The 144,179-nt window shown below is 43.8% G+C and overlaps 3 protein-coding genes and 1 long non-coding RNA gene across 4 annotated transcripts; 3 read left to right on the forward strand and 1 right to left on the reverse strand.

Annotated features, from left to right (window-relative positions):
• Window positions 1-14,997: 14,997 nt before the first annotated feature.
• PTPN7 (protein tyrosine phosphatase non-receptor type 7) lies at window positions 14,998-33,879 on the forward strand. Its single transcript, XM_044447525.1, has 10 exons — window positions 14,998-15,093; window positions 15,921-16,162; window positions 17,709-17,889; window positions 18,697-18,781; window positions 22,225-22,301; window positions 22,395-22,532; window positions 24,555-24,665; window positions 26,925-27,082; window positions 27,940-28,053; window positions 33,530-33,879. The coding sequence occupies exons 2-10, from the start codon at window positions 16,032-16,034 to the stop codon at window positions 33,621-33,623; spliced, it is 1,089 nt and encodes a 362-aa protein (XP_044303460.1). The 5' UTR covers window positions 14,998-15,093; window positions 15,921-16,031; the 3' UTR covers window positions 33,624-33,879.
• Window positions 33,880-42,449: 8,570 nt separating this feature from the next.
• Window positions 42,450-78,315, forward strand: ARL8A (ADP ribosylation factor like GTPase 8A). Its single transcript, XM_044447504.1, has 7 exons — window positions 42,450-42,715; window positions 66,233-66,313; window positions 67,356-67,429; window positions 71,548-71,641; window positions 73,902-73,969; window positions 75,457-75,527; window positions 76,327-78,315. Exons 1-7 carry the CDS (start codon window positions 42,593-42,595, stop codon window positions 76,374-76,376), a joined length of 561 nt encoding a protein of 186 aa, XP_044303439.1. The 5' UTR covers window positions 42,450-42,592; the 3' UTR covers window positions 76,377-78,315.
• Window positions 78,316-89,476: 11,161 nt separating this feature from the next.
• GPR37L1 (G protein-coupled receptor 37 like 1) lies at window positions 89,477-105,177 on the reverse strand. The gene is made up of 2 exons (XM_044447612.1): window positions 104,398-105,177; window positions 89,477-90,676 (listed from the first exon to the last, which is right to left on the reverse strand). Exons 1-2 carry the CDS (start codon window positions 105,175-105,177, stop codon window positions 89,867-89,869), a joined length of 1,590 nt encoding a protein of 529 aa, XP_044303547.1. The 3' UTR covers window positions 89,477-89,866.
• On the forward strand, window positions 102,114-105,896 carry LOC123032016. Its single transcript, XR_006416433.1, has 3 exons — window positions 102,114-103,615; window positions 104,014-104,234; window positions 105,194-105,896. It is a non-coding gene; the product is annotated as an uncharacterized LOC123032016 (long non-coding RNA).
• Window positions 105,897-144,179: the final 38,283 nt, after the last annotated feature.

The following is a 144,179-nucleotide window of genomic DNA, read 5'->3' on the forward strand; positions in this document are numbered from 1 at the left end:
AAAGAAGAGTATAACTACTTCATATAGGTTTCAGAAATTTAGATTGTATCACTAAGTGAGGAGGGATAGGCAAGTAATTAGAAGAAGACCCTGCAGCCTTTTGACAAGCTGCATTTGGTGATGGAGTGAAACTAAAGGGAGGTCAGCAGCTGGTGGATCAACATGGAGCAGAAGAGCAGGAAACAAGTCACAACAGAAACTAGCTGAGTGGGAACTTGCGGGAAAGGGCCCATCCTTTCCTTGCAATGCTTAGAAAGATTTGTGCCAGGGGATGGAAATATTGTCAGATTAAAATGTTTGGAGTGTGCTCTCTAGTGGTGATCAAGTATATTGTTTAATGTACCAGGTACTTGATTTTTTTAAAATAAAGGTTTTTACCTCTTCTTATTCCCATTTAGACTGTTGTTTGCAGACATATATTTCAGAGGATGTGCATATTGTAAGGTAAGGAGAGCAAAAGGGAAGGAAAACAGTGCCTGATGCACATGGAGAAAAGTGGATTTAGAGGCTCAACAGAAGATAGATTTCCAGATGTTTGGGACTTGAATTTTCAGAAGCCCTTGCTAGCATCACTAATTGTCAGAAGTTCTGGGGACTGAAATCCAGCTGGAGGGTGACTTTCTTCTCACCCCTGGTTTAAAAGATAAAAGTGATGGAAGGAGAAACATATCAGTTCCAGGCTCCTACCTTTATTAATCAAGGGACAGACAAATTGTTTTCCAAACCCCCAGATTGCTCATACATGGATGAATCAATACATTTGTGTATTTGGAGCAACATATCTATTTATGCTTGCAACATGATCCTTTTTGTTATTATAAAGCCTGCTTTAAATATGTATAAGTATTTTTTTTCTTGGAAAGTGACCATGTAGCTCACAGGGTAGAAGAAGGAGGCAACATCTTCTCAGCCTAAAGGCAACTACACACATAATACATGAAAAAGAGTTGATCTTATTGGTTAATAGTTTCTCTTTCCTTTTCTTATGAGTTTGCTTTGCTGAAATCTATAATAAAAATTACAAGTGCAGAATCTGATAAAAATATTTCTTTAAAACCCTATCTGTTGATTGTAATTCTGTTCTTGCCTGAACAGAAGATGGGGTGTTTTTTAATCTGTTTATTGGTCTTTTGTTATGGAAGTTAGCTTTTTCACAAAGCCCTTTTCCAAAGCATATCCTATTAAAGATGGGGGAATGAATCCTAAAACCAAACAAACAGAGGAGAGAGTCACTCTGGAGCAAATGACCTATTTGCTGAAGGATCTAGCCAGGTTCAATCCCCAACAGCATCTCTGCCAAAAAAAAAGTTAAGGTACGAAGAGTTGAGAGTGTTCTCTGCCTTTGGAGAGCTGCACCCAGATAGAATACTTGATCCTATGCATGTTTAGTCTGGAAAAATGACATGGCTGAAAACTTACATGTGTAGAGCTGGAGATTCAAGTAGTCTAGCTAATCTAAGTGCTCTATCTAAACTAAGCAGATCAGGGATCACACTCAAAATAAATCAGCTTTGCATGTTAGCAAATATTTTGGTTCTTCTTCCTGTTTCCTCTTCAAAAGAAGATGCATCTTCTAGTGAACTGTGTTGATAATTTCCTTTTTTAAAAAAAGACTTCTCATTCCGTCCAAAGGGCAGTGTGAACTTTTGCTCTAAAAAGATTGAAATTCTCTCTCCTAGCAATCCAAATTCTGTGCAGATTGTGCAACTGAATTCTTCAGCCTGTGTAAATAAGAAAGTGGGGCACAGTTATGTTGAGTGTGTGTGTGTTTTACTATTTTGCATTTCCTTCTTGCTAGGTGAGTAGGTAAGAAACTCTGCAAGGCAGCAAAGCCTCACCCCCACCCCAGTGCTCAACAGCCACTGCCCACACGCTTTCAAGCACATCTTTTTAGCCGCAAGTGCATCAACCTGCTCCTTTTGTGAACCTGAAGTTTCTCCTTTCCCATATAATCATACCATGCACACAGCCTTCATTACACCCAGACGCCCTTCTGCATGGCCTAGGAGGTGTTGATTTGTCATGTAATTAATGAAAAATTGAACCGAATAGGACCTATTCCGTTTAATTTTCAGTTGTTATGCAATTAATAGTATGAGTAGAACAGATTCATTTTTTCTTATCCCATTTGTATCCATTTATCGTACATGTTTTGTTATCCCATCCCATTTATTGTACCGAGTTATCTCGGGATGGCAGGGATTATCTTTGTCCAGCGCAACAGCTCTTTTTGGTGTCTGCCACACAAAAATGGTGGCTGACACTGGGGCTGCCATTTGACCCCAGAAAGCCAGAGGACAAGAACAAAAGGTAAGGCACAGGATAACAAGAACAACGATGAGTAGTAAAACAAGTACATCTTGAAATGGATGTGGTTTTAACTAGGGATGTATGAGAAATCAGTTTCAGGTTCATACATACTTTTCAATTTTGTCTGTTTATTGACCCAGTTCTCACTTCCTGAACCAAATATGGATTTGAACCGAATCTGTAGTTGAGGTCCATATACTTCCACGCTTGCAATGTGTTTTGTGGACAAAAAAATTCAATTCAACAGCATGTATAAATTTGAAGAAATCAGTGAGAGAATAGTATACACATGTTAAAGATGCACACCACATTTGGAAAAATGCAGACAGATTTTAATTTGGAAAGCAAAAATAAAGCCCACAATTTGATATGTACTTGACTAAACTTTAGAACTTAAATAAGCTTGTCTTTTCCTAATCTGCACATCCATAGTTTTAGCTTTAAACAATGAAAGCTGAAATGAATTCAGATTTGAATAAGAAAAATAAATGGAATAATAAAACTTGCAAACAACAAAACTTGCACACCCCTAGCATTGCTCTTCAGATTGCTCTGAGCTTATTCCAGAAGATTCTCTAGGTTGGTTTCTCTGTAATCTATCATGAAACCTAATCCCCTAGTATTTGCTCATGCAGATGCTTCATGTGTGAAGCATTTGCAACTGGCCATCTGTGGTACAGTGGATACACACTGTCCATGCCTGTTTTCTGATGATGGGTAAGGTGGAAAGTGTCACATTAAGAAAGGGCCAGTTACACCTGCCTTGTGCACTGTGGCTCCAGTTTGGGTGATCATCCCCCCTACTTCCACGGCTGCCATTTCCAAAAGAAGTCCAAGCACGGGAGAGAGAATATTGCCACACTTCGTGCCAAGGCAGAGTAAGTCGCTTCACTCTGCTATTCTTCTGCAGCAGGCAGCAACATTTGTGTTTCAATGGAGCTTTGTTACATAAATTGGGGTCTTGCTGAAGGAAGTGTTAATCAGTTGAATGTGATTTCTTTATTGTATTGAATGTTGCTAATATTTTATTGGTATGTTATGTTTGAATGAAGATTTTGTTTTGAATCTTTTCAGCCACTCTGAACACCATTGTTTGGCAGAAAGGTAGGATATAAATAAAATACTGTTGTGTCATTAACATACTGTCTCACTGAGGCCTTACAGTATGTATGCATTGCACTTTGCTAGAGTTAAGCCTGTTTCCCTGTCTAGTAGACTGTTGGCTGTTTCAGACATGCACGTTGGGCGTTTAGCTGTTGGCATTGCAGAAGGCATGGCATGTGGGACACCAGCGGAGTCATTCAGGCACAGAGAGGAATATTCAGGCTGTGTGCCAGGGCTTGTCGCATCTCCTGAAGGACCAAGCTCTGGCTTGATTGCTGTCATGTCCCCACTGGAGGAATCCTCCTCCTCTGAGGAACCGGACACCGGCAAAGTCAAGAAACTACCCACATCAGGAGACCCTGAGGAGCTTCTGCCCTTAGCAAAGATGAGCACAGGTCTGTTCCCGCAGGAGGAGTGAGGCTATGCCTCTGACACAGAAGTTAAATGGCCACCAAGCCACTGACAGAATCCAGCTTTTAGGTCGAGTACCCCATGCCATGTTTGTTTGACATTTCCTTTCACCTGCACCTCCATGCCACTAACCTCTGAGCTCCTATTTGACTTGGGTCCTTGGACTGCATTTCTGCTTGGCTACTCTCCCATGCTTGGATCTTGCTTGTACCTGCAACCTTTCTTCTAGAAACTTGACTGCTCTTGCCTCAAACTGATCCCATACTGGACTGATACCTCTGTGCTGGACTGTCTAATTGACTTACCTGTTGGTTTTACTCCCTTATTTAACTAGTATGGATTGACCTCGGTTGCCATGGGGTTCCTCCTTTTGCACATGCAAAACCACAGACCTTTCTTGCAAAACATTCTTTATTGACCAAAGCATTTTTCCGGAAGCACATCACCCAGAATGAATCTCTGAGTGTTTACAGAGTGGTTCATTGAACCCAATATAGCATTTTTTTTCCAATAACTTTCCTTAGGAGCTTGCTGAAAATGAGCATTCCTCCACTCTGTATGGCAATCCTCTAATTGGCAATACTCACCCTCCCCTACCAATGTCACATCATGGGGTTGAGAGTCATACTCACCTCATCATTCTATAAGAAATTCCCCTGTTCAAAAACCCATCCTACTGACTGTTCATCATGGTTATTCCCAGGTGCTGGGGAGCCTGACCTTGAGATAAGCATCTCTGCTTCTCTCATCTCAATTTTGCAAACTGTACTACCCTCCTCTTCCTCCTCCTCCTCCTCCTCTGAAGTCCAGCCAGCAAGTCTTGAGAATGTGCACCAAGAGCAGCTACCTTTCTCTCTCAACATAGGTAGAGCAGGGCAGCTGTTTCCTAAGCACTCAATCTTGGACCGGTGGGTATATTTTCAGGAAGTGAATCTCCCAGTCTGATTTCTTCTGGGGCCTGGTATAGTCTGCAAACTCCAGACATCTGTAGGAGACAGAGCAGTTAAACATTGGTGAGAATATTACTGAACTGCATTTATACTAAACAGTATGCAGAATGTCAAACTGTTTGACTATGGCTATGCAGGGCTACACTGGCTGAAAATTATGGGAATCGCAGCGCAACACATCCAGATGGCACCCGGTTGAATCATGCTGAGCTTAAAAAATGGATAAATGGAAGTCCTATTCGTATAAGTACTTCTAGATTCCACCTGACAGAAGATGTGGTTACAGCAAAACTGAAGCATGCTTACTGGGAGGCAATCCACACCCTGGGCAATCTTGACTGCACTGCCAGTTTTTGTTGCACCAGCAGGAGTGGCTGTTCATGCAGCGGGGCTTTCACGGTTCTAAAAATAACCCAAGGAATGAGTTATGCTTATCTCCAGTTTGGGAAAGATTGGGGAAGTTTCACTGACCTGTTACTTTCTGTAAATGAGCATTTCCACTCATTTCTGGCTAATTTTAGAACTGCAAAAATGCTGCTGTGCAACAGCTTCACCTGCTGGTACAAGGGCACAATAGGATACTGCCCATACAACAGAATGAAGTAGCAGAATAGATTGCAGTACTTCAGGTAGCAGGAAAGGAATTATATTTGCTAAGAATTCCTCTTTAAAAAGAAAAAAGAAAGAAAGAAAAGCCCTGTAAATCAAAAACCAGCGCAGCACGAGCTCTGTTGAGTTAGAACATTGTCCCTTGCCATGCTAATTATTGCTTTTTGCTGTTGCATTTACATGGGGGCATACCAAAATTACAGCATCCCATCTGCAGTACGAACTGGTCCAATCCACGCTACTACCTCAAGATTTTAGTAGGCTTAGGGTACAAACCTATGCATGCTTAAACAGAAGCCATCCTACAGGTCCTTCAGCTGGCTGGGGCATGCGGGAGCCATAGGACTATTTCTCTATTGAAACATGCATGAGATTGTGCCTTTTTCTGCTAAATTGATCCATCATGTGTAGATTTCTAGATACATGGGAAGGAATTTGGATTGTAAGACTTTAACAAAAAGATTGACTGGAGGAAGATAACAACGTTGAAATGGAGCATATTTTAAAATTCCCTTGATTTGTGGTGTTGCCTTTTTCAAAAACACAGCTTGAATAGGAAGTTTGTGCACTTGCTGATTAAGTTCTAAAGTGATCCCAGGAGAGATAAGGATCCCACCATTAGTTTCATTTTGCACAAGGCCTGAAAAGGAGTCCTCGCATGTAAGATAGAACTGAGCCGTTTTTTAACCACTTCCTCTTCCACCTCTTCTGCTGTGACTCTTTCTCTCAACCATCCTGTCAATTTCGTTTCCTGTTATTGATCATTACAACCCAAACCCCAAGGAAGGTCAGGCTTTGAAAAAAAAAAGGATGTAATTGATCACTTTCTATAAATATACCAAAAATACTTGCACACCATACTTGCTTATTCTGTTTATAGTTAGTATAAAATGCAAATATGCTAAGTGCTTAGCATCATCCACTCCTGCAGAAGAGAGCTGTTTTTGAATAGGACAACTACAGCGTCTGACATGAGGTTCTTCTGTTTGATATGCGATACTTTATTTCAGTGGGCTTGTGATAACAGTAATAAAACATCCCCATTCCAGAATGAAACCTGCATGGGCTGCAATAATCAGGATATTCCAAAAGGCAAATAATTTGAACTGCTTTACAGAGTTACCTCAGTTGAGGATGGGATCATTCTAGTGTATTAGGGCTGCATCATAATAGACAAAGTAAATTTAAATTTTAAATTTCTTTCAATTTTGGTTTTCTCACAAGAATCTGGCAGCCAATAGATAACTTGGAATTAATTTTATATATCCCTATCCATAAATCTGCATGCAGATTCTTACCCAGATGCCTATGCCATTTTGCTCTACATGATATTGAGACATGCTAGGATAGACAATATTTTATATACTGCTGCTACTAATATAAATGTCATTCATTAAAAATGACAACTTGACCTTAAAATTATTTCAGAACTGTAGGACCTTTAAGGACCAGGGATCTCTTCAAGAAAATTGAGATATGAAGGGAACGTTTCATGCAAAGATGGGCATGATAAAGGACCAAAATGGCAGGGACCTAACAGAGGCAGAAGAGATTAAGAAGAGGTGGCAAGATTACACAGAGGAACTATACAAGAAGGAGCTTGACATCCCTGATAACCACGATGGGGTGGTCACTGACCTCGAGCCAGACATCCTGGAATGTGAAGTCAAGTGGGCCTTAGGAAGTCTGAGCAACAACAAAGCTAGTGGGCGTGACAATATCCCAGCTGAGCTATTCAAAATCTTAAAAGACGATGCAGTAAAAGTGCTACACTCAATATGCCATCAGATTTGGAAAACTCAACAGTGGCCGCAGGATTGGAAAAGGTCAGTTTACATTCCGATCCCAAAGAAGGGCAATGCCAAGGAATGTTCAAACTACCGCACCATTGCACTCATTTCACATGCTAGCAAAGTGATGCTCAAAATCCTACAAGCTAGGCTGCAGCAGTATGTGGACCAAGAACTACCAGAAGTACAGGCAGGATTTCGAAGAGGGAGAGGAACTAGAGATCAAATTGCCAACATACGCTGGATCATGGAGAAAGCTAGGGAGTTCCAGAAAAACATCTGCTTCATTGACTATGCTAAAGCCTTTGACTGTGTGGATCACAACAAACTGTGGCCAGTTCTTAAAGAGATGGGAGTCCCAGACCATCTTATTTGTCTCTTGAGAAACCTGTATGTGGGTCAAGAAGCAACAGAGAGAATTGGACATGGAACCACTGATTGGTTCAAAATTGAGAAAGGAGTTTGGCAAGGCTGTATAGTGTCGCCCTGCCTATTTAACTTATATGCAGAGCACATCATGAGAAAGGGGGGGCTAGATGAATCACCAGTTGGAATTAAGGTTGCTGGGAGAAATATCAACAACCTCAGATATGCAGATGATACCACTCTATTGGCAGAAAGTGAAGAGGAACTAAAAAGCCTCTTGATGTGGGTGAAGGAGGAGAGTGCAAATGTTGGCTTGAAACTCAACATTAAGAAAACTAAGATCATGGCATCCGGTCCTCTCACTTCCTGGCAAATAGATGGGGAAGAAATGGAGGTAGTGACAGATTTTATTTTCCTGGGCTCCAAGATCACCGCATATGGGGACTGCAACCAAGAAATTAAAAGATGCTTGCTCCTGGGGATGAAAGCTATGGCAAATCTAGATAGCATACTAAAAAGCAGAGACATCACCCTACCAACAAAAGTGTGTATATGGTTTTCCCCGTTGCAATGTATGGCTGTGAAAGCTGAACCATAAGGAAGGCTGAGTGCCGAAGAATTGAGGTCTTTGAATTGTGGTGCTGGCAGAGACTCCTGCGAGTCCCTTGGACAGCAAGGTGATCAAACCGGTCAGTCCTAGAGGAGAACAACCCTGACTGCTCTTTAGAAGGCCAGATCCTGAAGATGAAACTCAAATACTTTGGCCACCTAAGGAGAAGGAAGGACTCCCTGGAGAAGAGCCTAATGCTGGGAACAATAGATGGCAAAAGAAGAAGGGGATGGCAGAGGATGAGGTGGCTAGATGGAGTCACTGAAGCAGTTGGTGTGAGCTTGAGTGGACTCCGGGGGATGGTGGAGGACAGGAAGGCCTGGAGGAATATTGTCCATGGGGTCGCTATGGGTTGGACACGACTTCACGACTAACAACAACAACAACAAGGACCTTTAAACAGAACGCCCAAAGTAATTCAGGGCATCAGGAAGTACTTAGGTTGAACATATTAGCAAAAAAGGTAACAGATCATACTATATCTTTCTCCTTGATTGTCGAGACAAGCATACATTGCTTTCCAATCATAAAGTGCATAAAATTTTAGAGACTGCACTCTAAGAGGCATCTTTTTTTTTTAAAGCAACATTCTCACCCATGCTCAGCTTTAAAAAGAAAATACTCAATTGCAGATGATTCAGGGGAAATCTTTTCTCTCCCAAAATTTAAACAGGATCATTTATGTCCCAGGCAACTTTGCTAAAAGAAGAAGATTCCTTTACAGCTGATTTTAATGTTGTTCACATCTAACCTAGGCAATAGAAGTTTTCAGAGCAGCTCTTCTGACTTCTGTCTCTGTGTCTTGCTCCACTTCAGAGTGTTTCCAAAAAGCTAAAGCTCAATTTGAGATCATATTGTGTCCTACTTTACAGAAGACAGTTCTCGATTTGAACCGTCAGAGGACTACGTCAGAGGACTATGTCTGGTTTAAAGATAATGCACCTTTCTGCACAGGGAACTTTCCCTGGCTCTTTCATTACTGTACTTGCAATCTTTGGACCTTATGCACATTTGCTCTATGTTAAGATATAAAACAGTAAGATAGGATTTGACCAGCCTCTAGACCTCTAAGGCCTCATCCAGTTATTGATATTAGAACTGATATAGATTCGACTCTATTGTTTGATGCACTAAAAATAATTCTTCTTGTATTTCCCCCTTGTTGCTGGCTACACATATTTTGCCTATGTTGCTTCCCACATCCTTTTCTCATTTGCCTGTGGCTTGTTCAGGACCCAACACTTCACTAGTCACAATGAAAAAAAAGAGCCCTCCTAATTATCGTTAACTGCAGTATGTTTCAACGGACATTGCGTTGCTTAATCGCGCTGTGTAACGCTGTGCAGAGTTCCTTCGCAATAATTTCGTGTCGACACTTATTTTCTGTCAGTGTGTGGTTTCCCTACCTTTTCCATATTATTCAGCTTTTTAAAAAAAATCTTAAAACTGGGCAGAGATGCAACTAGACAATTTTATATCCTGAATGGTTGTGTTCTGGGCTGTGTGTGCATGTGCCCTTTACACGCCCATGTTGTAATATTTCAGTTGTGAAGCACACAACTAACATTTGTTTCCCCGTCACCCCACACTGCCTCTCTCACTGCCATTCCATGCTTTGCAGCTGCTTCTACATGTTGGTAAGAAAACCATGATTAAAAAAAGAAAGAAATACTCTGAGCATGTGCAGTTTTACATTTTGAACCCCTTTCAATCATCATGACTGCAGGAATAAAATGGAATTTGTTTCGGCTGTCTTGATGCTGAACATGTTTATCTGGTAATAAGCACAACTTTGTTGTAGAAAGGGGTACAATAGAAACTATTGTATGAGTAGCTGTAACTATGGCTAGCCAATTCCTCTTGACTATGATAGCTAGCTGACCTTATATATGAGAAGAGGAAAAGGATGCGTGATGTCCAGCAGGAGTGGATCTGCTCCATGCTGGTCCCCTTTGCTGCTGCCCCACCCACCTGCCCTTGGGGGAGGTCTGGACTGTGTGGACTTGGGCCTTGTGGTCCAGCCCTAGCTGCACCACTGAACCCAGCCAAAGAAGCACTGGCCCCCAAAGAGAGTGTGTAGCTGTATGCAGCAGCTTCCAGTTCCAGAGACTGCAATTTTTAAATGGTGAATATCACCTTTGAGGGAATCACGTCTTCCACAAGGGAAGTGGAATTGTTTATGGGGAAGCTATTGGATTTCACTGTGAATTATGAAATCACAGACCTGCAGCCCTAGGCAGCAATGCTAAATGTACTTAACTGAGTAAGTGCAACTTACAGTGGGCCTGGAAACTTGCCATTAGCCATTGGTATCTTAGGCCAGCTACCTAACTGACTTGCAGGCAGATAGAATGACCTAGTCCTCTTTCTTGGCTGAATGTTGTGGTTATTCAGAGCACATGTGTTTGATTCCCATTCTTCCTATGACTGGCAGTATCTGAATATCTATTTTGTTAACCTTGTGTTTTCTTCAGTGAATCTTCATTCACATACATCTCACAGGATCTTGGTATCTTGAGGGAATTTCCACACATGAGGTCTATACTGAGGGGTTTTTTAATCCATTTGGAATGTAAAATTCTATTCCTGAGTTTTTATATTGTGACTTTTGGGATGCGTTATCTTAGTAGTGTGAACTACCTAGGAATGCTGTTGGTGGAATAGGTGGCATATAAATATTTAAAGGCTATTCATGGCTAGAGTCATGACGACTTTATATTGCCTCCACTATCAGGGAGTCTGCCTCTGAATGCCAGCTTCTGAGAACAAGAGCAGATCACCACTGCTGTGATCATGTCCTCCTTGTGCGCTTCCATGCACATCTGGTTGGCCACTGTGTGGACAGAATGCCAGACTATGTAAACCTGTGGCCTCATCCTGCTGGACTCTTTATCCTCTTACGGAGAGGCAGAAGGCTGACTGGTAGCTCCTGGCAGCTCCCCAGGGAGTTTGCTGTAGGAAGCCAGGATTTCTGACTTAGTCTTAACAACAGCAGCAGCAACAACCTCCTCCCACCCTTCTCGAATTAGGCTTCTGAAATCAAGAAACTTAGGAGAACATAGAAGTGTATTTGTGAGTGAAAGGGTCTGTGGGTAGCTCTCATTCCAGAAGTGCAAACAGATTCCTAGGCTGACTCTGTGTTCAAAGGCATCTTGCTCTGCCATCTCATGCCCATCCTGAGCCATTATTTTGCACCTGTCTCCACAAGTTAAATGAGTTCTTTGAATATGGGGTGGTATAGAGATGAAATACATAATAAATATGAAAGTCCTATCACAATTGAAGTGTGAGGCTGCAAACCTATACACATACACTGAGGGGCAATGTCTATTGAATACAATGGGATTTACTTCTGAGTAAGTATACATGCTTCATGAGAAGCCCAACTGTGTATTTTGTGTGCACAGATGCCCTGTTGAGGCAAGTCAAATAACTGTTAGAAACAAGAGTATTCCACTATTTAATAATAAAAGGAAAGTAAAGGAGAAGAAAAAGAAAAATCAACATGGTTCAGCTTCAGAAACAATTACTTTGATCAGAGAAATAACATCCCAATTACAGGAACACCACCAGGTTCTGGTGCCAAGATCCTTGGTTTTTCTTGCTGGAATTTGTCTCAGAAGCATCACATATTAACTGTTTAAACCCCAGAGCACACTTAGGAAGAAACAAAACACCTATAATAGACGGTTTATGCAATACAAGATGTAGAATATAAACAAGCAAAAGAAAGTTTACATGCCCTTTCTTGTTTGCAATATCATTTCCTTGAATAGACCAAGACATGTCCCATGCGGCTGCAACCATGCCTGTATGAATGGCACATTGATTTTCTCCCCATGCTGAGAGTAAAAGACAGTGCTGCTTGCCATGGATTTTCTAAAGTTCCATTCTCCATGTACTCTAACCCCTCTTTCCTAGAGTAAACAGCCTCAGTGAGCAAACAGCTTTGCTCTCACAGCAGTAGAAGCCCTTATTATTTATTATATTACATTTTACATTTATATCCCCCTTTTCCTCCTCTTGCACGGAACCCAGATTTTCTTCCTCTCCATTTTATCCCCACAGCAAAGACCCTTAGAGAATCCAGGAGATTAGGCTGAGAGTCCGTGACTGGCCCAAAGTCACCCAGTGACTTGTATGACTGAATGGAGATTAGACTGCAGATTGCCTGAGTCTCAGCCCAACACTCTAACCACTACAACACGCAGGCTTCCAATGACTGGGGAGGGTAGCTTCAAAGAAATTATCTCTGCTGTGCTTCATAATAAGCTGAAGACTTGTTGGTTTTGGTAAGATCTTAAGAAGCTGTCTGGGCTTTTGGACACAGGGAAAGTTTGCTATACTACCTTTTGAACCTTAATAACCTTGCTGTCATTCATCTGGTAGAAGCCATACAATGCATTCCATGCGTTAATCTGTCACATTTGCCCACAAGCGGTTCTTGAAACAATGATCCAGACAATCCATTTTTGTAAGCTTCTCCAGACTTCAAGTAAACAGTGATGGGATCTGAACTAGCAGTGGCTAAGCAAGAAAGGGATCTTGGGGTAGTGATGGGCAGCTCAATGAGAATGTCAGTCCAGGGCTCAGCTGCTGTGAGGAAGACAAACTCCATGCTAGCCATAATTAGGAACGGAGTAGAAAATAGAACTGCCAAGATCTTACTTCGCTTATACAAATCTTTGGTGCGACCATGCCTGGAATTGTATGTTCATTCTGGTCTCCTTACCTAAAAAGGACACTACTGAGTTGGGGAAAGTACTGAAAAGAGCAACAAAAATGGCCATGGGGCTGGAGCAGCTCCCCTATGAGGAGGGGCTATGACAACGGGGCCTGTTTGGCTTAGAGAAAGCAAGTAAGGGGATTCATGATGGTGGTGTTTAACATAATGCATTCTGTGGAGAATGTAGAGAAGAGACATGAAGCTGATTGATAGGAGGTTTAGAACAGATGAAAGGAATACTCCTTCACACAGCACAGAGTTAAACTATGGAATTTGCTGCCACAGGAAGTGATGACGTGCAACTTTAAAAGGGGTTTGGACAGATTCACGAGGGAGAAGTGTGCTCCAGGGGTCCTTCATCACTGTGTGCTCCAGAGGTCCTTCATCTTGTTTGAAGCAGCAGACAAGCCTGCAGAGTTGACTCCTAGGCAGCTGCTTTCCCCACAGTCAATTTTCTTTCCACAGAAAATTCCCAGATGTCACCAGCCCATTTGGTCAAGGCCCAAGCGATGTCCCGATCTTATCCTGAGCCCTGCGAACTGCACTTCTTTCTGTTCATCCTAACCAACCTGATGGCTAGGCAATCTTGTTTGTTCTCTATCAGTTGGCCTCTCTTCTGGTTGCTCAAATGTCTTGTGTAGGAGGGAATAGTGCCCTCCTTAAGCACCCATAGTTCATCACAGATGGATTTCTTAGTGCTTCCCTGTTTCTGGTTCACATCCTACCAGTCTCATAAGAAAACCTGGAAAAGCTGCCCCATCCTTGCTGCCTCTGGCTTCTTCCCTTCAATTTCCAGTTCTCATATGCACAGCTCTAGAACAACAGGGAATAGTTCCTTCCCCTGCAAATCTGTATTCCAGCACATGGGGTGGAAAGCATCCCAACTCAACACACTCACCTCTGGACCCCATGCAGATGTCACTGACTGCCTTTGTAGCCTCTGGCCCCCAAGTTTTCTTTGCACTCATGTGTTTAGGTCCACCAAAGTATCCTGTTTGTGATACCAAATGTTTAAAGCCCAGGCCTGGTTCAACCAAGCCTCCTCACTTTGGATTAGGAAAAAAAGAAACCCCCTGTGTCAAAGATGAAAGACATGCTTTACTGAATACTGTGATAGAATATGGATGTAGAACATAAACAATCAAAATAAAGCCCTGCATTCCCCTTCTCTGTTGCCAAATTGTTTCCCCGAATAGGCTAGAGGATGCTCTGTGCACCTCCAAGTTGTACAGGCGAGTGATGTATCAGCTCCTTTCCCCAGGCTGAGAACAAACAACAATGACTCTTGCTGTGGGTTTTATAAAGTTCCTTTGCACTGCTTCAGGGGTTGTCAGTATACACTGCTCTAACCCCTCTTCCTACAAGATGCAGGTTGGGGGGTGGTGCTGCTTCAGTTAAGGAGGCAGTTTCATCTCATAGCAAAAGCCCCCCTTCTTTACAGAATCTGGAGATCCTGGAGAAAACAGAGTCAGTGTAATTATCTCTGGTTATCTCTGGTGCTCTTCCCAACAAGGTGAAGGCCTTGGCTTAGCTTCAAGAAATTATCCTGGGTTTTGGATTCTGGGAAAGTTCATTACACTACCTGCTGAATCTTAATAACCTTCCTTGCCATTCTTCCAGTAGAGTCCATCCAATACAGCATCCTGTATAGATACCCCAGAAATGCTTTTCTTTGGTCTTTTGTAGCACAAGCCACTCTGATATTATATGCCTTACCAGATCTGTTCAGACAGATCTTCTCATATTCCCCACTGTTGCTTTATTACATTCCTGTTCCTTACGGATCAGCTCAAGTTCCTCATCTATAAAGCAGGCACAAGTAGCATGTAGGGTTAGCAGAGCAAATATCTAAGAAGACATTCTGCAGCTGCAGTATCCACAGTAAGAGACATAACCATACCCTGTTGGGCAGTTAAAGTAAGAGAATGTCTGATGATCCTCAGGGTGAGATCAGATTCTCCAGGCAGCCTTGTCAAAAGCTCACCAAGGGGCTGAGCATATCTGCAGATGAAGCTGCAAAGTTTGTGGCCAGTATGTGTGTGGGTGGCTGCAAGGGTGGAGCAAGAGGGGGAAGTGTCAGAACAGCCACCAGCTTGGTGACAAGGAATTTCCTGCAGTCACTTTTGTGTGTATGTGTTCACTGTGCATCCACATCTCCTAAGAGTTGCAGCCGCTGGCTAGAAAGAGCAAGAGAGATGGGGCTGCTGACAGCCCAAGGTGAGTAAAGATCTCCTTCAGAGCCCTCAGGTTAGGGTAGGTGTGTGGTGGGGAAATCTGCACAACTCCTGATGGGAATGTGGAGATGAAAAAGGAGGAAGAAAATACGGAGGATGAGCAAGAGTAAAGTGTATATTTCGTATAGTCCAAAGGCAGCCTGAAACATGGTGCACCCATTTTTTTGAATCGGCTTGTGGTTTCTTTGGGAAAAAAAGCAACTGTGATGACGGCTGTATATGCTTCATGAACTTGGTTGCACATCTCTATGCTCCTTCTGGCCTTCTCCTTTATTGGTTCTAAATGGGACTGCTGTAAAGTGGATTGTCAGTGGGGTGGTCTTGGCTGGGCAAAATTCTCTGTTCACTGGTTCAAATTTGCTAAACTGTTTCTTAGGGTGAGATAGGTTATAGAACTGCACCAGCCCCTGTGCATCCTTTCCCCACCTGTTGCCCTCCAGATGTGTTGGATTGCAAATTCCAGCTTTAATGGCCAGTGGCTACACTGACTAGAGATAAGTGGAACTGTAGTCCAACACTTCTGTTAGGCAGCAGGTCAGGGAAGGCTGCCTGCATGAACGGATCACTTCTAAAACTTGGAAACTTTCTCCTACAGAATGCAGGAAGTAATTTGATTTTGCACCCTGGAAGCCCTTTCGGCCCCTCAAAATGTTCCCAGGACATCAACGTTCTCTGAGCAGGGCTGCTGCATTTAGTTGTTGGTTGACTGATCGTGGTTGTGTCATGTTAGTCCCTAATAGGAGAACAACTGACATGCAGGAAGACAGCAAAGCTCTTTGTGACGAATGATTTGCTCTGTGGTTTTGACAGGTGCTTCTCCAACACTACGGGCTCATTGACTTGCACGGTACCAGGTTTCAGGGCTCTCTCTGTTTACCGGCCTTTCATGCCACAGTACGGACAATCCATTGCTGGCACAGCATGGTCCAGGCCTGTTCAGCATGCTCCGGAGTTCATAGTTCCACTCTACTACATCAGCAAATGAGGGAAGGAATGGACAAGGATACTTACAACAGCCAGGAAGTTAAGAAACATGTGCGTCTGCAGGATCGGTAAGTTGCTAGTTAGTGCTCCTTCCTCCAGAAACCCACAGCAAATATCAGGGCCCAAGAATGTATCTATACAGACTCTACTGTACAGTTCTTGTGAGAGAGGAAACCATGTCCTAGACTTAACACAGCCTTCCAGATGTATTGGGCTGCAATTCCATCATCTCCAGTCAGCATAGCCATTGGCACCAGCTTGGCAAATGCTAATTTAACAGATGAAAACAGGAACATGAAGCACAGAAGCATTCCTAGTGCCTTAGGGTCTAAGCTGCTTCCAGCAACATACAAGGGAAAGTAGACCAGATTCAAGATAATTTTTATACATCAGGGTATCAGCCTAAAGCTGGCCTGACATGAGATCCTTCAGGCTGGTCAACACTTGACACTTGAAAGCTGTTGTCAGGACAAATATGTGGCCAATTTACTGATTGTATGTTGCATGTTCAAGAGTAGTATTTAAAGATCTATTTGGATGGATTCTGCAATCTGCATTCCATTCTTCATAATCGGGAGAACCAGTGCAGTGCAGGGAATAAAAAAAACCTCACTCCTCTTTGGTACTTGCTAGATAGCAAGCACACCTCAATCTGGTTCCCTTGAAGGAACCCCTCTCCCAGAATTAAGTCTGCCCAGGACCTGAGATCTGGGGGAGAGACCTACTGCAGTGTCCTGGCACTAGGGAAAGTGCAAAAGGCAGGCTTTGTCCCTGGTGATGTCCCAACTCTGGAAAGCCCACCACCTACAGACATGCTTAGAGCCAACCGGAATGGTGTTTCAGCACCAAGGTGAGACCTGTCTGTCTGCCCGGGCATTTATCAGGTCAGGTGATGGATATGACTGGATCTCTGTTGTGTATTTATTGATCTCCCTTGCTTGTTATTGGTTTTATTAGGTGTGATTGATTTCATATTTCATATTATTTATTGCATTGTATTGTTTTAATATTGTTACCCACCCTGTTTTTAATTAGGGCGGGAATATAAATACAATTAAATAAATGAGTAAATATGTAACTCTGTCTTGGATTAATCAACCATATGGAGTTATGAGGCTAAAATTCTACTATGTGCTGCTTGCAGGAAGCACATGTATCAGACAGTAAATGCATCCTGGTAGTTCTTCCAGGCACACGTCTATATGAATGCAGGCATCTCTCATGCCTCAGCTATTGGGTGTTACAGAAATGAAATGCAATTTAAAAAACTGAAAATGTTATGATGGCTGTAGGAACTGAAGAGTGCTCTTTTTTGCAGAGAGGGAAACATTATGGCTAAGATTCTGCTGCGTGAGGCAGCAGAGCAAATTGCATCCCCTCCCTCAAGTCAAAATGTAGAGAACCCAAGGCTAGCAGAGTTGTTTTGACACCTGAGGCAAGCTGCCCTCTCAGTCAGGAAAAAGACACCAATAATAACCTAAATTGCTAGTAATTTGCTATACTTCAGTGAGACCCCAAGTTATCTGGCTCACTTGGCCTAATGATAGCGTCAGCCCTTTTATGAATTGTCTTCTCCAGCCCCAGTGTGTGTTATCAGGCTGCTTTGCCTTTCAGAAGGGGCTCCAATGTTTCACTGGTGCTGGATATGAGTTCCCTGAGCAACATAGAACCCATTCAATCGCTCTCCACTCCCAGAGATGTCACAGTGCAGCTCCTGAACACAACCAGCCATGTTCTTACTCAGAAGATGCTCCAGAGGAACTGGAGTCTAGAAGATCTTCAAGAGGAGTTTGCGGTGAGAGGACCAAACTGCCCCATCCTGATTATTTATTTATTTATTTAGAAAATTTCTATGCCGCCCCATTCGCCAAAGCCTTGGGGCGGCTCACAAATAAATCAATTAAAATACTATACATTAACAATATAAAACAAGTTAACAATATAAAATAAGTCACCCTGGCCAAAGAATAAAATAAATAAATGCTACTAACAGTTAAAATGACGTTTGAATAAAAAGGTCTTTGCCTGGCTCCGAAAAACAAATAACGACGGCGCCAGGCGGACCTCTCTGAGGAGTGCATTCCATAGATTGGGCGCCACCGCAGAGAAAGCCCTCCTCCGAGTACTCACCCTCCTAATTTCCTTCACGGAGGGCTCCCGGAGAAGGGCCTCTCCCGCTGATCTCAGGGGGCGGGCAGGCATATATGGACGTAAGCGCCCCTTCAGGTAACCAGGACCCAAGCCGTGGTTCCAAGTTAAGATCCTTCAGTTAGTGCTGCTCCCTGCCTAGGAAAAGTGTGTAGAAGCTGAATCAGATCAGGATCTGCGACACAGCGGGTGATTTGGGTTAGCGCCTTAACAGTCTGGGATTTAAATCTCCCCACCATTCCCCTTATTCAGAGTTGGGCCTTATTAAGCAGTTGGGAATGGGAAATCTCCATCAAAGCCACCTTTGGCTGCTGGTGTCAAATCAGAAAAGGGACTCTTCAGAGCAAGTAGATCTACATGAGAAAGGAAAAGACCTTAATAATCTCCCTTCCCCATTCTTTCGATACTCTGTATCTCAGAAAGGAAAATGGTTTCTTCCTTTCCTCTTTAACAGAAAGTTCCCTCAAACTTTATCAGTCCAGACGAGTTGGACATCCCTGGACGAGCCGCAAAGGACAGATACAAATCCATCTTACCAAGTATGTTTACCTTGGGTTTTACAGCAGATAGTAGGGATGTGAAAATGGGAAAAGAAGACTGCCTGATATATCCATTTGGAGGTGGGTTGGTTGGTTGGTTAGTTTATATCCTGTCCTTTCCTCTAAGGAGCCTAAGGTGGCATACATAATCCTCCTCTTCTCCATTTTATCCTGATCTTTGGGCTGAGAGTCAACGACTGGTATAAAGTCACCCAGGGAGTATAGGTATGGAGTGGAACCCAGATCTCTTCTGTTCCAGTTCTAATGGCTACAGCACACTGGTTTGGGCAGTGCTTTCCTCACAATATGCATTCCTCCATCAAGAAAGGCATACCCTTTGTAACACTAGCAGGCCCTCTTTTCAGAATCTTCTCTGGTCAAGTCTTACGAAGTTTATGTGGAGCAGGCCCCTCTCACATGCGCAGAGAGAAGGATGGCAAGACGAGTCCAGCCATGAGATCAGTATCAGTGTATATAAAGCAGATACAGAACAGCTATAGAGCCAGTGTTTTTTATAAACAGGTTATAAACAAAGGTGCTTATCTTTGCTTCAGAAAGGAACAGCTCAGTCCCTTCTGCAAATATACTGAGGCAGGAATGGCAAAAAGTGTGTGCTCACTGGGGCTGGGTGACCCCCAGCATGCTTAGTGTGAGATACTAAGCCACTGGATCTAGCACTGTGTGGCCAGGGTAGCCTCTTCCACATTGCCAAAAAGAGGGCAAAAAAGAGCATCCGTTCACATAACATTTATACAGTTGTACCTTGGCTCACGAACTTAATGCGTTCCAGGACTCTGGTCGTGACCCAAATTGGTCATGAGCCAAGTCAAATTTCCCCATAAGGTGCAATGTAAATAAGGTTAATTCGTTCTGTAACCATTTTTTTAAATCAGAAAAATGTGAAGCAAAGTGACAAAGAACACAAAGATCGTGGCCATCTCCCCCTCCCCACCCTGAGCACAAGTGTGGCCATCTCTCCACCTCCCCAGCATGACTGAGATCGTGCCTGTCATCCCTGCAGGTGCCCGTCATCCCGGCATGCTGGGGGTGAGGGGAAGATGGGTGTGATCATGGGCGCACTGGGGAAGAGAAAGAAGGGCGCGAACGGGGTGCACTGGGGGGGTGTTGGAGACAGGTGCAATCGTGCTGGCAGGGGGCGGAGATGGCCGATATTACGGTTGCACTTGTGCAGGAAAACTGGGTGCAATCATGGATGCGCTCCTGCAGGAAAGACGGGCGCCATCTCAGCCATCTCCCCCCCACCCACTCGTGGGGAATTGGCCACGATCGTGCTGGTTGGTGGGGGGGAGATGGCTGAGATTGCTTCTGTCTTTCCTGCAGGAGTGCACCCGTGATCACACACGTCTTCCCTGCATGAACGCAACTGTGATCATGGTCATCTCCCCACTCGGGGGGCGGGGGGGGCGGGGGGAGATGGCTGCGATTTTGGTCACCACCCAATGTGGAGTTCGTAAACCACATCAAAATTTTCATGAAATGTTTGTTCATGACCCAATTTGGTCATGAACAAAGGCATTTGTGAGCCAAGGTACCACTGTATATGCAAATATTGAGATATAGGGGCAAACTGGGAAATAATTTCTGTAATGTAAAGAGAAATATAATACATAGCACCATAGTGGACAAAACTGACTAGATGACCTGTGTGTTGACCCAGTTTGCTGTCCAGGTACTAAATGTGGATGGGCAACTGCAAGATTCCTGGTTGCCTTCCTTATAGTTCTTGTCTTATTGATTTATTAGATTTATATTCCATTTTTTCCTTATGAACTCCAAGTGGCTTGCACCTTTCACCTCCTGCTGCTCTCAGTCTCATCCTCACAACAACAAACCTGTGGGATAGGTTGGGCTGAGAGTCTGTGACTGGCCCAAAGTCACCAGTTGGCTCCATGGCTGAGCGGGGACTAGAACGCAGATTGCCTGAGCCCCAGGCTCACACTCTAACCACAACACCACAGTAGCTCTCAGTTCAGTCTTTAAATAGAACAAGCTTTCAAATAGAGGACTGTTTGCTGCCAGCTTTCCAAAATAAGGGAATGTCCTTTTGGATGTGAAAGAAGAGAATTGCAGTCAAACACATTTGGCTTGCACCAGCTTGGGGAAGACTAATATGGGTGCTAGACTAGGGTGATCTAAGTGAAAAAAAATGGTTAAACCCTGACATCTCTGGTTGGGCATAGGTCTGTTCCTTCACATAGAATTGCTTCTGGTGGTGGGAAGATAGAATAATCCCATCTGAAGTGCCTTGAGCTGTTTCGGGGAAGGGTGGGATTTTAAAATAATGAACCCATCCCTTTCATACACCAGGATGTCATAGAGGAATGAGCCCTGTATCATTGCTGTTTGTGACAATGCTGTAAGGAGCCCCCAGCCACACACACACACACACACACACACACACACACACATCATGACTTTACTTTCAGGATGTTGTCATTTCAGTCGATGCTTAGTGGTCCAAGCAACGCAGAATCCTCAAGGATTGTTATAGGGATACAGGGCAGCTATGATGAAGAAGAAAGACCAGAGATAAGAGGAATGTCTTGCTGTGCTGCCCTGGTTGCTAAGATGGTGGTGAATGTGTGGAAGCGGGCACAGTACTAGGACTGGCCCCACATTTATTTCATGGAGTGCCAGATCAAAATCCTGAACATCAGCTGGTACCAGCCTAACTTCAACCTTCAACTTTATTGCTGTGGAGAGGCAGTTTGCAAGGGGGACTGCAGCTGGGGAAGAAAGGGTTAACTCTCCCCACACCACATGCTGCAAGTTCCTCCACCAAAAAGCTTCCCCTACTTGGTGATATAGCCTGGGGGCAGAGAGCGCTTTCTGTTGATTTGGAATGATGTGGGACAGGGTGCAAATTAACTGAAGATATTATTCTCTTTGTGCTTATTTGGATAAGGAATTAATTAGCTGGCCTTTCCTTCTGTGAAATGTCAATACACCCTCATAAGTATTAATAAATGTGCATATACAGCTAAAAATGAACTCATGCAGCTATAAATTGTCCTGTGCAGATTTTATGTGGATGGGCCCAATGGACTCAAATCTTTTAAGTGTCTAGCCACAGCCCTGGTGGATAGGGAAAAACCACTAAAGTCCAGAATTATCCAGTGGGACTTGTTACACCATTATCAGGACCAGGAAGATATCTTTTGTCAGAGGAGAAATAAAATGACTACTTGAATTTTTACTTCTGTGGAGACAGACATCTGTTTTTCCAATACGAATGTTCAAAAGGCAAATTTATTGTAAATACATGTCTGGGAAAGCACATGGGGACAATAAATTAGCAAGCGATGAGTTTTAAGGCTGTCTCTGTATGAGAGCCCCTGTTATCTGATCTGCTTTGCATCTGATCAGAGATCCAACTGCCTCTGTTTACTTGGGAGCCACATCTAACCAAACTCTCCCTCTAGACCCTCAGAGTCGTGTCCACCTCAAGAGAGCTAAAAGCCAAGAAGATGAACGCTACATAAATGCAAACTACATCCGGGTAAGCCAGACAGTAATCTGGACATGAGGATTCTGAAGGCAAGCTGTTGAGACAGGCCTTGTTTGTGACTGTTATCTCTGTGGCACATTCTAGGGTTATGCTGGACGGGAGAAGACCTACATTGCGACACAGGGGCCCATGTTAAATACTGTCAATGACTTCTGGGCAATGGTGTGGCAGGAGGAGGCTCCTCTCATAGTGATGCTCACCAAGCTCAAGGAAGAGAAAGAGGTATTTTGGTGTGGCCTGCTGGCATTTCTTCATCCACTGAGAGTGGAAGCATCTTGTGGGGGTTAAAATATTGTTAAGTGTTTCCACTCACCCTGGCAAGAATTCCCAGGGCAAATGCTGCAGTGTCTAGCAGCATTTTGCTAACATTTGCTTTCTTTACCAATATACATGCATGGAATTTGCATTTTTAGAGCAGGCCTCAAAACTACTGATCCTGGGTACGGTTTTCAAAGACAGAAACTTCTTGGACTCTCAAAGCTGGTCTAAGTTGATGGTTCAAGTTAAAGCTTCAGCTACAAACTATCCTGTATCTCTGCCTCTGTCTGTGTTCATACTGTAAAACTGCTACTCTTTTCCTTTACAACTGCTGCAGACCAACTTGTCTCAGACACCACCCCTACTGATAAATCACCCATTCAGAAGACCATTTCCATTCATCCCGAATATTAGCAAGCAAAGGATGGCCACACAGCACCCATCAAAGTAAAATTTGGGTCATAAATTTAAGGCTTTTCAACATGAGGCATTTGTTGTATGCTTGTGTTTCCTCATTCACAGTAGCTTTCACATTCCTTATTCGACTGACATTTTAGACAAGATGGTGATCACTCAGATTTGCTTCATTTTTTCACAGCATTTTCTTGGGTGTTTTAAGAACAGTGCAAATGGAGATTAAATTATAATGAAGAAAATAGGGCTCTTTTTCCAAGGGTATTTGTGCTATTCTGGTATTGTACGGCTCCATCTAGAGGTTGTGCAGCAGAAAAACAGGAAAGGAAGAACTCTTTGTGCAGAGTTCAGATCTCAATGATATCATGAAACCAAAAGCAGATACAGAATAGCAATTGATAGCCTGGTGTATAAAAGATCCTATGTAAAAATTTGGGGGCAAGGGCATTAGCATTCCTAACCAAGGACCAGCTGTCTGCTGTTAGGTCTGCAGTGACACTTTCAGAGGTGGAAGAGCCATCCCAAGCAGGTTTTAACCTATAAAGCCCTGCATGGCTTGGGATCAGGGTGCTGTGCCAGCTGCAATCTACTCAGACACTACAGTCACGATCTGGGACTGCCACCAATTGCCACTTCCAAGGGAGGCTTGGTTGATGGCAAGAAAGAAAGAGCTTACTGGGAGGCGGCCTCCCAGTTATGGAAAACGGCCTGCCTGGTGCCAGTTCCAATATCTTTTCAGTGCCAGGTTAATACTGTCCCTTGTGACAGGAGATTTAATTAGTTTCAATACTATACTGAAGCATTATGTCAGCTGCTTAACAGATCTTGTGATTTGATTTGTGTAAGCTGTTGTAGCTTTTTAAAATCGGTTGTAATTTTGTCTTTAAAATGTTGCATTGTAATGTTATGATGTTTTTATTGTTATCTGTATGTATGTTGTATGTTTGTCTGCTATTGTAAACTGCCCATAGAGCTTGAACTATTGGACAGTATAAAAACAACAACAATAACAACAATTTGATCTGGATTGCACTGCAGCATAGCAGGAGCTGGGTGAAATGTTTACAACCTGTCCTTTAAGATACCGAGCCTGGAACTTCTGTGCACATTTAATTAGAAATAAGAACAACCATATTCAGTGGCAAGAAACTGGCAGCTTTAAACCTCTTCATTGCTGAATATCTGCAGGAAATCTGCAGATATTAATGGAAGGAGTATAAATGGTTATGTCATAAGTATTTCTTCAAAGTCTAATATTCGCTTGAGCCTTTTCTGTGTCACAAAGAAACTTTAGGAGGTGCCTATAAAACCAGAATTTTATGGGAACCACTGCCTTATCTAGCTTGATATTTATTCCATAGCAAGCTAGAGTAAGCTATTTACTCCATAGCAAGCTAGAGTAAGCTCCATAGCTATTCTTTGCTTCTGCTGTACTGTGGCTGACAGATGCTTGGGTTTATTGGGACTGGAGCTGGTGGGTGCATGGTTCTGCATTTTTCTAATCTTCCAGGGTTGTACATCATCCACTTAGGCTGTTACCTCTCATGAAGATCCTTGCTGTTTTGATTTCAGAAATGTATATGTTACTGGCCTGAAACAGAGACAACCTATGGGCCTTTCACCATCCAAGTGCAAAGCATTTGTGAGTCTGAAGAATACACCACCCGTAGCTTTACCCTGCAGGTAGGCCAGGAGGGCTGGGGAGGGAACAATGATATGACTGTATATGTTCCAATAATGGGATGGAATGCACTTTTTCACTTTATCAAGCAATGAGAACCCTGGGGAAAATGTGCAGGGCCCTGAGGACAGTCAGTGCAAAATATAATCTTCCACGGCTGCTGTCTCAGAATCTGAATGAGAACTGGAAGAAAAGGCAGTTCAGCATTCTAAGCCAAAATGTCAAGGTCAGCATAACTAGTGATAAGCCAAGAGGCCAGTGAACAAGGTAACAGCTGGTTCTGTGGGCCACTCCATTGAACAGGTGGACTCAGATGTAGGTGTCTCATATCCCATGTCAAATGAAAATCACAATCCGTATGAGTATTGTCCCATGTTCCTTCTATCTGGTGCACAAACAGGAACCACCCTGCAGGTGGAGCTCAATCTCTCTGGTTGGAAAGGGAGGAGATCTGCTTGGACCACAGTGCTGGGGGAAAGGGAGCTCCTGATCCTGCTGCTTTTTGACAGCAGGAACACCCCAAGACTTACTCATTCAAGGCTTCCCATTTTCGTACTTGTGGAATTGCACACCACAGTTGCACAAGTGTGGCTTTAAAACATTAAAGCATGACAATATTTCCACCCATTATAGTGCAATTAAAAAATAGTTGCCAGCAACTGACACTTGAGCACTTTGAAGGGGCTGTCATTGGCTTTCAAGCTAGGCATCATGGTCTCGGGGGGGGGGGGGATGCAAGGGGAAAGGCCTCAGAGAATGAAAAGGGGTTCTCAATCGCAGTGGAGGGAACACCAAGACAGTCCTGCTGTGGAGGCCCCAGGGATACCTGTGGGAGGCCAATGAAGGTGAGCCTGATTTTCAGTTGGATGTACCACATGTTGTTTGCACAACAACCAGCCTACCGTGCATTATTGCCAGAGTGAGTTACTGTGATGTGTGAATGTGTCCACTGTTAATTACATATCTGGGAAGAGAAATTTGCCTCAAAAGCCTGGACTCTGTCCGCTCTTTTTCTTTCTCTTTTGCCAAAGGAGGCATTTATTTAATTAAAATAGCTGCTTTCAATTTTGCTATTTGTACTATAAGTTTGCCTTGGATACAGATACAGGAGTAGGCCCGTGCAATTTAGAGTAGTCATGACAAACTTACACTGGACCGTTGGAAATAAAGAGAATGATTATGGTTTATATTTTGTCAAGATTTCAGTGGGACTAACTTTAGTTATGACTACTTCTATCTTTTCCATATCATTAATTACTTTAGGTTTCTGCTGCTGTCTTTGAGGGGCAGGACCTGCAACAACATGTTGCTGTGCGGAGCACTCCTGTGTAGTGTTTCACCCAATCAGCTAAGCCTTCTTCTAGAAAATGCCATACTACAGTGGTACCTTGGCTCATGAACTTAATCCGTTCCATGACTCTAGTTGTGACCCAAATCAGTTGTGACTCAAGTCAAATTTCCCCATAAGGTTCAATGTAAATAAGGTTAATCTGTTCTGTAATTATTTTTTTAATCAGAAAAATGTGAAACAAAGTGACAAAGAACAACAAGGTAACAAGGTGGAGAACACTAACCTAGGTGGGGGGAAGGTTATTGTTTTGAAGGAGAGTCCCCCTCCGTAAGGACATTGGGGAGATCCCTTTCAGGGGTTTCCTCTCTTCTTTGTCTCTTAGCTGCAGGGTCAGTTTTGATGAAAAATCTGTCTATAGTCACTTGTTTTTTCCTGCACTGCATAACCTTCCGGAAATGAGAGACCACATTATTGTTCATCTGATTCAACACTCTGTTTGTTACAGTTATGTTGGGGTGGTGCTTCTCAAAGAAATCCTGGCACTCATTTCATTTTTTCATAATGGATTGGATCACATCACTGCTAACCTCCTCCCTGTCTTCCTCTTTCTCAGTGGAATCCTCCTCGGCAAGTGCCTTCTGCTGCTCACTCTGGAGTTCAGCAAGTTCTTCTGTTGCCACCTCCGCTATGTCTTCCCTGCACAAATGCAACTGCGATCGTGGCCATCTCCCCACTCGGGGGGGGGGAGGGCAGGGGGGAGATGGCCGCGATCTTGGTTGCCACCCAATGCAGAGTTCGTGACCCAAGGCAACCCTGGGTCATGAAATTTTTTGTTCGTGACCCGATTTGGTTGTGAACCAAGGCGTTCATGAGCCAAGGCACCACTGTATTTCCTTTTCTTGCTATTTCATTTTCACTATACTGAAAATAAACACGATGGCTATGTTTTCTATTTTGTCATGACTTTCAGCTCAAAGATGAATGTCGCACTGTGAAGCACATTGTCTTCTCATCCTGGCCAGACCAGAAGACCCCAGAATCGGCCAAGGCACTCTTGCACTTGGTTTTGGAGGTAGAAAAAATTATACAAACTGCAGAGAGCACAGGACCCATCATTGTGCACTGTAGGTGAGAAACTTTCCTCATAAGCCTGAAGTGGTATTAGGATGAGGTCAGCAAGCTCCCAGCATCTCTGACCATACTTGCTAGGGCTTGGCGGGGTGGGGGGAAGTATAGCCCAAAACTTCATGAGGGTACCATGGTACCAGGAGGGCACTCCTGGTCTAAGAAGTGCAGCAGCCATACATGGTTTTAACATAAGTCTCCACAGACTGACATTTATGTCATCTGCAACTCCCTTTCTCCTCCAACATATCTGCAAGCAAAATACATGGATTTGCACCTCTAGAAACCTGTATGTGAAAAACTGTATTATATCTACTCAGCGTGGCTAGGTTTAGACATAGCAGTCATTTCCAATTGTTGAACAGTTGTGTTGTCTAAACCCAATTGTGGCTTTTTGCCATTGTAAGTCTGTCCTTTAGAAACAATGGTTTGTTCTATGGTTTGTCCCTACCACCATGGCTTGTCACGTTGACTAAACCTAGCATTGTGTGCAGCTGCCACAGTGTCCTCTGGGCATAACAGCAACTGCAGGGAGTCACTCCAGTCGTCCAGCCTCTATCTGCAGACCAGTGGGGAAGAGGCAGGTGACATAGGGAGAAAGCAATGCGCCTTGAGATTGAATTTTAGGTGCAGTGGTTGATGGGATATGTGCTAACAGTGCAAGGACTGAGCAGGGAATGTGGAAACCAGAATAACAAAGAAATCATCTGTTGAATAGATCATGGTTTTTTAGAAAAGGAAACTGTAGTAACCATGCCAGGCTCCTTGCTGTGTTGTGTGAACCCAGCCTGTTTGTATACGTGCATGGGTGTATGTGAAGAGTCTGCCCTGCTTTGACATTCACCTTGATGTCCATTCAGTGCAGGAATTGGCCGGACTGGCTGCTTTATTGCTACTCAGATTGGATGCCAGCAACTGAAGGAGAAAGGAGAGGTGGACATTTTGGGGATAGTCTGCCAACTACGCATAGACAGGTGTGTATCAAATGACCAATGATCTGAGTCATCTAAAATGCATGTGCAGAGCTTCTTGTAGCTAAAAGCTTCCTCCTCCAACCTGGTGTTTTCCAGATGTATTAGACTACAGCTACCATCTTACCTACCCAGGGATAATGGCTGTTGTAGTCTGACAAATTTGAAGAGCACTAGTTCAGTTGATGATAATCTCAAGTATAGAAGAGGCATAGTGTTTTTTTCCTTGTTGCTGAGATGACTTAAAGTGGAATCTTACACAATGATCAAGAGAAAGTTAGGGCAAAGAAATTAATAGCTGGGAAAGTGGGAGGTTCTACCTAATAAAGCCTGTGATAGAACTGAACTGTCACAATGTGTGTTCTGGGATACAACATAAAAGGAGGTTTCTGTTTTTCTGCACAATTGAACTGTCTTTAGATCAGCTTTGTGGTTTTTAAATGCGATCTGGGGAACTGTGGAGTTTCATGAAAGCTTATAAAAGTTGCTCCATGAGAACATCACTATTTTGCCCATGTATTCTTTTATTCCTGTCTTGCTCAAGTTAGCCTACCAGAAGAATTTTAGAGCAGTTAACAATGTGTCCTAATTACAATAATAATACAGTACAGCATGCAAACACCCTGCAACCCAACATCAACAACTTGCAAACTCAGGAGAAAATTACACTAATAAAATAACATGAGAAATCATATAGTAAAGAAAATAGCTTTCTAAACAAGAAAGTCTTCACCAGCTTGCCTGAAAGATTACCTCAAGCCTGCTGATCTTTTGCAATGCACTTTTACAGCGGAGTGTTGGGTGTGTTTTAGAGTGTACCTCAGTTCATGCTAGTTGGTCTTGCACCCTACTGTACAGGTGGCAGTCCTCTGTTTAAAAACATCCTCTATTTGAAGGGCTGTCCAAGTCTAATAGCAGTTTAAAAAAGAGAGAGCATCATAAGAAGGGACAGCAAGGGAGACACTGTGATACACATCTGGCCCATCTGGATGGCAGACTGAACAGCCACACTGGTCACTCTGAGCATGAATGAGATGCTTTTGCTATGTTATCAAGACACTTCACTACATAATGTGGGTTCTGACCATTTCTGTGAGAAGCACATAGAAGCACTTCAGAGCAGCCTTTGCCAGCATTTCAGATATGTTGGGTTAAAACTCCCCTGTACGCCAGCCAGCATTACCAATGAGGATAACAGAGTTGCGTTTTAAAATTTCATTTATTACATTTCTCCACTGTCCAATACCTGAAGCTCTCTGGTCGTTCACAAAACAAATCTGAAAACCATAATGAAACCCAAAATAAATGCTTTCAAAATTTAAAATAGAATAGAACCAAATTAAAAACCAAATATTTATTTATCTATTTATTTAGGAAGCTTCTATGCCGCCCCATTCACCGAAGCCTCGGGATGGCTCACAATAATAAATAAACACAATATAAAAACAATACAATTTGAGTCGACCTGGCCAATAAATAAATAAATAAATAAATATTAGCAGTTAAAATAATGTTTGAATAAAAAGGTCTTCACCTGGCACCGAAAAACAAATAACGACGGCCAGGCGGACCTCTCTGGGGAGCGCATTCCATAGATTGGGCACCACCGCAGAGAAAGCCCTCCTCCGAGTACCTACCCTCCTAATTTCTTTCACGGAGGGTTCCTGGAGAAGGGCCTCTCCCGCTGATCTCAAGGGGCGTGCAGGCATATATGGACGTAGGCGGTCTTTCAGGTAACCAGAACCCAAGCCATGAAGGGCTTTATAGGTCATAACCAACACCTTGAATTGGGCCCGGACTTCAATGGGGAGCCAGTCAAGGTGACGGAATACTGGAGTCATGTGAACATAACACCCAGTCCCCATCAGCAGCCTGGCAGCTCTATTTTGAACCAATTGTTCCAGACCGTCTTTAAGGGCAGCCCCACGTAGAGCGCGTTACAGAAGTCAAGTCGGGAAGTCACCAACGCGTGTGTCACTGTCACCAGGCAGTCGTTCTCCAGGTAGGGACGCAGCTGATGGATCAGCCAAAGCTGAAAGAAAGCGCTTCTTGCCACTGCTGTCACCTGAGCTTCCAGTGAAAGCTCTGGGTTGAGGAGCACTCCCAAGCTGCGGACCTTGTCCCTAAGAGGGAGTGCAACCCCATTCAGGACTAAGTTCAGGTCCCCTTCCCCAAAGCCCAATCCACCCATTACCTCAGCCAGGCACCGGTTCAGTACAGCTGCTGCCTCACCTGGATTGGTAGAGAACGAGAGGTAGAGCTGGGTATCATCAGCGTACTGATGATTCCACAGCCCACACCTCCTGATGACCTCTCCCAGCAGTTTCATGTAGATGTTGAATAGCAGAGGGGACAAAATGGATCCCTGCGGTACTCCATGGCATAACTGCCATGGCGCAGAGCCATAGTCCCCCAGCACCACCTTCTGGAATCGGCCATTGAGATAGGAGCAGAACCACTGCAAAGCAGTGCCTCTGACCCCCAATCCCGCTAGCCTATCCAGAAGGATACCATGGTTGATGGTATCGAAAGCTGCTGAGAGGTCCAGGAGAATCAACAGGGATGCACTCCCCCTGTCTTTCTCCCTGCACAGGTCATCGTACAGGGTGACCAAGGCAGATTCAGTACTGTACCCGGGTCTGAAGCCGGACTGAAATGGGTCCAGATAATCAGTTTCATCCAAGAGTGCTTGGAGTTGTCCTGCCACCACCCACTCCAACACCTTGCCCAGAAACGGGATGTTGGCCACTGGTCTATAATTAGTGGCCATCTCTGGATCCAGTGACGTCTTCTTCAGGACCGGTCAGACTACCACCTCCTTTAAAGGTGCAGGTACCCAGCCCTCCCTCAGAGAGGCGTTAACCACTTCCAAGGTCCAGATCCCTATCCTGTGCTTGCCGTTGTTAATCAGCCAAGATGGGCAAGGGTCCAATAGGCAGGTGGTGGGACATACTCGTCCAAGCATCTTGTCCACATCATCAGGCTGCAGTAACTGAAATTCATCCATCAATTTTGGACCAGATGGCAACCTTGGTATCTCCCCAGAAGCCTCTGAATCACTAGTGGAGTCCAGCACGTGATGAATCTGAGCGATTTTCTCCCTGAAATGCTTGGCAAAGTTGTCACAGTGGATCTTTCTTAGGGCCAGGATGAACCAGCCCTTGCACCACTCAAAAAAGCTCCGCCGGACAGCATTGTGAGGAGGCAATGGAAACGGAGAAGAATTTCTTTTTTGCCGCCCTCACCGCCACAGCATAGGCCCGATAAAGGGCTCTTAAGTGTGTTCGGTCAGATTCATCCCGTGATTTCCTCCACCTACGCTCCAGTTGTCTCCCAGCCCGCTTCATCGCCCACAATTCAGGTGTATACCAAGGGAAAGAGTGGGCTCTGCCCGGCGGGAGAGGACACTTAGGAGCGATCGTGTCAATAGCCCTGGTCATATCCCCATTCCATTGTTCAACCAGAGCCTTGACAGGAGCACCAGCCTTGTCAGCCGGAAACTCCCCAGGGCCTTCAGGAATCCATCCGGATCCATCCGGCTCTGGGGGCGGACCCACACAATCGGGTCTGCATCCTTACAGAGGAAAAGGCCGCTCTCGAGCACAAACCTCACGAGGAAGTGATCTGACCATGACAGGGGTGTCAGACATAAATTCCTCACCCTCAGACCACCCTCTTCCTGCCCCATCGAGAAAACCAGGTCCAGAGTGTGTCCACGTTCATAAAAGCAAAAGCAAATAAAAGCAAGCAGCAGCAAAAAGAGCTAAAATACACTGACAACATTTTTAAAAACAAAGCCATGACACAGGCACTAGGCAAGCCTTTCTGAGGAGATATTGCATGCATTTAGCAGGGCACCACTGCTAAAAGGGTCTCTTCTTAGTAATGTCCCCAGTTGGTGAGGACACCTGGAGAACAGCTTCTGAAACAGAACTTAGGTTCCAGGTAGAGGCATACAGGAGGAGATGATCCTTCAATTACTCTGGCCCCAAGCTGTTAGGGCCCATTCTACCACTGTCAATTTTCAGTCAATACCAAGAGTAAAATGTGATTGTTATGTGAGGAATTACATTTCTGTGGGATAACCCACCCCACTCTGTCTACTCTTACATAAGTCGGCTACAATCCTAGACATGTCTACTCAGAAGCAAGTTCCACTTGAATGCAGATGAGTGGGCATAAGGACAGCAGTCTTTAAAAACCCATATTTGTCTTAGGTTGAATTTGTCCCCACACACAAATGCTGATTAAGTTATTTTCAGTGCATCATGAGGGGATTCAAGAGGCGCTTTGCTTCTGGATCACTGCAATGGGCATAGCCTTAGGTCTAGGTGGAGCATTGCTAAAGGTAGTACTGGCACTATGCAATATCAGTGCCTCTCAAAGCCCCATTGAAATGCAAGGAACTTGCATAAGGGTAGTGCTCACTGTAAAATGTACTTATGATCTGATGCAATCTTTCCCATCAAGCCTTAATATCCTTGCATTCCACACTGCTAGATTTTTAAAGCTTTTTAAAATCTGTTGAACTAAGACCAAAAACATAGCAAGTATGCTTTATGATGTGAGCAGGAATATCCCCAAATCTTCATATGACAGAGATCTGGAAGGCACTCTCTCCATATATGTAAATTTTAATGCTGCCATGGCATGGAGAAGGGCTGTAGCTCAGTCGAAGCATGTGCAAAAGGCTTCAGATTTAATTCTTTCATCTCCAGTGGAGCTGGTGAGGACTCCAGTCTGAAAGCCTGAGGAGCCAACATCAGTCAATGCAGACAATACTGCACCTGATAGGCTAGTAGTCTGACTGGGTACAAAGAAAAATCCTGTAATGCTTCTTTTATTCCCCAGCAATCCTCCCACAGCACTTGTTCATGCTACTTCATTTCCCCCGCGTGCATCCTTTGCCCAACTGTGGTTGCTTCTAAACAGCTCCTGCAAGCCTCATATTGACATCCTTCCCCCCTTTCTGTAACTTAGTCCACAAACACTGGGCACAGGGAGTAGAGCTAAAGACTTCACCCTTTTAAAAAAGTCATAACCACCCTACTTGTGCTGTATCATTGGCAACATGGTGTTCTAGATTTGTTTTCCTTTTTTGAACAACAGACATTGCACCTGGATTGTTTGTAAGCCACATGCAGGTCTCATTTTGTCAATTGGAATTCCCTGGCATTGACTTAGAAAACTGAAATGCCTTCACTAGGCAACATGACCAATGCAACAGAAATACCTCTAGTGCAATACCAATAACTTGCTGTAACAATGGATTTCCCTGGAAAACTCACTGCACTAGCAAGTGTTATTGGTGTTCTGTTAGAGATAGTTTATGCTAGTACAATGTCTTTGTGTTAGCAACAGTGACATACATGAACAGTAGCTAACACAGGACTACAACCAACACAAAATGAAATAACTTTGAAACAGCATGAAATAATTACTGTTCTCAATGACATTATGGCTATTTTTTTAATTACAGAGGTGGGATGATTCAGACCATTGAACAATACCAGTTCCTTCATCATACTCTGGCCATGTATGCTTCACAACTTCCTAAGATCACAGAGAGCTAATGGAATCTTCTTGCACCATCATGGGAAATTGTCTGCTATTCGATACTTGGCTTGGTGGAGTGGTTTTTTTTTTTTTTTTTGGTACAATAGAGGGAGAAGTATTTATATAAGTATTTCAATTGCAAAATATATAGTTATATAGTTATTAGTTGCATATAACTGGAATGTTTTCTATCTGGAAACAAAGGTTTAATTCCAATTTTTGTTTGCTTTGAATTTTCTGAACAATTTGCATAAAATAAAACCTTGTTTTCAAGTTCATTCTTTTGTTTACTATCCAGCATGCAAAACTGATAATTGAATTCAGTAACAACCCGCCACAATAGTATTTACATCTACTGTACTTGTAGAACACCCACTGAAGGTCTCTTGCTGCCTGAAGCAGAAGAACTCATGCCGCCACCATCGTGCAATGCTTCCTCCCGCTTGTGCAGCGCAACTCTCCATCCCTGCCTATCACTGCTGTGCCGCAACCTTCCCTATCTCCCTTTTGCCTCCGGATGCCTCCCCCCCCCCCGCCCCTGCACCAACTGCAGGCCAGTGAGCTCCCATGGAGCAGCAAAGGAAAGGCAGGCAGCTGGCAGTGGTAGGACAGAGGGTTGCACAGCAGCAACAGGAAGGAGGGTTGAGATCTTGCTGGCTCAAGGCTCTCCTGATATCCCAGCACAACACTAAGACCTGAGGTGCTGGCCATGTGCTGCGAATTCACAAGAATCTCAAAGTCCTGCAGTGGCAGGGTGTGAGCAGTTTGCTCCAAGCACCCCTTCTGGCCGTTGTGCCAGTGCTGCAGATCCCGTGGCAGGAAAGGGGCTGGCAGGGCTGCCTGGAGCTTGCACTGGAGTTGAGAGTGGGCTCCATAGGTTGGGCTCAGCCTGGGGTGGGGCAGGAAGAGCTACACAACTCCACCTTTGTCACCTTGTGTAGGTGCCTCATCCTTTATGGATGGGCTGGCCCTGACTTGCAGAAAGCAAAGATGCTACATTTCAAAACTTTAGACACCTGGTTTTGATTGTCAGATTAGTTTCTTTTGCTGCACTCCTACACATGTTTAGATAAAAAGTGTCTTACAACCCCCAGCATTTCCCAGCCAGCCATGATTTTCTGTCTAAACATGCATAGGATTGCACTCATACTGTTCCTGCATTAAATAGAATAAAATCCTTTATTCGGCCAAAAAGTAGGTCCAATTCAGACAAGATGGCATCATGAGAAAAGCCTTTACTATATGTGCTCTATCACATTTAAATTATTATCATATAGCATTTATATCCTGCTTTTGTTCCTCTTGAAAGGAACCCAAGGCAGTTTACAAGGTTCGGCTCCTCTCCATTTTATCCTCCCAACAACTTAAGGCTAAAGGGCAGTGACTAATGCAGTTAACATGGGTGATATCCTATTCAAATATGCATATTAGTACACAATGGCCTGATTGGATGCACTGTTGGCACACCAGTGGGCTAGGACACGTGTTAAATGCATTCAAACATGACCGTGTGAATGTAGAAAGTGCAGACAGGTAAGACATTTCTGTGTGTCCCAAGTTGTACATAAATCAGGCTGTAAATATTTATGGGTTGAGCACATAGAGCTTCTGCTAAGCAACCATACAAAGGAGGCAACCAGAATTGGGCAGCAGGCTGAAGGATGTCAAAGTGTATGTGGCATTGCTCCTTTAGCGCTGGGAAGCTTATCTTTTGTACATGGAGCAGAGTTAGCCCATGAAAAGAAAAGTTCTGTGTGCAGCAAAGCTCCTCTGCCTGCCTTGTGCCTTCTCCTGTAGGGGAAAGGATGCAGGGCAGGTGAAGCTTTAGGTGTCTGGCAAGCATGTCAGGAAGGTCCTTCCACTGTGTCTGGCAGGAACTGGTTTCACCTGCCCCACAGAGTCCCAAATATTCTGAATGAAAAATACAGTATAAAAACTTTGGTTCACACCAGGAAATTGCAGACATTAAATGAATATGTTCTGCTTATTTCTGTGACCATTCTGGAGAATGTTCTGAGTCCAGTTTCCCTCTTCCTTCCTCAATTCAACTGTCACCAGGAAGCATTGTGAAGCAGCTGTTTTCTTCCCACTTCTGTGGCTGCTTACATTCTCCTGAAACTTAGCCTGAAATAAAGCTCTATGTATTTTTAGGATAATAGCTGCAGCATGCATGTGACTTTGGACATTCCTTTCTGACATTCTGGCTTTGAATTTAGAAGTCATTTCTTTTGAGCTGTTTTTGTTTTGCTGATTGTGCATAAAAAAGCAAATATTTCAATACAGAAACTGCCAGTTACCTAGTCATAAATTTGCCTGAGCATGCAAGGATACTATGATGAAACACTTGTTAGCATTGTATAAACAGTTCAGTGCATAAATAAATATACAGAAGAAATAAGCATTGGGACAAAATTTATCCCCAAAAGTCAGCCACAAAAGGCTAGAACTTCTTCCTTCAGAACTAACGATGCATGTTGCTTCTCTGTTTACCCCTGCTTCTACTTCTGTTTCTTTACCCCTTTTGCCTGTGTTGAAGTTTAGATTTTAAGGTCTTAGGGGCCTGGACTTGCACTTTCATAGTCTGTAAAGCACCAGATTCACTGTTGCCATTGCAGTACTAGTGATTATGATGATGTAGTACTCCACAGAGTTGGGAAATACGGTGCATGGAGCTCGTCTCCAGGCTTTAACAAATATCTGCTACAGTGATGGATTCTGCTTATATTGTAAACATGTGGGAATTCTGGGTACAGCCAGAGCTTTGCCTGCAGTTTAGAGCCTCTCCAGCCAGCAGCTGGAGTTGAGGAGCTGGAACACTGGAAAGCACTGAAAAAGTATTTAAGGGTTCCACTGAACTCTTGGTGTCTGACCTACCTTCACCATACCTGACTAAGGGTGCCATCCTTTCAGAGATTATGATCATCCTATGCAGGGCAGGAAGAACTGCAGCAGTGATCTTCTTCCCATCCTCTCACCTTGTACTTTTCTCTAGACAGACTTTTTACCTCCCAATCCAGCAAAAGCATTTTGGAGAGGGAAGGGAGGCTGACAGAAGTTCAAAATCACTCATATCCTAACATCTCCAGTCATATCCTCTCCTTGTTTACCAAATGCTTTTTCTGGGGATGAGCTCTGTCCTCAGAAGACAGCTGCCATAGTCCTTGATAGACCAGCTGCAACAGCTGGCTGGGAGGTTGGAACTCTGAGTCTCCCTTCCAAGGTCAAAGCTTTGTCTTTGACACTGTAAGGAGATTCCATACAATGCTTTGGCCCCATCAAACACTGTCTAGGGACCTTAGGTTTGCTCCCTCCCTATCTTTCTTGAGTTACTGCCCTCAAGCAACTGGTAGATCCTGGAATGTTTATCATGGCCACAGTGCCCTCATTGAATCTGGGCCATGGAAAGACACTTTTCTATTTGTTCTGGAGTTCAAACTGTTTGAATCTTATTTTAATGTTTTTTAAGAAAAAAAAGTCATTGGTGCTTCAGGGAGACCTCACAGAACATTTCAGAAGTAAAAATAGCTCATATTACAGAAATTATGAATTACTGAATCCTGTCATTCTTTGTTAGTGGTTCTCATATGTCTTGGCTAAAGCTCCTGCTGGTTTTGTTAATGCATGGAATTAAAAGGTGTCTCAAGTTCTGCTTTTCTACTATCCTGAGAGAGGCTGAGATAATTAAAACTATTTCCAGCTATTTGTGTTTGAACAAGGAAAGATCACACAGGAAAGATAACAACCAAAAAGATAACAATAACAATACATTATGCTTCTGTAGCAATTTTACAAGATTTCCTCACTCTTAAAAAAGCCATGAAAATGGCTGGAAACTTGGGGAGAGGTCCTGGAGGCTTAGAATGGCATAAAAAGTCCCTGCCAATTTTCATGAGTGAAGGATCATGAGAACACTATAAATGCTCATATTGAAAAGCCCAAAGAGAGAGAATAAATTTCTTGTCTAGCTTCCTGACTGGCATGCATCCTAAACTAGGTATGGCAGAAGGTAGATCTACTAAGTAGGTTTTTGTATGAATGCCAATGAATCAGGCAGGATTTTTAAAAAACCTCACTCATTAACAAAACAAATCCCTCCCCCCCCCCCCCAATTAAGTGGCTGGAATCCTTGATCTGTACTAAATTTGATGATGATCAGTACTTTTATATGCAGGGTTTCCTAGTATATAATGGAGTGTACTAGGTTCTGGTTCTGCTCCCAAGCTACTATTGTGCATTTCATCTTCAGCTCTACTAAAAAAATTAAGTAAATCCCACATTCCTGAAGTCTGATGCTACTTGCTCTAAGCTTTCCAAATTGTAAAATGGAAAAGTTATACTATGTATGTTTTCTTCTGTGGTTTGGAACCCAACAGATGGGTCTTTTGTCTATGATATACAAGAGAAAAAAAAGATGTGTATTTTAAATGAGCTTTATTTAGACCAGAAGTTAGCCTTTTTTCACATTGTTGTAAGGAAGAGATGCAATTACACTGCAGGGCTAGAGAATGAAACCTGATTAAAGTACAGTCTGATACCAAACCACAGAATTAAAACTGATTGATCCATTTCATTTAGCAGCACCTACTACTTGTCTTGCTTCTTCCCTATTTCCGCTCTTATAGCAAGCTGCAATCTCCAAACAAATGGCCCTGACTCCTCCAAAATCAGGGTCACATGTATATTTCAAGCTTTGCTTGTGAGGAGTGCTGTGTAATGCTAGCCATATTTATCTATTAGGATTTTAACCCATCCTGTCTAGGTAGCTCAAGACAGTTTAAAACATATCTAAGCAACCAAGCACTTAAAATGAAATCTAAAAAAGGTAAACATTTTATGGAGTTTCAGTAGGTACATTATGACATCTACATACATGCTAAAAATTAAAATGGGGAAGTTACATTAATTTTACTCATAGAAAAACCAGCTTTAAGAAGTGGCCTTGGTCACAGCTCTGTGCAAGATACCGAAATGACTGTGAAATATGCAAGGCAGCACTATGCTCTTCAACAGCTCCCCTTTCCATGGGGCTTGTGCAGAACGTCACAGGAGATGTTTCTTAATTGTGGAAGCATTTAGACTACAGGAAAAGCATTTCATACCACTGTATAGGAAAGTCCACTAAAATAATAGCAGTAAGACTGGTAACTGGAGGAACAGACTAGCACAGCCTTCCCCAGCCTGGTGGCCTTCAGAGGCATCTGGACCACAGGTCTCAGAATTGCCATCCGGCAGGGCCATTGACTGGGAATTCTGGATGTTGCAGTCCAAATCTGTCTGGAAGGCACAAGGCTGGGGAAGGCTGGACTAGAATAGCAGGATCATGTAGACCAGTTGGTAGATGTTTGCGATTATTGCATCTTTTCACTTGCATTTTTAAGGCATATTTTACAAAGACTATCAATGTCTGCAGTGGTGATTCTTGTTCCTCTCTTTCAGGGATCTGGGCTGAATTCAGTGTCAGAGAAACTGCCAGGGCCAGGGGCACCAAAAATATCAGCACATTTTAGCTTGAATCTCTTGCCATCAACTCCTAAGTCTTAGGAGATGCATTTCAATATTTTGGAATGGGAAAAACTGCACAAAAACTCAGAAACCAACAAAAAATGGGAAGTTGAATGAAAGGGGTGGGACCAAGGGGAGTGTGTTCATTGGATCCAGATGAAATTTTAAGACACAATCCTATGCATGCTTTGATACAAAACAGCCCACCTACAATGCCAGCATGCTAGGAGTTGTAGGCCTTTTTCTGTCCAAACATGCATAGGACTATACCTTTAATCAAAGCAGAAGTTTTGCACATCTCTTTTCTTGTTGTAAAGGAAAAAAAAATCATTTAATTAGAATTTAAGTAGAATGAGGAAGAGAAAGACCACTATGAAACTCTGACTTTGAAGCTGTACTCTTATGTACACATTGATCAAATTCTTCCACACTGAATTCATTTTCTCCAATAGGAGTTCTCTGAATGAACTCATTAGTATGTAAGATATTTCTCCTGAAAGATATGTTTATGTCCATGTAGGATAACCATATGATTGAGTCTAGCTTGCTGCACACTTGACTGTACCCACAGTGCAATCCTGTGGATACGAGACAGTGTCTAGATGACCTTGGACTATTTTGGACTCCCAGCTGCATCCTTGGAAACGTGCTCCGAGATTCCTCTGTTCCTCCCAACTTACATGGAAAAAAACCCCATGATGGTTGCTTTTCTGCGCTCTCTGGTACAAGCAGAGGAGACAAAAGAGGCAATGCCATGATATAAGATATATCCTGGCAGCATCACAGCTTCCTTCCACTGCACTCCAAGGTGTGTCACCAACAGCACAAATTGGCCATGTAAATATTTTGCATGGTGGAAAGAGTGCTGAGGTAAGCTCCACAGGATGCCTGCAGTCCTCTGAGTTTGGACAGCTAGGGCCATCTGGACTGGATTATACCCTAAAAGTCTTTATGCAGGCTGGAGAATGAGCATTCTGATGTACTAGATGAAACAATGTAGTAAGGCTTATTTTAGCCTGCTTTTTCAATTTTGGTAGGAACTGTCATTCCCTGTTTCTGCCTCAAAAAGATCAACCAGATCTTAATGTTTCATTTTCCACCCCCTTGCAATATCTGACAGCTTCTCATGAAGAAGCTGTACTCAAGACATATCCACATCAATGCTGTAAAAGCCTAGGCTCTGACAACATCCTCTCCTCCTTCTGCCTGCCATTTTTCCTAGCATTTTCCTAGCACTGTCTTCTTCAATGAATCTTGCCTACTCCTGATTTACTATCTTGGCCAATTGTAAAGCATCCTGCTGCATGAGACCAGGGGTATATTTCATAAAGTGTTCTGATTATAGTAGTCACCAACCAGATACCTCTAGAAAAGGAGAGCCAATGTTTTAGCCTACAACTCCCACCATCCCTCACCACTGGCTACATAGTTTGGGTTGATGGCATTTGTAGGACAAAACGTCTGGAGGGCCATAAAGAGCCTGTTCCTGTTCTAATAGCATAGAAACAGATAATTGAAACCATAAACTTCTCCTATTTCTTAATTCCTAGTATTCAGAAATATGCTCCCTCTGAATTTGAAGGTTTTATTTAGCTGCTGTGGCTTATTTGCCTACTTCCTCTGCCCACCGCTAATCTAAGCTAGGTTTTTAGAAATCTCTGGGGGAAAGGCCATGTTTGGGCTTCTTGAATCCTCATCTCATACTGGAGAAAAAGCAGTGCAACTCTCCTCCTCCAGCTGCTCTGCCTGGTAAGAATACCTCCACTTTGAAATTTCACACTGAAGCCTTGACTTCACAGTAGCAGATACCTCTTGGCAGTGATGAATGTAGAAAAATGTCTTGCAGGAGCACTTACATTCCCTGTGTGTTTCCGAGGGAAAGTAAGAAAGATATCTGTGACAGTTACAACTGAAAATTGATGTGAAAATAACAGAGGAAGCTACTATTTGAAAAATGTGAAAGTACTTAACCTAAATGTATGAGGTTGTACAGTGCATAACATCAATAGCAATATGAAGGGTGATCTCCTTAGTATCTAACAAGAAGACAATGATCTTCATTTTATTGTAGGAAAGGCAGTGTTTGAGTTCAAGAGAAATTTTGACTTGTTTTGTATCTAAAAATGAAACTATGATGAAGCAATGGGGGATATATGGAACTTGGCCTTGGTTTATGTTTATTTTTAAAAGAGTATATATATATATCTCAACAATCAAAAACAATCAACAACTGGAAGAACTAGTTATCTTTCTCTTCCCCGCATAGAGGGGGAGTGCATAGAGCCCCTGCCTTTGAACAGGAACCCCGGGGTAAAGGCTTGGAGAAGAAGGCTGAAGTACTTCAGTGCAGACATTCCTACCTTCCCCCTGCTACTGATCAACACTGGACTCAAGAGAGATGGAAGGCATTTCCTGCATTAGCCAATCCTGTTCCCTTCTTACTGACTCACCTTAAGGGCTCTCACCCTCCACACGCATGTGGTATCAAATCTGCATCACACTCACAGTTGTACATGTATGTTTTAAGCTGGATGTCTGGGAACACCTGGAGCCAAATGTGACAATCATATTTAGATTTCTATTTATTACATACATTGAGAAAGCTTGTTCTCCATTCCTCATCTTGTAAGATTGCAACCCTTTGGCATTTCCTTATATAATAAATAATCTTGTGTTAAACCCAGTTAGGCTTTATTCTGAATAGACATGTGTAGCGACTTGCCTTATTATTGAGGAAACAAAGTTGCCCTGAACAGATATCCCTTCTGTAATGACACCCTGTGGTCCCAGAGTTCAGTAAAGGTACATAGATATTGAGCACCTATTAAGGTTGTTTTAGTGTTAATTTTCCACAAGCATATGGGTGACAGACCAAGGGCACAATTCTTTGCTCAACAGGGGAAAAAACCCAGGAGGGAAAAACCAACTGGGGAATGCACGGGGTTACAGGACTTTTTTTCTGTTGGAACATGCATAGGATTGCACCCAAAGAATTAAAGTTATTTTTGGTTTCCTTAGTGATCCTGTTGTTTTCTTATGCATATTCTTTTTCTTCCTTTTTATACTTTACTTTTATTTCTTTTCTATAAAATAGAATAAAATCTCACGGGGAAAACAAAAATATGGCCGTTCTTTATGTTATTGATAGAATCAGGACACCAGCAGCACACAGGACCTCATCCTGCTGGGCCTTCCGAGGGAGCTTGTCGGAGAACGCTTCGGAGTCCTCCCGGCCTGCAGGGGCCGCTGTAGGGTCCTGCGGCAGAAGCCATCGAGCCCTGCGTCTCCACCCGGGCCTGATAGTGGCTGGCTGACCCCACCCATCAGCAGCTGAGAGACTCGAGCCGACTGTGTGAGCGAGCGTCCGGAGGCAGAGCGCGGCGGCGGCGGCGGCGGCGAGGCCGGTTCGTTCCAGGGGACAATAGAGGAGCTAGGCCTGGCTGCGCTGTGTGATCGGGGGCCGGGAGCTGAGGCAGGGGGCAGGATGCTGGCGCTCTTTACCAAGCTGCTGGACTGGTTCCGGGCACTCTTCTGGAAGGAGGAGATGGAGCTCACCCTGGTGGGGCTGCAGTACTCGGGCAAGACCACCTTCGTCAATGTGATCGCGGTAAGATGTGCCAGGTCACGGACAGCTCAGCCGGCTGGGCCTGGAGGAAAGAGCCGCTTTCCTCCTCCTCCTCGTCTCTTTCACGGCATCTCCCCGCCCAGGCACCAGGATGGAGGCCTCCCTCCTATCGAGGGGCAGAAGGACGCCCCTCCCCAAATCATGTGGGTGGAAGGAAGGAAGGAGAGCCCCCCTCCTCTCCCTTTCCCTGGGCTGGGGGACACGCTCTCCTTCATCCCCGTCGTCTTTCCGTGGAAAAGAAAAGTAGCCGCTCTCCTTCCCTCTTTCTCCCGTGTAAATGGGGTGTGGGTGGGGGAGGGGAAAGGCAGCGTGTGCAATGCGGGCAAAACATTTTTGAGCCCTCTCGCATCACCCTCCCCCCACCCACCCTTCACATTGCTTGCCCTCCTGGCTGTGTTTCTGATGACGACGAAGAGGCCGGTCTCGAGTTTTATTTTTTAAATTCTCAGTTTTCTAAAACCGAGTCAAGAGTTCGGGATGCCTACATGTATTTGGATTGGAACGTTTCTTGATGTTCTTGTTTGCTGCTTTTTAATTGCTGTATGGGCTGGAAGCTACTACTGAGTGAAGAATCTTGAAGCCCAGGTTTGCTGTATATAGGTTGGGTCCCTGGTGGGGCGAAAGGAAGGACGCTTGTTCTATCTCCTGTGATGGATGGTAATTTTATCTCCATCTTTTCTGATCAATATGGCAATTAGCAGGAACTGTGTGCCTGTGTTTTGTTTTGTTTTAACTTTAGAAAATGAAATTTAAAATGACAGGATTTGCTGTGAAAGTCTTTCATAACACAGTTTCTAATGAAAATGTCTTGGGAAAGAAAGAAGATCCCAGATGCTGAGTGCTTTCCCAGATGGAAAGACTTGCTCCCTCCCCCCCATGTACTCTGCAGTAATGGCTTCAAAGTGTGCATTTAATGAAGGTAGGGACGGGGAGGAGGCAAGAAACATTAGACAGTACATGGGATGGTGAATATTATCCATGGGGAATACTGATAGTTATCTTAAGCTTTCTGTCCCAGGGCCTTGAATGGAACCTGCTGAACTGTGAGAGCTGTGCTGTTGATTTAGATGGGTACATTGTTCTAGGTGAGTTTGCGGAACTGGAGTTCTTCCATCTTCTGCCCTTCCTGGAAAGAGGATTGCAGCATGGCTCAGGCCAGAATCACGCGGTACCTTCTCTGAATACTAAGCATTTTTTGTTGGTAGAAGGAAGTAGATGGCAGTCATGAAGGTTGCAATTGTCCGTTGCCTTTCCACATCAGACTTTCATAAATTTGGAGCTATCTTATAATTTAATCTAAGCCTTTCAAATAGAATCCTAAAGGCAGGCTTGTGATCATTTGCCTGGCAGTTTTCATTTATCAGAAGAATCCAGTATTTTATTACCACACCCATGCCCCATAAATCCTTCTCAAAAAAATATTTTTACTTTACTATGAATGGATTCTTCTAAGTAATAATAGAAATTGGAGCATGTGAGACATTTGACTCAAATGTTTTAAAATTATATTTTGTACTATGAATATATTTTTGAATGATTTGCAGTGTACTTGAAATATACTTTCTGGGGTCTACTTTTGGATTTATTTGTAATGCTTGGTAAGGTGGGGAAGAGAAATCTGTAGATATTTTTTGCCCCTCATTTATGTTCTGTCTTGGTTTCTGAACATGAAGACATGACAATGCAGATTGGTAGTATGCTTCATAGCAAGTTCTCTTAAGTGTTAAATATGGTCTATCCCTGTCCCCTGATTCAGCAGTGTTTTCTGGAAAGAGGCATAGTTGTGGCACAGCACTTCTAAAGGTTCCAGTCAACCCCTGACTTGGTCTCTGGAACTATGTGCTAACACGTTCTACTATGCTTATTTAGATTCCCCCCCCCCCCCAGAACTACCCAAGACATTGTTAATCCCTAGAGCAGCCCTGTAAGGTAGATTAAGCTGAGAGAGATGACAGCTTGCTTGGTGAGTTTCACAACCAAACAGTTGACTGAGCCTTTCTCAGGCTTTGTTTGGAATGGTGGTTGAACAAAGCAACGCATTTTCAGGGAAATATACCCAGGATTTCTCATGGACCTGCACAGACTTTCATTTCCCTACTTTACACAGTAGAAGCAGGCAGGATGGTAGGTGTTGATGCTGCTGCTTTTTCTGGCAGAATCCAGGAACCATAAGAAATACACTATCTTAATTAATTAATTAATTTCTGTACAGCCCAACATTCAAAGCTTTCTGGGCAACAGAACAACAGTACATTAAGAATACAATATGAAATACACCATATTAAAACATGTATTGTTTAGTACATGTATTGCATTATTACACGTATTGTAATAAAATTTGCAATACAAAATTTAAAAGATTAAAATATATATAATAACTAGAAGAAAATCTTAAGACCTGTTTAAAAACTAGCATGTCCCAGTAGACTAATTGAATGCCCTGTAATAAAGAAAAGATAGTAAAGTTGGAACCAGGTGGGCCTCAGTGGCGATCCCATTTCAAAACTGGGGGGCCACCACTGAAAAGACCCTTTTCCTTATTTTCACTATCCTGCCTAGGAAGTAGGCCTTAGAGTATGAATTATGACTTTCCATCAGTGTTAAAGGATTCCGGGAATCATGTCAACCTTACAGCATGAGAACCAAATTCTAATTTGAAAGGGCCTTGAGGGTCATATTCTGGCAGATAGGCATGTTGGGGGTGGGGGTGAGGAAGCTGAGGACACAGGATAGAAAAAGGCCAAAGACAGAAAAAGCAGAGTTGTAATTAGTACCAATGTAGATGCTTCTCAGCTAAGGATTCAAAAGGCAGGTCAATTCTATGTAAGGCTACTCAGCAGTAAGCCTCAGTTCAACAGCTTTCAGACCTGCAAAATGCCCCCCTCAGTGCTGTGTAACAGGACTCTTGCCTGCAAAGCACAAATCAATTATTGGCAGGACATCTAAAGGTTAAGTGCCCTTAAATACTATTTTAATTGTCTTAAACACCCCCTGACAACAAACGTTTGTGGCCTGTATGGGGAATTAACATGGGCTTTATTTGGCCCACAGATGCAAGATTGCCCATTCCTGGTCTTAGGCCTTTCCCTGCTCTATGTAAGTTTGAGAAGAATGAAGAGAAGTGATGCTGGTTGTAAGCAGGAAAAAAATGAGCCAATTCAGATCCAGGCTGAAACTTTGGCCTTAAGATGGAATGGATTGTGCGTCCATATCCAATGGATTTATCCCTTTCTTCTCGCCACATTACTAGTTTGAACTTGGTTTTTTCACTGCCAAAGTTTGCAACATACTGCTAGTGCTTCCTTTTTTATGGGTTAAATTGCTGTTATGATGACAGGATAACTTTAAGGTTATGGCTTATGATAAGAGTGGGCCAACCAGTTTGTTCTGCAAAATACTGGTATTGGGCAACAACTGCCAATTTCAGTGTTTGGGATGATAAGAGAACTTGGCAGAGGTGGTAGAAGCTTTTGGTCAGTCTTCTTTTACAGTTACAGCCTCTGAGGACCGGGTTTGGGAATAGGTGGGTGGACAGAACCGTGGGAGACTTGCTACCTTGTTAGTGAAATGATCTGATTCTCACAAAATGCTAACCTGTGGTTTATTTAACTCAAGATTTGCTGCCTACCCAAGGTTTGTCTGGCAGGTGATAAACAAACAATGGTTCATTATCTCAATTCATGTCTTACTTTTCTTGTTTGTCTTTGCTGCACTGTAGTAAGTACATGTAGAGTGGTTAGGTTTCTTGACTGCTTCCTTGTTCCACTTCAATCTGGAAAAACAATCTGTGATTCTGGGTTACCCGTAACAATCTCTGATTTTTTTAAAAAAACCAAGGTTCACAACCCAACAACAAACTCTTTCTGAGTTATTCATGGTTAACAAGCTTGTAAGCCATGTCTTAAACAGCACCTAGAATATACTCTTCAGCATAGCTTAATAAATGGTTACTAGCCATAATAAGGTCCAGATCCCATCTCCAGATATTTTTAAAAATATGCAGTGTAACACGCATTACTCCGTATGTATTTTTTGATGGTTGTCTGTTTTATGCATTATAAAATCTTCTGTCCTTAGACAGAGAACTTACTAATGCTGCGTAAGAGTGTGAGTTGATGTAAAACAGAAGTGGACAATGTGTGGTCCACACATTTTTTTAAGACTGAGAGTTCCCTTCTAGAAATCTTTTTGACCCTTTTTAGTATTCTGTAGCTACTGTGGAATACAAAAAGAAGCAAAATAAGTTTGAAAGCAACCCAGTTTTGGACCTTTGGCTGCTCTGTAGTCAGTTTGGATACCATCTTATTTTATTTGTACTTTATGGGCCCCTGGTCCGCTAAGTGTTTCCCAACTCATGGGAATATGCTAGGTCAGTAGCCCTAAGGAAGCTACTATTCTCTCAGTCTCACTTTTATCTTCCCCTCCCCTGATAGGATCAGAATGACACTGCTACTGCATTGCTGTAGTAATTACTGAGGTCTTGTATATGGGATACTGTCCCCCCATAGGATGGGAACACTGAAAAACAATTGAGAATAAGAGTTAATCCTTGAATCCATGTTCCTGCCATAAAGTCTTGATCATGGTGCTAGTTGCAGTTTCAAAACTGTAAGACTACTTAAGTAATGCTGTACAGAGAGCTTCTTTCAATGTATATGTTTGCTTTATATGTGCTTGTGCAAGAAAAAAAGCTGCATCAGATAATCTCCACAAGCACTTGGAAGGAAGGAGGTCCCTTGTGAGACTGTTTTGCATTATATAATAATGTGATGGGAAGCAAATTATGTGCTGAGGATAAACTTTGGTGGTGTTAAAATCAAGCGTAAAGTGGTCATTACTGCCTGAGTTAAGAGTATGTTCGACTTTGTGCACCTGAGTATAGGATTTGTTAAGGTATTCGTCTACAATGTAACTAGTAACATAATGTATATAATGATCTTTTAAGCTGGTATGATTAGGCTACTGGGTCACAATAAAAAGACATGAGCAAACCTGTTCTACTGATGAAAGCTTCTCTTAGTCAAGTTTTGTTCTTTTAGCATCTGATGTCATTCTGTTTGTTCTCTGCTTGCCCAGTCTCATTTCCAGGAAGATTGAGCAAGTCCTGAATGTCTAATGAGCAAAAGAGCTGCTTCTGTGGGGGAAAAAAATCCAACACAACTTTACACAGATCTTAGAAGTAGTTACAGCACAAAAACACAAGTGCAAGGGGAAAAGTTGCTTTTTTTTCTTTTTATGAAATTATTCAGGCCTGTTGATTTTGAAAGCTGCAGGATCTCAAGAACCTGCTTGTATAGGCCAGTCTTCTGCATTATGTATGTTTCAGGCTTCCATTGATCACAGCTGGCATGGCCAGTGGTCAGGAAGTCTAGGAGTTTCCAAAACATAAATGCTGGGATAAGCCTTGTTTGTAACTTCATCCAAGATAGTACAAGATTTTCTGGTAAACCTGGGTCTCCTCAGTTCCTACCCTGGCTTTTGGATTTCCTTATGGTATCCTACATAAGTCCTCAAACTAATTCTTACAATGCATCTGACTTGCTTGTATCCTCTTAAGTTCACAGTGGCTAGGGTCATAGAACCAATTCAGTATTGTACAGTGGTCTTCAGACTTTCCAACATTGGGATCATTTTTTAAACTTTGGGATCCCTCTATATGCAGGCAGGCTTCCTCTTCCATCTCCCTTTTAACTCCCAAACCCTGAAATCTTTTAATCTAGTTCTCTGGTAGATAATCCCAAGGTCCACAGGGTCTGTGGGGAATCTGTTGTGTTCATAGACATGTTATTCATTGGAAGGGCATGTTGGATGCAGTTTCTAGTTTGTAGCATCTCTTGTCTCTGCCTTTCTTCTCTCTTGAATGCAGTTTTGAGAATAGCAGTCAGGACAGTTCAGTTGAGCACTATCAAAACTTGAAGATTAGGGGAATAGCAGGGGCTTGGTGTGTGTAGAGGGGTAAGTGTTATTCAGGTGGAGGTATTAACTATGCAAATTTCACTTTTCATTTGGAGTGGGATTATCTGAGCTTTTCTTTATTAATATAGGAGTATTGTGTAGATTTGTTCCATGTGAAGTGGGGCCAGAGGGAAGGATAAGTGAATAAACTTTGTGTAAAAATGTAGTTGAATCTTATAGCTCCTGGCCAATGTCCTCTTTGCTCCAGGATTCAGCACAATCAGAGAGGATTGAAAAGAAAGAAAGTACGCAGCCTTGTTGAGAAGCGGTTTTACTTGGAACATGATTAAAATGGTGGTATCAGCATTGCTGGCTGTGCTTAGGACAACCTGTGAGCCACTCTGTATTGGAACAATGCTGTGGTGAATGCATAAAAGTGGTTTCAGTCTTCACTCAGCCATGAAACTTCTTGGCCCAGTCTCACTAATTCAGCCTAATTTATGTTATAAGATGGTTGCTCTGAGGCTAATAAGGGATGCAGTAGTAAGCAACCTCTGTCCATTTCACCATTTGTTAATGGAAGAACCCAAAACACCCTTTTACAGAATTCTTTACGTGGTCGCTGCCTACCTTGCTGCTCTGTTCTCTTCTGGTACTCCTAGCTCATCATCCTTCCATTGCTGTTGGCCTGCTTAAGAAGCCTTTCCTGGATTTTTAATTTCGTTAATGTTTTAATAGTTTGCTGATATTTTAACTGTATTTTTATCATTGCTTTTATGCATCGTGTGAACCACGCAGGGTTTTAGCTGTGGGGGTAGCCCAGAGATAAATAAATAATCCATGATAATAGTCATAGAAAGGCACACATAGCTTCTATAGCTCTTCATTAAGTTGAACATAAGCTTTGTGTAGATGCTTTGCCGGTACATGGCAGATTTTCCTGGTAAAGCTGAGATATTTTTGGGCTTTTTTCTGGGGTTTCTTGATTTTGTTTATTTGTTACAATGCTAGCAGTTTTAAACTTTATTTCTAAGAGTGTTTTTGAAAACTGGTCATGTCCAGAAATACGTTTTCTGTGCTAGAAAAATGTTTTTATTGCCAGAAACTTGAAGGTGATTAGTATAACTTTTCAATCCACATGCATTTAGGTTTTAATTGTTTAACTATCATATGTGGCTTGGAGTGTTGGATGGAAGTGGAAGACATGGGCTCTTTTCAGTGGATTCTGTTCTTGCACTGGTGGGATGCTGCTCCCTTGCTATGGGGTTATAAAGTCTGAAGAAATGGTATCATTCAGTTTGCTCCAGCTTTCATACAAACATTGTTGGGAAAACTTCTGTGACTTCTTCGATACTCAGTTTGATAGGACCTTAAACCTTGAGTAAACCTTGCTACACAGCAGGCTGTGGTACAGTACATGCCTACAGACACAGTATTGCCTCATACTTTGAACTTAACTCGTTTTAGGAGGACGTTTGAACTCTGAATTGTTTGAAATCCGAATCAGTGTTCCCCATTAGAAATAATGGAAGATGAATTAATCTGTTCCCAGACCCTGAACAAAACCCACCTTGAAAAACTTAAACAGCAAATATGCATATTTTAAGGTAAAAATCACACAATTAAATGACAAATTTACTAATTAAAACTTGAAAACAATAAAATATGTAAATATGTACAGTACTGTACAAAAAATGAACATTGCATTTACTGTCCAGTGATTGAGGGGGCAGTAAAAAGGCTCTGAGAATGATTGAAAAGGCACAGACACGAGAGATCAGAGATGACTTGGGTGCACAACTGATGACGTTTACGCAGTGACTGCATTTTCCCCTGTGCCTGCAGTTTGAACTTTGACGAGATTTTATCTTGACTCTAACATTCGAACTCTGGATCATTTGAAGTTAGAGTCATTCAAAGCACCACTGTATATTAATTATGGTTGTGATATTCTCATGTCAGTACAAATAACAACTTGCTTGTCTAAGCAACTTGTAGTTACCCTTGGACATTGAGAAAGGGAAGGAGAGGAACTGCAAGTGAAACTTACTCATCTTAGTTAATGGCAAAAATCTTATCTCTATATATGAACTTGATATATTCGCTAGATATGAACTTGTGCACAAACTAAACAGTGCTTAGCTTGACTGTTCCAGCAGAGACTGTAAAGCCTATTATACTTTAACAATGTTAGTAGCAACAAACCTGGGTTCCATACCTAAGTATCTCCAAAATACTTTGTTCATGGTTCACGGCAGAGTTGTCTGGCTTTCCGCTTAGAATGCTCCTGGACACCAGAATTGTTCCTTTCTCTGTGGGGAACTCAGAGCTTGATTCCACGTAGCATGTGGGGAAGGCTGAGGAGGTTGAATTATCAACAAAATGTGTGTGAATTTGCAAAACATGTTTGTGGATGATACAGTGCTAAAGTATTTGTTCCCAGATACGTACAGAGAACCCAATGTCATTCAACTGAATGCATGTGAATATTAGTGGTCCCATGTGCCAGAGCTTGTCATTTTTTGTTATATAAATTAAGTTAGAAGGTTTCCAAGCGAAGAGATGCTAATCAGGTTATGACTAACTCCTTACTAACCTTTTAGATTTTCCCTTATAATCTATGCTGGCCAAGCCACCAAAGTAATATTCCAAGTTTATAATTGGAGAAGTTGGTGAAGGACAAAACAAAACCAACAATGACAAAGTATTTAAATAATGCCTCAATTTAGCCATTGCACAAATTCATGCCATTTTGCAAGAACCTTAGTTTACAGTTCTAACCATGTTTGAACTGGCATGTGATTAGTCAAAGGGTGGTTTGTAGATTATTATATGTTAATTCCTGCCTGTGGGAAACCCAGAAGTAGGACATCAGTGCAGTAGCACTCTCTCAGTAACGTCAAACCGCAGTTTCTAAATCTGGTTTCCAGCCAATTGAAAATGATGTTTTGTTAATTTGGATATTGTTGCAAATCATAGTTCAGCTTTCCTTTACTGTTGTTTGATGTGATACCTGAATTGCTCATGTGATGATAATATTGCAGGTCCTGAAGTTGCAAAAAGGCTGTAATTGTAATGATATAAAGGAACTGTTGGATTCCCTGGGTCTTGTAAGTAAAGATACTCATGGTTTGTCATCTTATGATTAAGCTTCCTCCTTGTTTTTATCTTAACCTGAGCAAGTATCTTGGGACAGAAATTGTTAATATCAGAATTGCTGATACATCTCCAACAATGTTAAGGTACACTTACTTCTGCATGGATATTAGTAGGCAGGCTCACAAAACTTCATCTCCTTATGTGTTGAAAGATCATGTGAAAGGCATTATGGAGTCATGACCTTGGCCATGTACCCACCGCCTCAGTCAAATGCTTTCTTGCTGTCCATATGTTTGGCTGGTATGGGCCAGTTATGGTTGTCCTCACATGTGTGTAGAGTTCTCCCATGTATCAGTACAGACATAGAGTCTTTTTACGTCTGATCAATGCACAGGTGGCAAAGAAATGTTTCCATGATGGGAACCTGGTAGAGGGGTGTAACTCCTGTAGGGTGGGGCCAAGTTACATAGCCTCTCATGGGTTGCTTCAGTGGGGAGGGGATGTCCTGTGAACATCTTTAATATTAGCATAAAACATTCTTGGCATAATTATGCAGTAATTGTTGCTTGCACGGAAGCAAGATCCAGAAATGATGTGGAATACAATTTATAGAAAGCAATTTATTGGCCTGTAATTTGCAGCTATAAATGTGGTCTTTATGTCTAGACAGAATTTCCCAGGAGACTCTGAACTTGGCTGGCCAATCTGCCAGAAGTGGAAGGTTCCTTGGAGAGCTGCATAACCTGTGGCAAGGGGTTAATAATGATGCTTCTTCCAGATTATTTTGGACATTAATGGTTTTCCCACCTGTATTTTCCCACCCATCCAGCTCCTGATATCAGAATTGTAAAATCAAGGTTCTAAATAAGTTAACTTTTTACTATGAAGGTCAATTCTGATTGGATCTGACCAAGTAGCCCTAGAGTGTAGTATAATTCAGTGATGTGTTACTGCTATAATAGTGACTCAGGTGCCTACTAATATTGCTTGTGTTAAAGATTCTGTTAGTTTTACTCCGCGGAGCAAAGTGGATACCATTTAACATATGATGGTGCCTAGCATTATATTTGTTTGAATCTGGATGCTTTGATTTTGTTCAGAATGGTCCACAACTAAACTCAGTCCAATGAATAGAAGAGAAATGGGGTTGCCCAACTTCTGCTTCTGCTTCACTTGCCTGGTAGATCTTACAATGATAAGATCTCTCTTTTCCTTCACACCTGGAATGATTCCTGTAGCAAGAACACACACATACAATCTTTATCATATTTTAAAATATTTAGTTATATATGTTTAAAATACATGAAAATATAAATATACTAAAATACACTATTGTTTACATTAAAATGCTAATTGCTAAAACATTGATGAAGTACATTAAAGCTGATGTAATGCCACAGTCATCAAAGTGGGCAGTGCACTCATTCAGGGAAAGCCTTAGTGAAAAGATGGGTCTTTAATTAATGCCTAAGGCATGGGTCCTCAAACTACAGCCTGTGGGACGGATCCGGCCCGCCATGGCCAGCCATCTGGCCTGCACCACTGTTTGCCACCCGCGCGTGTGCTTGCTGCGCAGGCGGGGAGGTGGTGGCTTGCTCGCTTGGAGATGGTCTCCAAGCAAGCAAGCTGCCACCGCTACCTGCCTCCCGTACGCATATGCTCGCTGCTGCCTCGCAGCTTGGGGGAGGGGAGGTGGTGTCTTGCTCAATCGGAGATGGTCTCCGAGCAAGCAAGCCACCGCCGTGCGTGCCCGATTCCGCCTTGTGCATGCCCGACAGCACCTCACCGGCCCACGCGTGTAGCCACCTCCTTTCAACTGGCCCCCTATCAAAAAAGTTTGAGGACCCCTGGCCTAAGGCATGACATGGTTGGTGGTTCCCAAGGTAATTCCATAAGGTGAGACCTGCTTGCAGCTTTGTGTAAGATGGCCAATACATCTAGCAAGGTCTCCTTTGATGATCTTAATGACTGCATGAGTCTGTATTGGAGAAGGGGATCTGCCAAGTAAAATGGTCTTAAGCTGTTCAGGGCTCTGTTTGTCAATAGCAAAAGCTTGCACATGGCTTGGTAACTAATTAGCCAGTGCAGTTTTATAGTTCATGCATGGCAAGGTGCTCCACTTACCATCTTTGCAACTGCATTCTGCTCCAGTTGCCGTTTCTGGATAAAGCACAAGAGTAGCTGCACATAAAGCTCCACTATATGTAGGTTATCTTCCCAGCATTCTCAGTAATGTGAAATGTCCAAATATAATACATTCTGTTTTGTGTTATTATCTGGGAGCCTTGAACATTTGGATTTTAAGAGAACTAATGGGCTGTGTTGTACTCAAGGAAGCAAGCTAGCTAGCTGATGTTCTAGATTTCTTTGCTAGTGCTGCCCTAGGGAGAACCTACTCGTCTTTCTAAGTTACAGGTACAATTAGCTTTCTCCTAGCTTTCCAGGCTGCAAGCAAAAGTGATGAAACATGGGTGCAGACAGTAGTAGATTTGCCATTTCATCTTAAACTTGCCAACTGAGTCAAGGATTGGCCAGCTATGCTGGTTTACTTGATCCTTGGACTGCTATAGTTCTTACCTGAATGGAATGTTTATGTTTGGTAGGCAGAGTGTACATATTCATGTTTAAGAAATGATCAGACTGATTCTTCATTTCGATAGAAAAAGCTTCAAGTAGGTTGGTGTATCTGATAGAGACATTGACTAAGCTGAGAGATTAATTTACATCTTAAGATGCTCATGCTCCGATTATTTAATGTTCTCCTGAAAAGCAGCTGGAGGACAAAATAATTTTTTAGATTCCCAGCTCCAAGGTTGGAAAGGAGCCCTGACCTTGGATCTGAAGATCTGCTTTGGGATGCAGTCCTTGCCACCACTGCCACCCCCCACCGCCTCACACACACAGCTGGTGCAGAAGGAGACATTCCTCGGCTTGTCCTAGGTTTTAAGAATGATCTTGGAGAAGGCATTTGCAGGGCAGAGGACTGACAGGTGGACATATCCTGGCAGCACCTCAGTCCCCTTCCCATCCCATCACATCCCAAGCAGTACACTTAAGACAATTGGCTGTTTAGCTGCTTTGCACTGCTGGTCGAGCATGGAAGTCCCCTTTCTCTGATTTATTTATTTTTAACCATCTGTGTTCATTCACTCTTTCTGTCCCACTAACTCCTCTACCTTGCTTGGCCCAGCTCTTCCACCACATAAGCACAGCACCGCACCAATCCTTTTCAGCCTGTGTCTTTGCACATCGGTTTTAGTGAGAGAACTAGAAACTGAAAGCCAAACCAGAGCAGATATTTAGTGTGGCTGCAAACATTTCATGAGATGAAAAACTAAAACACCCATGTTTGATTGGTAGATGATTCTGTGTGTGTGTGTGTGTGTGTGTGAGAGAGAGAGACAGAGACAGAGACAGAGAGAGATTTTCATCCATTTTGAGATTGCAAATATAGGCTTACTACCTTTATGATATGTAATTTAACTACCTTATTTTTCAAACAAGAATGTGTCATATTTGTAAGTCGCCCCGAGGGTCTTTGCATAGTAATGTTTTAAATAAATAAATAAATAAATAAATAAATAAATAAATGTTTCATTTTATATAGAAATCATTATTTCTTTTATTTATTAGGGTATTTCTCACCCGTCCAATACAAAACATCTCTGGATGGCTTACAGAGTAATAAATATCCAATAAATACAATAGCAAGTTAACATGTGACTGAGGATAAATAAATTCTGAATTAAATTTTTTTAAACTTTAAAATATTGGGTGAATAAAAAGGTTTTAACCTGGCGCCAAAAAGCATATACTGTCAGCACCAGGCGAACCTCTCTGGGGAGCGCATTCCATAGCCAGGGCACCACCACAGAGAAAGCCTTCTGGGTATTATTATGCAGACTATAAGTATGCTAAATAAATAAATATGAATTCATGGTTTTAAAAATTAAGAAATCCAGTTCATATGTTTAAAAATCCAGTTACATGCAAGAGAATCAATTTAAGTTTTAGCCATCCTGATACCAGCTCTGCATCTTTATCTTTATCCTTCTTATTTAGTTAACCTTTAGCTGGATGTGAAAAGAGTTTGATTTTCATTTGTCTTTATTCATCTGCATTAGTCCTTAAGCAGTTGTCTTTTATGATTTTGAGACATCCCATGCTGCAATTTATGAACTGGTGGGCTAAACTCAGGATTCAGCTCAGGGGTCACAAGTGGGCTTGTGAGGAGGCAAGTCTACTTCTGAGCTCCATTTCCCACCTATACATGGAGAATGATACTGATCTGGTTCACAAAATCACTGTAGCCCACTATGACTGATTAGCCATAGATTCAGCCATTGAAGATATGCCCTTGGACTCAGAGCATAGGCTTCCAGTTGTGACATCAGAGACTGTGATAAAGAGTCAAATCATTACACAACTTGTATAATTCTTGTTTTATTTGGCATAGATAGACCAGCTTTCCTGCAGTAATGATTGAGATTGAAGTAACAGGTTCTAGTACTTGGTGAATACTTAGATTGCTACTGCCCTTGGATAAACAAGTTATCTATCCCTTAGAGGTGTGTTCTTGCAGAGTTACCCCTTCCTACTGGCATGTATAAATAACACACGTTTTAGGATAGAAGACTTGTCTAGGAAGGACAACTGCTAACTGCTATGGTTAATCATGCTTCAGCCCTTTCCCCTCTTAGTAAAGTTTTGTAACCTTCATGGCGTAAATGCATTAAAAATTTCTTCATGTAGGAGAATTGCCTTGTAATGATGCATGGATTCCGTAAAATTCTGAGCACTGTAGAAAAAGATATGTTATCAGTGGCAGTTGTGAAGCTTCCTCGAGTACTTTGGTGTAAGTGATCCAGGTCTTCTCTACTGAAGCCACAAAGAGATAATGAGGGATAGTGCATGCTTTGCATGTAGAAAATCCAGTGTTTAATTCTTGAAAAGAGAAGTGCTGCATATAAAGAGCTGCACTGAAAAACTTGTTCTTCTTAAAGTATTGGGAAGGGGCCTAGGCTGTAGTTGCTCAGTGGTGTGAGAGCAAGAAAGCATTCTGTATGTGCTCACAGGAACTTTTATTTTGCATATTTGACACTTTGGCATTTTGCATATTGAGTCCAGCTAGGGTTGGAGACTGCCCTAACAGAAATTAGATTTTAACACAGCCCCCAATTTAATCCCAGGTTTAAAAAAGAAAGCTTAGGTGCACTTTATATGTTTGGTTTATTTGGAAACAGATCTCAAACACAATAAGCACATATGTGCCCATTTATATACATGTATGTGTGCAACCTGTAGCCTTTCCCCAAAATGAATATGCATGCATGATATTCATGGCAATATGCCACACATGGTTCTTACTGCTGATGAGTCATTTTGGAACGCAGAACATACCCAGAATAGTATTTGAAATGTACTATAATGAGTGATGCTAAGAAAGGCTTTTGTTTTGAGATGTTGGAAAACTGCTACTAGTAACTGGACCACAGTAGACTAGAAGGTCTGTTTCACCTGACTTGCTGTAAGTTTGTTTGTTTATTTTGTTTGTTGATCTTATATACTGCTTCAGTAGTTCTGTGGGGCTCTCTGAGTTAGATTGTTTAAAATATTTCTAGATAACCATTCCTCTTTACAAATACCAGGGTAGTATACAATAGAGGTAAATAAAACTAATCATGCCAAGTATAGTGATCTGGTTCACATGATCACTGTGGCTGAAGCAAGCCACAGTAGTTTAAGCTGTGTCAAAAGCTAGATCCATTTTTTTCTAATTAACTGCCCATGTGTGGCTTGTGTTGTCCAAACCTGGCTAGTATCCTTTATTTGAGTGGGAAAACAGCCCTAAAATAATCCAACAAAAGACAACGTGTTAGTTGAATGTTTTTTCTTAAACAGGTTATGCTGTCCAGGTTTTGAAGTTGCACTTGACTGGATAATTAGGCAAATGATGTTGAACACAAGCTATGACTTAAACAATCCATTGCAGCTTAATGGTTTCTTAAGTTGTGGTGGTCATGCAAACTGGACCTATATGTTAGAAGTGCATGAGTATTAAGAAGCACAAAGGAACTAATCTTTAATAGATTCATTTCTATGCTCTTTGTATGATACACTTGCAGATGTGGTAAGTCATACTTTTTATTTTCCTTTTTGGTGCTGGAAGATATATTTCTATACACACAGGGCATATCCATATGTTTAGTTTTTTATTTCAATAATCAATCATATTTTGTTCCATCCATATGCATTCAGATTTTTATGTATTCATGGTTTTCTGTGCTGCATTTTTCTTTATATTCCCTTTGTTAAGGGGGGAAAGGGTCTGTTCTGTTCAGTTTATAGCCCTTTGTTCCTTTTTAAATCTCCTTTCATCATGCTTTCATCCATCCATTTTAAATGTGGGTCTTTTACAAGTTGGGGTAATTGTACATGCACATTTTAACTCTTGTGTGTTCAACATTCTGGCATACCACAGAATTTGACAGAGTTTGCATGATTCTAGGCACAGTTTCCTGTCTTGGTTTTATGGTGTGTATTGGTGTAAAAATGTTCCAAGATTTTTAAAGGTGTATATTTGTTGTTATTGTTAGTCATGAAGTTGTGTCCAACCCATCACGACCCCATGGATAACATTCCTCCAGGCCTTCCTGTCCTCCACCATCCCCCAGAGTCCACTTAAGCTCACGCCATACTGCTTCAGTGACTCCATCTAGCCATCTCATTCTCTGCTGTTCCCTTCAACTTTTGCCATCTATTGTTCCCAGCATTAGGCTCTTCTCAAGTGAGTCCTTCCTTCTGATTAGGTGGCCAAAGTATTTGAGTTTCATCTTCAGGATCTGGCCTTCTAAAGAGCAGTCAGGGTTGATCTCCTCTAGGATTGACTGGTTAGATTGCCTAGCAGTCCAAGGGACTCGCAGGAGTCTCCTCCAGCACCACAATTCAAAGGCCTCAATTCTTTGACGCTCAGCCTTCCTTATGGTCCAACTTTCACAGCCATACATTGCTACTGAGAAAACCATAGCCTTGACTATATGCACTTTTGTTGGCAGGGTGATGTGTCTGCTTTTTAGTATGCTGTCTAGATTTGCCATAGTTTTCCTCTCCAGGAGCAAGCATCTTTTAATTTCTTGGCTGCAGTCCCCGTCTGCAGTGATCTTGGAGCCCAGGAAAATAAAATCTGTCACTACCTCCATTTCTTCCCCATCTATTTGCCAGGACGTGATAGGACCGGATGCCATGATCTTAGTTTTCTTAATGTTGAGTTGCAAGCCAACTTTTGCACTCTCCTCCTTCACCCACATCAAGAGGCTCTTTAGTTCCTCTTCACTTTCTGCCAATAGAGTGGTATCATCTGCATATCTGAGGTTGTTGATATTTCTCCCGCAGTCTTAATTCCAACTTGTGATTCATCTAGCCCACCTTTCTCATGATGTGCTCTGCATATAAGTTAAATAGGCAGGGCGACAGTATACAGCCTTGCCAAACTCCTTTCTCAATTTTGAACCAATCAGTGGTTCCATTTCGAGTTCTCTCTGTTGCTTCTTGACCCGCATATAGGTTTCTCAAGAGACAAATAAGATGGTCTGGAGAGAACTGTATATCTTTTAATTCTAAACAATGCTATAAATGTAAGAAAATTTGAAAGTTATTATTTGCCTCCAGGTCCCTTAGGAAAGACAGTCTTGTGAGAGAAGCTAGGTATCTAAGGGAATTCTCTGCAAGCTACATTCCCCAGAATCCTTTAGCCTTAACAATTAGTTCCACACAATTTAAGTTTCCAAATCTAGAAGTGCTCCGAGTTCTAAATACTAATACAACCTTTTCCAATCTGATGCTGTCTCAAAGTTTTGGACTGCACCTCCCAGCATTCCTGACCATTGGCCATGCTGGCTGAGGCTGATGGGGGATGACATCCAATACCTCTGGAGGGCATCAGGTTGGGAAAGGCTGCACTGAAAGCTCAATACACATTCAGGAGTATCTTTGCTGAAGTTCATGGGCCTAGTTTTTTCAAAGCTTACATTTAAGTTTCGTTTCACAAAATAGCCCACTGTCCCAAAAATATAGTCTTAGCTATGCAGTATGATATAGCAACCTTCCCCAGTCTTTCAACATGTGTTAGATTTCATCTCCCATCAGCCACAGCCAGGGGCACCAAGACTGTAGAGTTGTTAAAAATTTTCTAGGGGGGAGAAAACTGCTCCACACACCTTCCAAGCTCCTTCTCAGGAGGATAGTACTGAGGACAGTACAGGATAGTATATAGGTTTTGCTGAGCTAGAATGAGAACTCTTTTTTCAAAGTTTTTTCTTCTTAGCATAGACCTTGCTCTTTGCACTTACGTTAATTGTGTGTCGTGTGAAGCTGCTGAGTACAGCCAGTTACTATTTTCTGTTTTCTGGTTTTGTTGGGCAGTCCCTTTGTATCATTGGGTTGCCAAATGCTTAGCATTAGCAAGGTGAACCTAAATTGAGTGTGACTCAGCAGGTTGTGGCAAATTGATCTTTCAAGATTGGTTTGATCTCATCCCATGGGGATCACTGGTTATTAGGAAATGCACTCACTGTGAACAAAACTCTGTGAGGTAGTACATACTGCCATGTCAACAAAATGCCTCGTGTTTTTCTTCATCCTTAATATTAATTGTGCATACTCTACTTTGTACGGAAAGCAGTTGTAGTTGTGCATTGTTCTGCAGCTGGTTTTCAGAAGGTGGACTAAATTATTGTGATTCAGACATCAATTAGCAACCCCTGGATGGGCTTAGAACCTAAGAAAAGCCACACTGCATCAGACCAAAGGTCTGTCTAATCCTGCACTCTGTACATATAGTGGCAAACCAGCTGATTTCAGACAACCCCCCAGACTATTCTTAAAAAGACAGAAATGTTGGTACAACGTTTTGCTGAACAGCATAGGATGTATTTCGAAAAGTTTAAACAACACCAGATTATTCTGAAATGTTGATACAATGTGTTGCTGAACACCATAGAAAATGTTTAAGAACTGGATGTAATTATTTCAGGTCTGGATTCGGGTCATTGTTAGATTATCAAAATGCTATTATCAAAACATTTATTTATTTTAAATTATTTTTAGTCTACCACTAAGGGTGGAACCTTCTTAAGATAACCTGAAAGATAAAAATTATGCTAAGCGGAACTAGTAACAATTTATTATATTGTATTTAATATAGAATAAAACACCATAAAAACGGATTACCTCCCTCAATAAAAGCTGAATATTAGGTTAAAAATTAGTAAATATTGCAGCAATTTGAGATCTGATGAGTCTTTTTGTATCAGGCAGATTTCTATTAGTGATTGCATTCAGGATGACACAACTGTCATGCAGTGTAGACAGCCTTTAGTGTAGAACATATCACTCAGCCCTGGTTTAATATGATTGGAATGTGACTCCTGTTAAATGGAGTTACAACCTCTGATGGCTGTGGGGTTCTTGGGCTCTCCTGGTGTATGCTCTGCAAGCCTAGCCATGTTCTAATTCCTTAAGATCTGCTCATCATGCTTTCTTTTGCGTACCAGCTATAGAGCAAGTGTACCATAAGATATGTGAAGAGGTGGGGCAGTTTTCTAAATTGGCATTTCCAAGAGTGCACTCCCTTTGGAGGCTGTCTTGAGCCTGACTAAACTTTGGATGCAGTGGATGGAGGAAAATTCTCTTTATCTAGGAGAAACTTCTGACTATTTCTTAGTAACAAGAACTAAGAACGTGATAGATTAATATTTCTACTTTCAATTATGTGCTGGTTTAACTGGTTTATTGTGGCATTTTACAATTTGGTTTTATATTTAACTATTTTTCTTCCTGTGTACCACTTTAAATCATTAAATTGAGCCATAACAATCATGCACACAAATGGGCTCAAAATCTCCTTGCTACTCATGCAAGTGGCACAACGGCATTCTCCACCCTGTGCACCATGTTTCTTTCTAAATGCAAGAATTGGTGTCAGGTATGAAATCTCCCAGAACAAACAAGAAGTCCTACATGATAGCAGTGACTGAAATATTTAAATCTTCCACTTAATCTGTGTTAAAATTTGCCTCACTAAGAACAGAGTACTTGAGAATCTGCTGTGCTGTGAAGTGGTTCCAGCAAGATTCCATGTAATAGCCAAGTACTCCTCCTCAGCTTTTAAAAACATGACTCTGTTTATATGCAGCATGACTTGCTTGCCCAGGTAGAAACAGCCCCAGCCACATACAAAAGGAGCATCTACTCTGAGAGGAGCCCTGAGTGTGGCAGAAGTATAAAAAGCCTGAGGGGAAAAAAAAAAACATGAGAGGCAATCTGCTTCTCTTAAGCAGTTAAAAGCATGCCCACGTATCTTGCTAGTGATAATAAATTCCATTGAGGCCAGGATCCTCACTGCAGGCTTACAAACGCTGCTGCTTTGGCTTCTAGTTAACTGTGATGGGTGGAAGGAAGAAGAAAGGTGAGAGAAGTAAGTGATTATAGGAGATGTAAGATGGCAGAGGCTTCAGCAAAGGCTTATAGAGGAGGTGGTTTCCTGGGTAGCTATGCCTTAGCCTTGACCCTAAAGGGGACTGAAAAACACTTGTTACAATAGGGATTTCCAGAATGTCCACTTCCTGAATATGTTTCTGAACAACTCATTCATTCTGTGCTAGCTGAAAACATGGCAGACATTTTCACCATCCTGGGAAGCATTTTTCTAAGCCTAAGCTGGGCATTAGCCTGAACCCTAAAATGGAGCTGAAATACACCTGCCATGATAGGGATTTCCAAAATATCCGCTTCCTGGAGATATTTCTGCACAGCTCAGTCTTTTTGCCCTTCCTGAATGCCCTGCAGGCCTTTATAACATCCTGGTAAGCATTGTTTTTTGAACCCTAACCCTATTCTAGGCATCAGTCCTAACCCTAAAAGGGACTGAAATACACCTGCTGAAATAGGAATTTTCAAAATGTCCCCTTCCTGGAGATATTTCTGCACAGCTCAATCTTTCTGCCCTTCTTGAACGTCTTTATACCATCCTTGGAAGCGGTGTTATTCTAACCCTAACCCTAAGATGGGCATTAGCCCTAACCCTAAAAGGGGGCTGAAATACACCTACTGCAATATGGATTTCCAAAATTACTATTTCCTCAACATTTCTGCACAACTCTTTGTGCCCTTCCTGAACACCCTCCAGGCCTTTATACTATCCTGGGAATCATTCTTTTTCTAACTCTGACCCTAAGGTGCTCTTTAGTCCAATCCCTGAAAGGGGGCTGAAATATACCTGTCACAATAGGGGTTTCCAAACTGTCATCCATTTTCAATGGGTAGCTCCCATTTGTGTACTCATAGTGGAAGAATGGTCCAAGCAAATGAGAAGTTTTGCCTGACTCTGTTGAGTTGGTAGTTCAGGGTTGTTGGGACACAGAAGGTTAGCAAAGGAAGTTTCACATACAACCTAAGTTGTTGAAGAAATGTTGGTAGGGACCTCTCCTGTGCTATGTTGCTGCCTCCTGCTGCAGTTGCTCACAATGGAACTCTCCATGTGTTCGAACAGCATGGGGAAGTGTGCTCCATCCCCTCTGATGTATGTGCACGCTACTCTTCTACAGAAGGGGGGACCCTGATTTGACCAGATTTCCCTTGCATGTAGAGGAGCTATGTATGCATATGTCAGTACATGTGCAGGGCCTTTTCCCATGGGAGCCAAATGCAGGCTAGCCACACATCCCAGGCACCAACACCTGTAACAGAGAAGCATATTTGTTATGGATGTTGGGGCTTTGGGTGTGTGACTAGCCTGCACAACTGTTACTCCCCTTATATAAAACAGGAAAAGATTTGGTTGAAAAGAGAAAAGGACACTGAGTTGGAAAGAGGAAAAATTCTGCTCAGTTCCTGAACAGCTTATAATGAATATCAGGGCTGTAGGGTTGAGTACCATGAGTTTGAAAAGCTGCTTTCCCTGTGCTAGATGGAGAAATTTTGTGTAGAAGAAAAGGGAAGAGAACACCTATCTTTAGTATCCAGAGTTACCCCATCCTACCCCCATACAGTAAAAACCTCAGTTTCAAATTGCCAAATTAGACCCAAGTCTTCCAGCGGTATTAAAGAGGTGGTGTCATGGACTTCAGATTGATTGTAATTTTTAAAAACTTAAGTGCTGTCTAAGTAACCACCTCAGCCTCTGACTAAGATGATATTCTACTGTTTTAATGTTCTTGTTTTTATTTTGTTACAGTTTTATTGTTCAAAAATGCCATGCACTGCCGTGATGGGTTTTCAGCATAAGTGGCATATAAATGTTAATGATACATACAGTATCTTGTACAAGTCCCAGTAGTGCCAGTCCCAGTAGTCTTCCTGTTAATAACTGGGTTTTTTAAATGCTTTTGTCAACCCAAGCATATTTTCCATGAAAACTTCTATTAAAAGATAATGTAGGATTTTTCTGTTTCAGGCAGCATGCTTAAGGAAAGACTAAAGATCTGGCCAACATCAGAACTAGATTTCTGTTTACATTTCTGTATTTTATCTACATTCCACTTTTCAACCAAAATTGGCTCCCATAGTAGCTTACATCTACAGAAATCCATTCCAAAGTACACAGTGTGTCTAACAGTATGTCAATACACTGAAATACTGAAAAGAGTGTAGCTAATAATAAAACAAGCTGAACTCTCTACTTCTAAAAGTATCTCCACATGGTTGAAGTTAAAGAAGGCCAATAAATTAACCTGAATACCCGGTTGCATAATTTCCTTATCTATGGTTGAATGAATTGGTTTCTGCTTAATGCTTTTGCCATATTGATACTCGAAAATGAGGAAGGCTGGTGAGAGTAAACAAAATTGCTCTTCTGTAGAATGTTTGCTACCAGACAATATCTACATGGTAGTTGGCCTTTAGGAAAAAATTGCTCCAGTTTTCAGGAGTGTCTTGTGGTGCAGTTAAGGTGGTGTGTGCATGTATGAGCTGTTTCAAAACAAATGCTGAAGTCTCTGTTCCTGGCTCCAACACCTTGTGTATTAGGATGAATCCAAGGACCACAATATCCCGAATGTACATTGCTGTCACTCTTGGAGTTTTACAAATCTGTGGCTTGGTCATGGTTCATCCTCTGTCCTGACCAGTTCTTGAACTGTGCCTTGTGAAGCTTCCTCAACTGTCCTTTGAATACAAGAAGATGCAACAAATAGTTGCTTTGTTTTATTTGGTTCTTATACTGTGCTTTAAGAGCTCCTGGGCAGTGATGTCCACAAAAAACAGCTTGTGGGCAGAGGGAGAGGTGGGAAAGCAATGTTAAGAGCACTGCTTTACTGTCTGTAGCTTTGAGCCTAGTCTTCACCCACCAGGCTTTATGCCAGTGTTTGGTGCTTGGGGAGGACAGGCTTTTGTTATGTAACATGATGGGTATGTCCTGCATATTGTACCCAGACACAGGTGGCCTTATGAAAGCATATAGGCTTTCATAATGAAGCTCTTAAGCTTGGAGTTTGGACCATTCTTTTTCTCACACTCACATCTGATCCTGTGCTTCGTTCAGGGAGCCTAACGTGATCAGTAGCATACATAGCACAGCAATATTTGGCTTTCATGGAGAAGGCATTTCCCAATGAGCTGTATTGCTGACTGGAACTTTGAGTTTCTTCCCTGAAGTTTAACACTCTTGGTTCACTGGGAAACTTTGGGCCGGCCGCTGTTGCTCAGCCCACCCTACCTCACAGGGTTGCTGTTGTGAGGATAAGATTGAAAGATGAAGGATAATTATGTAAACTGTCTTGAGTTCCTTGGAAGGAAAAAAAGGCAGGATATCAGTATAATAAACCCATTAAAAATGAACTGGCTGTTCCTCCCACTCATCTACATACAACGGAACAGAAGAAGAAAGCTGATTCTCTTGTACAGTTTCCGCTGTAGATTTGGTTCAGTGCTCCAAGCCACTATTGTCTATGAAACTGATAGGGCGACTACGGCAATGTAGTCGTCATGCTTTGAAAGGTCTATCTGTCCCCATGAGTCTTATGATCATTCAACAGCACAGAGACTGTTTCAGCTATAGACACTATCAAAACACTCTGTAATCGCAGGGATGGCACTGTATTATTTTTAAACAGAATCAGAGTTAGGCACCTGGTGAATAGATATTGTAGCGAATTCTTAATGTGACAGATGATTATTGCCAACAGAGAGAGCATGTGGAGCCATGCATGTAGAGCCAGTCAAGGTGGATGCACCATCAACCAAGACAGTATTGCATAAGGGGCTTTCACACTGGTTTTTCCCATTCACCCAGTGTGTCTTTCATGTTGTAGATATTGGATCTATTATTCAAAGTACCTGAGTGCTTGGAATGAATAATGTTTTACAACATTATTCATTCATGATAGCTACTCCTTTGCAGCTAGGTTTATGGATTGCCAGTTCTGTGGTGTGGCCTGCTCCCACTGTGGGGTACACAAGAAGCAGAAATTTTTTCAGGTGAATGACTCCTCTCTTTTTGTTTCGTTGTAGTCGGGGCAGTTCAATGAAGATATGATCCCAACAGTGGGCTTCAATATGAGGAAGATCACCAAGGGAAATGTTACTATAAAGGTAAGATGCAAAGTGTTTCTTCGAAGCCAGCTGCTTAATTTGCAACATAGTGCTAGAGAGAAGCTTAAGAAGTTAAGGAGATTCAGGGAGATTAATGGAACTGAGTTCACATTACTTTTATATAATCTCACACAGACTTTCAGGTGCCAAGAGCATTTGGGGTACTCAAATTGGTTTTTATGAAAGTGAATTAAGAACTTGAATTATGGGATGGTGGGCAGAGAATGTCATGGCTCAGCTACATTTTTAGAAGGCATCATTTTACTAAAATTTGCAGGCAGGCAGAGTGGGGCTTCCTACTTTCTCCTCAGAATTTGAGTGTGAACTATAATCTTCTGTTAATTTGCATGTTTTTAAGTGGTGTGCTTCATTTTGCAAAACTGTTAGTAAACCACCTTAGAGATATTAAATCTAAAGGCTGGTTAAGGAAAAGCATAAGATGCTCCAGAATAACTATTTTGGGTAGTCAGACTATTGATGCAGGGGTTTCTGGATGACCATTCTCTGACTGAAGCTGGATAGTCTAGTTCTTCTGTAGATTGACTGGAGGATTATCACAACTGTTCATTAGAAATCCAGAAAGGAGTTGTCCAAATAGTGTAGTGGCAAATACTGCTTAATCAGCATCTCTAATGACACCCACAGACAGTTCAACTTCCTTAGTTCCATTTAAGTGCTTAAGTATAAGTTCTGTTGCTTGATTTTTTGTACAAACTCTAGTAGATTTTTATTCACAATAATAATTGGATTATACAAGCACTTTGTAACTTTTGTGAAAGTGAGATTGCTTTTGTGGCAGGGAAGTTTAAGCACTGCAGGTCAGAAACTTAAGGGCTCTTTGGCGGTTCATGGTTTCCCTTCGGATTGTTTCCTCAGCTACAGAAGATTGTGGGCTATGGCGGGAGAGTGGCCTTTAACTGAGAAGTGGGACTGTGTAGGAGAGCAGAGCATGGAGAGAAATGTGAGTCAAGAGGAAGGAGTGCTTAGGTTTGCAAGTTCTGACATCCAACTTCTAATCTTCATTTCTCCCCTCTCCCCACAGCTTTGGGACATTGGAGGCCAACCTCGTTTTCGCAGCATGTGGGAGAGGTACTGCCGTGGAGTCAGTGCCATTGTGTAAGTAATTTTGGATGGGTTCTCAGTCTCAAGTCTCCAAATTGCCGTACAGAGCCAGTGATGCATGTTGGAGATGCATTGGCTTGTGACCCTGTTGGGTGCTCATTGCTCTTGGGTGCAGAGGAAGAGCAATCCAGAATGTTTCAGTTGCCCCTTGATGACTTTGAGATGGGGGGGGTAATACCAGAGACATAGAAACTTCTCTTCATGCCTATTGACCAGTTTGCATATGCTACTTCTTGTTACCGAGTAAAGGTAACTTGCTGAGACATTATGAGTGGCTACCAGCCATGATGACTATACCATATTTTTCTGTGTATAAGATGCTACATGAGAGCGTCTTATAAATGGAAAAGTACAGTATATTACTTCAGCTTTGGAAACTGTTCCCACTTGCGGAGGAAAACTAGTAGAAGGGTGCTTTTGCCCTTGAGTGTGATTGTGGGCTTACCACAGTCAGCTGGTTGACCACTGCTGCATCAGAATGTTGGACTAAAGGAGGCCTTTGGTCCGATTCAATGTGGTTCTTCTGTTCTGATTGATCCCCCATCTGAAAGTGCCTTTCAGAGATCCCAAGCAGGTCTTTCCTAAGCCTGCATCGTAAAGTTATGTGATTAGAGATAGCAGTGACTTAATCATATACCTTCTGTATGTAGGGCATTCCTTTGCTGCTGAGTTTTGGCCCTTCTCTGTATAAACTTCCCATCTATTGCTGCTTACATGCCTCCTTGCAAACAAGGTTTTTCATCTCAATTTCAAGACATTATTGAATATGTTGAGTGGTTACGGAGGATTAGAGTGTCCCCCTTGAGGCTTCCTCAACTACCAGACTTTGGCCTTGTAATCCTATAAGAACCAACCCCTAAAAAATCTCTGCAGTCTGTTAGTGATGCATTTCTTTCTTCCCTCTTGGACCAGGGACAGTTGCCAGTGGGACTGTTCTCTTCACATTCTGTATCAAATGTCTTGTCTGAGTTACAATTGGTTTCACTTCTATGCTGAAGTCAAATTCCTTTATACCAGGGGTGTGTTAGGAATGGATGCCCTGAAATTCTTATGATTCTTCACCATTGGCTATGCTGGCCAGGGTTGATGGAAGCTGTAGGCCATGCAAGATGGACATTCCTGCTTTATAAGTTGTAGAATGACATACTGAATCTCTATTGGATGTTAGACCTCTCCTTTTTTTTGAACTGTGTGAATACCCATACTGAGAGGTTCCAGCATACTCGAATAACCATTGGATGGCCATTCTTATTTGCATCCTAGGTCACACACAAGATGCTGCTTTTACATCAGGCCACTTTTACACAAAGGGGCACTTGTCAAATATGTTAAGAGGCATGGAAGGCAGCATGAGGAAGTTTCTTCAGGCTCCTGTTTAGTTCAGACCACAGGGCAAGGCCCTTATTGACAGCTGCAGATGTGCCATGTTGTTGCTGAAAGATCTCTTGTCCTTGCTGAGGCATTAGTGGCTGTTAGTGCTACTTTTCTTGAAATGCTCTGTATTGCTTTGAGGTACCTGGTACGGATGGACGGAACATCCTCCAGCTGTTCTGCTGCTTTCTAGAGAATGAAAGCAGCCTCTTCTGTTCATCCTCCCTCTAGCTGAAAACAGAAGAAGGCAAAGTTTTAATGCAGTGAGTCTCTCACAGCCTCCCCTTTCCCTGCCCATCGTTTGAGAATCGCTGCAGGTTTGGCAGAGCACTTTATCCTTCACCGCCAGCATCATCATTAAAACTAGTTAGGAAAATAAAGGGAGCCTAGACCAGGTTGCTGAAAAGTGGTCCATTAAATGGTATAGTTTTCAGGGGTGATTTGTAGATTGCACCAGCTTATTAGCCTGCTTGTTGAATACATCTGGCCCTGGTCAAAACAGCCTTGATCTCCATGGTTAGAAAACAAGAATTTACTGCAGTGCAAAGTATAGATCTTGATTGTTCTTGCACTGTACCACCTGAATGGAGATCATGGATCAGTTTGAGAACTTCTGCCAGAGCCAAAAGTTATCTCTGCAAAGGTACCACCAAAGGAAGAACTTGGGATTCGGTAAGAAGCTGCCCTGTACCAGATCAGATTTGTCCTTTTTGTCCAGTATTACCTACTTCAGAGGCAGGTGATCTAGCGTTTCAGATTTTTTGGGCTATAACTCTCAGAAGCACCAACTTTATTGGCTGGAGCTAATAGTAGTTTCTTCATCTTTCATATGGTGGTCACTGCTTGAAATCTTTTTGTTTCCTTATCCTATCCAAACAGAAATGGTTTCTTTTGCTTGCTTTCTATCAATTGGCAGAAGCTGGAATTTGGGAGAGAGCTAGCTCTAGATTGCTGGCACTCAGTCTCAGTAAGGCAGATGTGTGACCTTGTGTGTGCTCATTCACAAAATTAGGATGAGGAGAATGCTGTAGTCTGCAGTCCTTGTCTGAGTTCAGAGCCACAGGAAGAATCTCACGTCTCTTCCTTTAGAGCCAACTTTAGTGGGTGTAGAGAGAGAAGAGGGGGTGGCAACAGAGGAGATAGTCCCACCCACTTCCAGTGCTGGCCCTGCTCACTGCTTGTGTATACCCCTTCCCCAGTAGAGTACCACCAAAGGTAAAAGGTAGAGATATATAAGAATCTAATAGGTGGATGGATATTGAAAGAATTTTCACAATGTGGCCCTGCAAATTCTAGTTGGCCAGTACTGCCCTGTTGCCAGCCTGCTGTGCCACTAGTTGAGTCGCATGCCATCAGTTCCCATGACATCAGCTCTTTAGACATGTGGACTTCTGCTTGCTGTTCCAGCAGTTCTCAGCTGGCTTGTGATGACCATTGATGACCTTAAGGAAAATATCTTGCTCCAGTCAGAGAAGTATTTCCTCACAGACTTTGAATTATGCCGATGCCAGTGAAATCTGTGCTAAAGATCCCTTATTCACTGCCTTAAGGCTTTCTAGGTGAACTTAGCCTGGCACATTTTGCCTTATGAATCTTTTCAAACAGATGCCACTTGCCTGGGGTGAATCAAGTTCCCGTTGTGGAACCAGCAGTTAGATTCGCTGAAATGTTGCATTGCCCACAAACTTCCCAGAGTTTTGTGTGGGGAGGGATGAGCATAGATCTGTAAAAGGGGTGAGTAAGGATTGCCTTTCAAGAGGGGCACCAGAATGTAGAATGTAGCAGAGAGCAGAAGGCAAAGCTCTGTTGTTTTCTATGGCAGCCTAGGTTCTTCATCATGGTCTCTGTGTATCCCATAAATGGGTGCTGTGCCCGCACAGTGCCTGCATTTGGGAAGATTCTCTCAGTTCATTAGAATTGTTGGTGGGAACCCCACCTACACACATGCACGCACGCACGCACACACACACACAGCTAGGGTTCCCACCCTCTCATCAGTCTGCTTTCAACCACCACTCACTGTGTCTTGGGTTTCAGATTGCAGCTATATCAAATAGTTCAATCTAACATCATGCAAGCACAGGTGCACCCATGAAGCAGGACTTCTTTGTCCTCTCCTGCATCTGTAGCCTTCACTGCAGTCTTCTCTGGAGGGCTTCCCTACTCACTAGAGCAGATTTGAAGGATAGGGGAGGCCTGCATGGAGAGGAGAAATCCATTCTTTCAGCAGTGTTACTTCTGCTGATGGAATGGCACTGTTGGAGACAACTTTCTCTTGTAGAATCAAGTAACTCAGACAAAATCTTCCCATTGCTCCATGCCCAGTGCCTCCAGTTCCCTTCCCAATATTATTAGACTCTTTGAATTTGAACATGTATTGGCAGTTGGTCAGTAAAATTATAGAAATCAGCCTGACGTCACAAATCTTTCCATTCTCTGCAGTCCTCTGTGAGAATTGTTCCTCTTCTGGTGCCCTGATGAGAACTGTGAGCACCATTTAAAAATGTCCTACGATATGAGACGGGAAGTAGCAACAAAGGGTGATTGACGTAATTCAGGTTAGTGGGGTAGAGTCAGTGGATTAGACTCCAGTGAACACTCCAAGGAAGCCATTTTGTTTCCTGGGCCCTGGTCAAATCTGTATAGTATTACATTTACCCCTTCTGTGGTTTGGTCTGCTTCCTGTAGTTCCACCAGTCACCTCTTGTGCTTTGTTGTTAAGTGTGCTTGTTTCATTCTAGGTACATGGTAGACGCTGCAGACCAGGAGAAGATTGAAGCCTCGAAGAATGAACTTCATAACCTGCTTGATAAACCACAACTCCAGGGCATCCCGGTAAGTTGAACCACTTGTGGCAAGACCCAGCGATGTGGCTCAGGCAGGATGAGCAACTGCGTCTCTTCTCCCTCCTGCCCCCAAATGCAATAGGTCAGCTAGATCTTGAGAGGTAAGGCTAAAATTGTGCAGTAGATGTAGTGTTTCATTTTTGTCAAATCCACAGGTTGGGAGACTGAGTTGGGGAAAACAAGACAATTCTTGCATTAAGCTGTCTTGATCGATATTTGCCATTTTCAGTATTTGGCAGACTCCAAATCCTTCATTTTAGTAGGATTATGCTCTTTCACAAAACAAATGTAGTGCTAGACATCTGCTGTTGATGGAGCCTACTGCAGTATTGCCTGAAAGTTTAAAAATTGAGCAGTGCTTCGTCTGTGGTTTACTTTTCAAAAGAAAACTATTTCCTATTTACTGACGAACAGCGAGTTTGGGCAAGATTTTGTTCAATTGCTAAGGTGGTGGTAGATGCCGTGGGAATGCATTAAAGTTTAATCCCAGATGCCCTCCATGATTGTATAAATATGCATGTGCACGAGAGAGAGCAGGGGTGGGAGGGCTTAAATTATTTTGCTTTGAATGAGTGTACACATCTGGCATTCAGATTCAAATGCACTTTGCTTACTCAAGGATTTTTATCACAACTGCTCTGACATTTTAGAGGTCTGTGATTTTTAATATTTGTGTTTGATTAATTTTGTTAGTCCTACTGCTAGCTGTAAACTTTTGTGCCTGTCATTGCACCACCAGAAAACAACAGATTACTCATTCTGGTGGATTATTCTCCTATCTCCTTGTGACCTGTGCTGGGCTGATTGTGTTGGGAATGTCTGATCTGCTGGGTTTTCCATGATGGAGCATTGCCTTGACCCTTTCCTTTTGCCATTCTCTGCTAATATGGAAAAGTTTTTACCACTTGCTGTGCAAATGACAAGATATCAATGGGACTGGGCAAGCAGTCTTCAATTCAGTGTATTCAAAAGGAGCATTGGGCCACTTTAGCTTGCCTTGCCAGCTCTTCCTTTCCCAGTACATATCCAAGCAGCTGCTAAAAGTGGAGAGGATAGATAGCTTCCTTTCTGCAGTAGTTCTGGAACAAAAAAGGCGGGCTTAAAGATCTTTACTTACTGAAGTGTGCTTTGTTTACTTACCTGAGGCTGACTGACAGGAAAAGCAAGGAAGTACCAGTGTCTTCTGCATGTAGCTTGGACTAGAACTGTGAGGTTGCATTGGGGCAAACAGCTATATTCCTGCTGTAAAGCCTTATTCCTTTCCAGAAGTTTGCATGTTCGCTTGCTCGTTTGCGCGCGCGCGCGCGCGCGCTCTCTCTCTCTCTCTCTCTCTCTCACGCAGAGGGAGAGACTGTTGGCTTCAACCCCCACAACATGCCTTTGCCCCCTGCCCCTGCAGTCTTCCATATGTTGGAGGAATAGCTTCAGCAGGGGCTTCCAGCAAGGTTGTGTGGGTACTTTCTGTTACTTCTGTGGGCTCCCTGCAGGATCTAGACCCCTGGAAAATCAAGGTTCTAAATCACTCAGGGAGCCAAAACAAGTAAGAGAAGCTTGCCCACCCCACTGGAATTAATTCTTCCAAAACAGAGGGCTCTGATGAATGATGAGGACTCAAGAGAGGGGGAGGTACAGCCAGTGGACTCATCTGTGTTCTTTCTCTCATGCACTTTGGACTTCTTGGGGGGTGACCTGAGTAGGGCTATTGAGGGGGCTCTGTATGTGGGATTCAAGTGACAAGTCTGGGACATATCAGCTGCAAGTATTTAATACTAAATGGACTCCAGAGTTTCTTCATTGTGAAATGGGAAAATGCCTGCTGCTGGTGATCTCTCTACATCTTCTATTCTATATAATATATGCTGCAGCTAAGGTTTACAAAGGTAATTCTTCATGTTTGTTAGCAGATGAGAGATATCTAAGAACAGACGACAAGATAAATAATTAACAACCCCATGCAGGTAAAAACACTCAGATGTCAAGGCTCCTGTAATTTCCACTCTACTGGTGTCCTCCCTGGGTTTCCCTAGCTCTTAGAAACATGATAGGTGCTTTGAAGAATCCCTGTGTCTTGAAAGTGTTTCTTGCTCAGATAGACAGAAGTCCTCCCATATTACTGAGTTCAGAGAGTATTAAAAACATAGGTGTGTAGGTTTTGCCCTGCTTAGCCAAAGGAGCTGCCCAAGACAGTTCCAGAAGTACATAGTCACTTGTGTATTAAGCTAAGATGTCTGCCCTCTTTGCTTTGCTAGGTCCTAGTTCTTGGGAACAAGCGAGATCTGCCTGGTGCCTTGGATGAGAAGGAGCTTATTGAGAAGATGTAAGTATTTGTTGTTGCAAGTGAGTTGTGCAGGTATCTCTCTCTTCTTGGCTTCAACTTTTCAAGCATGGGTCATTGCTGAGCTTGCCTGAGGCAGTTACATTGCAGTGAGGAACTGTTTTTTGTTTTGTTTAATTAAACATATGTTCACCCACTCGATCCCCAGCCATTGTGCAAAGCTTGATAGGATTAGGTTTTGTAATGATGTTGCATGGTTTCTGTTTTGTTGCATGGTCTTGCCTGGGATTATGTTAGGTGATCCATCCTTGCTGGTGAGTAGTAGTATAGGGTCCCTAGTTGCTTAGGAGGCAAACTGAGGATATTACCATCTACTGGCAGTCTCCCATCTCCAATTCCATCCTTGCTGTCATGAATGTCTAGAGTGTCCTCCCCACACACACACAAGATAAGGAGATGAAATGCAAGAATCAGAAATGTCATCCTTGATGACAGTTTGCTGCAATATATTTGGTCACCAGCTTGGTGTATTTGCATAGAAATTCCGCAGATGGACTGTACCTTTTAATTTTTTGCAGCTATTTGGCCATGGTGACAGTCCTTGCTGTATGCATGGATACATGTGTGACTAAATAGCTAATAGCTAGACCGTGGGCCTATGATTTTATTCACAAAATTCATGTCTGCAAAATGCCACAGGGCTTTTTACTGAATTTGTTGTGTTAATGATTGGACTTGGGTGGTGGAGTCTTGGAGCTTATCCATACAATCTTCACTGTAGCAAAAATGCAAAGAGATGAGGAAAGCCTGGACTTGGCAATAGGTGTGAGTTTCCTTCTTGAGCCTTACATGGCATGGACCACATGGTGGCGCCAGAGGCAGGCCTGTATTTTCCTGGTTCATTCTGGAACTGCAAGGATGATGTGGAACAGGGGCATTTTATCACTATCACGTGTTAAAAGGTGACAGTAATTCAAATTCAAAAAGCAACAGTTGGTTCAAGGAGGCAGGGAGAGTCAGAAGAGTAGATTTTTACATCAGTTCTGTTAGTGAAGCTTTGAGAGGGACCAGGATGACTTTCTATTGCTCTGTTTATAATGTAGAAACAACAAAGGGGTTTGTTTGTTTATAAGATGGATACCCTGCCCTTTTCTTCTCCTGCAAGGTAACCAAGGCAGCTTACACAATTCTTCTCTCTATTTTAACCTCAGAATAGCCCTGAGAAGTAGGTTGGACTGAATGACTGGCCCAGTAAGCTTCATGGCCAAATGGAGACTTAGAACCATAATTTCCCAAGTTCCAGTCCAACACTCTAACCCCTGTGCCACACCATCTTTTTCTGCATCCTGCAGTGGTAATTCCCCTTGTTCTATCAACAGGAGTTTCACCATGGTTGGCTGCCCTTGCTGGTCAGCAGAGTGGCTACACATCACACCCTGCCCTCCCTTCCCCTCCTGTTTGTCCTATTCTCTGTGTGCAGCACCTTCCCCAGGGATGTCTAATCTCTTGTGCTTCTTTTGTCCCTGCAGGAATCTTTCTGCTATCCAGGACCGAGAGATCTGTTGCTATTCAATCTCTTGCAAAGAAAAGGACAACATTGGTAAGTGAAGAAAGGAAAAGGGGACTGACATGGTCAGAATGTTTCACAACTAGAAGGGTAAGAGTGGGACTGGGAGTTCAGTGTACAATAATACCAAGACTTTTCCTGAGGACATCCTACCAGGGCCAGTTCTAGTGGGATGGAGGCAAAGTGGGTGGCAAATAACACCCTGGTAGACAGAAAAACTGGAGGCTGGGCAAGACTTGCATGCTGTAAAGGCATGTCTAGGCTGCAGTTTTATGAGTCACAGATCTTTCCCTGGAAAGAGCCAGTGAGCTGACAGGCTTTGGAGCATGTCCAGCCAATTAGGATGTTGGAGCAATTAGAGGTCTGACAGCCCTTCTGCTTCAGGGTCCTTATTTGCTGTTCCCCAAAGCAGCATTTGATTGGCTCAGTACTTCTTAGACACCAGAACACCTTGGGGCAGGTAGTGGCTTTGCCACGATGTTACCACAGTGAGCCGAAACATTTGAGCCATGGAGCTGATCTTATAAGAGCACTGCATGTCCCTGGGGCATGTCCACTTGATATGTCACTGAGTGGGGCAAGAAGGTTCTTGTAGGCTGAGGGGTGGAGAAATAGCTCCTTTGCAGGTAAGAGTCATTCCTTTCAGGAGACTAGGGGTTTGGGCAGTAGCATTGCAGGACAGGATCATGAACTCAGCCTGATCATTGGAGGAACCACCTGTGCCTCTCTCCGAGTTGCGGGTTTTCTTAATGTCTAGCTGAGCAGGAGACAGCTTGGCGCATGTTGCTTTCTCTTTGACGGTCTCTCTTGGATTATATCTTGTCTTTGACAGACATCACCTTACAGTGGCTTATCCAGCATTCAAAGTCCCGGCGAAGCTGAGAGCCCGTTGGCTGCCTCTTGGATTGGGAAGATGCCATTGTAAAAGCCCCAGCGCACCTCCTCCTTCCTTCCCCCATCTCCTGCTCTGTCCATCCCTCTCTCCCGCCTCTCTTTCCCTAGATGGGTATTTTTAGGGGACCCTGGACTCCTCTTCTGCTGAGATTGAACTCCTGTTTTTATTGTAAAGAAACTGTCTGCCCCCCTCTTTCCTTGCTCCTTACTCTGGTTTTGGCACTGTTCTGTTGTCGTCAGTGTGTGTACAGTATATATATATATGTATATATATTTTAATTTTTTAATTTAAGCAATTTCGCTGTTACTAAATGGGGCCTGTGGGCTGTCGAAGGGACAGCAACAAATGGAAGAGGCAGTGAAGTACCAGACACAGTGTTAGCCATGTCGCACGCAGCTCAGGACAGCGGAGACCTTTCTACAGGGGAGAAGAGCATGGTTTTGGGTGGTATCCTCCCTGCAAGAGACCGTCTTCCTTCCACCTCTGGCACCTTAATTTGCCCTCCATGATGGAATCTGACGCCCTCTAGTGAGTCTGCTTCCTGCTTTGCTGCCCTAAGCTGTACAGCAATATGGGTGGGAGATGAGTCCCTGGGGAAAGCTTCCTAGAGCAGACTGTTCCCTTTTGAGTCCTCTGGTCTAAAACCTGTGAGGAGGCCTCACAGGTGTTGTGATTCAGTTTCAGCCCCTGCTCCCGCTGCTGCCACCCTGCACAAATCCATACCTGGTGGACGTCATGTGTGCTCTCCCGTTGCAGGCCGGTATATTAGCACTTCACCCAGGGCAGGAGGTTTCTGCAGGGATGGGATCAGCACCTGAGGAGGTGTAGATGGTTCAGAATGTGCATGCTTCCTGATCATTCAAAAAGGCAGAATCTAGACCAAGAGTTCCAGAATTGCACCAAAGAGACCAGACCTGGAGGTTCACGGTGACCTTGTTCCTGGGCCATCCATAGAAACAGACTCTTCTGCTTAGAGCAGTTTATGCCCAGGTTCCCTTCCAAGTCTTTGGGTGGGCAGAACATAGATCTTGGGATGCTCACCTCAAATCCTAGACCCCAGTGAAGTGGATTTGAAAGCGGAGGAAATGGGAAGTGTGCTTTTTTCCAGTTTGCAGGTTTTTCTACAGGCCACAGACCAGTGACTAGGAGCAAGAGCCGTTCCTTGGCCTGCTAGGCTAGGGACCTCTCACCCCGTCCTCCATGAGTTCAGAAACAAGTATACAACACCTGCTGTCCCCCTCACCAAGCTTAACGTGTGACGCTTTGGTTGTGGCATTAAGCAAGTGAGCAGCGGAAGAGAGGGGTCCTCATTTTCTCATTCCCGCACATATGACTGTCTACGAGACAATTGTGCATTGCAGTCTGCTGTCCTATATGGTGCTTGAGTTTTCTAGCTAAAGTCTGCAGTGGGCCATGGGTGGCCATTCCTGTCTAGGAAGGATAATCCAGATCGGCACAGCTGGCTACTGTCCTGTATTGGTATCTGCTTACCTCGGGAATTGTGGCAGCTACAGCAGAAGGGGCTTCTAGGAAGGATTGTATGTCTTCGTGTCAGGCCCCCTTGCCTCTTTGTTAAGGGCAACCAACTGCAGGCCTCAAGCAGCTAGGTCTTCCCCATCCCATTTAAACTATGGGTAGGCGGGAGACTGCAGTGCTTGGCCCAGCCTGGCCCTATCCTGCACAGAGCTGCTCCCATTAGGGGGTTGGGCTTTCTAACTGCATCTTTTTTCCCCTCCTCTGTTCTCATTTTCACAGAATTGCACAAGGAGATATTTTACTTTTTTATTTAATGAATTGTAAAGTGTCATTTATTCCTTTTTTAAATATATTTTTGGCTCATTTTTGACCTTCTTTGTTGGGAAATGAATCTTGTAACAGTACATTTTTTGCCTCCTAATAACAATAAATTAACAATTTTGTGTTGGTCGTTGCATGTTGGTCTTATTTCCTCTTCCTGATTCATTTTCACTTTTTCTGTCAGTCACCCACTTCCATGTTTGTGGAAACTATAGATTCATTTTGTCTGGATTCTTTTTCCATCTGGAGAAGCAAATCCTTCATGGCCTTGGGGGAAGAGCCTGTACAGTGGGAGTGTGCAGTTATTTGGCTGCAAGGGCCAGAATAACTGTTGGCATGGGCCCTGTGGGGCCACATTAATGTAGGCGAATATGCTTGCATGCCCACAGACGTTCACATTCTCTGTACACATGCAGCTCCCCCCAGTGATACTGGATACATGGAGGCAGAGCCAACAGAGGAGAGAGGGAAGGAAGGCTTTAGCCAGATTATTTCATACCAGTAATCCTGCAGGCTTGAGTGAGCGGCTGTAAGGTTTCCTCAGCTTGTACTGGCAAGGGAAGACCTCTTCACTTCTCCCCACTACCCGCTGATACTAACAATCTGCACAGCTTTTTGACACAGCAGAAGAGGATTCTGTCTCCTCGGAAGAAATAATGCCCAGGTTGACAGGAACATGAAGGAAGCCTTTTTCACAATGCTTACATGTGAGCCCTATGCTATCTTTTTTATCATAGGCATATGGGAAGCTGACTCATGGAATCAGACAGAGGGGCCATGTAGCCCAGGATTGTTAGCACTGAGTGGCAGTAGCTTTCTGGGGTTGCAGGCACATTCTTTCCTGAGCTTAGCTGGAGATGGTAGGGATTGAACTGAGGGCTTCCCGCAGCTGCTCTGCCACTGAGCTATGGATATGATAGCAACCCCCAAGTGATGCCCAGTAGCAGCTGGTGTTAAGTGTCAAGCTGCCTCTGATACTGAAATTAGAGCCATCATGCCTAGGGATCATTGAGGACTTTATACATTCTGAATTTGTTAAGTTCTCTTTTAAAGCCCTTCATGTCGGTAGCCATTGAAACCTAGCATCTGAGACCATAGTTTAATTATCCTTTGTGTGAAATGTGTACTAAATTTTACTTGTCTTGAATTTCTCTCATAAGATGACCCTTGGTTTCATTACTGTGTGAGAGGGAGAAAAACTAAGTTTTTTACACCATGCTCAAAATAATTTTGTAAACTGATTACAACATCCTTTAACCTTTGGCTAAACCAGAAAGCTATCCTTTCTTCACAGGGAGTCATTCTGACCTCCTGATTACTTTTGTTGCTGTTTTCTTCCCTACAATGTAATGTTTAAGTTGTAGTATACAGGCTTGCCTTTTAAATGCACTGTGCTGGTATAGCCTGAATGGGAGGAGAATTATGTACCACCTACTCATTGCACAAGTATGGAGTTCTTTATTGTATATACCAGCAGTTTCTGCCCAACTTTTATTGCCTTTTCCACAGCACAAAGATTTATTTTCACCATGGCCCTGCTTTCCTTGGCAATAAAGAAACAGTCAACCCTGTTTGCTAGACTGAATGGAGGGAAACCTCTCAGCCAGCTGCTCATAGCATTGCACAGGTTTGTGGCTATGTGTGTACTGTCAGCCCTGTGCCCTAATTTCCTCCTAGTCTGCAGTAGGAAAGATATTGGGTTTTTCCTTATCTAGAAGGCTATCATGGACAGCAGAGTGGCCAGCCACTGCCAAAAATAGTGGGAATGGACCTGAGACCAAGGAGGTAAAAGTTGTTTAATGGAAATAGTAAGAAAACTTGAGCTAATGAGCTAATAGCATTTTTCTGGGAGTTAAGGGACTGCAATTGTCTCAGTCTCTAAGGTGCATTGCACTTTACCAAAAATATGCTCTTGTTGCTGCAGTCTAATATAGCTACCCTTCTGGAATCTGGCTTATCTTAGTAATTCTTTTCTCCTGTCCCAGACTTCAGTGCTCTAGTGAGGCTCAAGACTTTGTCTTTAATCTATGTGTAACCTTTACTTAGTCCAATTTCTGATTCATGGTAACTTAAGAATTGAGTATAAGAATTGCTCTTCTGGATCAGAGCAAAGATCCATAAAATCAGTTAGATGTTTCTGGCAAGTATGGCCTGAGAACACTGAGAGAACCATTCTTTGTATCTTATCCTTCCCTCCTGGCCACTGCATGTATACAACCTCTAATTTCATCACACTGGCTCTCTGGAGAGGCCAGCAAGTCACAAATATTCAGAGGATACCAAATTGTCCAGCCAATAGCTAATGATGGACTGAATTTTCAGTTTTTCTTACCCTGCATTTTTCCAGCTTTCAACCTTCAGGGAATTTTTGCCATATTGAATCTTGGTATTGGTTTGCTTTAGACTTTGGGACACAGCCTTGGCTATATGCTTGGTCCATAATGAGGCATCGGCCAGTGCCTAGAATAGCCTTCCCCAACTCGGTGTCTTCCAGATGTTTTGGACTAAATTGCTTTATCGTTGGTGATGTTGGCTGAGGCTGATGACTAGAACATCAGGAGGGCACCATGATGAAAGAAGCAACTCTAGAACATGACCAACAGTACCCTTGTGGCTGGAGGAATTTTAGAGGAGGAATGCCTGTTCTCAGAGTGCACCTGCCAAATGAGGGACACAGGCTGCCTACCAGCAAAAGGGCCTTTTCAGTGATGGCTTGTGCTGCTACCTACATTGTGGTCTTCACCACACCAAGTGAATAGTTTTTGCCCCAGATATTTTATGACCTTTGTGGTTTATCGCTCTGCCATTTTCTTGCTCTTGCTGGCTTTATTTACATTGCTTTATGCCGTGGCAGGTTTCTATTCTCTGCTTTTTTAGAAGGACATTTGGTTATTTTCTTAACTTATACCAGACAGCATTATTTATTTGGGCAGGATATAAATATTGGTGAAAAGACAAAAGAGGAACTGGCATGGATATCTTGGCTTTTGGTGGAGACTGTCTGTTCTTCATGAACTTACTGAGAAAGTTCTGAAGTTTCTGGGAAAAGAAATGCATCTGGGAACACACCAGCCCAATCATCTTCAAATCTTACTGTACTGGCTGCACATTATCTATTTTATGTGTAACATACAGATCTCTCTGAATTGTGGTGCTGGCGGAGACTCCTGCGAGTCCCTTGGACAGCAAGGCGATCAAACCGGTCAGTCCTACAGGAGATCAACCCTGACTGCTCTTTAGAAGGCCAGATGCTGAAGATGAAACTCAAATACTTTGGCCACCTAATCAGAAGGAAGGACTCCCTGGAAAAGAGCCTAATGCTGGGAACAATAGATGGCAAAAGAAGGGGATGGCAGAGAATGAGGTGGTTAGATGGAGTCACTGAAGCAGTCCGGTCTGAGCTTGAGTGGACTCCGGGGGATGGAGGACAGGAAGGCCTGGAGGAGTGTTGTCCATGGGGTTGCGATGGGTTGGACATGACTTCGCGACTAACAACAAACACAGGTCTCAAGAATTCAACTTCTTGCTCTCATGCGTGAAGCCACGCACTGTTGAGAAAATGGCTGCACCAAAAGGATTCCTTGGATCCTGTGACTTGACTGGAATTGGAGTACCTGTCTGTCCTTTCACTTTGATGTCCGGTGCTAGTGGCTGTGCTGTCTCCCATCAGGCCCTTGCCTTGCAATCACCTGGACCTCTTTCCTCCAGCAGAAGCTGTCTAGGCGCTCACTCCTGCTGAAAATAGCAGTCCAGTGTGCTTGGTGACTTTGTCTTGCCCACTTGAGTGCAGGCAGCTACCCTTGCTGGCCCCAGCTTCTTTGAAATTTCATACATCATCCCCCCCCCCCCCCCCACCACCAGCTCCACAGTATTCCAGCCAGCCTTGCTCTCTCTCTCTCTCTCTCTCTCCCCGCCGCCCCCACCATCCATTCTCCACCCCCCAGCTGCCTGACCAGCTAGGAGCCATTGCAACAAACCCGGCTTTGTTTCTGCTTGGCCCTTGCTCTGTCTAAGCCAGCAGGGGAAAGCACTGCATGAATAGCGGTTCCCTCCTGTCCTGCTAGATATTCAGATCACATCAGTGCCTGGGCTTTGCACAGACCCCTCACCCATCCTGGCAGGGCCTGGAGCAAGAGCCTCGATTCAAGACAGAGGCTTCCTCTCACTGGTTCTTGTAGCTGTTCTTGCTTCACTTGAACTACTTCCAGACTCTATGCTGGCAAAGGGTATATATTATCTTAAATATGGGCAACTTACCACCTGTAAAGAGGAGGGAACCTGTAGCTCTCCAGACATTCCCTGACAGTAGGACATGCTGGCTGGGGCTAATGGAAGTTGTAGTTCCAACACGACTGGAGTTTTGGCGACTGGCTAATAAGGAACTATATGTAGATGTAGAGTTACATGTTCCCCACCACTGCTCTGCATGAACTGTCCCCAAGGAAGCCTGTCTTGTCCAATTTCCCTCTTTCAGTGCAATCCTTTTGTCAGTGTCAACTGGGGTCAGAAGATACACATGAAGGTTTGTGAACAGATTTTCTTGAAGCCAGAGAAATCCTGTGAAAATGTATGTGCCTACCAGGTCGTAGCTGCTTCATTGCCTCTTCTGTTTGGTTGCTGTCGATACACTTGACAACAAGCAGGCTTCTCTCATCCCTGTGCACAACTCCACCCCTCTTCCTTCCCACCCACTCCCTTCCCCTCTGGGTATGGGCTGGGACAGGCCTGTGCGGTAAATTGCCAAAAATACAGGGCACCTATTGACAGTGCAGGCAGACTCATGTTAACAGGAGGATATGTGGGTGATAAGGCAGGGATCCAGACAGTGGCAGTGCTGGGAACTGAAAAAATCGGGCTCAGGCCCAGAGGACAAAAAAGTACAAATCTGCATGTTCTACTTTACATGTGCTCTGGAGTAAATGTGAGCACATGTCTGTCTTTACAGGAAGGAAAGGTATGGATAGGAGAGAGGAAGACTTTTCATTTCAATACAAAACACACGAGCACAACCTAAGGCAGGCAGGTTCGTGGGGGGCAACAATGGGTGAATCACACGTAGGTGAAGAACCAGCGAATCCAGGGGCTCAGGTGCAACACATTGTGGCCCCTTACCTTTATTTTTGCAAGTGCTTCTAGGCAATGGGGCAAATGAACTCCCAAAGATTGGAGGCTCCAAAGGAAAGTTTCTAAGCTCCTGCTGACACTGCCTCTGGAGCCAGATGGACAGAGTGCAAGATGGAGGGGCAGAATGTTGAAAAAAGCCAGCATTCTATAGTCATCCCTCGTTTATATTCTCCTCAGGTTTGTAGCTCATGTAATTCAATTTGTTGGGAATTGGGGTTTCTGTACATAGTCCCTGAAGAGTGGGCCTGCAGTCAGTGCCCCAAAGGTTGGGAAATGGGAACTGCATTCATCCATCTGTACTAGAAATCCACTTAGTGCCCCGCTTTTCATGTTGTGTTCTGGAAACCTGGAGCTTCTCTGAATATTCGTAATTGCAGATAAGGTTTCCAGAAGGAGTGCTTGTCTGCAACAGGACTAATCATGGCTGGCCCAGTGCACAGAGAGTAGGGCATTGGCATGGGGGCAACCCACAAAGTTGGGATACACTGACTTACCCCAGAGATTGCTAGCAGAAGATAGCCTGATCAAATGCGGTTGGGCAAAGATCTGTACCTCAAAGTAAGCTGGAAAAGGAATGGACATACTTTGGCCCACCTGTGCATCAGTGGGGAAGGATGGCAGCCAGGTGCATAGACAGCAAAAGCCCTGCCAAGCCCAGATGGCTGCAACCAGGAAGGAAATGTCTAGAGAAGAATTCCAGGTGGAAGACCACAGGACCTGGGCATATTTCTGCATTCCTGGAATGGAGCTCCTCAGCCCAAAACAAAGCCAGGCAGCCACTATTTGGAATTCAAATGCCAACTTCCAAAACATCTGCTAACCATAGCAAGGAGAAAAAGCTGCCGTTGTTTTAAATCCTTTTGTCTATTTTTGTTCGTGTCTACTAATAAATTTGAACATCATGTTGAAAAACTTGAGTTTTGTAACTTTAACCAGGCCCCTGCAAGCTTGCTCCCACACTGACCACAGTAGATTTTCTTCTGTATTTGAAAGGATGCTGTGGCATTTGCTCTGTCATGCAAACTCAGCTTTCACTTAGGAGTGGTGAGTTCCTGCAGACCAGATGAAGGCATGGGGCTGCAGCTGGGAGCAGAGCACATGTGTTGCGTGATGGTTTCAATCCACAGACTCTCCAGGGGTGGGGCTGAAGCAATCCTGCCAGAAACCCTGGAGAGCTGTTGCCAGTCATGGCCAACAGAGCTGGCGAGAAGGACCAGTGGTCTGATTCGGTATAAGGCAGCTCCTATGCTCCTAATGCTCTGTGTGAACTGAGTGTGCATCCTAGAACACTTCTGGGAATTATTTGCACCATACAGGGGTTCTGTAGCAAGGTTAGGGTAGAATTTTATGGCAGACACTAGCACAGGAATGTGCTCCAAAATATAGGAAACCAGCATATTATAGCAAATGGTGCTACATTCACAGTAGTTCAGCATGCCCAACCTGGTGCCTTCCAGATGTGTTAGACTATATAACTTTATTCCTAGCCATACTGGCTAGGAAAGATGGGAGCTGGGCTCCAACATGGCTGGAGAACACCAACTTGAGGAAGGCTGATCCATTCAACTGATGTGTGACTGGTGCATTTTCTCCCTCTGTGACCTTCCCATGGTTCTGCTGCTTCTCTCAGCCTGGCCCGGGAGGTGTCAAGCTCATAGCTCTCCATCGCTCTCTGCCCCAAAGGATTCGCAGCTGAAGGAGCTGCATCCCACCTAGGGAGGTGGAAGTACCGTAGCCTAGTTTGCTGCTGAGCGACGGCTCCTTCAGAGATGCACCAAGTGTGCCTGGCCCAGGACTGCCCTTGTTTGCTAACGGGGGCAGCAATCCAAACATCACTTTCTTTGAACAAAGACTGAGGGTTTGTCTCCATGGCAGCAGGCCAAAGAAGGAACAGTGGGTGTCATTCCCTGTACAAAGCGCTCACTGATCCCCCACCAGCACCCTTGCATTGCAACCCATCCCCTAGCAACCATCCCCCCCTCTGTGCGGCATTGACGGCTCCTGAGGGTGCAATCCAAAGAGTGCAGAGAACGAGGCACTTTAACATGTCTGCACAAGCAGAGCTGGGAGACTCTTCTAGCAGAGCAGTGCAGGAGGGTACAGCTGAATGCAGAGTCTTGCAGGCCAAACTACTGGTCCTCAAAGGGTGTTAGTTTTTGGTCACACCAATTGCCCCTGGAGGGAGGGAAGGAGGGAGAGAAATGCTGCTTGGTCCATGGAATGGTATTTGTGGCTCACTATCTAGAATCAGCCACAATGAAAATAGGAACTGCAAAGATGCCTCTTAGAAGCCACAGGCTACTGGTCTGTCTCATCCAATACTTCCTCCAAGTGGTGGTAGCAAACTGGGGCAGGGATGGTCAGAAGGTAGAGTGGGTCCTACTGCCAGTTTGCAGTGGATTACCAAGAGTTCTTGATTCCCATCTTTTTAACAATAGCGAAAGGACTTTCCTTCCTTTTCTGAATTGGGCCACTAAACTGGAAGAAAGCTTGTGATGAAAATAAAATGTATGTGTGACAGGACTGTGAGCTCGGTTCTAGTACTGAAAACAGATTCCTGGGCTGGGCATATGCTCAGCTGGGCATATCTTATTCTTTAATTTGAAGAACGTGTTTCAAGCCATTGTTTTGCATTTGGCTGAAGCTGGTGGACCTCAGATTTAGAATAAGAAACAAAATTGACATGCACACCTGAATTTTGCTTGTCTCTACTCTACTGTGCCCAGGAGAAGAGGAGAACCATGGAGGAGAACCCTGCAAGCCACCTTGGGCTCCTTGTAAGAGGAAGAAAGGTGGGATATAAATGCAATAATAATAAAAGCAGCGTGCTACCTGGCATCCTTTAATTGGCAACTCTTACAGATACAAAACATCCTTTACCACTGGACTATAATGCACCTATCCAAACCTTATCTGAGCAAGTCAAGCACGTGTTCTTTCCTTTGCCTTAACCTTCACTGGATTTTCCTCTTTGAGAAAATAATCTTAAACCTGAAAGCATTCTAGAATTTTCTGCCTCAGTGAGTGGATCTATTAAGAGAAGCTTACAAAAAATGAGCCTTTGCACCATCCAACCCACTAACCCTCGCCTTCCAAGGAGGCCAAGTTGATAGATAAACACTTGGTTCTTTTGGTTGTCTTGTGGATTTGAAGCATGCAGGTCACACACAGGTTATCCTCCCAAGTTATTATCTGCAAGAGTGAAGAAGCACAATGATTGTCATGACTGCAGAAGCTTTTGCGTGATTCTGGTGTGATGAGAGGCATGGGGTGAGGAGAGATCACACCAGGCTGGTGAACTTCTCCTGCCTCGGGGGATGAATGTGCATTTGTGAAGAGAAAGTGTTTGCTCAACAGCCCTGCAGAGCTTGACTCCTGGGGGGTCCTGCTGTGTTCCCAGTGACCTATCAGAAGTCCCCATTTCAACTGATGGAAATGGCCACGTGTTTTTACTTGCACGTAGCTGCCAAGGATTAACATGAGCAGTAAGAGATGTTCCAGCATGGACTCAGGAGTGTCTACTGTTAGTTATTATTAGCTAAATCTAGATTGTTCCTGCATGAATTTATCCAATACCTTCTATTTCTAAAGGATGTGGGTTGCGTGAGAGGTGGGAGGAAGTGTGCCTCATATACCCCAAGGATGAGAACATCGGACCTGGGAGCCAGATCAGCCTTCCTGGTACTCTTGTCCAGGACTCCTTCCTTGACTGCACCCCCCTTTCCCCTCAGCACCAGTTGTCACATGTTTCCCTGGTCTTCCCTCTCCCCCATCCAGAAATGCCTGCATGAAGACTTAGCTTCTGGAAGTAAAACTATTAAACTAAAATGTCCTGGTATTTTTTGCCTTGCTCCCCTCCTGCACTGGAATGCAGTTCCCCCATGACCATCTCTGAAAATGAATTTGGTCATCTGGCTGAAAGGGATTTCTCACGTCTGATATACCCTGTGGAGACATAGGAGCCCTTCATGGATGCACTTAACTGCACATCCCAAAGATGCCTCCATGTCCTGCCAAGTTCTACAGGACTCCATTTGGAGAACTGCCTGCCAAAATAGATCTTTAGTCCACAGGAGGGACCTTAAAGTGTTGTTTGCTCAATGTGGGCCTCAATGGAGGCATAAAAATAGAATGAAGGAGATCCCAAACCCTACAGAAACGAGATTCCCTGATCCAAGGTCTGAACAGATGCTTCCTATCTGAGTTCTCATCCTCTGTGGCTGGGTTCTGTACTGGTTTTGTGAACCAGTGCATTCAGTTTTCAGGGGGAATTCAGTGTTTCCTCCTCTCTACAGCCACAGGTGCTGCTTGAACTCAAACCAAAAACAAGGAAGGGCATCTCCAGCACTGGCAGAAGAATCTTGACTCTGCCTCTGTGTGTGTTCATGCAAAATGTTTCCTGCCTTTTGGCTGACATTCTGGAATCCATGCAAAACCAAAAACACAAAATCCCTGATGACAACTTACAAGGTGGAAGGGACCTTTTTATATGAAAGAAGTACATTCATAGAAGCTTATAAACACGTATAAACAAATAAGGAGCAATTGACTTTCAACTTGGAAGCAGATTTTTTTTTTTCGGTATCAGCTTTCATAGTGTGTTATATATTAAACAGTGTGGTCAGGATTGCTCTGAAGGACAGCTACTCCTCAATGAAAAGGTAATACACCATTTCTTATGAAGTGGATATGATATGATGTATATACATTGGAACTGATTGATACGTGTGGTATGCATTGGAGATATGCATACGAAATAGATACTTGCCCTTTTTGTGCCCATTATCATTTCTTATTTGTTTATATGCAGGGTAGAATACACAGGGGCATGGACACCTCTGCTAACTCTCTTGTGCCCGACTGATTCTGTCGCATGAGTGGGACCTACAATTTGCCCAAGATTCAACATTTTCCAAAGGAAGCCCTGAAGCAAATTGAAACACTTGTTTCTCAGTTGGGACAACCACTGGAGCTCCCTCGTGCAAACTCTGCCAACTAGACCCATTCCAGAAATGAGCATTTTCATGTGCTTCTGAATGCTCTGGAATTGCTAAATCTCCTTCCACAAGCAGTAGGTTGTGCTTGAGTTCGTGAACTGGGCATAAGGAAATCAGGAGAGGCCCTCTTAGATTCTGCCCCTAATGCATATATTTCTACCAATTTCCTTCTTTTATATAATATCAACTACAGTTCCCTCATACCGTGTGTATTGTTGAATCCATGGCAGTTCAATACTATCAGTACTGGATGAACATGCAAATAATGTTACTGACTTCCAGAAGGAAGGGTAGCTTAGCCTTTCAACATCCTTATGCTGGGATTAAAAGACTCAAACTCTGTAAACATCAGGATTTCTAGGTACCCTGGACTTTCTCAACCTGTTCCACTGCAAGGGGGACTGTTAGCAAGGAGAGGTGCTATCACTGTTCGGCTCCAGAATAGATGTGACAGGAAACATGCTACTTTCTGTGTGAATCATTTTTTTAAATGTCAATACTAGCTGCTACAATTGAGATTGGGAGCATGGGGAGCAAAGAGAGGGCTTTACCCAGCTTTTTCTGATTTGGTACCTTTCCAGATGTGTTGGACTGGAAAACCCTCCATTCTTGATCACTGGTTATGCAAGTTGGGGATGACAGAAATTGTAGTCCAACACATCTGGAGGGCACCAGTTTGGAGGTGAAGTGATGTCATTCTCTTAAATTGTGATTCAGGAAAGCGTGCGTGTGTGCGCGCGCGCACACACACACACACACCCGTCAACAGATCTGGAAGAGACTTTCCCATTGATGAAAGTTTGCTTATCTTCATCAAAGATCATTGGGTGGTACTCACCTGTACTTTTGGATACATTAAAATTTACAAACCTTTCTAATGTTTCTTTTGTCACAGTTAATGAAGTAGACAATAAACCTTCTGGGAAAACCAGAATTCCCTTGGATGGAAGAGAGATCTAGTATATAGGGCCCAAGTGAGTAGATTGACTTTGGGCTCCTAGCAAACGTTTACACAACTAGCTGCTCTACAACACATTAAAACAAACGCTGTCATAGGAAACATTTTTTACTATCTAGTGTATTGGTTTATTGAGGCTAGGATAGTGCTTATCTTGAATATGAGTCTGTCTCAGGCTGACGTGGAAAGTGGGACTGTAAGGTCCTGCATGAGTGCAGAATGGGTTAATTTGTACTATGTCCTCTCTAAGATACTGCAATAAGTCAGTCCTTGAGGGAGCTGCAAGTGGAAATTTTCTCAGCATTTCCCTAATTCAGGGCAGCAGCAGCCTCTCTGGTCCTCCCTGGGATCTGGGGGATTCTGGAGATGTCCACACCCTTGGTAACGTTCAGCAGGAAAGACAAAAAAGGATGTGAGGTCACTCTCCCTGGAACTGCTATTGGAAGGAACAAGCACATGGAGGGACACATGTTCCATCTCCACCGTCAGGCACTTCACCAATCAATACTAAAGAGGGAGAGAGAGAGTAGAAAAACCTTTTGGTCTTGGGAGAAGACGGAGGAAGAATGCTAATGCTCATGCCGGGCTGACTGAGCTCTGCTTAGCATGGGGTGCCGATGGCTCCCACGGGGGTAGGAGACTCCCGAGGCTTGTCAAAGAATATGGAAGAGGACATCTCTGTTTTCAGCTTGCCCTCAGAGCTGCCTTCGCTGGAGGCAGCTTCCTGGCCACACTCCTCGCAGCAGCAGCAGCAGCAGTCCATGAAGGCCTGACCCAGTGGCTTGCAGAGGCAGAGCAGCAGCACCGGAGTCACTGAGCACTTGAAGAACAAGAAGAACTGGTTGACGAGGCTCAGCAGGTCCAGGGTCTGCTTCGTCATGTCCAGAGACAGGTAAGCCACAATGATGTTGCTGACATTCTCTGGGATTGTGCACAGGGCATAGATCACCGTCAGGCCGACGACGGTGCAGTTGAGTTGGCTCTCGCACTGCCCATGCTTGCTGCCGCGACACTCCGACTTGCTGGGGCTACTGATCCTCCTGGTGACCAGCTGACAACTGACCGTGAAGAGGATGGGCAGGCAAAAGTAGCATCCAAAGTACCACCACATCCTGGCATTCTGGTAAGTGAGGACCAGAGAGTAAATGGACTCCGGCAGCTCCTGGGAAGGCTTCATCGTGCAGTAGTCAGTCACCACGCCGGAGACGGGGGAGGTGTCCTGTGCCAGCTGCCAGAGCAGGATTTCTGGGATAGAAAGGGTCATCGAGCCCACCCAAATGACAGCCAGTTTTGCAATGATGGAGTGGCAGTGCTCGATGGGCCGAAGCTTGGCTTGAGGGCTGGTGGCTGCATGGAAGCGGTCAATGCCCAAGGCGCAGAGGCTGAAGGTGGTTACGCCCAAGGAGGACACCTGGAATCACAGTGAGCACAAGAAAAGAGGGTTGTCCTGTGAACTTATGAAGTAGGGAAGTTTTAAAGCAAGAGGAACATGTAATGGTACAAAGTTGGATCACAAACCAGTTTTTCTAATTTCTGGAGTGTCCTCTCAGAAGAGGAAACTCCTCCATCACCATAAAAGAATTGACAAAGATTCCATATTATGCCATAAGAACACAAAAAGAATCATGCTAGATCCTCCTGTCCAGTCTTCTTTCCAACCAACTAGCCACCTGTGAGAAAACCGGCAAATAAGGTATGAGTAAAACAGCACCTTCCTGGCCATCTTCTCAAAGAACAGGTGTATATAGGAATGCTGCCTATGATAATGAAGGCCACATATAGACATTAGGACTAGTAGTCACTGACAACCATAATGTTCATGAATTTGTCCTGTCTTTTAAGGTTATCCAAATAGGTGGCCATTACTGCATCTTATAGAAGTGAATTCCATAATGCAAGTACTTACTTTTTATCTGTCCCAAATCTTCCACAAATCAGCTTCAGGGTTCTAGTATTATGGGAGGAGAAGAAAATCTCTCCATCTCTACTTTCTCTACACCATGCATAATTCTGTACATCTCTATCCTTATTTATCCTTTTTTCTTAGATAGCCAATCTCAGCTGTGCTCTAATCACTTGCTCGTTTTAGTTGCCCCTTTTCCAACTCCTGCAATTCTACAATATCCATTTTTAGATGAGACAACCAGAACCATGCTTAACATTCCAAATGTAGTCACATAACACATTTTATAAGGACAGAATGGAAGTTCTTTTTTTAATTTCTTTTCTAATTATACCTAAGTTGAAATTTGCCTTTTCCCCACAGCATACTGGGTTGACATTTTCATTGAACTATCCACCACAAACTCAAGATCTCTTACTTTGGGATTTTTTCTCCTTGTTTGCCCCAATGTACAACACTTTACGCTTGCTTACGGTGAACCACATTTGCCATTTTGATGTCCATTCTCCCAGTTTGGATAGGTCCTTTTGGAACTCTTCATAGTCCTTTTTGCCTAACCATCCTAAATAATTTGGTGTCATCAACTAACTTGGCCATGTCCCCACTCACTCCTAATTCCAGATCATAAGGATTCCTGTAGATTCTTATTGTGATCCTTATTATTACATATATCCATTGGGAGAATTTTCCATTTATTCTTGCACTTTGCTTTTTGTCCATTATCTAGTTAGTCTTCCGTAAGAACAACTCTCCTGTTGCTCCATGACTGCTAAGTTTGCTCAGGAGTCTTTGGTGAGGGACTTTGTCAAAAGTCCCTTGGAAGTCCAAGTAAACAATATCTACCAGAATGTTTATTGACACTTTCAACGAACTCTAAATATTGATAAGACATACCTTACCTTTTCAGAAGCCATATCATTTTTTTTCTAGAAAGGTGGATCCTTCTATATGCTTACTTTTTATCTTTAATAATGCTTTCCAACAATTTGGAGCAGACACTAAGCTAACAAGCCTGTATTTTTCCAGATCTCATCAGTGTCCGCTTTTCAACATTGGTGCTATGTTGACCATTCTCGAGTCATTTGGGAGGGAGGCTTAAGATCAACCGCGTCACATTTGAGTTCTTTCAGAACTGTAGGATGGATACCATCTAGGACCAGCAATTTGTTTGCTTCCAATTGGTTACTGCAAGTGAGAACTTGTCATTTCTAGTTCCTTAGAATCCCTTCGTGAAAACATCAGCTCAGGTGTCAGTATTTGCCCTACATCTTCTACAGTGAAGACAGGAGAAAATAATTAATTCAGCTTCTCCACAATCTGTTCATCATCCTTCAGTACTCAGCTGCCTTGTCATCCAACCATCTAATTGCCTCCCCAGCTGGTTTCCTGCTTCTGATATTTTTAAAGAATATATTGATTTTGTTAATGCAATTAGTAATATGCTCATTCAAATACTTCTATTCTGTCCTTACTGTTAAATTGGTTTCATGTAGCCAAGGCTTCTTTCTTGACTGGCTTCCTTAACGCTGCTACTTAAGCATGTTAGTAACCTCTTGGTGCTACCCTACCCTTCCTGATCTGCAGCAAGCATCATCTTCTGTTATTGCAGTTTTGAGTAACCTACAAGCATATTTAAGGAAACGCAGCATGAAACCAGGAAAGGTTACTCCTAAGAGCTTTCTTAGATGCTTTCATGAGCATTGCAGTTGATTGTGGCTATGTATGTAGAATCTGATTATGTTGTCTGCAAAACACATTTTAGAAAATATTTATCCAGTGCAGGCCTTGCAGATTATGGGAAGTCTATGTTTGTAAGGTAGACACTAGTAAAGAAATTTGGTTGGCTTTCTTAGATTATGTTAACTTAATCAATTACTTCAGTCTCTTCTATATGTTCATATTGGTGTGTGTGCCCTTATTGTTGTTGGTTTTTGTGTTGTAAACCCTGGCCGTGTTTGCTTCTGGTTTAATTTTAAACCTGATTGGGAGGGAAAGAGGCGAACACAGTGGGAAGTACTAAATTTAAACCGAACATTTGTAGCTTGGCTTCAGACTGACTCTTCTGGTACCCCCACCACCTCCATTTATGTGCCATCTCTCAGGAAACCAGGCTCAGGCATGGGCTACACAGACAACAGAACATGCTGGTAGAAAGGGCTGCATCACTTTGGATTACAGGAGGAGCGATTACAACTTCAAATGTTCTCCTGCTTAATATCATCTTGCAAACAGAAAGCTAGCAAGGCAGGCAAAGGATGAGGAGAGAACCTTTCTCCCTGATACACTACTTTTTTATTCACGGGGCACGTATCATAGGACTACGTGATATTCAAACCTGGTATTCTCCACCTGTGGCTTGAAGCAGGACCACCTCAGGAGCCCTTTCGCGTCATTTTGCTGCATGTAGGCTAGGCCTCATTAATCTATACTTTCCTATTTACCAAAGGCCACCCCGTGGTACAGCACAGAACCTCAAGCCATGGACAAGTTCAGCATTCGTAAGATTTGGCCCTTAAAGCCTCTCCAAACGATCCCTGTCTTCTGATTCTTCCTACCAAAATTCATCTGGCCAAATGAGTTCAAGTAAGTTTGCTGATGTCCCAGCCTAGCCTCTGTTAATTTCCGTTGCATTCAAAACCCCAGGAAAACATCCCAGTTTGCCAAAAGGGAAGAGGGCAAAGTGTGGAGGAGAAAATGCCAAGCGCTGGGTGGGTTTGAAAGACAATGAAGAGCATGAATGGGTATCAGCTGGGGATGCCCTCCCCCTCACTCCCTTGCAAACCCTGTGCTTTCCTTAGCCTCAGGAAACACAACGCCCCATTTGGAGGGTTGTTCAAGAGCTCTGGGCCCTAATTGCAGGCACCCGCTCAGTTCTGAGGGGAACAAGGGACATTCATTAAGTGCAGGAAGCATCGGAAATGGAAAGAGAGGCTTACTTTCTCCAAAAAGCCCTTGTGTCCTTTTAACTGCAGCCAAATCTGCACACAACAGAACACTTCCAGGCTACAGTCACTGCTTCTCACAATGCTTTTTCCAGGCACTGGAATATATTCCCCCAAGCCTCCTCCAAATTCAAAGATGTATGAAAATTTCAGAGGTAGGCGTGCACCTGCTAAAGGCCCTACTTGCCAAGAGCCCCCTGGAGTTGCCCCTCATCTTCATCACTGCAACTACCTTATTCATCTACCTCTTGCTCCGACCCAGGTGAGGAGGTGGTGGTGATGCCACCTCTTAGCTCCTCCCTAATTCTTGGCCTGCCAAACAAGTAAGCAAGTATGAGAAAGAGGAGTAGCAGCAAGAGCACCTGGCCACCAAGGCAGTAAGTCTCACTGGGGTTCTAGATCCATGTTTATCTTGCAGAGCTTTGGTCCAGAACCACGTAGGGGGAAAGCAGCATGCCAGAGGGACAGTGGTGAGAAGCACTTTTCTCCTGCCTCTTCCCTGCACCCTTCTCAAGGATGGTGCTTTGCTCAGGGTGGAGAAAGAGCTGGTAGGCTAATGCCACATAGGGATGGCTGCAGTGAGAGGTGCAGCCTGGCTCTAGAGGGAAATGCAGATGGTGTGTTTGCACAACACGCCAGGCCATTCTGCAAATAAACCATGGTGGGGCCATTGTTTGTGAGATGGTGCACTGACAGATGGTTAGGATCCCTGGGGGCTGTTCCTCCACTCCTTCCCCTTTGGTCCTCCCGCTGATTACATTCCTACAGTACTTGCCATCCCCTTTTTGGTGCACCTATTTTCCCCCTCTTTACTTCAGTTGATAGCTCATCAACAGTGCAACATGTAGCCTATATCCAGTCACCCCTTGCTAATTTCCATCTGTGCTACCAAATGCAATTTGTTCCCTTTTTATAATTACAAGGATCAGATCAGTCTTGCCCAGGCAAGAATATACAAATCAGACAGCCATGAATTTGCACTTGTGTACTTTAAAAGACTGAACAAAATAAAATAATTTAAAGGGCATTTCTGGGGCTTTTTCTTTAAGCTGGCAGGCCTACTTTCTTTTGATGATTGCTTCAAAATGCAGTGTGGGAACTGACAGAAGGGCTGCACTGCTGGCAAATCAGGCAAGATTGTGCAGGGCAGCAAGATTTTTGTTTTTTTGTTTTGTTTTGTTTATGCTCATCTTGCCAGACAGCTCATGAGCTACTCCCCACAATCTGGCACAGGGCTAGTCTCCTGGATTCTTACAACAGGTCAACCCACCATGAATCAAATAATCCCTAGAACAAGCCATGGGTTGACAGGGTAGTTTGTTGCCCCAAATGAACTACACTGCAGGAAATGGTCTGGTTTCACATGACATGACAACCCACCATCTGTCATTAAAACCCAGCCATAACACAGGATAATGTTTGCAAGAGCTGAGCCACTGCTAGCTCACACTAGAATATCTTCCAAATACCCAGTCGCTTGTAGAGTCGCAAGTTGTACCTGTACAAAAGCAGCCAGCTGCAAATCAGTTATGATTAGAGAATGTGCAAATGAGGAAGACTTACTATTTTGCTTTCATAAGCAGCACGATCAAACATCTTAACATGCTGGCATGTAACCAGAACATTTTCTGAATGAATGCAAATATTAAAATGCCTGACCTAGTTTATCTCCAAAAGGGTACAGGCAATGCAGCACAAGGATGGAGGGTGGTAAGTGGCAGCAAGCATAGCCAGCCTAAACCTGTATCTCTTGGATTATTAGAGATTTGTAGATATTTCTCTGAAGCGTCTGTTAGAGGCCCCTGGCAGTGATGGCATGTGCTCACTGCATGAATAACTCCTTGACCCATGACTGCATTTTCCTATTTTCCTTCAGCAAGCCCTTACCCAGCCCTGCAGCCAGTGACCCTGACAAACAGTTCCAAGGGCCCTTTGTCTTCCCTGCCTCCTCCATGTACTGAGCCGTTCCCATAGCCAAACTCTGAATCATTCACAGATGTTCCTCACCACCTGCATGGCTTTCGTTTTGCCTTGAGTAGGGCTGGGGCAGAGAAGCGACAGAGTAAACAGGGATGTGGTGGCCAGAGCGGCACGTTCTGTATAAGAAAGGCAGGGCTCTGGGTATCATGTGGTCAGAGGGGGACTAATTTACACGCTCAGAGTCAAATCTGAACATTGCTGTCACAAGTGAGATACTAAAATTACTGTTCAGCCAACCTTACAAACATGTAACTGCCCCTGAACCCAACTGTTCTGTAGCATAAAATCTGCACACTCCTAAGGGCAAGGACCTGCCTTTTAACATTAGGTCACTCTGTAAATCATCACGTACCCTGAAGGCACCACAGGAACAACGAAACAAGAGCACACAACCAGCCACGTCCATCATCACTTGTTTGGCGCATGGTTCAGCTCCTGTTTGCAGTGGCACGGTCCTGTGAGAAGCTGTGTTGCAGTTGTACTTGGTTGTTATTTATATAGTTCCATTCATGTGCAATGTGCTTTACTGAGGTTACAATCTAAAATTCACCCCAGGAGAAGGTGCGGCCGGGGCCAATAGCCAGGCAATATGCAGTTGGCATGAGAGCCCAAGGGCTGCACCCCAGGCATCAGAAAGGGGCTGGCATTTTATGAGAGATACAAGGAGTGGCACCACACTACTTTTCTGGGAGCCAGTTCCAAGCCTAAGTTTCATGGGCAGGATTCGTCTGTCAAGGTGCCAGCTAAGAATGAGAAGGACGCAGGCCCAAAAGGGGATCTCTGTTTGAGTACATGACTGCTCTGTGAAGTCTAGAATTATCATGTGCTTTATAGCAGTGGTTAGCTGATATGAAGCAGAGATCCAACGAGCAAGTAGACCAGGGCGCCAGATGCAATGTCATGGCAGCAGGCTTATCTCTGTAAACATGTACAAAATGAAGGTGGACCCAAATTAAGCAGAGAAATAGAGTGAGTCAGAAGGGACCTCCTGGGCCATCTAGTCTGACCCCTGGCTCCAGCCGGCTCCACTCATGAAATGCCTACCATGTGTATGAGTGGAGAATGTCTGGTAAGGTTTGGTGTCCATCATTAAGCCATGGTAGACTAGGTATCAGGGACAGGGCATTCTCAGTGGTGACCCTGCATTTGTGGAATTCACTTGCCTGTCCATGCAGCTCATGCAACTCCATCATTATTGATTTTTAAATTTTGATCTGCCTTTTATTAATAACAGTTCTGTGAAATATGTTAGAACTGTCTGCATGTATATATTTTAAGAACGTTGACTTTGTATTTGGACAATTGTTTTATCATGTTCTATTTATGCGTTGTATTTTGTTCCGTTTATTGTTTGCAACACCAGTTTGTGAGGGCTTTCAGTGCTGAAAAGTGAATTAGAAATCTGCTAACAAACTAGCCAACTTTCTGTGTACCCCCCCCCCCCACTCTTGGTGGCAGGTTCCAGAGTGGGTTGGGGCTTGTACCAGATGCCCGCAGTGGACATCCCCCCTTCCATGCTGGGCTAAGCCGTCTCCTTGCCACTGCCACCACTGCCCATTTGCTCTGCTTCTTCCTCTGGGTCCAATCTGCACCACTGCGTGAGAGTGCAGGGTGAAACCACATGCAAGCAGCTGCAGCTCCTACTGCTTCTGCTTCTTCTCACGGCTTGCACCAGCACCAGGGGACTCTTGAGGATCATCAGTGGGTCCCTCCACCCCCTGGCAGTAGTGCAGCTAGGGAGGAAACTTGGGGCCAATGCATAGGAACCCGTGCATAATTGTAAGCCGTCCTGAGATGCCATGCATAAGGGATGGCATATAAAAGTTTTAAATAAATAAATAAAACCCCCAAATAGTAACTCAGGGTGATGAGAGCAGCATAAGCAAACTCCATGGAATTCCTGTAATCACAGTGGTGCAATGACAGAATTCAGCTTAGAAACACTTAGAATTTACTGTTTTAAAGCAGGGTCAGCATACATTCTAACATGGAAGGGATGTAGAAGCAGGAAGAGGTTGCTAGGCATGCAATGGCCTTTGCAGAGTTAGCTGTATGTTGCCCAACTTAAATAATGTTGACGGTCATTTCAAGTCACCCAACACACACATCCTCGCATGACCAATAAGCACTGGTCCAGCGATTCCCCGGCTGCATCGCTGCCTGATCGCATCTGGGCCTCAGCGGCCACTGAGATTCTGACTGTGGCCAGTCTTTTTTCTCTAATTGTGATAACTTCTGCTCTGGGTCCCTGGTTGGAGAGAAAAGCGATACAAAGGGACAGGATGACAGAGTGAAGGATTTCGCATGCCTCACCTGTGCACTCATTCTTTTGCTTTATCTGATTTGAGGCAGTGTGGTGTTTACTGTGCTGCCACTATCACCATCCGGTTTGGTCCTCAATATCTTTCCCCTTTCACTGGTGCAGAGCAGCAAGGCTGCATTGACATCACTGGCATTCTAGGGCTGTCTGATGTCCTTTATGGAAAAGACAGCCGCCTCTGTTTTTCCTTTTTCTTTTAAAGTATTTACCCTTTCTGCAGAACCACACTGATTCGCTGAGCAGTAAAATCACCCTTTATTTCAGACTACAGCAGCTCCGAAGCATCCAGTATTTCTGAGAATTTCTTCCCCTAATCCTGCACAGCATTGTGAAGAGAAATTAAGATCGCTCTTTTTTTTCTTGTCTCATTAACAAGGTCTCCATGGTAATATATTTTGCCCACTCAAACAAGTTTTTCCATGGAAACCTCCCATCATTGAAAAACCCTCTCTTTACCCTACTTCATTTTAGGAGGAATCCAAACAGAAAGCTGCAAGAGAAGAGACGGCAACCAGGCCGGAGGAGTCAATTTTTTTCTCTTCAACACTAGCATGTTTTATCCAGATCTATGGCTGGTCCTAAACCTCAGTACATTTAATAACTTTTTATCTCATTCAGCCGAAGTTGTGAGACAGACCATTATAATCCCATTTGACAGAGAGAAACATAGTGATTTCACATGCCAGCTTAGTGTGCCGGGACATAGTGATTTTACATGCCAAATTGCAAGTCCCACAACCAAGCTGGGTTTCAGGTTTTGGGTTGAGACACTGCACTCTAGTACCTTCCGAAGGGCCACGGTCTGCCTGGTCTGGCTGGTTCAGCACTGCGTTTCCCACAGTGACCATCCAGAAAGTTCTGGGAAACCTGCAAGTCAGGTTTAAGCATATTAGCACTCTCCTGCTCATATTCCCCAGCATGCTGGCTTTGTGGGGCAAACCTGGAGGTAGTCTATTGCCATCGCAAACAGTAACTACTGACAACGTTATCCTTCATGAATGTGTCAGCCAAGACCTTCTCTGCATTCTGCAGTAACAACCACTATAATTAACTAAAACAGCAAAGGGCCTAGCAACACGAAAAAAACCCCTAGCAATTATTTTCTTGTCTTTTACTACTGCTACAAGACCCTTGAAGACCAACAATATTAAAATATTTTTAAATAATGCATAGTGTGAAGAAAGTGGAGAAGCAAAGATTTTTCTCTCTTTCCCATAATACTTGAACCTGGGGCCATCCCATGAAGCTGATTGGTGCAAGGTTTAGGACAGATGAAGGAAAGTCCTTCTTCACACAATGTTTAGTTAGTGGCTGCCATGGGAAGTGGAGATGGCCACCAAATTGGATGGCTTTAAAAGGGGATTGGACAGATTCATGAAGGAGGATGTTATCAGGGGCTACTGCCCTTGCTGGCTATGTGCTGCCTCTTTACCAGAGGTGGCTTGCCTGCATACACCAGTTGCTGAGGACCTTGGGCAGAAAGAGGGCTTGCACCCATCCTGCTTGAGGGATCCTGTGGGCAGTTGGCTTGCCATTGTGTGCACTGAGTGCCGGACTAGAAGGCCCTTTGGTCTGATCTGGCATGGCTTTATTTATGTTCTTATATTCTTAAAATCATTCAAGCAAAGCTTTCAGCTGCACAGCAATAGAGTGTCCCCAAACACTCATTCTGGAATGACTTTATTCATCTTCAAGGTGCTGCAAGACTCTTGTTTTCACAGGAACAGACTGCCAACAGGATCTCTCTGGAAACTAAGAACTGTCATTCAGCCACTTTACCCATTGGGGTACCAACAGACTCTTCAGCTCACTCTGCCGCACTTCAGATTAGTTTACGGATTTAGTGATCTCTTCTTCCAGGGAGAGACTGAGAACTTGAATGCAATGTGGGGTCTATGGATCCTGACCAGTGAATTCTTCACACCTTCACCAAATGTAATGTCCAACTTAGGTATGGCCTTAATTGCATTTTGGGACATGTCACGTCTCTTTCTGTTTGCAGCCATGCGGTTCCCACGCTAAAAGGGGATATCACTAAAAGGTGATACTTTTAACCTTTTCAGAAATTGCTGTTTTCTTACAGGAATTTCACTTCCTTCCCCTGTCCCTGCACTACATACTTCTGTTTGACCAACTTAAAAGCATAAGGCAAATTGCATGAATTTTTAAAAGCAGGGCAAATAGCAGCTTTGGGTGGAGGTAGACGCTATGCTACAGGAAGGGGGGTTGGGTTAGCCCTCCTCTGAGCTGGCATCCCAATCAGGGTCCCTGTGGCTGATTTTTAGAAGGAAAGAAGGACATGTGGCTGATCCCAAAAATGGTGATAAAAGAATATAATTCACGTAATATCTACTTTGGTCCCAGAATCCCGAAATCTCCCTGGGAGAAGCCATTATGGCTAAAGTGGCATAAAACCATCATGAATTTGTTTGTTTTTATTTCCATTTATAGCCTATCTTTTTTCCTTTCAAGGAACTCAAAACAGCTTACACAGTTCAATCCTCGTCTCAATCTCCTCTCAGCCTACCTCTGTGAAGTAGGTTGGGCTGAAAGTCTGTGACTGGCCCAAAGACCTCCAGTGAGCTCCATGGGTGAACAGGGACTAGAACCCAGATTGCCTGAGTCACAGGCCTACACTCTTAACCACTACATCACACTGGCTTTCAATTAGGTATTTGAGTTTGCAGCTTAGATAGACCTTGGCTGGATCTATACCAGACCCCACTCTTGTCAATTCTGCCTTCCTTTCCTTTCCTAACCCCAAGCTCCACCACCAAAACCAGGTTGATTGGTTTGTTTCTTACCATTAAAAACAGTCTACCTTGAGCACATTCTTAGTTCAGGAACTTGCTTTCAGTGCCAGAACAGAACTAAGTGTGTAATAACAGAACTTAGGTCATCCCAAGAAACTGAATGCTGGGAGATGTGGGTCAGCTAGAAGGAAATACTTCACACAGTGCCTAGTTAAACAACAGGATTTGCTGCCACAAAATGTGGTAATGGCCACCAACTTAGGCAGTTGCAAAACATTAGACAATTGCCTGGGGTCTGTCAGTGTCCAGTCCACTCCAGGTCACCCAGAGATCTGCCTTCTGCTCATTCCTGACCATTACAAACTGATATCAATTTTATGACAGATTAATCATAATGGCGTTTCTCAAAGAATCTGGAAGCTTATAGGCTGTCATACACTTGCTTCTGCTCTTGGCTATGTATATTATTTCCTTGGCTGGAAGCAAAGGTTTGTGGGAAGTAATGCTCATAGCAAAACACTTTCCTGCATCATTTATAGGAATGTTCTTTATCTGTTTAGATCACTGGTAGAAGTACTTTGCATGCCAAAGGTTCCAAATTGTAAGCCGCCCCGAGGTTTCGGCAAGGGGCGGCATAGAAATGTTATAATAATAATAATAATAATAATAATAATAATAATAATAATAATAAAAATTCAGCCCCCGGTATCTCCAGGTAGTCTTGGGAAAAAACTCCTGAAGCACTAGAAAACTGCTGCCAGTCAGTGCTGACACTACCGGGCTTGATGGACCAAGGGTCTGACTCAGTATGAAGCAGCTTTGTTTATGTTTATGAAGCACGAACAGTCGCAGACATCTCCACAAAGGAACTGCTCTTCAGGTGACTCTGGGCAGCAGAGGGAGCTCTATGCTGCAGGCTGAAGCACGTGGGAAAGGTTACACACCCACAGCCGTCCTTCCATGTGGCTCCCCGATTCACAGATTCCCTGCTGTGCTGTGCGTTTCAGGGAGAGCTTCACTCATCCACCACATCCTCTGGCTGCAGCTAGCTATTCAGATGCAGTCCTTTTAGGCACTCATAGCAGGACAGGAGAGGGCCAGCAAGGCAGAGCAGATGGTGCATTCTTATCCCTATCCAGCAGGCAATTCTGCTGTGTTCCAAGTTCACACAGGTCCATTATGCACAGCATTCGCTCCTTAGCTGGCCAGAGCCTTCAGCTGATCTGATTCCCCACTGCTGCTGTGGTGGAAGTCAATGCAGCTGGCTTGGCTTCCGTTCCTTGAAAAGCTCTCCTTGTGTTCTGGAGATGTTGACAGACAGACAGACAGTTCAGAGACAGAGCATTCTCAGGAGGGATGTGGTCACCCACACATACAGCCGTGTGGGATTCAGGTGGCAAAAGGAGATGCCCGGTTAAGCTATGTCAGCAGAGGATCCCCACGCCCATAATGGCAAGAGATTGGTTCGCCCTTTCCCATTCTGTTACCCTCCAGATGGGTTGGACTACGAGTCCCAGCATTCCCCAGCCAGCACAAGACACAACTGCAAATGTCTTCTCCTTTGCATCCTCAAAGTGCCTAATACCCAAGACCAGCCAAGTTATTTTGACATTTGAGGTAGAAAATCCCACAAGTGCCTCTCTCCTTCATCGGCAGTAAAAATATAACATTAAAAAACCAAATCCATTGCAGTTGGCTGCCCTTTACTACACCCACAATGCCTGCTCTGATAGTTAGGGCTGACCCAACCTTGAGAGAAAATGCTTGGGACTCTGTGTCTGACTGGTCTTGTTTTGTTTTTAAAGCATGTATTTTCAGATGCTTGGGAGCAAAGATCAGTGTGAACATACATGAAGGCATCACATGCTCATGGGCTGAGAACAAAGCAGGATGGACTTCGTTGAAAAATAGAGTACACTTCATACAGTATGCAAAGTTTCTCTCCAGGAGAACTTCCTGACCGAAATCAGAACAGTTCCTGAAATCTTCAACTGTTTGGAACACCATTGTCTATTTTCTGTTCCTTTAAAATGGGTGTGACAATCAGAAATTCAAGAAGCGTCTCCCAGCATGGTGAATCATGGTGGTGGAGATACTTGTACTTGGTGGTTTTCTGCTTCACCTCTGCCTCTTAAAGGTACAGGTCTTCAGCCAAAAGAAGGGTGGTGATCTGAGGTGTAAGAGGTTTGATGGCGCTTGAAATATCCCCACTAGTTGATTTTTAACACAACAGTGGGAACCTGTGGCCCTCAGTGTTAATGAATGACTACTTTTTTGGCCATGCTTCAACAGTTGGATGATTTGGAGCAATTAGCAAGTGTAGTCATGTTTTCTCTTTGCTGTGAAACACTTGACTCACTCATTTCTGCACTCTGTTAAAGGCACAAGAGCAGGCCAGACATCTCCACCCTGAACTTGGCTATCAGAAGCCGGAATGCACTATTACCGCCGGGTAAGAATTTTTGCTGGCATGACCATTTCACCTCTTCTTTGTACACAAGAAAGCTTGCTTGGTTATTTTAAAAGTTGAGAGTATAATATTGCAAGCTTAATAGTAAAACAACAGCTTGAATGCGGCCTTTGAATTGTTGGGCCATTGGCACAGCTTCAACCTGGTATTTGATGAACTGAAGCACTGATTTTTTTTAATCTGCATATTATCTTCCTGAGTGTACTTCTGCATTTAGACTCCTACTCTGAGAATTGGCTATATTTCTATTCATTAATGGATGTGAACTTGTTTCAAAAAGTTTGCATTTCCCCTATACAAATAAGGCAGAGTTTTACCTAGTCTGTGTATAAGACTTTGGGTCTCTGATCAGGCTTAAAAACACTGTCTCTCTGTTACAGTACATTCCTATCCCACAAGGAATCCTGCCTGCATTTTTCCGAGGGCATATCAGTGTTCTGGGAAACCTGGGTTCCCATCTAAGGAAGAGGGTTTGGCTGCTTCAGCTCCTAAGACAGTTTTCCCCAGCCTGGCATCTTCCATGTTGACTGGACTACAAATCCCATAATCCCCCAGCCAGCTATATTGCCTGTAGGGACCACTCTGCCATTCCACAGCCTTGGTAAGTAACTAGGAGAGTTGTGCATAGGAAGCACTGAGGCGGCTGAGCGATGCAAAAGGATCAGTCCAAGCTGACGGCATATAGCGGCGGGGGGGGGGGGGGGAGCCACGTTCTCCTGCAGAGTGGGTGCAGGTGATGCAAGGGCAGCAGAAGAACCTCTTACCTCCATGAAGGGTACGATGCGACAGGAGATATCCCCCAGCAGCCTCTTCTTGGTGATCTCATTGAAGATTACCACTGGCAGGCAGAAGAAGAGGATGAGGAAGTCCCAGAAGGCCAGGCTGGCCAAGATGGAGTTCCAGGCACTTTTCATGTAGTAGTTATGCCAGACAATGCACATCACGGAAAGGTTCCCAATGATGCCCACAGCAAAGACAATGAGGGACAGGAACATGACAGCATAGGCACTGTAGGAGCTCTCTGTTACTGGGTACAGAGGGTTTTGGATCTGTGGGTGCTTCCCCAGGGCCACGGTCATATTTTCCAGGGGCTCTGTGCCCCCCTGCACCCCCGGGCTCCCTTGGCGGTGCTCCGAGGCATCTGTGCTGGATGGCACCAGGGCCTTGGTGGGCCGTAAGCTGGCAGGGTTCACAGGTCGGGGGTACTCCCCCTTCACTCCTGGACTGTACTGTTGGGCTGGCTTGGAACTGTTATCTTCTGTCCCCCTGCGCGCCCTTCTCCACCTCAGCCTGTCTTCCAAGAACGGCCGCCCCCTGTCACTGCCAACAGGTCCCAACCCCCTCGCCCAGCTGAGTTCTCCAAGTGCCTCCAGCGAAGCGTTTCTGGAGACAAAATGCCTTCTTAAGTGGCTCTCTCCTGTCTTTTCCTCCTTCCTGGAGGATGCTGAGTGTCCTGCAAGAAACGGGGCAGTGCCTTCCTTCACTGTAGACTCCAGAGGCTGCAGGAAAGCCAGCAACAGCACGGCGGTCCAAGTCAAAGGCATTCTTCTTCTTTTACAGAGGTCGCGGGAAAAAAGGCACAAAGAAGAAGGCGACTCACCAAGTGAGTGGAGATGGCACTGCAAGCTGTGAGCAAAGGGGACCTGGAGCGCGAAGAAGGCAGGGAGGACGCTATCCGGGAGCCAAGACACAGAGGCACTTCGGTCTGCTTCTGCCAGCTTCTCTCCTGTTCTGCATTCCCTCAGATCTTTGGGAAGGATAAAAACCCTTCTCCCCACTCATTCACTCCGGCCATCCTTTGTTGGGCCACAGGCCCCCTGGTGGCCGAACGACAATGGCTACCAGTGGCTACGGAAAAGATCAAAACCGCGGCGTTACTGGAGCTAGTCGGAACAGGCTGAATGGTAGAAAGCAGCCACCAGCCTCAGTAATAGACCCCGGTCGGTTTTGTTTCTTGGTGCAGTACAGCTGCGGGGAGCAAAGGAGGCTCGCTTTGGGGAGAAGCGGCACTGCGCCGATTTCTTCAGCCAAACGAACAACAGGCAAATTCATCACAGGCCGCTGTGCAGGACCTGCTGATGCCAACATGCTCAGACAGCATGCACTGCTGTTTAAGAAGTCTCTCCTTGCTTTTGCGTGATTTTATTATATTTCATTGGTTGCACCCTGTTTCAAGGATAATTTTGTAAATGAAAAGCAGGCCATGTACTTATTAATAAAATGCTTGAGCTAATGAAGAAATTAAAGCACAAATGTATGTGGACCAACAGTTGTATGACTTTTTCCACATAGCAGGCTGACTCTGTGTGTGAGTGTCAGCATGCATTTGTCCATGTGTGTATTTTTGTGCAAAGGGAGTGGCAATTCACACAACCAATTGTACCCCACATTTCTACCAAAGGAACATCCTGTTCAGAAAATGGCTGAGTCAAACGAGCAACATCATGAGAATGTGTTCATGTGCATTCTTTAGCACACATCCAGCTCTCTGCTTACCCACATTTACTGTGCCAATGCAAAGTTGACAAAAATGCGTTGAATGATACTGTAAATCTCAGTTGAATGCTATGTGTGATGTGGAGAAATAACACATCAGGCCTAGCAAGTGAATCTTTGTTAAGGCATAAACCAGGGGTGCCGGAACTCCTTCACGGTGACAGCCACATTCTACTTGGAAGAGTTCCTGGAGGTCACATTCTAATGGTGTCAGGGATAAGCGGAACAGGGACAGGGCAAAGAAGCCAAGAATACCAGCATATTTTCACTTAAACTTCTTACTACCAGTAACTAAGCATAAAGAGCAGCATTTCATTTCAACCTCTAAGACTCTGGAGCGGACTGCACAGAAGCTAAAAGGATGGGTGGAAATGAGGCATGACCCTCTGGAGAACCCCAGAAAAGGGCATTGGGCCCCAGGCCTGAGCTTCTACACCCCTAGCATAAGCTTTTGAAGATGAGAGCCTATTTCATCAGATGCATAAAGTGATAACTGCAGTTGATAGGCATATATACTTCCTGGAGAACAGTGAGGTCAGAGGAAAATAACATAGTATCAGTACAGACTGTGACAATTACATGGCTCCAGTGTTAGTAGGACAATGTCTCCATGCTGGATTTCATTCTGAATGTTAAAAGAAATGTCCATGCTGCAGTAGGGCACAGATAGCTCCTTAAAGGTTTGTACTAGACCCTGCAGCAAATATACCGCCCTACTGACATAGGAACAATCAGCCTCTGTGGAAAAATAGATGCAAATGCATTGTGTTGATCATGAACAAATCATGAGAACGCAAATATCCTGGCACTGATAAGCTAATTAACACATGTGATGAGATAAAAAAGGTTATCCTGATTCAGATCACAAGTCACAGAATCGAATAGCTTTTTGATGCAATTGAGCATTTTTACTCAGAAGAGTCCCTTTCCCATTCAAAAACTTCACAAGTCAGCACTGGAGAGGCATGGAAGTCTGCAAAGTTCTGTGACTGGTTTTCCTTGCCAGTGTAAGGGAAGTGAGAAGAAATAAATGAATCATAGGTGGGGCCACTGAGAATGCAAACTGCTCCACTCACTGAAAGCCAGTTCACCCAGCCATTCCCAGCTGTGACAGCTGCACATCCTGAGCCCGAGTGCCATGAACAGGGCAGGGTGTTTTAACACTGATGCCACATGCTAAATCAGCACGTACGGTCTTGGCACAATTGATCCCAAAGCTGTTTGCTAAACTTGCTTTCTGTCCACAGTATTAAGCCGAAACAATCTGCTGCTTCATCATTTATTTGTCTGTTTGTTTATTGTATGACTATGGAGTCCTCCTGAAGACATCCAAAATACTTTACAAATATTTCAGAAAATAAAAAAAAAAACATAATCAAATAAAGATTTAGAAGCAACCTTAAAAAGCCGCAATAACCATGGCAGTGCTTTTAAAAGCCAAGTGTAAAAGATGTGTCTTCAGACTTTCCCCCTGAATTCGGAGAGAATTGGGGCCAGTTGAACTCCAAAATGAGTTTGGCTGCAATACAGGGGAAACCCTTTCCCAGAGGCTCAACAAAGGGGGCTCTGTAAGCAAGTCTGACCTCAAAAGGGTGTCTGCTCAGCCTAACAATCCATGATGGAAAAGCTGTGCTGGATTTGGATGTCATGCTAAACCACCTATGGTCACCACCACCATGGATTAACCTGGCATGTGAACTTGTTCTATGAGTGCAGAAGGGAAGCCCCAAACCAAGCTTAGTCTGGGTAAGTGTTTTCATATTGGATTGCACCAGTCATGTCTTTTGCCCTAGGACTTCCAGAAAGTTTTGTTAGAAACAATTAAGTCCTGGTTAAGTGCTGGACTGGATCCAGTGGTTTGAGCCCTTCTCACAACATGGCAGCCATTGCTAAGGCAGGAGAGCTCCCTTAGCAGAGAACCATAGAAGTGCAGCTAGCAGGCCCTGATTTAACTGGAACAGAGAAATATGGTATCCTGGGGGAATAGAAAAGCCACTTATTGAGACCAGGGCCATTCTTTGTCACTCCAAAGAAAGGGAGCATCTTAACAGTGCCTTATAACAATGTTATCTCATTTAAATGTATAGGTTCATTACCATAAGCCTGTTTCTGCTCTGTTAATGAACAAAAAGCCAATCTGTCTCACTCATCACTCCAATATACAAGTGAAAGGAGATTTTCTTGGTCCTTTAACATTTTCCTTGGGAGGATACTTTCAGTCAAAGGGCCTCACACAGTCCTGGTGGGGGAAGTGATGCTTCATTTCTCTTGCTGTGCTTGCTGCTCGCCAGGCCACCTTGGAACCCTGGAGGAGCTCATGGGTTTCGAGCAGTTTTTTAGCTATAGTAAAATGCCACCCTAGCCAGGTCTTGATGTGACAGGAAGCTTTTTTCCCAAGTATAATTATGCTAATCCCCCCCCCCACACACACACACTTCCAGCATGCACAGTGGCTGATTAACCAGCCTGTGATCACAGAACACAGGTATTCTGTCTTTTCTTACTGATTTTTTGTGGAAAGAAAAAAGGTGGAAAATGTAGTTACGAGGAAGGCTTACAGAACAGAAGACAGTGACACCTGGATGCTCCATCAAATTTGCATGGTAAATGTCTCGTTCGGAAGCACTCAGCAAAGCTCAGTTCTTGAATTCAGTTCAAGTTCACAGTTCTGTTGGACTGCTCAGGAAACTACACTGGGAGCAACATTTTAAAAGTTAAAATAAGGAAAAGGCACAAAATGATGAATGAGAAAGGGGGAAAGCAACATGACTTCAGCCCTTGGCGATGCAAACTGGCAGGAAATAAGGTGGTTCTTCCACCTCAATTTCCCCTCTCCCTTTACCACAGCATTAGGGTAGCTAGCATTCAACTTTTCAAAAGAAGTTCTTCCACTTGAAGAGCTGTCAAGAGGACAGTCCTCTCTTGAAAGCATCCTCTATTTAATGGGCTAACCCAGGGGTCATCAACCTACGACTCCGGAGCCACATGTGGCTCCTTCATCCCTCTGCTGCAGCTCCCTGTCACTCAAAATATGCATCACAATCGCCCTTGTGCTACACCCACCGGCTTGCAGTTTATTGACCCCCAGTAGGCCAACCATGGATTAATCCAAGAAAAGAAAAGTTTCAGAAGAAAACAGAACATTTAATGGTACATGAGCAGATTCATTTGCTTTCACTGCTGATGAGATTGGTTTACCAGTCCGGTTTTTTTTAGGTAAAAAAACAATATATGCAGTGTTATCTTCACTTTAGATGTCAAAAGGGTTTTGTGGCTCCCGGTGTTTTCTTTTCTGTGGGAAACGAGTCCAAATGGCTCTTTGAGTGTTTAAGGTTGCCGACCCCTGGGATAACCAGTCCAAGACTACCTGGAAGTTGAAGAGCCTTAAGGAAGGAGTGCAGGGGCCTCAAAATTGCTTGGCAGTGGTTACTTCCTGGACAGCAGACTGAGCTGGCAGCTCTGTCTTCTTCACCATAGTGAGATGCATTGCATTTCTATTTAAATCACAGCTATTATTTCTAATTTTGCATTTATACATATGTATATATGCTTAATTTATATTTATGCAAATGGATCCTCTTTTTTGGTTTTGCTCTGCAATGCTCTGCCCAGTACCTAAGTTGGCAAATAGAACAAAAACAAGGGAAAAAACAAAACATTGACCATTAGCAATAAATAAACATTGACTATTAGCAAATGTTAACTATTCTAAAAGCTTCTGCAAACAGCAATATTGTTTAATATAACTGTTAAATACAACAGCATGACAAACCACACTCAGGGGCTGATTAGGTTGAGTATGGGTTGTTATTGTCAAAACCTGACTTATTGTGTAGTCTGAATGGAGCCGTGTGAAGAAAGCAAGGTTTGTTAACCATGAACAGCTCATGGTTCACAAGCCAACAGTAAACTATGGCTTCTCTTCATGGGTTGCTTGTGGTTTCCAAACCATGGTTTGTTTGCATAGCTGGATTCAGACAGCACAATAATCCATATTTCAACAACAATGTTGAACTCTGCTGTTGAACTCCAATTCTCATCATCTCTAGCCAATGGCTACATGCTGGCTGGGACTGATGCAAGCTGGTTAGCCACCCTGATTTGCAGTGTAAAGGTTCCAGAACATCACACTTTGTCACCGTGTGCTGGTTTGCCTGCCCAGGCTCTCTGCATGCACTTCGAACACAGACTTTCCGGCTTTTGTGGAAATACTTCTCAGATACAAGAGGTTCCTCAGAAATGCATACCCCAAGAACACAGGGTGATGAAACAAGAGGAGTGGAGCTAGCATGCCCCTCTCCTTGCTGGTTTATTATACCCAGAGGTAGAAGGCTGGAACTGGGCTCCCAACAAACCAGGTTTGGTGGCTGAAGAGTGCCACCTTCACCAAAAGACCAGCCTCAACATCTACAGCTGATTTGAGGCACTGCTGCACCAGACCCTGTAAAGCCCTGGCCCCAGAGCCTTCGCCTTCATCTGAGATCCTTGTCTTGAGAGTGAAAACCCTGTTTATCCATCTACTCCCTTTGATTCTGCCCTCTAACTGGTTCAGCAAGTGCCTGTGCCCTTTTGGCCATCTGCCTACCCTGGTGTCTTTCAGCACACCACTGGCTCCACCCTTCCCTTGAATTGACAGCCAGCTTCCTCCAACTCAGCAGACAATAGGCTAGAGCAGATTCCCTCCTGAGATAACTGTGAAAATCAGTGTTGATAAACTGAAGAAATTATGCTCTTGCAGAGGATTTATATCTTGTGCAGTGCTTGCATTAAAATGCTTTTCTTGGTCGCTAAGAGAAAGCTCAGACATTCTTTCAGTGATCAGCCATTTACCAAAAAGCCATCTGAGCTCAATACAATGCAATAGTAAAACATGCTGACAAATTTATTCCAAGGTATTATTTAACTTCTGTTTGCAGCCCAGCTTGTTATACATCTGCCCCACTCCGGTGTATATCTCATCAGAAGTGACATGTGCACACGGCCTTCACCGTCACACACGCACATGCAGCAGTGGTTTCTTCCAGCCTGTTGATCGAAACTGTCCAATAAACAAATGCAGGCGTCATAATAAGCATATCAGGTTGATGTTCTGAGCAAGCTATCAGCTAGGCAATAAAATCCACAGTGTCAGAAAAGACAGGCCCTTGTAAAATGTGACCCAGGCATGAAACCCAGACTGTTTATGACAGTGAGAGCTGCAGGTTTTTTCAAATGATATGCTTTCCTGTACAGAGGAGCTCTGGCTATGATGGCTGTGCTGGCGCAGATGCAGACTGACTCCTGCAGTTGCTCCATGTTGAGATCATTAAAACCTTGGTGTTATCGCAAGCAATGCCACAAACACTCCCTGTCCTGGCAAACACCAGAGATGAAAATCAAGCCCTTCAATGCAAGATTGCACAAAGATTTAGAAAGGACTATAAAAGGTCAGTGACATGGAGATCAGATATTAATTTGCCCTTGACGTTTCACATCTAGGAGAGGCAGGGGCAGGCCTTGGGCTCTTCCTTCCTTCCTCCCCTTGCCAGGGGTGGAATGTCCTGGGTGAACCAGCTCTTTCACTTTTGTGTCAACACAAGGTCACCCACTTCAGAGGGTCTACCTGCAGTGAGGACAGGGGTGTAAGCTGCGACCACCTCCTGATCTCACCTGGAGTAAAAGCCTGGAACAAAATAACTCCTGGACCGGGCCTTGTAGGAATGGCCCTGGTGTTAAGGAATTGTGTTCATTGTCGAGCTGCGCACTCCCTCATCCAACAGCCAATAGCTAGCTAGAGAGCTGGACCTAGACCAGGGAAGCTTACATCAACCCTTGCCTCTCATGTGATCAATGAGCAACGCAAGTCTAGGTTTCATAGAACAGGAAAAATAGTGATTTACCAGACTAAACAATACAGTTTTAAGTTAAAGCTGTAAAGTCACATGAGACACACCTAGGCTGGAAAATGACTTTGGTGTCAGATTACTGGATGTCATAAAGAGGTCCTTTACTCAGTGTGCAAGAGACATAAAGGGATGCATTCCATGTTTTAGGGACCCCAAATATGTAATGGGGGCTGTGTGGCAGCCATGTGAGAATGTGCAGCCATGGTTGCTGCTGCCGTGGGTCTCAAGAGGTCCACGTACTTACCCTTCTCTCATAAATATCAGAACAAGCATGATTCTAGTGTTGCTCAATAAAACAATCAAATGGACTTTGCTTTTCCAGGATGGGAGGTGCTGTGACTAGAGTTGCAGTCTCTCTTGCTGCTCTGGAGTTCTTGAAGCTACAAACACTTTCTGGATCTGGATGCTGGCAACCCTGTATGCACCATTTCATCTTTTCTAACCCATATTAAGTAACACATGGAAGATAACCTTGCCCATGTGATAATGAGAAAAGAGATCAAAGGGAATAAGAATCAGTGCCATGTGGTGGTGCTGGAGTGTTGGATGGAACTCAAGCTCTAGTCCCCACCCAGCCATGAAACTCACAGAGTGCCTGGAGTCACAGCCTGACCTACCTCACAGGGCCTGTGTGAGGATAAAACAGAAAGGAGACAGACAATGGGTTCTGCAGGTTCCTTGCAGGAAGAAAAATGGTGGGATAGAAATGTTTTGTAATAGTAATACACAAGGGCTGCTCAGTCCTAGCCCAGAACTAGTGCATGTTTCTTACTTAATAAAAGTTCTCAGTCATCATGAGCAAGCCAGCCACCGCTCCTCCCACTCTACTGCTCTGCCAGCTCCTTTGTCCACCCTCTTTGCTGTTGGGCAAACACCGCATGCTGCTTGTATTTGAGATGGGAGAAAGGGCTCTTGGAGAGATGCAGTCCTGCCTAGAAGAAAGAGGCATCTGCTACAGGATCTGTGTGTTGCTTCAACCCCTCTCTCCCCCCACTCCCCATTGTTGTTCCTTGGCGTATCATTTAAAAAGGATCTGGATGCACTCACTCAGAGATTACACATCATTCTCCTGCAAGCCAAGGGTTCCCACCAGGGCAGCAGAACTTATTCTAGCTTTCCCAAGATGCATTGGACTGCAACTCCTGTCAGTGCTAGCCAAGCAAAGTGTGGCTGGCTGCAATGGGGTGGGATCAGGGGCAGGGGTGGGGCCATCTGGGGGCTCCAGGAAATCCAGATTTGGCCCATGAGCCTGAAGTTCAGCACCCTCAATCTAGCTCAGTGTTGCTGACTCTGCCACTGGCTGTTGAGGCTCTTAGGGGTGGTCTTTCCCATTAGACCCTACTTTCTCATCCTTTTTAAACTGTTCATGCAAGCCTGTGCTCCAGCCCTGAGCTAAAGCCCCTCTCTTCAAAGCATGAGGTACTGAACATTCAGAAAGTGCCATGCAAAGGTGGAAAAATGATTATTTGCTGTTGGAGGCCTTTGAAGTTGCAAGGATTCCTTAAGTAGCACTTTCCGCTTCAGTTATTGACATTTGGCCCTTTTTATGGGATGTACTCCTCTGATAGTGACATAGAACTTGTGCAATTTCACACAGGTAATTTCCTGTAATACAGAGAGGCCTATTTTTAGCTCTGTTCCAGAAAGGTTTCACAACAGCTGACGTGCTGTGGAATTTCTACAGTGACAACAGCAGCTATTGTATGAAGGGCAGATTGTAGGTTTGGTGACTAATATTTCAGGTGGAGCCACAGAAGGAAGTGACGTCAAGCCAGGACAGGAGCACACTGACCAACCCAGGCAAAGTCCTGATTCTGAAATCACACATTTAGGGGAGGGTCAGCATAACCTCATGGCTCTATCCTCATGACTTCTTGATGATAGCCTAGCTTTTAGTTCTGAGTTTGTCCTCTAATTATGAATGCAGTCTTCCATTCTTTAATCCTTTTCATTTGAAGAAGAGCAATATTTGCCCCAGTAGCTGCATTTATCTGTTGGAAGGTATGAATCCCTCACACTGGAAGTGCTTGCTGGCTGGGAGGACACATCTGGATTTGATATTGTGTGCTACAGCTTGGCAAGTGTGGGAAAAGGGCATAACCTGCCATGTAGCATCAATGGGGGAAAATGTGCGTGCAAAAGGGAGGCTGCAGTGCGCACAGGGAAACCAACACACAGCCACCATCCAGTTGTTTGCAATGGTGCTAGGAGAGTGTGAAGGGGTGGAAGAGGCCTGAACTCAGCATGCATGCACCTTCTGCCTCCTGGCTGAGCAGTTCTTTTTGCCCGCGATTTCTTCCCATTGGATTCAGGCATCTGTACTTAGAACTGCTGGGCAATGAGTTCTATAAGTGATTCGAGGCTATAAGCGATGGGATGGCATACAAAAATTCTAAATAAATAAAAAATAAAACAAAATGAGGGCTCGATGAGATGCTGATCTTAAGTTTTTCATTGCTGACATGACAGTGATAAAGGGTCCTTTTTAAAGTAAGCCAAGAGTCTCTTAATATGTTCACTGAAGAAAACACACCCAATACCACAGTGGCTTTTGAGAAGTGGCATCACTGACCTTAGTAACAGGATCTGGTAGAAAAGCTGGTTCTGGGGGAGAGGGCTCAGATATATTTTTCATTTTCCACCATCAAAATAAAAAAAAAGCCAAGGAGTTCACTCCCAATAGAAACCTAGGGTGCTATAAGTACAATAGCTTCAATAATTCCAAAAGGTTAGACATAGGAGCAATAGGACAAGATAGTTATGATTTAAGGGTTGGCAACTGAGTACCCTCCAGATGTTTCAGACAACATCTCCCACAACCCACTGTTCATTATGGCTGGGGCTGATGGGAGTTGTAGCCAAGACCTCCGGAGGGTACAGGGTTGTCTATTATTGACTTGACTTGGATCTTACTGATTCAATGGGAGCTAAGTTCTACTGAACCCGGAGGAGGGCTTTCTCTGCGGCAGTGCCCCATCTATGGAATGCGCTCCCCAGAGAGGTCCGCCTGGTGCCTGGGCATCGTTATCTGTTTTTCGGCGCCAGGCTAAGACCTTTTTATTTAAAACTTATTTTAATTGCTAAATTATTGTATTAATTAGGATTTTAAAATTTTTAGCAGAGAATGCACTGGGGGTTTTTTAATGTTGTTTTTTTTTCCTTTTAAATTGTTATATTATTTTTATCTATGTATGTTTTTATGTATTCTTTGTGAGCCGCCCCGAGGCTTTGTTGCGATGGGGGCGGCATAGAAATGTTTTAAATAAATAAATAAATAATCTGAAAGAGATGGAATCTAATGTGCCAGCTTCTTGTGTGCAAGAGGCAGCTTTAACTCTTGCAAGGAGGCATCATCTCCTACCTTGCCTTTTAAGGGGGATCTGTGGATCACGTCCAAACAAATGTGCTAATGTGCATGCATCATCAAACTGCATTGCCCAACAACCTCTTGATCCCTTTATCTAAAATCACCATAAGCACTGAGCATTCATTATATGTCATTAGGGCATAGTACTTAATTTCCAGATCAACAGCATGGACAACAGGCACATGGGCAGAACAATCCCAGGGTCTTTAGTCTGCATCTAGAAAGACATAGGATTTTTTGGATTCACAACTACAAGGCCAAAAAATTGCTCTTACCTCTTACCTCATATTCACACTTAGATCCCTTTCTAGTACTGAATAAAATGGACTTAGCCTAGAGTAGCTTTTCTTCTCATTCAGTGAGTGAGGAAAGAACCCACAAAGCTTTCTCCAAGCTGCAACCCACTAACATAGGAGAGTGGCACAAATGACAGACTTCCCTGATCACATCTTCCTGCAAGTGCCCTTGTGCACAAACCCTCTTTTCTCCTTGCCAAGTGTGAAATGGGGCAGAGAGTGATGTTGCATGCCTGTAAAAGGCTGAAAAAGTAATGCAAAGAAATAAACCTCTACAAAAGACTCAATCCCTGGAGAAAGTAGTAGGTTAGGGTTAGGAAGGTGCCCAGAAGCCCTTCTCCAAGGTTACGTTTATGACCTTGGAGAAGCAGGCAGACAGTGCAGTTCTCTCTGTGCTGGCTGGGTTTGCCAGGCAGTGGAAACCAGTGGCTCCAACATCTGTGGAAAATCCACTCCGGGTTTTCAACTGGACTCTTGCAGAGCAATCCATGGTACAGTAGCCTCTCTTCTACAGTTCAAACTGAAACTGCTGCCCAGAGGTACAGAACCTCAGGCCCACAGGCAAATTCCAGCCAACCTCGGGTCCCACTCCAGCTTCCTAGGGTGCCCTAGATGGACTTGCCCCTTTCCCTGGCCCCCATTGGCTGTAAGAGGGGGTATTTTGGGCCCCTCTTTTGCCATCAGACAGAATGCAGCTCCTTAAGATCTTTTCCAAAACTGAATTCAGCCCTCTGGCTGAAAGAGGTTTGACACTCCTGGTCGACACAGTGGGCAGGTTCACATGTAACAACCAGGGCTGGATAGGTACACGATGCATGAGTGAGTCCCATGATCCTTCTGATAGGCAACCATGAAGCCTGGTCATTTTGGTGGTTTTCTGCGCTCCCTGCCCCCTTACCTGCCATGTCAGGACATACCCCAGTGCTCACTGTGATTGAAATCCCATCCCAACGCACACGGCTTCCTTCCTACATTACCTGCTTCTTCCTTATTGGTCCACTGAGTTCTCAGGTCATGTCCTCCTCCATTGTCATTCTCCTAACCAGGGTATTTCCCTTTTGATGCACTTTCCCACAGAAAGCATAGTTTCTTGCTTGGCTCCTCCTCACACCATCTGCCTGTATCTGTACTATATTGACACCTGCACCCACCTCCATCCTGCCTTGCCCTCCACTGAGCCAATCCATCTTCACCCACATCCCTTCCCATCACCCCACCCCACCTCTTGCCTTAAGATCTTGCACACCTTGACTCTCTGCAAGACTACTGCATACAGCAAAGAGCTTCCCTTCTTTTTTAATTTTTTTCTTTAGAAAAGATTGTTTCATGCATGCACCACTCTTTGCTTCCCTGATCATGCCTAGCTACTTTCCCCTTGCTTTCTCCATCCCTGTGATGAGGGTTTTTTGCCAAGTCCTCCTCCAAGGTTTCAACTTTCTACATTGAATTAATTTATATTAAACTCACTTATACACTAATTCTTCTGGTGTGTAAGCTACACTGCCCCAAAAAGCTGCAGCATGATTCTCAGCGGATAGGAAAAAAAGAGGTGGAGATCAGGATGTCAACAGAGCCCTTAGAGTGGGAAGGGGAAAGTGCAAAGCTTGTAGAAGCACGCTAAGCAACTGATGTGTGTGTTACTAGGCTGAATGGAGTAACCTTAGCGTTTATTTTTGTTATCTATCTATCTATCTATCTATCTATTAGATTTACATCCAGCCTTTTTTCTTACAAAGAACTCAAAGCAGCTTATATCATTCTCCTCTGCCTTCTCTCAAACTTATCCCCACAACAACAACCCTGTGAGGTAAGTTGAGCTGAGATCTGCGACTGGCTCAAAGTCACCCAGTTAGCTCCATAGCTGAGCAGCGACTAGAACCCAGATCACCTGCATTCCAGTCCCATGCCTTTAACCACTACATCACACTGTTGCCACTCTTCCCACAAACTGTGGTATTGTTCTACCATGAACTATAAATGTGTGCTCCTTGGGTTTAGATATGACAAACCACTGTGGTAAAGAGAAACCCTACAACAGACCATTGTTTCTTATTGTGGTCCTCATGGACAAAAGAAAGAGCGGTCAAATAGCACAACTGCAAGCAACATGACAAGCAACGATGAAATTCTGCAGCTGCCTGTTGTGTTAGCCAAACCCAGTCACTGACTGCCAGCAGCTTTCCAGAGTCAAACCCAGGAGTCTTTCCAAGCCAGGGATCAAAACTTGTATAATAATACAATCCAGAGCTTCCAAACATAAATCAAATATCAAGTGAGAAAGTGGGCTAGTCTAGTAGCTTTCCCCACTTAAAAAAATCAGAAACAAAAGAATTGGCTATAGAATTTAAACCATTTCAAGAATTTTACTGGAAAACCAAGGTTTCTCAGCACCATAGAGATGATTTTCCAGTAAACTTTTGTCAAAGGACTTTTTACCATTCAGAGAAGCAATGCCAACTATTCTATGACATTTGTATTTAAAACCATCAGATCTGCCACAAATCTAAGATTGCCAGCACCCTGTCAAATTTTAATAAACCTCAGTTGATCAGGTCAAACTCAAGATTTGATAACTTGTTTCAGTTTATTCACAAAACTGCTGTGAGCATTTTAATGTCAATATTAATTAGTGAAAATAGGTCAGTAATTGGCACATCCAGCATGAGCTTTGCGGTGATATAAGCCTCATTAAGTGATGATGAGAGGGAATCCGGTTCAAAACTGGAAAGGTGGTAAAGCTTAGAGACTAACAATCTTGAAAATGTTTTATATCACTCACTTGAAAATCCATCTGATCCAGAAGATTTACTGGTAACCATATTTGTTATTATTTCATGATTTCCCCAGTACACAAAGGAGTCAAGAGCAATTGCCATTGATAGGAATGTAATCATTAATCATGAAAGACTAATGGTGGTGGTGGAATACATCCGTACCATTCTCCGATGTTTTCCTGACCATACTGTACAATCTGGAGTAGAACTTTAAAAATTTCAAATGTATATTCTTGGGTGATGCATGTATCTTTTTATTCCCATATTTAATAGCTAAAATAAGTTTTCTTGGCTTCTGCTACATGAGACAATGACCCAAAATCTTACTAGGTCATTCACCATTTCCCCAATATGTCTGACATATACTTGTTAAAGCAAATTCTGCCAGTTGTGGGACAATATAATTCAGTTCACACTTAACCTTTTGCAATTCCTTACATAACTGTGGAGACAGAAAATTGGGTTGTAAGAGTTTTCAGCTTTTCACCTAAAAATGCTTGTTGGATTTTTGTTTGTTTTTATATAAAGTGCAGGCAATGATACAGATTCTTATAAATTCCCAATGACACAAGAGTTTACTGTACCCTCATTAATTTCAAAATACACAACTCATCAGAGATCGGTTTTATAAATAGGCCATCATTTACCAAAGAAACATTAAAATTGACAATTAAAATAAAAAGTTGCTCACATGGCACCACAAAGGGACCTCCTCCGGTGCTGGTTGACTGCAGGCTAAAATGAGTCAGCAGTGTGATGTGGTGGTTAAGAGGGCGAATGCCACCCTTGGTTGCATACCCAGAAGTGTGGCTTCTAGATCGAGAGAGGTATTACTACCACTCTATATGACTCTGGTGTGCCCGCAACTAGAGTATTGTGCTCAGTTTTGGGCCCCTCATTACAGAAAGGATATAGCCAGGTTAGAGTCAGTGCAGCAGAGGGCCACATGGTTGGTGGCCGGTTTGCGGGGGATGCTGTATGAGGCGAGACTGAGGGAACTGGGTCTCTTCAGCCTGGAGGAGACTCAGAGGGGATATGTTAGCGACATACAGGTATGTCAGGAGATGTCACATGGGGATAGGTAGAGAACTGTTCTCTCCTGCAGAGGAAAGCAGGATGCGCTCCAACGGAGCAATGCTCAGGGAACCAAGGATCCATTTAGATGCCAGGAAGCACTTCCTGACAGTTAGGACCCCAAGGATATGGAATGGACTTCCACAGGAGGTGATTAGGGCCCCATCGGTGTGGGTGTTCAAGGATAGGCTGGATAGGCATGTTGTGAGCGGAGCTGGCTGGAGCTGGGGGTCAGACTGGATGACCTGGGAGGTACCTTCTGACTCGCTCTGTTTCTATGTTTCTATGTTTCTTAATGAAAAGAAAACAATACCAAAAAAAAAAAAAAAAAACCCCAAAAACCTGGAATGAATGATTTTGCCTCCCAATAAAGTTGGCAGTGCTGCTGATAGTTTAATCTTCTGCAAGCTAAATAATAGGAAAAGTTCATTTACTTGGTCTGTAGAGGTTTTCATGTGACCAATACCGCTGGGAATACTGACTTGAAAATAGAGCAGTTGGCTCATTGATATAAGGACACCTTGTCACAATAATTAAAGCATATAAGGGAAGAAAGGTGCATGAAAAAATCATGGTGGAGTCAAGTTTAATCAGCACAGAATTACCAGATCTCCCCGTACCCCCAGGTTGAATTCTTGTGCCTTTCTTGTGTTACAGAAAGAAATGGCACCCACTCTAATTTTTTGCATTGATCCCTTTGAATTGTGGTGCTGGAGAAGACTCCTGTGAGTCCCTTGGACCACAAGGTGATCAAACCAGTCAGTCCTAGAGGAGATCAACCCTGACTGCTCTTTAGAAGGCCAGATACTGAAGATGCAACTCAAATACTTTGGCCACCTAATGAGAAGGAAAGACTCCCTGGAGAAGACCTTGATGCTGGGAACGACTGAAGGCAAAAGGAGAAGGTTGAGGTGGCTGCATGGGGTGGGTGTGGGCTTGGGTGGACTCTGAGGGATGGTGGAGGACAGGAGAGCCTGGAGGAATGTTGTCCATGGGGTTGTAGTGGGTTGGGCATGACTTTAAGAGTAAACAACAACAAATCTATGATGCATTAATCTGACCTCTTGCTCTAAATATAAGTGGTTCTGGGAAAAAGTAGCAGTATGCAGAACTCATTGGGTTACCCTACCTAGCTTGGCACAGCAGGACATGGTGGAGAAGAGCAGGCAGGCCTGGGGAGCAGTGCCTAGAGAAATGATAGGTGGGTCAAACCATGCTCCTCCAGAGCCTTCTCCCCCAAGCTTCCTCTGGAGGCTTCCAAAACAGTTAAGGGGTCTGTCACAGAAGAGCCCTAATGCCAGAAAGTCAGTTTTTGCACTCCTTCTTCGAAAAAGGATCTCATGTTTTGTCCTTTCAAGAAGGAAGAGCTACACACAGAGATCAGAAGCCCTAAGATCAACAGGAAACCGAGAGATGTTGACCCCGGCAGTGCGTTCTCAGTGTGAACTGGCTTTGCAGTTCTGAAGGACTGTGCTTTTGCCACTAGCATTAAGCTCCACTAGATGGGAGCAGAGAGACAGCTTCCTTCAGCCAAAGGCGCTCCACGGAGGCTCCTTCGGAGAGATTGCAGCGAGCCCCCGGGGCTTCATCCCACGCAAGGAGCTGACCTGCTCCTAAAGCATTGCAGGTATGCTAATGAAACCGAGAGCACAGGCCAGGCCATTAGGCAAGCACGTTGTAGACTGCATAATTTACTCTGATGTACTGGAGGGAATAAAGTGGAGCTGTGCGAGATTCAGAGGCAGCCCTGCATGAAACTGGCAGAGTGGTGCTGGGCTTGCACATGATAGGTCTACATTTTGCTTTGAGATTAAAATCAGATAAATTCTCTAAGTGTGGTCATGATAAAGAGATCAATAATCTGAAAGTTCAGTTTCTCTCTGTAACCATGAAAATTAGTGCAGCAAGAAAACAGAGAGCCTGCTAATTTAGCCTTGGAATACCACTCTGTTCCAAATAATTTCAAGAAAACCTATTTGGGCACAACAAGGAGAAAGAAATTGAGATTGAGACTGAGGGAGAATGCAAGAGAGAGAGACAACATGAAGCAACCATTTTCTCCAGCTTTCATTTGGCTTTTGTGCAGCAAGTGAGGCATCTTCTACTTCACTAGTACTCAGGCAGCAAAACATTGGCCAGCCTTACTTTGCATGCCATTTTTCCTATCCTAAAAGGGAAGGTCTGCTTTCTTGCAATGCCTGGGGTCCTCCTTGTGCTACCAGTCAGAAGGCATTATGCACTTCTGTTGCAATAAGGAAGAGAGAGAGAGAGAGAGAGAGAGAGAGAGAGAGAGAGAGAGAGAGAGGAGGAAGCACTTAGAAAACAAGGCAAGGGTCTTTGCACAGCACATAGGTAAGCTGCACAGTTCCCTTCTACAGGATGTGTAGAAGGGAACTGTGGACGACCAAGCAATATGGATGACTTTAAAAACTGATTCGACACATTCTTGGAGGAGAAGGCTACTTGTGGGTACTAGTCCTGATGGATCTATGCTACCTCCAGTATCAGAGCAGTATGGCTATGCACACGTTTTGCAGGGGAGCATGGATAGGTGGGGGCCGTTGCACTCCTTGCCAGCTTGTCGATTCCCAAGGGCAGCTGTTCACAGAACGCTGAACGAGACAGACCCTTGTCTGACCCAGCAGGACTCCTAACTTGAGTGCAAGATGGCAACATTTGGGAGTCCCACTGCCACCACCTTGACATGGACAGGCAGGGTAATGGCATGATGAAAGCCTCATCTGGAAGTTGAAAGAACCCAGAGCAGGAGAAAGCTTGCTGCTCTGCATGAGTGGAAGACTGTTTTTGTGCAGATCTGTGGTATGGGCTTGCCAGATCAACCTATCTGGGACAATAATTTGCTCAAATGCTCTTCATCCTCCCCGAGTCCCTGGAGCACCAAGAGTTCAGATGGATCACATGCATTCAAAGGTGGGGAAGCCTTTTCATCTTCAGGACTTTGGACAAACATTAACCAGCCTTGAGGCAAATTAACTGTTCCTAAGTAATAAGAAACCCTTGTCCTCTTGATTCCTGCTATGTTAAAAATATGAGTCATCTCCTTTGCTCCTTGTCTGTAAAAGAGCTAGAAAGGAACATTCAAGCCAAAGCAGTGGTCATATTTACATGGCTGACAAGGCATGGAGTTGTAACCCTGTAACTAAATACCACTGGCTGGCTGCATTCAGGTTACTACTTACAGCTTAGATACCAGTAAATTGCCAAAAGAGAGGACGTGCTTCACCCAAAAAAGAGGACAAAAGAAAAGGCTTGTTTGCATAAAATGAGCTCATGATGTAGAAATCATAATTTGAATAGAAACACCTTAGTGTAGGAACCTCAGACCTGTGTACCTTCTTCAGCCTGCTGTGGATGGGCAACTTCAGGGCCTGGCCCTTCTGATGACTCAGACTTGACTGGGCAGTCCTTCCAAGAGGCCTGCTTTCTGAGCAGACTAGAACCCCAAGAATGTGTGGTGGGGGAGATGATGTAATGGAGGATGCTATATGGTATTGCCTTCATTGATCTGGAGATAGCTCCCTGCTTTATTTATTTAAAGCATTTAGGGTGCAATTCTATGCATGCCTAGACAGCAAACAGTCCACTCTGGCTGGGGAGTGCGGCAAGTTGTAGGACTTTGCGACCTTATGTTCAGTTTTTGAGTCCTGGCCCTCATGTTTGCAATCCAAAAAGGCACAGCACAAAAGGGAAAAGAAGAAGAAGAAAACTCTGAGACCTGCTCTTAATGCTGTCTGGAACAATCAGCTGAAATCCAAATGTAATGGCTGTAATGCAGCCGATCAATGCTAGCAGGACCAGTTGAAATGATCTTCCCGAGATCTATTGTGTCTCATTGTGGTTGTGTGTAGTTGGGGGACAAGCTAAGCATGGTGGTTATGCACAGCACTGTCTCCTGTCACTCACAAATGCCTACCTCCCAGCTACTTGTACTGGCAAAATACAAAATCTGTTGACAATAAGTGTACAAAGGTTTTGTGATGTGGTAGTAAGTGAGCCATTTGCAAATGATTTGAAACCATAGTTTTCCAAATCATTTCTCTAAATGTACTTTTCTTACTTAGGCAGATTGCACATTTATAATTTAGAATGTGTAAGTGTGAAGCTTCATTTTTATCATGAACATCTCTCTTCCCAAACCTCTGCAATTTAGAAAAGACTGATGTGTGCCAAACACATTTTATTTTAACAAAAAGGATGTGGTGCAAAAGAAGCCTGTAGCCACACAGCTCCCTAACAGGATGTGTGTGGTGAACAACCGACCCCACAAGTATGATGTGTTAGTTCAGACTAGAGTAACCCCTGGGGGAGTCACTAGTGCACAGCTTGCCGTTTCTTCAGGGCCATCCAATCTTTAAAAGGGTTGCCCTCTGAAGCAGAGAGGGGCACACACTAGCCCCTCAGCACCCAGCATTCCTGCCCACTGGCCATGCCGAGAGAGGCTTCTGGGTCCTCTCCACCCCCACCCTAGAGTAGGCATCAGGGCCCCAACGCAAGTCCACATGATTTCATACTTGATTTCTGTCTGTGGCAGTTCCACCTGAAAACATGATGCGGAGTGAATTCCTCCACTTCTCTTCCACCCCTTACACCACCGTTCCCGCTGCCTCTATCCAAACCAGTTTGGTGAAGTTGTGCCTAAGAAATGGCAGGCATTTGTTTGCACAACAAACAAAATAATGCTTGACAGAGCCTGTGCAAGTGGCCTCCAGCCATCTCCCTGCCAGTCAGCAAACAGGGCAGAACAGAGTCTCTCCCCCAACTCACGCACGCGGTACAGTCATGCTCAGGTGATGCAGCAGCGCACCCTGTGAATAAGGCACACGCTCTGGAACAACACAAGGTGTGTCTGGCAGAGGATTGGGCTCACTGCGGGTTGTCCCCCCTTGTCCTCGGCACTCCTGCAAGCATTCCAAGGGACTCATCTTGTCGTCTCTCCCCACTGTAACCCCTTTTGTGGTTGCTGCATGGCTTTCCCTTCGGATATTGCTTTTCAGAACAGCCACTGCATGCCCCTTCAACGTACCCAAGCAGTACAATGCAGTGGCTGTCACTCGTTTGCCACCCATTTTTTCCTTAATGCCCAAAGTCTGAGCAATTTTTACATTATCTGATGTTATTTTTGGTCAGTAGTTGGGAGTTGTATAAGTGCCTTTGTCAAAGCAAAGGAGCTCTCATCCACAGACAAGGCTTTAAATAGGGTAGTTTGCTACTCCACTTCTCATTTGACAACTGCTAAGTGCAAAGCTGCAAGGGGATCTTAGCTTGAAATGGGGTGGTGAGAAGATCAGCCCTTTTGCGGCAAAATCCTCTAGGTTTTTGTTTGTTTGTGTGTTTGGTCTGGACTGTTCTCAGGTCCTCAAGCTTTTCTACCCTTATGCAAGACTGTAGCTGCTTGGGAAAGTGGAGAAATGCAAGCCAGGCCATTGCAAGAGCAGACTTCCTTTCCAGTGGGGTCTGCCAGGGTTAATGGGGAGAGGGATATGTGCAAGTTTCATGATTACAGAAAAAAGGGTAAAGGGAAAATAAGGAGCAATGATGACAAAAGAGGGTGCAGTCAGCATGGGGAGGGGACCACAGCAGTAACAGTTGCTCCACAGTGGCACTTGGTCACTTGTTGGACAGCTGTCACTGGTGGCAGTCTGGACAAGTTAACAGCAGCAGGGGTTGCTACTCTTGCTGAGAGGCTTGGTCACTGCCCTGTGCACACGATGGGGTCAATGTCTCAAGGTGGTTTGCCATGCCAAGAGAATCCAACCATGGGGGCACTTAAGGGACTATTATCAAGAAGATATTGCTCCTTCTTCTAAGACGGCTATGATCAGATCTGGCACATTATACTGAAATGGCTTTTACAAGCAAGTTTTATAACAATGTATGATTGGATTTTTGGCCCTGTGAGTTTAAACTTGCTGTTGATTTAAGGATTTGCAAGCATTATCAGCAAAGTGTCTTATCTCATTTCTTACTAGAAGTAGGGACAGTAGCCATTCCCTTTCAGCTCAGCGGTGGACATAGAGCTGGCCATAAATGCTTGCTGGGTAACAATAAAAATACTAACACTTTGTTTTTCTATCAGGTCCCAGGTCAACATGTATGACATGATCCATGACACGACTCACACAAGCATATCACTTGTCACCTTGTAAGTGGACATTTGAGTGTGGACAGGGTGCCTTCTTCAGCCACTCAGTAAGGTATGGTCTGCAGCTCAGTGGGAGAGGACAAGATCTGCCTGTGAAGGATCTGAGGTCCAATGTCTGGCATCTCCAGGCAGGATTCAGAAAGACTCCTCAAAAGCCACGGCCAGTCAGTGGCAACAATCGGTAGAAGGCTGCCCCCTCCATTCCTTGAGCGACCGCAGGACATTCCCATGCTGCAAGAAGTAGGTGAGAAGACGTGATTTCACACAGGCTGATGTCCTCACGCTCTCAGAAGCAGCTACCTAAAGACCTTTCCTTAGGCCAATCTCTCAGTGTAGGAGTGGACAGAGAGCAGATTTCCAGATATTTTGGATTTCAACTTTGGAGGTCACTGGGTGACTTTCGGCCAGTCACAGACTCTCAGATCAACCTACCTCATGGGGTTGTTGTGGGGAAGATAAGATTGAGGGGGTAGACTTATGTAAGCCACCTTGAGTTCTTTGAAAGGAAAAAAGGCGGAATATTTATAAAATAGACAAACTCCCAGAAGCCCTTACCAGCATGGCCAGGAATGTTAGAAGCTGAAGTTCAAAATATCTGGAAATCTATTCTCTGCCTGCCCCTGGCTTTCTCTTCTCTTCTCATCTGTGATCACAATGTGGCAGGATACTTGCTACCCCACCTCTTCTGGTGAATCTAAAATGACCCCTGAAGCAGGCTCCCCGGTTAGAGAAGGATGTCCTAAAAACTTTTCAGTTGAAGTCACTGAGTCTTGGATGGAAACAAACCCTCTCACTTCCTTTTTCTTGCAGCATGAGCATTGCACCCAATGAGAAAGAGCACAACTCTACTGCCAGATTTATGTACATCGTCTGAAGGCAACCCCATAATGCTTCAACAGGGGGGATAAAAGCTTAAGCAGCACCATTCAGTTTGATATCTAGAATTAGGGCCAGGGGTTCCACAGCCATGTCTGGCAGTTTTTCCTGTTCAAGGTGGAAGAAAAATACAGAATTGTTGGGAGAGCCCTAGGTTAGTTGTGGTGTTTGAAAGGCATCAAATGACAAATGTGAATATGAAAAAAAAAACAAGAAAGCATAATATATTGATCAAGTGGGACTCATTCTTAACAATTTGGTTCTCTTCCATTACATTTAGGGCCTAGAGACGAGCATCCACTGAAAACACAGTCTTATTTTTGGAAAAATAGAAAAAACTAACAAGGCTAACACCTGAGAACTGATTTTGTGCCTGTGATAGGGATTAACATTTATGTAACATGAGTATGTTCTGGGATAACCAATCTAAAATATGTATAGAATCTGTCATGAACAATGAAAAACAGATTGTGTGTGTTGTACACAGATGATGTTTTTGTTTAATTATCATTGTTATTGTGTGCTTCTGAAATGAAGTATATGTTTACAAAATGAAAAGAATGAACCTGTCCTGTGAGAGCTTCTGATCTTACAGTTAGTTCTATGAAAATTCTTTTGCGAAATTATCCATCCATAGCAAGTGAATGTCCTCAGAATGGTGTTGGCTAGCATAGCAGGCTGAATGCAGAAACAGATTTTACATCTTCAAAGCTGCTAGCAAATATTAACCAGACTAAAAGCAGTCTTGTTACTGCTGTGTTTGGCATGTTATGTCTGGATGTTCAGAGATCATAACTTTTAGATAGCATGCCTATCCCTTAAGTAGAAACTATTGCTAAGTAAACATGGTTTTTGTACAGGATTATTATCATTGTGCAATCATTACAAGCACTTTGGCAAATAGCAGTAGATATTGCTTTTGTCAGAAATCCAGAGGTTATCTGATTGAACCATCTTTTCTCTTTGGCTCAAACTTAACCTGGGGTGATCTTTAATTTTGCACTGCAGTCTTATACAAGTTTCTTCAGAAAGAAGTCCCATTGTTTTCAGTTAGGCTTGTTGCTTGATAACTGTGTATACTATTGGAGACTTAGAACTGAAGTTTTAATGTGATTAAACTGGTACTTAATCCAAAATAGCTGGCACCTTTCTTATCACAAGGTTGGCAGGAGCTGGGACAGAGCAACGGGAACTCACTCTGTTGTGCAGATTCGAACTGGCGACCTTTTGATCAACCAGCCCAGCAGTCCTAGGAAATGGAGATGAGCACCGCCCCCTAGAGTCAGGCATGACTGGACGTAACATCAAGGGGAAACCTTTACCTTTACCTTTTTTCTTATCACATATTTCTATCTAGGACTTTAGAGAGGGCTGGTTAATGTAGAATTCTGAGGCCCCTAAAATTTGTAATGACCAGTGTTGTTTTATGTAGAAAATTCAGTTTAAATACTCATCTTAAGTGTTGATTGGAGGGACAGGAGTCTTGAAGGTATAATATTCTTCCAGATTTATCATGATCAGTGCCATTAGGATGGTGAGAGAACAGTTTTGTTTCGAATGCTGCCTAACTTGACCCAGGCCCCAGGGGTGGTGTTAGGAAGTGACCCACTTGGGCTGAAGCACCAAATCTCCCCCCTGGAGCCTTGAAGTTCCAGGGGGCCTTCTAGCCCATCATCATATTGTACAGGACAATTGGTGAAATAAAAGAGCAGAGGCATCTGCATCTGATCCCCCTGAACCATTTGGCTGTTTGACCCAGTGGACTTTACCTCCAGCTGCTGCTCCCCTTGGATATTTCTCCCTGAGGGTTTGTTGATGGCCTTTCTCCTGAAATCAAATGCTTTCTTCTCCCAGCCCCATGTCCATTTTTACAAATAGAATAGGGGTGTCCTTAAGACTTAGTCAGACTTACAACAAATGTAAATTTGTGCTTTTTCTTTTTTGTCCGTTGGGCTTCAGCCCCAAGTCTTTTTGATACATTTGGTACATTTTACCTGTCCTGCCAGTTTGGATTATCACTTCTAATCTAAGCTCATCACAGTGTTTACTACCAGGATTACCTGGAAACTGTGAGAAGGAAGGGAGCAAACCCTTCAACATGGCAAGAGACAACCTCACAGAAATTGTACACAGTGCAAAGGGTAGCATGATAGGAAGTGTCTGGACTGAATGACACTCTGCTGGTGCATCATAAATGTCCCCCTGCAGTGCCACTGTGGCTTGTTTGGCTTGAGTAAAACAAGAGAGCCTTTGGTCTGAAATCAGAAGAGGCTTTGTAATAGCCAATATATTGCTTGGCTTAGTTGTAGCAGCAATGATGGTGTGGTGTGATTTCGTTATGCCAGGGGCCCCAGGAACGAATTAAATGCCCTGCAGCAAAAGAACAGTCTTTACCTAGAGCCAAAAACACAGCAAAGTTGGCTGCAGGCAGGCCTCACTGGAGAGCGTGTTCCATAACAGGAGAACCACCTCAGAAAAGGTCCTTCTTATTGCCACCATGTGAGCCTCTCTTGGAGATGGCAACTGGAGAAAGGTCCCAGAACCTGGATCATAATGTCCAAGTAGATAAATGTCAGGAGAGGCATTCAGTCAGGTTTTGTGGTCCCAAGCTATGTTGGGCTTTATAGGTCAAAATCAGCACCATGAATTGGGCTCAGAAGCATTCATGCAGCCAAGTGCAAGTGGGCCAGATTTGATGCTATATAATCAGATGGTCTGATCCCTTCTATTAATCTGGTTGCTGCATTTTGCACAAGCTGCAGCTTCCCAACAGTCTTGAAGGGCAAAGGCACAGTGTAGTGCCGTAGTTTATCTTAGAGATTCCAGGAGCATAGATCACTGACAGCAGGTGTCAGGACAAAATGAGCAAAAGCTGTGCTGCAATACGGGGTACTAAAGGCCTGATACTTTAAGAACAGCTTTCGAAGGGACCATTTCATTCCTGATCTGATCAGGAATCCAAGTTACAAGTCTTGCTTTCCATGGATACCTTAGAAATGCTAATGCTTGCCTGTCCTTTGGAAGTAAGCTTTAGATATGCTAATGGTTTAACCTTAAGCCTGAAGATTCCTCTTGTCTTGTCTTAATTCTTTTTGTTTTAGAGGTGCCTCTAGCTTACTGTGTAGATGATCCCCCCTGATCCCCCACCCTTCCTCCAAACTGTGTATGTAACTGATAGGTTATGAAAGCATCTTGTACAGACACCATCTCTGTAGGCCCTTCAGGGATGGCCTATATGCCGGCCTGAGTGTCCTGTGCAACTGAATCAACTGTAAAAGTTTTTGTGATTGTACATCCCCAGCAGACTCTCAAAAGGTTGTTGTTGTTGTTGTTTTTAAATAATCCACTCAGAACTACCCACCAACATCTCAGTCTCCTCTGGACTGAGCTTGTTTGTTAGGCCTCATCCAGTCCATTGTCATGGCCAGGCACCAGTTCAGCCTCACCTGCTGAAGATGAAGAGGTAGAATTGTGTGTCACCAGCATATCGATGACAACAAACTCCAAAATGCCAGATGACCTCATTCAGCAGTTTCATGTAGTTGTTAAATAACATGTGGGACAAGAATGACTCTTGGGGAACCTCAAGCTGGAGGATTCAAGGGGCTGAGCAATATCCCCCAGACACCACCTTCTGGACCTTACCATCCAAATAGGAGCAGAACCACTGCAACACGGTACCTCTCTCATCCAACCCAGACAGTCACTCCAGAATGATAGGGCAACCACTGAACCTGCAGTTGGGAGCAGATCTGGAACATGGCACAGTCATTAATTGCCTGGGCCACTTTCTCCTTACCTGGCTAGCCACCCACCCATTCTCAGTCGCAGGGGCCAAATCCAGCCTTTCAGAGGTCACCGTCCAGGGTTCCCTAGATGGTTACCCTCCCTTTTCCTGGCTCTACTCCCTTTCCCCCAACCTCTGATTCTTTGGTGGCTTCGTGGCTTTTGTGCAGTCTCCTTCCATTCTAAAGGTTTCAATGCCTAGCTTAGCTATTAGCCACAAAACCTGAAACATACAGTTAATCTTTGGATTTTGGCCATACCTCTTTGACGCTGTCTTTGACTCCCACCCCCACATTGGAATGTGGCTCCAGGGAGCTTTTCTGAAACAGAAGGTTCCCCACCCCTGCATTAGGGTTTGGGGTTGGTCTGAATGACCTGTTAGGTGTCCTCTGTTGCAAAGGGATCCAGGGTCCCTTTGGACTCTGCAATTCTTGACACTAGGATTTCCCTAAGCAGGTGTGGGTGCCTTGAGGCAATGCTCTTAAGAGCAGACAAAGGAGTGTTGATAGCCTGTAACATTTTGGTGCTGTGTTTCAATAGGTGTTAAGATGGCCCAAGAAGGCAGAAATGATGCCTCAGCTTTCTCTCCCCCTCTCTTACCTTCTCCATGCCCTGTTGCTCAACTGGTTTGTGGGCTTTGTCACTGGGGTTGAGGCTCTTCATCCATGGGGCTCCTTGTGCTGGCTGGGAATGATGTCCAACAAGTCTGGGTTGCACAAGTTTCTTTGTGCAGATGTTATTGCCAGATGTGCTCAAGCAGAAGGAGCTTTGATCTCAAAGCATGAAGTGAACTGTTGGGGAGCTGCAGCTTGTGCAAAATGTAGCAGCCAAACTAATAACAGGGACCAGCCAATCTGATCATATAACACCAATTCTGGCCTGCTTGCACTGGCTGCCCATGTGCAATTCAAGGGACTTGTTTTAACTTATATGCAGCTTGGGAACATGATGCCTGATGAAAACCCTTCTGGACCCCCATCTGCCCAGACACTATAATCAAGTTCTGGGGCCTGCCTCCAGCTGCCACCTCTGAGGGAAGCTCTCTTGGTGGCAATGAGAAGAGCCTTTCTGGTGGTAGCCCCCCCAGTTGTGGAACAAGCTCTCCACTAAGGCCTGCCTGGCATCAACCTTACTATTTTTTAAGCTCTAGGTAAAGACTGTCCCCTACTGCAGGGCATTCACTTAGTTTACTGAGGCTTGCTAGTTGCTAAACAGGTCTTAAATTTTCTTCAATTATGGTGTTATTTCAAATCTGTTTTAAATTTGGTTTTAAATATTGTATGGTAAGTTTATTAATGATGATTTAATATGGTGCATTTTATATTGTATTTTAATGTGCTGTTGTAAACTACACAGAGAAATTCAGCTATTGGGTGGTATAGAAATTAAATTATTAATAATAATATTCACTGGGTTGTTGTAAGGAGAAAACAGATGCAGGAGGACTGTGTAAGCCACCTTGGGTTCCTTGAATGAGGAAAAAGGCCAGGATATAAATATAAGCAAGCCAGGCAGGCAGGCAGGCATGCTGGTGCTGTGTTCACTGAGGAGCTGTAAGCCAAGCTGGGCAGACTTCTGGATGCTAGGTTTCACTTTGCAGGCTTCACACAGCACATAGCTAAAGCCATCAAACCCACATGCTCTGCTGCCACTGTGCTATTATTCCTCTGCTAAATCATCTCCTTTTCCAAGTGAAGATGTCATCTTCTGAATGTTCTTTGGTGAATTTGTTTTACCCACCTGCCAAGTATTGGCTGGGGAGGTATAATGGGTCACGTAGCCACATGGAGCAAAAAACAGACAACATAACAATGCAGCCAATATTAAAATACTTTCCCCAGGCTTAACGCAGCTGGTTGTTATTGAGTTTCACTGACTCTTGGAGTTTGGGTCGTAGAGACTAGCATACTTTCCTTTGCTTCCTATGCTCTGGCAGAGATGCTTTAGCATCCCTCTTCATTGGGGGTGGGTATTACTGATAGTGTCCTAACCAATATGTTGTGGGATGCTGGAAGTTGTAGGCCAAAGCATCTGGAGGGTTGCAGGTTGCCCACTCTGCTCTACCTGTTGTCCATGTCTTTCTCCATTCTCTCGTGTCTGGTGTGAGCACACATGCACACTGGCTTCTTCCAGAGTTCCCAGGGCATCCACCACCATACTTGGGGGAAGGCTGTTCAGGAATGGTTATTTCAGGCAGGGAAGCTGTGTTTCCACTGTGGCCTCTTGGCCCCTTTCAGTGCAAAGCATGCAAATTAGGCTGTTTTGTCTGGGCAAAGATTGGGAGGGCTGTGCCAATGTTCCCCTAGCCAGGCTCACTGGCACTTTGTTAAACTCCTGGCAGATTTCCTCATTGGTGCTTCATTAACACCAAGGACTCCCAGAAGAGCTCAGTAAACAGCTCAGCAGAAAGAGTGGCATTATCATGAGTTTGCAGATCCTTCACAGCCACAGTGTTCCCAGGACCAGCTGATCCCCATGAACAATCAAACAGAAAGGAAACTATATTTGTGTTTCCTAGTGAGGGGTGGCCTGAGACCTTTCAGAACTCTTCTCATGATGCCGATAAATATTAGAAAGCAGTTGTTGTGGGGGAATGAGGAGGAGGGAGGGGAGGGGAGGGGAGGGGAGGGGAGCTATCTTTGGGATCCTTTAAGAGGTATGATGGGATTGAGGGGTCATTCAGGTAAAGTAAGATGCAGCCTTTCCCAAACTGCTGCTCTATAGATTTTTGGACCACAAGTTCCAATCAGTCTCAGCCAAATGGCCAAGGACCAAAACACCTGGAGGACACTATGTTGGGGAAAGTTGTATGACAGCAAATGCAAAATCCCCCTCAGAGGGCAGGCTGGAGCATTCATCTGTGTTGCTTTCCCAACAGACCAATCCAGCAAACTGCTTAGAGAACATGGATCTCTCCCACATTACATCTAGTTTCCCATTAGTTAGCTTGGCAAAGGTACCGCTCTGAATTTGTGGATGAAGGGCAAAGGAATAGAGAGAAAAACTAAGGCTCCGAGGTCTGCTTTTGGACATGTCCATGATGAAATGCTAAAAGGCAGTGCATTCTGAGAGCTTTGTTGTGCTTTTGTTTATACCTTGCAACTATTAGAGTTTCAGTATCGGTGCATGTGCATCTGTTTGGCCAATTAGGCAAAGTGATTTATGCCTTTGGCATGCATGACAAGTACAAAATATAAATTAATTTAATTGTCCACAGCAATAGACAGTTGTCTGTTTCTGTCATGTCGGCCAGTGTTACTTGCCATCCTGGGGAATAATAAACACAAGGAGTCTGGAACTTGCTCTCTTGAGAAAGAATTTCTCTGGGGTAGTTTTCATAAACTCATTACCAATGTCTTAATGAGTTCAGACAATATTTCCATTGGGTGAAAAATGGCTGGGTAATAATTGATCTAGTAAGTGAATGGTGGAGAAACACATGCAAATAATGTTCCTCTTTTAAGGGACCAAGTTCTGGTATTTGCAACCCAGTTGTGGTTTTTCCTGACCTGGTACCTATTGGCCATGCTAGTTGGAGATGATGGGAGTTGTACTCCAGTGCATCTAAGGGCACCAGGTTGGTGAATGTTAGGCTAGGGATTTGAGACTGAAAAAGCTCAAATGAAAAGAAGAAACATGTTCTAAAGGTGGGCACAAATAGTTAGGAAGCAATAACAGAATGGTGATGAAACAGCTTGTCCTATGTACATGGAGCATAAACTAGGAGGTGAAGTAGAAACCAGCCTGGTTCACAGCTAAGGAAAAGCCATTGTGGGTGAATTTCCCTGGACTTTCTGTTGTGATGGAGAGCACCAGTTTAATATTTGTACTTTGTCATTGCATGTGAACTTGGTGAGTGTGGGTTGCTGGGATGATAGAGAAGCCACCGAGGACCCATGCTGCAGGTGACTTGTCAAGCACCCCAATGTATTGTCCTTGCTGGATTTAGCCATGAAGACAAGCTATGGCATGTCACTACATATTCGAAATGGTGTCTGCTGCTGAGATGTGATACCCTGCAGGGGCATTTAGCCCTGGTGGCTTCTTGATCTATGCAAACCCCGCCATCAACTTTGTAGCCTGCAATGGATATTGACAGGAATCAACTTGGTTAACCACAAAAGGAAGTTATGTTGTTCTTATTCTTAACTTATTCTTCTGGCTAGAAATAACTGTGCCTCTCTGTGTTAATCTTTTCAGTGTTGGAGCATTCAGATAGTAATTTCTGAAACAATGTAATTTCTTTGCATTTCCAGTGGTGTCACCCTAACTACACTTTGTATTCTGAAATCACCGCCATGGTTATATTGTGTTCCCATACAATTGATCACCTCTCCCTGGTATTTCTCACTGTCTGTCACTTTTTGGCTTCTGACTCTTTTGCTTTCTTGCTTGCTTGCTTCTAACCATGCTTGTCCCATGGTAACCCTAACAGAGGAGGCCGCCTTAGAGTGGAGCCAACTCTCTCCAGGGTTTCAAGCAGGAGTATTTCCTGCCCTACCTGAGGAAGGCTGTGATTGACCCTCAGGATGGGTAGGCTGAAAGCAGCCCTCAGGAGAATGCTCAGACCTTCTGCATGCCAAGCGTCTGCCCTGCCATTGAACTACAGACCACCATATAGCAGCAACCATGGCATCCCATAATCTTCACAGGAACCCCATTAGGTGGTAAACTGTGATGGTGTTGAAAGGTGTGAGTGAATTGAATAAGAGAGACTTTCTCTCTTTGCCATCCCATCCTGTTCCTTCTTTGCCTTCCTCTCTCTGCCTTCAGTACCAATGCCAGATGAGGTGTCAGGTGAGGTTATGGTGCCATATCCAGCACTGGATATGGCTTTGATACAAAGGATCCCCTGGCTAATAAGGCATCAAACCATAAAACTGGGCTGCCAAGTTTCAGTGTTCTCTGGAACTACAACTGTGTAGACTCGCATAAAATAGTGACTGAGTTTAGCCTAACATCATCATCATCATCTTCACCCCATTACTTCCAATGTTTAGAGGTGAGTGCTACTACTAATGCAGTGAGCACAGGAAGATCCCAAGTTTTGTACAAGCAAGAAAAGCTCTTCAGGAAAAATCCTGAATTGGGCAGGGGAACTAAAGCAACAGCTCAGTAAGAACATGCTGCTGAATGTACTACCGCTCATTTCACATAGTGAAAGTCCAGTGATTTATTGGGTTTACAGATACCTATTTTAGGTGGCAAAAGTCACATTGTTTTTGTTATTGTTAAACAGAAATAATAAAAGAGCTATTGTAGTTCATCAGGAAATCTAAGAAGAAATCCAGATCTACTCGTACCTTCAGTCAGCCTTGCCATAGAATGTAACATGTCTTCTAAGTGCTCAATGCTTTTTGCCTGCAACAAACTGGTAAAATGGGCCAAGAGGAAAGTTAAGGGTCAGAAAAATTGGCTTGACTGAGTAACTCAGGGCTGGACTGAGTTTGCAAATAGAGAGGAGTGCTTATTACATTTCTATCCTGTTCTTCCTACAAAGAGCTAACCAGAGTGTCGATGCCCTCCTTGCTTCACAGCAAGCCTGTGAAGTTGGTGAGGCTGAGACAGTGTCTCCTGTCTGCTGGCAGGCTGCATGGTTAAGCAGGGATTTGAACTTGGGACTTGGTTCCAGGCCAAAAATCAGTCTGCTACCTGTGCTATAGTGCTAAAACTGTTTCCACCATCCAGGAAAGGGACATTTTTCCGTAACAAGTCCAACTTCAGAACAAAACTCCAACAGAGTTATGAAAACCTTACCAAACATAACAGCAACACTTCCTGCGGTAGTTCACAGAAATAAAGCGGTCATGAATTGTGGGTTAGTGCATAGTTTATATCATAATTTATATTTATGTATAATCTGACAGCCTCAAGAACTGTTGGAGGTTGGAGAAAAGGGCAGCCTCAGTTCTAATCATCCCTAGCCTGCATGGCTGTATTGTACTTGTATAGCACTTTAGTAAACAATCCATTATCTTGGTTACAATAGCCCCCATATTGCAGCTGGGCCTAAGGCTGAGATGTAGTGACTTACTAAGGCTACCCAGTGAGGGCCAAATCACACATTACATTAAATCCGCTGTCTGGCATTGCATGGACCCTTTTTAAAATTGCAAATAGCAGCCACTGAGGATCAGGACTGTGGAGCACACAGCTTACCTCCTGTGTCAAACAGCAACACGGGGCAAAGGTTAGGCCTGCTTCCTGCAAGCCACAGTCCCAGTCCAAATCACCCCCCGCCCCCCTCTGACTGCATCACTAAGCTACATGCAGCAAACATGCTATGCAGCTTTGCCCCGAGTTCATGCCTGATGCAAGATCTGATCTTTGCCTCATTACACTGCTGTCGCCAGCCCTAGCAGCCATTTCCCCTCCATTCACTGGCAAGCGTAGAAAACAGACAGCCTCTGTTTCAGACTAATTATGAGTTTCACAATCCTTGACACTTGGCTTGTTTCTCTCTCAACTGTCAGTGTTTTTGCTATGTTGAGCATTGTTTCTGTGCTGATCTCAGGGAATGAGTGAAGCAAACTAGGTAACGTGACACTTTTTGTTGGACCGTATTCTGTTGGCAAGAATGCACGAGCTTTTTGGGTGCACGTAGTCAGTTCAGGTAAATTGGGGACATACAGAACAAGCTATCTTGAGTGCATGCAGGCATCTTTGTTTTTCTTACACCTGTTGAGGATCACAGAAAGATTCCTCTGCCAACCCCTCTGTTCTGCTTCATGCCTGTAGGATGTTTTCACCCTCCAAAGCAAGTTTATCAGTTGCTGAATTATTTCATATGCTAATAGGTAGTTGTTTATGTATATTAACTTAGTGACTAAGTTCTTTCATTTGCTTGTCCAACCCAGCTAGTGCTCTGTTTAATTTTGATCAAGTTGTTTGAAGAAAAAGCCAGAGCGTTACTACTACTGAATCATCTTTTGTTGTTATATGTAAATGTTCACACGGGTGTAACAATGGGTTGTTAAACGCAAACAACCCTGGAAGAGATGCCATGATTTGTTGTAAGGTCATGAAGTCTGAGTTCTTCATGGTTAGCAACCCATTGTTAAACCATAGTGCTAGGTTCATATGTAGTGACAACCCAAATTCAACTCAATTCAACAACAATCTACAATTCAACAACTACCCATACTTACCTCAAGTCGTCCTGTATTCTGGCTTGTTGTTACGTATGAACCAGATCAATGGCCTCCACCTAGTTCTCACTAGGGTGGTAAGCCTCAGTAATGCTACTTCAGACTAGGCTCACCTCATGTGTGTGTGTGGTGTATGTAACATGGAAGCTGATGTGTAACCTTCCAGATGTTGTTGGACCACAACAATTCCACACATCTCCCTTCCTTGCATCACATCTTATGACATTCTGTCTGCATTGGGAAATGGTAAAGCTCTAGACAATTTTTACCACCTCAGCAACCTTCAGCACCATTTTCTTGGCAGAAAGGCAGAGTAAAAATCAAATTGATAAATCAGAACTAGGCCCAAAAGCAAGAGTGTGGAATGTGAATATGGCCCTCCAGATATTGTTGGATCGCAACTCTCATCATCGCACATCATTGGCTATACTAGTTGAAAGGAGTTGTGGTCCAGCAACGTCTGGCAGGCCACCCCACCCTAAGGACTAGTCAAATGACTTCCCCGACCTCTTCAAGAATCAGCCTACCCTTGTGCCCACTCACTGGCCAGCCCCTGCAGCTGCAGGCATACAGCTCCTTTGCACAGTCTGGAACCTGGGAACTAGGCTAATGAGTGCTCCCAATCTGGTGGAGGAGCTCTCGGTGCATAAAGCTCCCTTTTCACAAAAACCAAATGCACAGCTGGGTGGTTGTGTGGGAGAGGTGTGGCTGGTTGGCACATTCCTGCTGCCCACTCATGTTTGCACTGAGTGTGACAGGGAGTTTATTTGAAACCCAACCTATTATATTCTTGCCTAGATAAAAAAGCTCCAAGGTCAGGGAGAAGCTGAGCAACGTGGACTTCTAGAAACCAGAGAACCTGTCCCATTGGCTTTGTGCACGGCTGGGTGAAGCATCATAATTTTAGGAGGCTATGGCTGTAAAGGCCTGCGACTGTTCTCTCTTCTGGTTCTCAGACAGTATGTTACTGTCAGTCTGTCCTTCCTTCCTTCCTTATGTAAAAAATTGCTTCTGCCCAAGGGCTGAAAAGCAAGGACACCCCAACTCTTTACCTTTCCCAAGCATCAACCTGGAATACCCTTTCTTCTGTTTGCAGCCAACAGTTCTGTTTGGGGCTAAGCAAACAGTTTGAGGGAAACTTTTTAACCTTGAAGTTGGGAATAGCCAACTAGTTGAAGGGAAGGTGGGGAGGAAGAGGTTGCACCAGGGAATTCCAGATTGTGCTCTTACCTCTTAATGACCTCTCTCTCCCTCTCCCTGTGTGTGTGTGTGTGTGTGTGTGTGTGTGAGAGAGAGAGAGAGAGAGAGAGAGAGAGAGAGAGAGAGAGAGTGAAACCACAGCTCGCATGGATAGAGCAATGACTGTCTTGTCCTTCCAAGCATAGAGACTGTGTTTACAGTACATGCTGGGTGGAGAAGAATCAATAACTCACTATCCTGACCTTTTTATTTGGCAAGGGCTGGATCACAAACACAGCAGAACAGATTCAAGAGCTATTAAGAAATGTAAACCAAGATCTCCAATGGTTCTCTGAGGCCTGGAAAGAGTAGAAACTCTTCTGCAGAAGTGGGGAAAGATGCAATGCCTATGAGTTAAAAATCTTTATAAAGCCACATCACATGGCAGAATCCTGATATGGGATGCAGTGTAGCTCACCGGTGCAGCACCTGTTTTGCATACGGAAGTCCAAGGTTCAGTCCCCAGCGTCTCCAGGTAGGAGTGGAGGAGACTCAGTCAGCGTCAACAACAAAAGGTAGCTTCCTATGTTCCTAGGTGGCATTGTAGACCATGCCACTTTGGACCACGAGGGATTGGGCTGGGGGACAGTGTGACACCTCGTGCAGTGCCTGCCCATGTTTAAAAACAACAGCCACACTTCTCTGCATTTCAGAAACTAGCACATTGACCTGAGAGGCTTTGCCCTCACCTGAACTCACTTTGTACTTGTGGGGTTCTTTTTGTGCAGGCGAGCATTCAGAAATGCAGTCAGTTGGCCTGCAGCATCCCTTCCCTTCCTATGAACTCACTTCCACCATGAATCAAATGTGAGGAGGACAGTGTCATGGCTCAGTCATGAGGCACCCTGGGTGGCCATGGAAAACCACCTTCCTCTGCCTTATAAAATGCAGTGGAAACCTATTGTAAATCCCCCCTTCCCTCTGGGGTGGAATGGGAAGAAATCACAACAGACAAATTTGGGACGGAAGCAGAGACAGCAGCAAGTATTAAAACTGTGTTCATACACCATATCTTGATACAGTGGCCCCCATCCTTTCATCACCTTGCACTTAATTAGGCTTTGCAGGGCCTTCTCAGCCCAATTTCTGTGTGCCTACAGTTTTGGTAGCCCAGCCTATATACCAGGGGTGGGCAACCTGTGACCATCCCAACAGTAGTAGTAGTAGTTATTATTTTCATTTTTATACTACCCAATAGCAAAGCCTCTCTGGGCAATTATCAAAAGTTAAAATTAGACAAAAATTAAAAAGACACACACACACACACACACACACACACACACACAATTAATTTAGAAGAACAAACCCATAATTGCAATTGCAATTTAGCACAGAAGCACAGGAGCAATACAGAATAAAATGGGATATATAAAAAAGTGAAAAGTTAGACAGTCAAAATGCTCGGAAAATAAAAAGGTCTTCACCTGACACTGTAAAGAATGCAAAATATGAGCCAGGCACACCTCTTTGGGCAGCTCATTCCAAAACTGGGAGGTCCACAGCCAATTTTTGGACTGCAAATTCCATCAGCCATGGGATAACTGATGGTGAGGAATGATGGGAGATGCAATCCAACAATAGGGTGCCCATGTATCTTCTTTTACAGAGAACAGTCCTCTTATTTGTAGGGCTGTCCAGTCTGAGGCCAGAGTAAAGACAAAGAGTCATCAGAAGGAAGATGCTTTTAGGTTTTTAATCTTTGGCATTTTGAGTGGTATATATGTCGAATAAAGGACCAAATTAAATTCTGGAGCTTGGACTTGTCCTTCACAGTACCTGGGCAGTGGATTGAACAAGGCAGGCTGAGGCAAGTCACCCAGTCACAGCCTTTCACACTATTATGTGTTCCATTTCTCTTAAAATTATAGTAATGATTTCTACTTCTGCATATACATATAAATTAACATATGTTATACAAAACACTTTCCTCTTTTGTCCTATTTTTGTTGACCCATTTCCTTTCTTTCTGTGATATGCAAGTGGCAACCTTCTCTAATAGCAACTCTGAAGTTTTTGATTGACTACTTTGAATATTCTTTTTAAACTTCCTATTCCCTGCAGGTTTTTTGCTGCAGATTGCTGCCTCTTTAAGAAAAAAATCCATATATTTATTGCTTCAGAATTCTTTTGTTCTGTTGTATTTTAATATTTTAATGTAAGTTGCTTTGATTGCCTCAACAGTAAAGGAAGCACGTAAAATACTAGACTAGTCCTGTGCCCCTGGGAAACTTGGGGCAGAGGGCAAAAGTAATGGCCTGTTTCTCCTGCTTGTCCCCAACACTTGGCATTCATATGTATACTACTTCTTTGCATGGAAGTTCCATCTGAGTATGTAGCACCTAATAGCCATCTATTTTCCTATGGATGTGATTAAACTCTTTTTAAAAAGCACCAAATGGTACAATCTTTTGTGGATTTGGGTAGAAAAAAATCCTGCAGCTCCAGTGTGGATGGCTGAGGAATAATGGGAGCTGAAGGGATTTTTTTCTGTCTAAACCCATATAGAATCGCACCCTGAGATACTGACATCATTGCTTCTTGAGGCAGTCAGTTCTGGAAGTCCATTCTGCTTCCCATAGCATCTTGCTCTTCTTTGTACCATATTGCAAGGTCTTGGCAAGAAAATCCGTCAGGCACTACAGCAAATATGTTGCCTCCTACAAAGCTATTGATTTAATGTATTTAATTGAAAGATACATTAGTCTACCCATAACTAATAGCTCTCAGGGTGATGCATGCAGAAAACATGATGCACAGCCCAAATCAAACAGAGCACAAGTTAAAAGAGATCTGATTTGACTGATGGTTTAGGATAACCCAATGATATACCAATGGGAGGCAATAGGACTTCCTAGGCCACATCCATACAGGAAGAGAAATGACTAGATCCGCGTATCTCCTCTAAACTTGTTATGATAAACTGTCAACTCCTTTAACGAAAGAGCATTAGTAGCATTGTAGTCTGTCACTAGTCCTCTGTGAACAATTATAAAAGTTCTCTGTTTCCTTCCCTACCCTGAACAGTGATCAGACTTCAGAACTGTTGTCACTGTTGTTGTCCCTCACAATGCATTTATATCCCACCTGTTTTCCTCTTGAAAGAAGCAAAGGTGGCTTATGCAGCTCTCCTCCACTCCATTTTGTCCTCTCACAATGATAACACTGTGAGACAGGTTAGGCTGAGAAGGAGCAACTGGCCCAAAGGGAGCAGCATGGCATAGTGGGCGCTACAGTCCAGGTTCTTTCTGATCCCCAGTCCAACATGCTAACCACCATGCTGCAATGGCAAAAGAGGGCCTTTCTACCTTGTTCCCCTTAACATTTTCTTCACTTGTGATCTGTTTAACATAAGACAACCCTCTATGGCTTATCTTGAGGGCTGTCACATCTTGCCAGCCACCAATGGGGGGCATTTTACATGGTGTTGTCATCATCTCTGTTGTTGTCGTGGTCGTCATCGTCATCGTCATCGTCGTCGTCGTCGTCATCATGCATTTATACCCTACCTCTCTTGCGAGAACCAAGGCAGCTTACATAGTTCTCCTTCTTTCAATCTTTATCTTTCCATGACAGGAGAAGGCATGGAAAAACAGGCAGCCATCAAGCTGTTGCGTCGAGTGACCCGGAACTAGTCTGCTAAGCCCGTGGTCCAACTTGTCAAGAGCTGCCCCCACCTGGAATGCTGATGTAGCAGCATGGGGCCCACATCCAAGACTCTGCACACTGTAGAGGTGATACCCAGGCCACCTACAGGCCAATCGGTGGAAGTGAAAAGGTGCACCAGCCACTCGTGCAGTCTTTTATACTGAGGATAAAAACCCAACCCAAACAAAATGGCCATGGCTGCACTGCTGTGAACTGTTTGTGGTAGGGTCATGACAAAAGCGACTATCCTTGGATGAAATGATTTCAAAGACTGAAGCTAACGTGACATTGCTGAAGTACACTTCATCTAAAATTTCAAATGAAATTGCAGAAATGCCATTCATTAAAGGTGCAATCTTGTGCATATTTAAACAGCAAAAAGGCATGCTGGGAGTTTTGTGGCTTTTTTGTAAGTGTGCATAGGATTGAACCCTTAGAAGTTCCAACTCTGTTTCCTGTGATTTGAATAAGGACAGGGGTCCCCCCCCCCCCCGGAATACTACATATGTTAAGCAGTTCTCCATTAGAATGATGCCTAGGTTATCACCTATCAACTTTTGTGAATGGCAACCATAATAATCACTGTCTGTACTTCCTCTGCATTTCAGTAAGTTAATCCACTCATCATCCCAATCATCATTGGTATTATCTTTCAACAAAGGCTTGTGAATAGAAACTATTAAGATAATTATCAATGTCTGTACTTTTTGTGCTCCTACAAGACCTATTTGCCCTCATTTCCTACCCTGGGCCTTCAGCCTGAGACTGATACTTCATGCATCTGAAGAAGTGGATAGTGCCCACAAGTTTATGCCAAAATAAATACATTTGTTAGTCTCCAAGGTGCCATGAGACCCTTTCTTGCTTTTGCTGCTACAGTCAAACATGGCTAAACTGCAGAACTTGCTCTGTAGATTAGAGCATGAATTCAAAGCAACCAGTAACGTTTGTTTTACATTCCATTCATATCCTACAGGTCTTTCTGGGAGTTATCTTCTAAAAGTTGCATCAGGAAAAAGTATATCTCCTTTTGCAAGAGATTATGAATTACCTCCACTTTTCTTATTAAAAGATATATACCAAAACCAAAACAAAACCACCCTCCACGTATTTTCTGCTAAGTGTGTATCCATAGTTCTCTATATTTTGTTTGTTTCTGTTTTGGTTTGGTTTTTTGCAAACTGCTAATGACTGTAGCTGATGTTGATGGTTTCTGCAAGCTGGTTTTGATTAAAAACTCTAGGAACCCTAGTTGGAAGCAAGAACAGTTAAACTACTCAGATATTTTATTGTATTTTTATATATTTTGTAAGCCATCCTGAGCACTTGAAGCAATAGGACGTGGTATAAATGCATGTGATAAATAATAAATAAATGTGTTAAGTTGCAAGAGAAAATTGACTTTGGTGAGATAATTCATGGTTTTACACAAAAAGGTCATGGAAATAAAACTTTCAGGTGAATTAGTATATGTATTAAAAACATGTAGTCATGCTGACCTATTGGAATACCAAAAGAAAAACCCATCATTGACGATCATTATTAGAAACAATCAAAAATGTACCCAATGATTAAATGATTCAGCAACAAATTAGGACCAGCCAAAAAGCTACCCAGCACCTGGCAAGTGTAATAGGCCTTTGTCTCAGGTGAAATGTCATAAGCAAAAATGCTTCATTTCCTCAAAAATTTGGGTGCATTGTAGAAAAGTCCCAGCGTGGGTCATGATGTAATTTCAGAATTAAAAATGTAAGTTTATGACTCAGGCAATTGTTGAATGGGGCTGGACATTGGTCT

This window comes from Varanus komodoensis, unplaced genomic scaffold (assembly GCF_004798865.1).
Source record: "Varanus komodoensis strain SLA01 unplaced genomic scaffold, ASM479886v1 scaffold52, whole genome shotgun sequence".
NCBI lineage: Eukaryota > Metazoa > Chordata > Lepidosauria > Squamata > Varanidae > Varanus > Varanus komodoensis.

Bases quoted from the DNA above. Each gene is read 5' to 3' on its own strand.
- PTPN7 (XM_044447525.1), top strand. From the start codon at position 16,032: ATGGTCCAGGCCTGTTCAGCATGCTCCGGAGTTCATAGTTCCACTCTA. The intron at 27,083-27,939 runs GTGAGAAACTTT...ATGTCCATTCAG, and splicing joins CCCATCATTGTGCACTGTAG to TGCAGGAATTGGCCGGACTG. The intron at 28,054-33,529 runs GTGTGTATCAAA...TTTTAATTACAG, and splicing joins TGCCAACTACGCATAGACAG to AGGTGGGATGATTCAGACCA.
- GPR37L1 (XM_044447612.1), bottom strand. From the start codon at position 105,177: ATGCCTTTGACTTGGACCGCCGTGCTGTTGCTGGCTTTCCTGCAGCCT. The intron at 90,677-104,397 runs GTAAGAGGTTCT...CTGTGATTCCAG, and splicing joins GCATCGTACCCTTCATGGAG to GTGTCCTCCTTGGGCGTAAC.
- ARL8A (XM_044447504.1), top strand. From the start codon at position 42,593: ATGCTGGCGCTCTTTACCAAGCTGCTGGACTGGTTCCGGGCACTCTTC. The intron at 73,970-75,456 runs GTAAGTATTTGT...TTGTCCCTGCAG, and splicing joins AAGGAGCTTATTGAGAAGAT to GAATCTTTCTGCTATCCAGG. The intron at 75,528-76,326 runs GTAAGTGAAGAA...TGTCTTTGACAG, and splicing joins CAAAGAAAAGGACAACATTG to ACATCACCTTACAGTGGCTT.